The sequence below is a fragment of the Desmodus rotundus genome, chromosome 11 (genome assembly GCF_022682495.2).
Source record: "Desmodus rotundus isolate HL8 chromosome 11, HLdesRot8A.1, whole genome shotgun sequence".
In the NCBI taxonomy this organism is placed as follows: Eukaryota; Metazoa; Chordata; class Mammalia; order Chiroptera; family Phyllostomidae; genus Desmodus; species Desmodus rotundus.
Window position 1 is genome coordinate 40,806,166 of NC_071397.1, and position 144,179 is coordinate 40,950,344.

Below are 144,179 nucleotides of genomic sequence, written 5' to 3' on the forward strand. Positions count from 1 at the left end.
AGAATTAAAGACCAGCCATGTACACAGCTTATTCCAAACAATACAAAAGCCTCATCAAAATAGGATGCGCTTTTACTGTAAGTAATCATCTATCCAATGCTGGCACTTCCTCGTGTTTCAGAGTCAGCCATGTCTGTGCCTGGAGTGAACAGCCCATGAATAGAGTCAGTCAGAGGGAGGGATATAGCTATAAATTATTAAGTTTTCACATAAAAAACACACAAAGCAAATAATAATCAAAATAGTTTATATTGTAACTTAAAATAAGATTCACATAAAAAAAAGCAAATTGTAATTAATGCTTTTTCTACCCTCTTAGGAAAGGACATTAAAAAATGTTGGACATTAAGACATTAATTGCATTCCTTATATTTAATTTCCACATTTCACATTTGCTACCCATAATTTCACCAGGATCTATTTCACCTGTCCTTTACACAGTATTTCTCATTGTATTTATCATTTTAGAATTGCACTTATTAGCCTGTGGTTATTGAGCATTTGAAATACGGCTCGTTGAAGTTGAGATGTGTTTATAAATGTAAAATATACCAGAATTTGGAGACTCAGTATGAAAAAAGGAATGTAAGAACTCAACTTGTAAAATCACATTTTGAACATGTTAGATTATATAAATCTCCAAAATTAATTTCATTAAAAATCTTTTAAAATGTGGCTACATTAAAATTAAAAATTACATGTGGCTCACATTAATTATACTTTTGTTGGACAGTATTGGTCTAGAACATTTGAAAACAAGGTGGCTTTAACTTCCCAGTATGTTCTGTGCTCACTATCTGCTTTTGAAAATGGGAATTGAGAAGTAAAAATAACAATCTGGCTACTTTTGTCCATGCTTTAGGGTTTAATTTTTTCTAATGAATATATATTACTTTTTAAATAGTAGAAAGTAAAAATGTTATATTCTATCATCTTAGAGTTACAAAAAAAATTGGCATTTAAGACATGTAGCATAGAACAATTAATCAAATCCCCCTATTACTTGTGAAATATATTTTTCAGCTGAATCGGGTGAAAGAACGTGGGGTAGGAGTGGAAATTTGGAGAGCACAAGATAAGCTCACTGTCTGCTTGTATGAAGTTATGGTTCTCGACCAAATGATAGCGGAAGCTGCCCTGTCCCGTGTCTCCAGAGAAAGAGGGGCTGTTTTTCTGGTACCAAGAATGAGTCAACAACAGCAGAGTATGTGCAATTTTCTTTTCTTTTCATATCTAGCATATACGTCAGAACTTTTACTATAAAATTCACCAACTCTAATCACCTCACATAAAGAGACTTGTCCATAAATTATTTAAAATGTGACTGGTTAATGCTTTTCAGTAAAATACAACATAATGCTTTTCCCCCCCTTATTGGTTAAGGGCAATTTATTTTGAAATGTAGCTTTTGTGTTGTTTGTTTTCTGGCAACATACTGGAGCAGCTGTTTTCAAAAGCCGCCTCTGACAGGCGCAATCCCAGCCATCGTGCACCTCCAGGCCTTGCCAGGAGGTCATGTGGAATCCGCATTTCTACTATAGTCTGGTGCATTCACTTCATTTGCAAAAGCAACTGGCACAACCACCCCTTGTCGGTGCAACTCTCGGAGAACATCTAATATTGAGTCTAATTCTGTGCGGAACTTGTCTAGCTCACGATTCTTCAACTGTGCAAGTCTCTTCCATTTCTCAATTTCTTTGTTTTGCTCAGTTTCTACTACTTGGTGGGTCTGCTGTATTATCTGTAAACAGAAAAATTCCATATTATTGTTACAGTTCATAGTGGGGGTGAAGAACATTTAATGACCTCAAAAAGCTGAAGTGGAACAATGCTGACAATGGTGACGACCTGGAGGGAGAAGGCGGGGGAACCCTATCTAACGGGTTTCACTGTGTCAATAAACAGGTGTGCAGGTGAAGCTGACAAGAGGGAAATTCTGATAGGGAATTTTACAGTCTTTTTCTTGTAAGCTGTGAATGATGAGTTCCATTTAAAGCATCAGAAAACCTTGGTATGAATCCAAACATCCCCAAAATGCCATTCCTCTTCAGAACAGCATTTGAGATGCAATCAAGACAGCTTTAATATACAATGCATGCCACTGCATTCATTAACAGAACTAAGAATGATAAAAGCACACACATGTAGCATCTATCATGTGCAAGGCTTGGTTTTAAGCATTTTATTCATGTTAATTCATTTAATTCTGCCAGCCCGGGGGATATGTTCTGAGAAAGGCATTGCTAGGCAAATTTGTTATTGTGCAAACATCATAGAGTGCACATACACCAATCCAGATGGTGTAGGTTACTACACACTTAGGCTGTGTATAATCTTATGGAACCATCATAGTGTATGTGGTCTGTCACTGACTGAAATGCCACTATGCAGAGCATGACTGTCTTGTAAAAAAATGCCAATGGAATCTTGATAATGGATTGCAATGAATCTACAGATTGCTTTGGACATTTTAACGAGTATGCCCTGCTTTTTGAAAGTTTGCATTATCCCACTTCATGTTTATGACAGACCTATATTAGTACCTGCTTTTGCTAACCAAAAGAAATGCCAAGATTTTCACTTTTATAAAAAAAGGCAAAAAGAGAAAATAACATTCAGTGTTTGTTTAGCAGCAAGCTGTTGATAGAGACAGCCTGCACCCCAAAGAGCAAGAGTGGAACTTCTTTTACTATATGTTAGTATTATTTTAGGTTTTATGTGACACTTGGTATGACTGGGAAGGTTATTTTGGGGGTCTGAGAATGCTAAAAAATCTTTACATATAAATTAATGGTAACTGCTTCTTTTTTAAGCCATTTCTGCTTATGAAAGGTTTCATGGGACATACTACCTTCAGAGAGTGGGGGAAACCTGCATTAATTCTTTCAATAAATGGAAAGGAATATGGGATACCTCTCCATTTATTTGTGTGCTCCTTACTGTCTTTCATCAATGTCTTACAGTTTTCAGTGTACAGATATTTTACTCCCTTGGATAGATGACCAAGTATTTTATTGCTTTTGATGCTACTGTACACAGGATCGTTTTCTTTTTCAGATAATGTTATTAGTATGTAGAAATACTACTGGTTTTTGTATAGATATTTGTATTTTGCACCTTCACTGAATTTGTTGACTAACTAAGAGTTTGGAGGTGGAGTCTTTAGGATTTCCTCTATATAAGATCATGTCATCTGCAAATAGAGGCAATTTTACTTCTCCCTTTCCCATTCTGATGCTTTTTCTTTCTTTTTCTTGCCTGACTGCTTGGGCTAGGAATTCTAGTAATGTGTTGCATAGGAGTGGTGAAAGCAGTTGTCTTGTTCCACATTTTAGAGGAAAAACTTTCAACCTTTCACCACTGAGTACTATGTTAGCTGTGAACTTGTCATATATGGCCTTTACTATGCTGAGGTATTTTCCTTCTGTACTTAATTTGTCAAGAGTTTTTGTCACGAATGGAAGTTGAATTTTGTCAAATGCTATTTTTGCATCTATTGAGATGATTATGATTTTTATCTTGCATTCTATTAATGTGATGTACTACATTTATTGATTTATATGTGTTGAACCATTCTTACGTCCCAGGGATGAATCCCACTTGATCCTGGTGTATGACAGTTTTAATGTGCTGTTTAATCTGTTTTTTTTTGTTTTGTTTTTTTTTTGAGAATTTTTGCATCTATATTCACTAGAGATAGTTGCATGTAGTTTTCTTGTCTTAAAGTATCCTTATCTGGCTTTGTTATGTACCAGTATTCTTGAAAAATATGAGGAATGGCATTAATTTGTCTTTAATAGTTTGGTGGACTCTCTCTCCCCCCCTTCCTCTCTCTTTTATTCCTCTATCCAAAAATAAATAAATAAATAAATAAATAAATTGTGTGGTGGAATTCACTAGTGAAGCCATATGGTCCTGGGCTTTTCTTTGTCAAGAGATTTTTGATTACTGACTAAATCTCCTTGCTAGTAACTGATGTGTTCAAATTTTCTATTTGTTAATGATTCAGTCTTGGTAGTTTGTATATTTTTAGGAATTTATCCATTTCTTTTAGGTTGTCCAATTTGTTGAGATATAAAGTCATACCTCTTTTAATTGTGCTTCACACATATTAGCAATTTTTATAAACTGAAGGCAACACCTTACCAACAAAAAGATTACAACTAGCTTTATTGCCATATTCACGTTCTTGTGGTGGTCTGGAACCAAACTCAGTATCTGTGAGGTATGCATATAATTGTTCATAGTAGTCTCCTATGATTCTTTGTATTGTTGTGGTATCAATGGTAGTATCTCCTCTTTTCTAAGTTTCCAATCTTGAATGTTCTTTTTTTCTTGCTTTTGGTTTTATCAATTTTGTTTATGATTTCAAAGAATTGATGCTTAGTTTTGTTCAACTTTCCTATTGTTTTCCTATTCTATATTTATTTCCGCTCTGATCTTTATTTCCTTCCCTCTGCTAAATTTGGGCTTAGTTTTTTTCTAGTTCCTTGAGATGTAAAGTTAGGTTATTTGAGATCTTTTTTTCTTGATGTATGCATTTATCCCTATCACCTTCCCTTTTAGAATAGCTTTTGATGCATTCTATAAGTTGTATTTTAATTTTCTTTTGTCTTGATACATTTTTATTTTCCTTTTAATGTCATCTTTGATTCATTGGTTATTTAGAAGTGTTTATTTCCATGTATTTGTAATTTTTTTCAGCTTCCTTCCTATTGATTTCTAGTTTCATATATCATTGTGGTCTGAAAAGATACTGGCTGTAACTTCAATCTTCTTAAATTTGCTATGAATTGTTTCATGGTCTAACATGATCTATCCTAGAAAAAGTACCTTGTGTGATGGAGAAGAATGTGTATTCTGCTGTTATGAAGGAAATGCACTGTATATTCTGCTAGGTCCATTTTGTCTATAGTTCATTCCAAGTCTGCTGTTTCTTTCTTTATTTTTCTACCCCTCCGGACGATCTGTTCATTGTTTAAAGGGAAATATCAAAGTCCCTTACAATTACTCTATTGCTGTTATTTTTCCATTTAGTTCTGTTATAGTATTTGTTTTATATATTTAGGTGTGCTGATGTTGAGTGGCTAAATATTTCTAATTGTTTTATCTTGATGGATTGACCTCTTTATCATTTTTTGTGTCTTTTGTTGTTTTTAGCTTAAAACCTATTTTGTCTAATATAACTATAGCTAGCCAGTCCTGCCTTCTTTTGGTTAACACTTGCTTGAAATGTTATTTTCCATCCCTTCATTCTTACTTTATATGTGTCTTTAAAGCTAAAGTGAATCTCTTGCATGCACCTGATTAGGCAAAAAGTCCAGATTTTTCCACAAAATAAAAGACACTTTTCATTTTCACCAATAACTTTATTGATTTGGATATTTTGAGTATGTCAGCTATCTCCTGCTATTGGCTTCTAGCGGGTAGAGGCCAGGAATGCTGCCAAAGATCTTCCAATGCATAGCAACACAGAATTATTTGGCTAAAATGTCAATAGTACCAAGAAACTTTGCAAAGTACTTTTGACATGTTTGATCAGTCACAGCACCTTTTCCATACCCTGCACAAATCTTTTTCTGCGTTTCACTTATATTTTTACCTTTCTTAAAATAATAAAGCATAATATGCCAAAAATGTTGCATATTTTCTTCCATCTTCAAATGGCTGCACAAAAATTCACCAATTTTGATGTTTTTTAAAAAATGCACCCAGATATGACAGCTGTCACAACACAACATAACAAAATTGTTTTGAATGAAGTTAAAGACAACTAAGCATTACTAGAGCCATCATACTGAAAAAAATGAACTTTCTGGCCAGCCCAATTGTGTATTATTTGGATCTTGTTTTTTACCCATTCGAGAATTCTATGGTTTTGAATGGAGAATTTAATCCATTTATATTTTAAGTAATTATTGATTGATAAGGCCTTACAAGTAAGATTTTGTTTTTTCATTTATATAGATCCTATGTTCCTTGCTTCTTACCTCTTGCACTCATCTTGATGTAATTAAGTTTTTATAGCTGTATGCTTTGACTCTTTTATCATAACTTTTTGTGTAATCACTACAGGTTTTTCTTTTGTGATTACCATGAGGCTTACATAAGCTGAGATGTACTTAAAATGTCCTATTTTAAATTGATAACAACTTAAATTTGATAGCATTCCTAAACCTTATACTTTCACTTCTTCCACCCTCAATTTTAGGTTATTGATATTACAGTTCACGTTTTTATTTTGTGTATCCAATAACAGATTAATACAGTTATGGTTATTTTTAGTAAGTTTTTTTTTAACTTTTAAACTAGAGTTATAAGTGAATTATGCACTATTACAATATTAGAGAATCTGGCTTTGGCTATATATTTACCATTACTAGTGAGTTTGCACCTGCAGCAATATGTTCTTATGATGTTAATTATCATCCTCTTATTTCCACTTGATAAATTCCCTTTAGAACTTGTATGGCAGAGCTAGTGGTGATGAAATCCATTAGTTTTGATTTTGGGGGGAAAGTCTTTATTCTTTGTTTCTAAAGGACAGTTTACCAGGCACAGTATTATGGATTGACAGTCTTTCTTTTGATATTTTGAATATATCATCTCATTGTCTCCTGACCTGCAAAGTTTCTATTGAGAAATATGATCATAGTCTTATGGAAATCCCCACATATGCAACAGGTTGCTTTTCTCTTGCTGTTTACAAAACTATTTGTCTTTGATTTCTTAAAACTTTTTAATGAGATGCACTTGACATGTAACATTGTATTAATTTGAGGTATTCAACATAATTTGATGTTTGTATATACTGTGAAATTATCACCAAATAAATCTAGTTAACATAGTTACAAAACTTATTTTTCTTGTTGCTTGAAATTAAAATGTTAAAAAAAACTTTCAATTACAGTTGACATACAATATTATTTTAGTTTCAGGTACAACAGTGTGATTAGACATTTATGTAACGTAAGAAGTGATCAGCCTAGTAATACCCATCTGACACCATACATAGTTATTGCCAATAGGCCCTACACTGTACTTTGCCCCATGACTGTTTTTACAACTAGCACTTTGCATTTTTTAACGCTTTTAACCTTTTTCACTTATCCCCCTAATCCCCTTCCTATCAATTTATTCTCTGTATCCACGAGTTTGTTTCTGTTTTGTTGGTTCATTTATTTTGTTTTTTGTTCGGATTCCATGAACAAATGAAATCCTATGGTATTTGCCTTTCTCTGATTTATTTAATGTCGCAAATGGCAAGATTTCATGTTTTTATGGCTAATATAATATTCACCATATATCATATGATGTATATTATTCATACATACATGCATGTGTGTATGATATATATTACATATATATATTATATACATGGATATATATATAATATATATACTATGTCCTTTGTTTCCAAAGGATAGTTTACCAGGCACAGTATTATGGATTGACAGTCGTTCTTTCAGTATTGTGAATATATCATTTCATTGTCTCCTGACCTGCAAAGTTTCTATTGAGAAATATCATAGTCTTACGGAAATTCCCACATATGCAACAGGTTGCTTTTCTCTTACTGCTTACAAAACTCTATTTGTGTATATATATACATAAATATGAGATATATAAATACATAAATATTTATATATATGAGATATATACATATATAAATATATATCACTTCTTTATCCATTCCTCCATTGATGGACGCTTAGTTTGCTTCCATATCTTGACTATTGTAAGTAATTTGCAATGAACATAGGGGTGCACATATCTTTTTAAATTAGTGTTTTCACTTTCTTTGCATAAATACCCAGAAATGAAGTTACCCTTCCTAATGATCTTCCTAATTTAGCCTTTTAACCTTTGTACTAACTTTATAGTTGGTTGATCCAATGCTTTTAAGTGTCTGCCTTTGTCAATGAGAATTTTTTTCTCTTCCACATTTGCAATCTTTTCTACTTAAAAAAGTGCCTTTAGTATTTCTCGTAATAATGGTTTAGTGCTGATAAACTCCTTTAGCTTTTTCTTGTCTGGGAAACTCTATCTCTCCTTCCATTCTAAATGATAGCCTTGCTGGGTACAGTAATCTTGGTTGTAGGATTTTACTTTTCATCATTTTAAATATTTTGTGCTAATGCCTTTGGCCTGCAGTTTGTTGAAAAACCAGGTGACAGTCTTATGGAGTTCCCTTGTTCAAAATTAACTGCTTTTCTCTTGCTACTTTTAAAATTCTTTTTTTACCTTTGGGATTTAAATTATGATGCACCTTGGTGTGGGCCTCTTTGGGTTCATCTATTTGTAATTCTCTGTGCTTCCTGGAATTGTATTTCTATTTCCGTGGCCCAGTTAGGTGTTTTCAGTCATTATTTTTTCAAATAAATTTTCAATCCCTTGCTCTCTCTCCTCTCCTTCTGGTACCCCTATATGCTAATATTGTTGTATCTGATGTTGTCCCAGAGGTCCTTTAAACTATCCACACGTAAAAAAAAAAGATTTTATTTATTTTTAGAGAGAGGAGAAAGGAGAGAGAGAGGGAAACATCAATGTGTGGTTGCCTTTTGCATGCCCCTTACTGGGGACCTAGCCTGCAACCCAGGCATGTGCCCTGACTGGGAATAGAACTGGCGACCCTTTGGTTCTCAGACCAGTGCTCAATCCAGAGCCACACCAGCCAGGGCTGGTTTTTTATAAAATAACATTATGTCATCTGCAAATAGTGATAGTTTTACTTCTTTCTTTCTAATTTGGATGCTTCTTTCTTTTGCATAATTGCTCTGGCTAAACTTCCAATACTATGTTGAATAAATGTGGTAAGAGTGGGCATCCTTCTCTTATTCATGATCTGGAAAAAAAGCTTTCAGCTTTCACTACTGAGTATGATGGTACTGTGGGCTTCCAATATGTGGGCTGTTTTGTATTGGGGTACATTCCATTCATAACCCACTTCTTGAGAGTTTTATCATGAAAAGTTGAATTTTTTCAAATTTTCTGCATTTACTGAAATAATCATGTGATTTTTTTCCTTCATTTTGTTAATGTGGTGCATCACATGAATGATTTGCACTCCTTGAATAATCATGTTTGTGATCCTTTTAATGTAGTGTTCAGTTTGGTTTCCTAATAGTTTGTTGAAGATTTCTGCATCTATGTTCAGTGGGAGAAACTGCTCTGTATTTTCTTTTCTCATAGCATCCTTGCCTGGTTTTGGCATTGGGTAATGCTGCTCTTGTAAAGGAGTTTGGAAGAGAGGAAGAGTTTGGTATTCATTCTTCTGTAAATGATTTGCAGAACTGATCAGTGAAGCCATCTGGTCCTGGACTTTAAGAGGTTTTTGATTAGTGATTTAATCTCTTTGCTAGTAATTGGTGTGTTCAAATTTTGAATTTCTTCATGATTGTCTTGGTAGGTTGTATGTTTCTAGAAATTTATATCTATTTCTTCTAGGTTGTCTGTTTATTGGCATACAACTAACTATTCTTAATAGTGTCTTATGATCCTTTGTACTTGGTATCCATAGTAACAACCCCCCTTTCATTTCTGATTTCATGTATTTTATTTAGTCCTCTTTTCTTGGTGAGTCTAGCTAAAGGACTATTAATTTTATCTTTTCAAAGAACCAACATTGTTTCATTGACCTTTGCTATCGTCTTTTTAGTCTCTACCTCATTTATTTCCACACTGATATTTGTTATTTCCTTCCCTCTACCAACTTTGTGCTTCATTTGTTCTTTTCTTGCTACTTCCTTGGGGTGTAAAGTTAGGTTGTTTATTCAAGACCTTGTTTCTTAACACTGTCTTGTAGGCATTTATTGCTGTAAAGTTATCTCTTACAAATGATTTTGCTGTATCTTGTAAGGTTTAGTATGCTATTTTCATTTTCACTTGTCTCAATATATTTTTAAAAAATTTCTCTCTTTTTATCTGTTCTTTGATGCATTCGAGTTTAGGGAACATGTGGTTTAATTTCATATATTTGTGAATTTTCCTGTTTTCTTCTTGCAATTGATTTCTGGTTTCATAATTGTGGCTGGGAAAGATGTTTAATATGATTTCAGTCTTCTTAACCTGTGGAGGTCACGGTCAAAAAAATTACAGCTTAGGGTGCGTGTACCCAAGAGATACATATACATGTTATGGCCAAACCGATGGCTTAAACATCATGGCTTAACACTAGTCATGTACAAACATGAAGCAGTCATGACCTTGAACTTATACACCTGATATATGTAACAATATTTAAGAGTCTGTATCTCTCAGTTCAGCTATGACCTCCTGCAGGGTTAAGTTTATTAAGACTTGTTTTGTAGGTATTTGATCCATCCTGGAGAATGTTCCATGTGTGCTTAGGAAGAATGTATATTCAGTCGCTTTTGCGTGGACTGTCCTATGTGTGTTAAGTCCATGTGGTCTAATGTGCTTTTTTCAGGTCAGTGTTTCCTTACTGATTTTCTGTCAGGATGATCTATCCACTGCTGAAAGTGAGGGATTGAAGTCCTGTACCATTATTGTATTTCTTTCTTTAGGCTTGCTCATACTCGCTTTATACAGGGTCCAGCAGAAGTAAGGCCTGCTTGAGTGTGGTTGGTACAGTAATAATATGGGTGTAAGAATTTATAGTTTTTAATTTGAACATTTCACTTAAAATGTCATATGGTGTGCTTGACTGTGACAGTTATGTTACAGAATTACATGCTTATGACTTTGTCATAAAAGAGGGGCTGGACCCTGTATATTTAGGTGCTCCTGTCTTGGGTTTTATGTCTTCTTCTTCTTAATGTTATATGTTCTTAGTGGATTGACCCCTTTTAATTATGTATTGGCCTTCTTTGTCTTATTATAGTCTTTACTGTACAGTTTTATTTTGTCTGATATAATTGTCGTTATCAAAGCTTTCTTTTAGTTTCCATTTGCAAGGAATATCTTTTTCCTTCCCTTCACTTTAGTCTGTCTGTGTCCTTAACTACTGAAATGAGTCTTCAGTAGTCAGCATATAGATGGGTCTTTAAAAAAAAAAAAATCCATTCAGCCACTCTGTCATTTGGTGGGAGACTTTAGTCCTTTTACATTTAAAGTAATTTTAAGTATGTATTTATTGCCATTAAAAATATTTACTAGGTGTTTTGTAGCTCTTTTGCTCCTTTCTTTTCTTTCCTCTTCCTGTGTGATTTTATGGTTTTCTTAGTGGTATACTTAGATTCCTTTCTATCTTTTGTGTATCTACTATAAGTTTTTGCTTTGTGGTTGCCATAAACATTACTTACATAAGACAACTTATATTTTTAAGTCTATTTTAAGTTGACAACAACTTAAATTTGAATGCATTCTAAAGCTCTACATTTTCCCTCCCCTGTTTTGTTTTTGATGTCGCAATTTATATCTTTCTATCCTGTGTATCCCTGAAGAAATTTTTATAGTTATATTTTGACTCCTTCATACTATCTTTATGTGATTAATACACCACCAAGGGTATATTACTATGTATTACCTTTACCAGTGAGATTTAATCTTTTATACACATATGTTGACCTGTTACCAATTAGCACCCTTTTGTTTCAGCTTACAATGTCCCTTTAACATTTCTTGTAAGGCTAGTGTAGTGGTGATTAACCCCTTTAGCTTTTATTTGTCTGGAAAACTCATTTCTCCTTTCATTGTGAATGAAAGTTTTGTTGGGTATTCTGGTTAGAAGTTTTTTCATTTCAGTACTTTTAAAACAATTAGCATTTTAAATTATGGTTGTCATACAATATATGAATTTCAGGTGTACAACATAGTGATTCAGCATTTAAATACCTTACAAAGTGATCATCACAATATAGTAATCATCTGTCACCACATAGTTATCACATTATTATTGACTATATTCCCTGTGCTGTATATTACATTCCTGTGACTGACTTTATAACTGCAAGTTTGTACTTCTATTGGTCTGTTTGGTAGTGTTCCATAAGTCCCTTAAGCTATCTTCACTAATTTTTTTTTTTCCTCCCTTCTCTGATTGGATGATTTTCACTGCCCTGTCTCTGAATTCACTAATCCTTTCTTCTGCTTCATGAACACCGGGAAACATTTTTCAGTGCAGTTAGTATATGCTTTAGTTCTGTGACTTTTACTTGGTACTTTCTTATAATCTCTACTTCTTTATTGAACTTCTCACTCTGTTCATTCATTCTCCCAAGCTTGGCGAATATCTTTATGACCATTATTTTGAACTTTTAAACAGGTTAATAACTTTGTTTCATGAAGATCTTTTTCCAAGGCTTTATTGTTCTTTCTTTTTTTTTTCCTTTTTTTAAAAATATTGTTGTTCAATTACAGTTGTCTCCATTTTCTCCCTACCCCTTCACCCCACCCCAGCCAAACCCACCTACCTCCCCCGCCTCCACCCTCCCCCTTGGTTTTGTCCATGTGTCCTTTATAGTAGTTCCTGAAAACTCCTCTCCCCACTGTCCCCTCCCCACTCCCCTCTGGCTATTGTTAGATTGTTCTTAACTTCAATGTCTCTGGTTATATTTTGTTTGCTTTTTTCTTTTGTTGATTATGTTCTAGTTAAATGTGAGATCATATGGTATTTGTTCTTTCTATATTTCATCATTTCTTCATTTTTCTTGACTCTCCGTGTTATAGTTTCTATATGTTAGATAAAAGAGCCACCTCTCCCAGTCTTGAAGAAGGGAGTCACATAGGAGATGAACCTGTCTGTTCAACTCTGCCTTACTTGTCAGAGAGCTGTCCTTGTCTCTCTACTTCCCCTCTTCCACCCTGCAGTACACACACTGAGGAAAAGCCACCTATAAGCCAGGATGACAGCTCTCAACAGAAAATGAATCAGCTGGAACTTTGACCTTAGAATTCCAGCATCCAGAACTGTGAGATTAATTTGTTTTTTAAGCCTCCAAGTTTATGATATTTTGCTGTGCCAGACCAAGCGGAATAAAACACTCTTCAAGCAAAGTTAAATATCAGCACCAAGGCTAATGCCTAAAACATATCATGCCCTTACTTCTGTCATTTTTCATTTCTATTAATTCATCTGTGAACAGTAATGATATTACTTGTGCTAGGCACATAAGAATTGAATTGATCACAGTTTAATGTAGATCTATTTCTTCCAAACACTTATTGAAATGACTTGAACTTTTTAGAGACCTACCAATAGTTAAGAACATGACACACGTTATTTCTCTATTTCTCCATATATAAGGCAAACCAGTCTTCAGGTATTTGAGATTTAAAGTCACTTTTAAATTGTTAATAAGATCAATATATAATAGTTTTATACATATATAAAAGTTTTGCTAAGGATGACAAAACTATAGCAAAGTGGAGGTACCTAAAAGTGAAGAACTATCCAAATATGTAAATGTGATTTACTACCTTACCTGTTGAAGTTCTTGCTCTCTTTTATTATGTCTCATTTCCATCTGTTTAATTTTCTTTTCTAAGTCCATGAAATGTTTCATTTCTGGTGTATGGTTTTCTTTGGCCTCTCTCAATTCTTCCAAGAGTTTTGTAATCTAAAATTGAGGTATGAAGTAAATGAAAAACAATGATATGGAAATAATTTATTTTTAACAGGTGGGCTTAAGAGGTAAGAATGTTAACCGTATCTTCTGAACTAACCTCGCATTCCAAAAGGTTTCAGATAATTGGGCCACCTTTCCCTCCCACATATGCCAAGCTGGTTTATAGCATTCAGAATTAAGCTGGGCAGTTTTCTTTGGTGTATTCAGCTTTGCTAAAAATATATTTATTAATAGTGATTACTTTTAAGATTAAATAATACAAAAAGCGTTCAGTAAATATGGATCCTTCTGTCAACTCCCTATAATCCTATTTGTAATTCTCTTCTTGGCTCTTACGTTTTACACTTTATAATTCATTCCACAAATAAATGTGTGCATATAAAATAGAGATAATGAAGTAATAAACTTTCTGTGCTTGCTGCTGCATTAAATCCTGGGGTTGCAGAGATGAAAGACATGGGCAGTTACAGTGTAGTGCACTACCTCCTTTTTCACACCAAGGCTCACAAAGAAAGTGGAGATATCTTATGTCAGCAGGGAGTTAAATGGAGAGGATGTGAGGCTTCTTTATATTGGGTTTGATGAAACAATTACCTGTATTTCCTTTATACAATATTAATTATAATATGCTAACTGTTAACATCAAAAGGCAAAATAATTGACAAGCAAATGAAAATAGATAAAATTCAATTCAATTATGTTCTACATGGAAATATCCAGTACCTAATAATATGATAATACTAAAGGCACACATCTTCTTCCTAAATTAGTTTTTAAAAGGAAAAAATACAAGTAAATTAAGTCAGAGGCAAATTTAAATATTTTAAATATGAAACATTCCTGACTAAAAAAAATATGCAGACTTTAATTGGATAATGTGCAGAAAGGTCACAGAGGCTTTACAGAACATGCTGTGGTGAGGGGTGCTAGGCATGAAACTTTTATATCAAAACAATGATCACTAAAAATTGTAAAACACAATTTTTACAAATAAAACGAACTATGACTCTAAACTAAAAAAGTTATCAGAGGCATTCTTATACACATAATGGTCAAATATCACTTTAACTTCTGTAAGCTTTTTAATGATTGAAAAGCAACTGTGAGTATATCATTAGACGACATTTCCAGCCGTCACTATCTTGTGATCCACAGGTAATCAATCCACTTTCTGATACACTAGCTGGGGAGTCCTTGTGAAGTGAATAAAAAGCAGTTGAGTGAATGAGAATTCTGATATAATGTGCTATGATGGGGAGATGCCCAAAGAGCAGTGAAGGACACCTAACTGGAAAGGGAGGTGGGCCACAGGCTTCTTAATTTGAGACAACTGTGTTTGAATCAATCTTAAATAGTAGTAGTGAGTCATGAATTATGTGCTAGGCACTATTTTAAGTACTTTACAGATGTTGTGTTAATTTATCAAACATTATTTGTTGTCTGATTCCCCAAATAAAAAGTAAGCTGTAAGAAAGCAGGGATTTTTGTCTACTTTGTTTTCCTAACACTCTGCACAGCAGAGAGTAGGTATTTAACAATTATTCATCAATTAATGAATTCCCCTTTTAAAAATTAAATATTCATTCATCAATTAATGAATGAATTCCCCTTTCAACAATTAAACATTCATTTGTAAACTGCATAAATTCAGACAATTGGTTCTAGACAAATAGAAAAAAATTACCCTCCATTTGTACCTAATTAAATGTATCTTGAGTATCATTAAAGTTGAATACTTATTTTTATAAAGTTCTTGTATTTTAGTGCATTTATCCTATGTAAATATTGTATTTTGCTGTGTATAATGTGCATGTGTGTTTTTGTGCATGTTATACATGGGATTATTATCCCCATGGTATATAGTCATTATACCCATGTATAATATGTATCCTTATTTTTCCCTCAAAAATTTGGGCAAAAAGTGTGCATTATACACAGCAAAATACGGATGGATACATAAGCAAAGATGCATGATCAAAAATGTTTCCTGTTACTTAAATACTATAGAAAAAAACTATAGTAACAACCTCCGTGTCCAATGAGAAGGAGGGGCTTGGCAACCTCAGGCAAGTTAATTTTTCTAGCATCAATTTCTTCATCATAAAATGGGAATAACAGTACCTACCCTTTGGGGTTATGGTGAAGAGCTTCATACAGCACATATCACAGTGCCTAGTACATACTAAGCACTTAAAACTCAGTAACTATTATTGCTATGGTGAGTTTCCAAAAAGATTATTTCCTATAATTATATTATTATTGGTGATCCAGTATCACTGTCATGACTACTTGACCTATTTCCTAACCAAATTAAATAGTGTTAGTACTTAAAGAACAAATGGGTTTAATCATACAATTATATACCATAAAAAATCAAACAAAAGAACCAATAATCCCATTTCTCCACTGCTCAGAAAATAACATCTGGGAAAGCAAACTTTTTTTTTTTTTATTATGAAAAACAGACATTTATTGAAGATACAAGATGCCAGAAACATTGTACACAGGACAATGATGTCCCAGTCCCCTTCAAAGTAGGCACCTTGGGACGTCACACAGTTCTCCCAATCACCATCAGCTGCCCTGTTGTATTTTTCTGAATCTCATCAACAGTCTGAAATCTCTTCCCTTTCAAAGGTGATTTTAGTTTGGGGAAAAGCCAGAAGTCACAAGGTGCCAAATCTTGTTCATTGGTAGCGGTCTGAATTAAGTCATTAGCCAACAAGACTTTCCATAAACAAGTTATTAAAATCTTCACATGATATTTCTAGATATGTCTATTTGTATATTTAAGTTAAAAAATTTATGCAGAAATATGAATATGATTGAAATGGCTAAGAGAACCTTATGTTAGCCCAATATTTTTGTTATTTCTTACCTCTTTCTGTAAAATTTCTTCTCGAACTTGAGAAACTACTAGAGACTCTTGTTTATCCTGCAGCTCATTAACTTGATTTTGGAAATGTTTTATAAGCACCTAAGAAATTATGTTAGAAATACTAAGTTAAGAAAGCTCTTCCTTAAACATTATTTGAAAAAATAAGGAAGTCAACTACCTAATATTTTAAAATTACCAAGTTCTAACACAGAAATAAATTGTCATAGGAATTAAGTTTATTGAATTAATTAAACTCACTGAATAAATTCATTGTTTTGCTTCTTTCAACATTTAATATAAACTTTATATTAAATTATAAAGCATTACATATTATAAATTAATGATTATGTAACTACTTGGCTTCTTTATCTCTAGTACTTTTCTTCTGAAGGCCTGAAAAATACTTTTTAAGATTGCTGGGGATAAGGGAATATAAGAGGACTAAAAGGTAATGGAAAAAATATAATAAAGATTAAATAAAATAAAACAAACCTCTAAAGTCTAAGCATTTTGCAGAAAGTGGTAATTATTATTTTTATACTTTGTGATTAAAGTAGAATAATAGCTTTTATTTAAAAGCTATTGAAACTGTAATTGAACAATAAATTAAAAAAGAAAAAAAATAAAAGCTATTGACTAAATAAAGATAACACAAGCCCCAGGTCTGTAAAATAAATGTTAGTCTCATATTTTTAGACAAAGAAACTAAAATAACACTAAGACTTCCTTTAAGAAATTGAAAAAGCTTAGGAAAAAATCATCTCATCTCTAATGTTTTACGTTTACTGTTTACACGATCAAACTATGCCAACTTCTATTTAACTCACAATTTGCAATATTATATTTAGAATGCTGGGAAAGTAAAATATTTATGCCACTATGGCATCATGATACTACTTTGCTGACCTCTCCTACACCACGCCTTACCACACAGTCACGTGATATGTTTATACCGCATGCTGACACCCTACGCTTATGAGGAAAAAGGCTGCAGAGGTTATCTTCAAGGCTTTATAATGGTTACTTTTGAAAAGCACTTTAAATCTTTTTTACTGAATTGAAAACATAGTTCTTTGTTTCTGAGCTGAGATTAAATACAGACCTCATTACCCCAAATACTTCAACATGAATCTCCTGATAAGGATATTTTCTCACAAAATCACAATAACACTTTTATACCTAAGAAAATTAACAATTCCACAACATCTAATATGTAGTCCACATTCAAACTTCCCCAATTGGGGGATTTGTTTTCAATTAAGATGATATTAAATAATTATAGGTGGAAGAGGTGGTAGTGAGATAATTATTTCTTGAATAATTACCTTAGCTTGTTTTTTAAAATTAAAACCTACAGAAAAGATGTACAGCAAAATGAATATTCATATATTCTTCAACTTGAATTACCAACTGTTAACATTTTGCCCTATTTGCTTTTTTTCTTGGATACACCATTTGAAAGTAAGTTGCACGTTCTATTTTAATGTTGTTTGTTCAACTTACTAACTCCATAGATGGGCCACACTGTAGATATTCACAGATATCTGAGAAGGAAGACACTTTCAAGGAAATGCAGATGAACTGTCAGCATACACCCTGTTATAATTTTTAAAAGACTGCGCTTCATAATAGAGCTGTCTGTGTATATCTCTGTTCGTTATTCTATCCCCAGTGCCTGACTGTCCACAGACGCAGGATCATTATTTGTTTAATGGATAACAGTTAATGGGGCAAGAAGAATGACTAAGACAATCACTTGTCAGTTGAGATTTGGGGTAGAGGGAGATGGTTTAACATTCAAGTTCAAGGACGAAGGTCCTAATCACATTAGACACTGCCCTCAACCATCCATTAACACTTACTTAGATCTACTTGAGAAATACAGGGACAAAACTGTAAAACACATACTGTATTTTTTGGACCCTAAGACACACCTAGGTTTTACAGGTGGAAAATAGGAAAAACAACTACTCCACTGCTGCCACCGCTCCCCCCACCCCCCAATGAGCCAGGGAAGCTACATTCGGACTATAAGACTCACCCCCATTTTCCTCCCAAATTTGGAGGGGTGCGTCTTATAGTCTGAAAAATGTGGTACTTAGAGGTATAACTTTAGAAGAGTTAAACATATGGTAATGACATCCTCATACAAAAATAAAATCAAGCCAATACCATTTTCTATCACCAACATAAAGTGAAGTTAAAATAATTCCAAATTAATGTTCTGTTAACATAGTAAAAAAAAAAAAATCATATTAAAATCAAAGAAAGTTTGTTAAAGTCACTTACCTCCTGAGTTCCTATTTTACGATTTAGTTCAGCTACTTTGGAAGAAGAATTTTCTACTGCGTTTTGGCAAAGGAGTTTCTCTACTTCCCTCTGATGAGATGCTTTGAGAGATGAGATGTGTGCTGCAGTCTCTTCCTTGAGCCTTTAGAGCAAATGAAAGAAAACCACACATAAAAGTGGCTCTTCAACCTCTAATTCAGAGTTAGCACAAAAATATTGTAAGAAGCCTAGAAGTTAAAGAAGCAGAGGGAGAGCAGGCACCAGTATCTCCTGCACTGTGCTAGGTACTTACACATTATTTATCTATGAGTTCTTACAACCACTCCATGAACTCACAATTATTTACTGAATTTTTTAAGGACAAACTTGACTTTAGGAAAGAGTGCTGTATCTAGGGTCCCAGATCAGTAAGTTGCAGAGCAGTGGTTTGAGCCCAGCAGAGTTGAACCAGGCCAGGCCTTCCATTCTACCCTCAGCCTGGTGCTGCACATCTAAGGGAATCAAAGGTTCTAAATGTTCTGTCTGGATTTAAAGCAAAGGGCCTGTCATTTTATCTTTTAAGAAAAACTCATATTTCTTGCCCAGATTCTTATTTGAATAATCACAATTGTTCCCTTTAAAATCGCCAGTGCTTTGTCTAGGCATCGTTTCTCCAGTTTTTGGTCCATGCATATAACTCTGGGCTAGTTGCATGTTCTGAGAATAAAATTGTTTTACAGTAATCATTTTTCAGTCCTCACAGAGTAAATGAACCAAATTATTCTGGACCGTGAGAGACTACTGATTTGTCTGTGACGAAATGTATGCATTCAAAGGCAGTTTAGCAAATGGCAGAGTCACAACTCTGATATATTTCTTATAGATAAGCATTTTCTCTCTTATTGGAAATATTATTTAAAAATGACAGGATTGTAATCAAAGCAGATATTTAGTCACTACTGATACCTATTAATATGACAATTCCAAAACTACAAATATATCAATTGCTTATTTGATTATATGAATATTTTAAGTAGGGCCCTAAGAAAAGCATAGAAATCTAAAGCACCCATGACATAAATGCTCATAATAAAAAAAACAAAAAACAGCCTACATCTGCTACTAGGAAAGGTTATTTCAGAGCTGTTGGAGAAACAGATTAACAATACTAAAAAATTATAAATATGTATAGAAAAATTTATAGGAAAAATCTGAATTATTTCTAGTAAGGAATGTAATTCTTTCTAAATAGCTTCATGGCTACTATTGCATTTGGGACTACAGAAAAAGTTTCAACTTGAAGCAATATGGTTACCATGATGACTCAATGAGACATCACTGCCAATCAATCAGTAGGTGTTTATTAGGTGCTTCCTATGTTCATTTGGTTTCCTATGCTCACTCTTCCTGTGGTCTATCAGGACCTACCTATTCCTTCATGCAGGCACTCAATACTCAGTGTGATGCCTCCAACTCTTGTGTTCCTTGAGTCAGGTAAATGTATTGAAGTCCTAACCTCTGAAGATCACAACATTATAGATTCTCAATATCATAATTAATTGTTGCCTCATAAACATTGAATTACATGTTTTTGTGTACCCAGAAACATTTTAAATCTCACAAACCTATTCTTGTGTTTACTGGTTGCAAAGGATGTATAGTCTTACATCAGTTCTCAAGGATCTACAAGGCAGATTAGTGCTTTCTGGGTTTATACTCATAAATCACATAAGGGTTGGGAGGCAGAAGCAGGAAATTTTCTGGAAGCTCTAGGAAATATTTTGTGGGAGAGGTAGGACTTGAAATATGAATGAGCTTTTGCTCATGAATGAATTTGCTCAAGGCAGTGAAGAAATTCAGCAAGTTAGGCTAAGACAGTCCGATTTCTGAGGAGGCAGAATGAAGAGTCATCATGAGTCAGTTAAAAGGAACAGAAAAAAAAGTTTGTCAGAGCTGCCAAGTCATGGAGGTTAAGGGAGGCAATCACTTCAGGAAGGGTGATATGGTCAGCAATGTCAAGGAAAATGAGGATGGAGAAAACTGCTGGACTGGGAAAGGTCACTGACCAGGTTTAAAAGAACGGTGAAGATGAGAAAGACAGAGAAAGAGGACGGAACTTGGTTTGATCAGGTGAAAACAATCTGAGCATGTGAGAAACCTCTGGAAGGAGACATTAGAGAGTACTTGGAGATTCTGTGAAGAAAAGGGGTGATAAGTTTTTCAAGGCATGAATGGATGTGATCACAAGATTAATCTGAAAAGTTATTTTGGAAAAAATGACCATTTCCTTTTAGAATGTCAACTCCTTTTCGTAATAGATATTTTTTGACAGCAATCTGCCAATGGCAATCATAAATAATGATACTCATTTGAAGACGGCCCAACAGGTCAGCTTACTAACACCATTTAGATACACCCAAAAAGAAGATGAGACTGGTCAGCCCAAAGACATGACTTGGGTTGACATGGAGATTCAGGTTCATCAGAATCTGGCTTCCAAAGGTGGAGGATCCTACTCAGAAACAGATCTATGTTTAGCAATGCACTGTAATTTCTTAATTTGACTACAAATTTAATTCAGTGTATAACTACTCAGAGAATATACATTTTTGTAATTTAAAAACTTGTATTGTTTTGTCCCCATATATTTAAAAATTCACATTTTACCTTTTTATGGAATTCTCAAATTGGTTCATAGCTTCTTCAGATTTCATCTTCAGCTCATTCCTCTCCACAATTAATCCCTCCAGTTCATTTTTCAATCTGCAGTTTTCTTGTAAAACCTCGGAAATATGGGAATCAGTAAAAGTATGTGGTTGGTAAAGCTTGCCACCCAGGGTTCCAGGGAAGGAGGTAGCACTTCCTTTACCTGGGTGCAAAACATCTTTCTTCACCCTTTTTCCAGTCCTTTCCTCCCTACCCTTAGAGTTCTGATTAGATAGCATCATTCTTCTCTCCTTCTGAAGCCTTTCCACAGTTTTTGAAAGGTCTTGTATTTCTCTTCCCTTTGCAGCCAGCTCCTCATTGAGTCTTACCAGTTTAGCTTTAGCATTAGCCTGTTCCACCTGGAATTCTATAGACTGGAAATCTTTATCATCTTTATCATATTTCTTCAGTTCTAATTCAGCATTCTTATGTTTAAGCCTGTTTATTTCGGCTTCAAGGTTTCTTACAGTGATTTGATGGGCTTCCTTAATGTTGTCGAGTTCCTTCTCTGGCGCTTTAAGTCCGGAGGAGTTGTCAGGTTGGTTCTGAGGTGCTGCCTTCAATTTGTGGGCAAGTAGCTGCTCCTGTTCCTCTAGCCTCTGTTCATACTGAATCTGAAGAAAAGAATGCATGTAATGCCAAACCAGTGCTAAAACATTTCACTAGTTACTGAAGCCCCCATATTATCAGGACCCACCTAATCCTTCATTCAGGTACCCATTACCCATTCTGATGCCTCCAACTCTGCATTCCTTCAGTCAGTTAAATGTCCTGAATTCCTAATCTTTGAAGGCCAGAACATTATATAGTCTCAATATATGTTATATGATTCCAGAATTAATGTTGCTTGATAAACATTACCTTATACATTTTTGTATACCCCAAAGCTTATTTTAAACCTCACAATCAAACCTACTATTTTATATGCTTCTCTATGCAAATTGACAAACTATACATTTTGAAGACTAACAGGGAAAGCAATTGGGGGTACTGAAGTCTTTAGGATAAAGCACACTCTCACCTTTCTAATATCAATTTAGAAATCTCATACGGAGTAAATCAGTCAGCTTGAAGTTTATGTCCTTGAGATTTTTATTATAAATGAAATAACCTCAACAGTTTACTCTGTGGAAAGAGGCACTGACAGTGTTTGTTCATTTATTCAATGAATATTTAGCTATGACTGTGTGCCAGGCACTGGGCCAGACTCTAGAGATAAAGAAACTCAGGTTTTGCCTCCAAGAAGTTCCCAGCCTGGTGAGGAGTGTGACATGGCAGCAGTTTCAATGTCTTATGGTGTTAGAATGGGCCTTTGAACGGGTACATTTCAGTGAAAATATTTTCATCCATGGTAATGTCAAAAATTTTATACTGAATGTGTATCAGAAATGCTTTATTCTGCGTTGTCATGACTTAATTTATACTAGTTCTAGTATCATTGAGAGGGGCTCGTGTAAAAATTATCCTGTGCTTGTTTATTTCACGTTTGAATTAAGTTATTGAAGGAGGACAAAAAGATAGGATGAATCTAAGTTTATTTTTGCATCTGACAATTATGATAAAGGTTTTGTGGGAAAGAGCTATTTGTTAAAATCAGATCTAAGAAGTCCCAGCTCCCATGGTCCATCTCTGAGCCCCATCTCTGTGGCTACCTCACACTTACTTTGATTTTCTGAAACTGTTGTTCCATGGTACGAAGGCTTCTCTTTGCTTCTTCATCTTTGCCCTCCAGATCGGTTTCTAGTTTTTTTATCCTTTTTTCCATAAATTCCACTGTATTTCTATCCATTGTATCACCAGCTGCTGATGCAGCCAATATTAAAGCAGGTAGAGAATTAGGATATCTTCTCTTTAGAATTCCTTCCATTTCCTTTACCTATTAAAAATTTTTTGTATATATGTAAATTCACAAATATATTATAATTAAGCAGTTTAATACAGATTAGGCTATATTATATTAGTTATATCTAGATTTCAAAGACATGCTTTTATCACATCTCAGGACTAAACTGAATGCACAGAAGCACAGAATAATTTCATATTTTATATCCTTAGATTATCTGATTTTTAAAAACCCTATAGTGTACTGTCTAATTAAGTACTGGTGAATTTATGGAAATCCTTACATTCATTTGAAATAGATCTTGGAACTGTTTTACACATAACCAGTCTTTTCGAGGACACAGCTCTTCCCCCCCACTTTTTTTCCTACAGATGCCCTCAAGTGATAGTGCTTATGCTATCTTCTGACTGAAATATTACTTATATGTATATGAATGTGAAAACTTTTTGCAATAAACATACACCTTCCTAAGCACCTGCCCCATCCTGCAATGACCTCCATCCTACCCTATCCCCAGTGCCAAAAGTACCACTTCAAATGAAGTTTAAAATAACCTCAATTAGGAAGGAGGATGAGATGACAAAGACTAATACTCATTTTGTCTATAAAACAACATATTATATGGTCTTTCTGTATGTAAGAATGGCACCATGGTCTACAGAAATAAGAGTTTGATTTTACATCTGTGTATGTTTGTATACCTTCTTTTGTTAAAGTATTGTGGTTAAGATATCTTTGAAACACATAAAACACTAAATTCTTTTGTTTAACAGTTTTATAGCCTCTGAGTATGCAGCGAAATGAAACAGTAGCAAAGAGGCAGTCCCTGCAGCGGTGAGAGCACATAACGCCGTTCGACACCGCCACTAGCACTGTGACCTGTGTCAACTCCTCAGTCAAAATCTCTTTAGCCTCATTGGTAAAATGGGGATGATAACAATATCAATTTCATGGCAAGATACAATTAAGTTAGGAACAAATGGCATTTATTTTGGTAAAGTGCTTAGCAGAGTGCCCAGCATACAGTAAGGACTTGATAATGTGAGCTTTTATTGTAATTTGGTATCAAAAACTACCTTTCTTAAGACAAGATGAGTTGCTAGTGCTCAAAATCCTGTTTATAAATTGAACACTGTTCATATTAAATATTTAAGTGTCACATCATTTGCAAAGTTAACAACAAATATTTCCATTCGTAACAACTGCTTACCATAAACTGGGATATAGTCAGCTGTACGTATTGATAACTTATTTATCTACAAATTTTCAAAGCTCTGCTTCCTCTGGTATTTAAAACCTAGTTATCTGAAATAGATGTAAGCATATAAAGGTATGTACATACATACTGCATGTATTAAGAAGAGAAGATCTAGATTTTAGTTGTAGCATTTGGGAGAAATATAATAGATAAACAGTAATAAAGAAATTTAAAATAAAAAAATTTAAAAAGTGAATTTCTTTTAACATATTCACAATGCATTCATTTAAAATTTTAAGAAATATTTTCAGTCCAATTTAGATACCTTGAAATGTATATGTTTTGGGGAACCATATTTTATTTGTATCTTCTTTTTCTTTTTTAATATTATTCTTTAATCACTGATACTGGTGTGGCTACTACAAAGTAGATGTTTTTTCTATTTTTTTTTTTAATTCTCACTGGAAATTAAATTATAGAATATTCTATTAATTAAAGCATGTACAAATGTATACAATCTGAAATTTTCATTAAAATATGCATTTAATTAGCCCCATTTTTACTTATGTGCTCTTTAGAAAAGAAGATACTTTATTCTGTAATCTATGTCAGAATATATGGCTCCAAAATGATTCTGAATATGATATGCCTTGATTATAAAATATATATTAAGGTTTAAAATCATTAGGATAGAAATGTTCATGGGAATAGAATTGAGATCTAAAATGTACATGCAGCAAACTATACAAAATACTATTGATAATATGTTAGAAATATATAATCTCATAAACGAGTACATTTTTAAAATACAGTGTTAACAAAAGAGGGAGGTTACAAAGCATTGTATTTCTGGTCAATATCATTTCACATCTTTATTTTGCTATTAAGCATGTTTACTATTTTTCTCACACATTCAGTTCTACATTATTTCTCTTAAAATAATTTTATCTGTTAGAGAAGTATTTCCTTTGGTCTTTTTTCTCTCACAATTCTGGATGGCTAAACCATATTGACTAATCTAAATCTTAAGCATAGAAAAAGAAGCCAAGAAATCTTAGACTAGTTATTTTAGAATATTTCTAGCTCTCAAATCGCTTTTGTGATTACTTTCCTGTGAACCACTGAATCACACTACCAAGTCATACCTTTTAATGTAAGAATAGGTCATGTAAAAGTAATGAAGTTAATTTTTTGCTTAGTTTTCCTTCCTCTCATAAAACTGGGATAATATCCAGTGCACTGATGACCTCACAGTTTTGGGTTTGTGACAGAATAATAGCCATACATTTAAATATCATGACTTGACTGCAGAATCATGCTCTCCTATGAGCAAGGCTGAAAATTCTTACTTTAATACTTAGTTATGAATAGAAATACTACATTATTAAAAGTTTTAAAAACAGAAGGAAAAAGTTAATATTCTAACAAAACAACTACTCCAATGAAAAAAATCTTTATCCTAATAAATGTTACTGTATGATTTTTGAAATAGATCTCCATGCTACATTGACCATGTAATGAGTATTTTTAAGCCTAAATAGTAAGAGCTCAAAATTATGGCCAACTCTTTGGGGTGCTGAATGTTCTGTTTCCATGGTGTTTTGTAATACTTCCCAGCATTACTAACACGTTCCAAACTCAAGGATTTCATTTCCTGTACTCCTGACACCAATATTTTGTCAGGAGAAGGAATCCTAACTCTATAGCCAGAGTTCCTAAATTTTGCTTCCTCTTCCCAAACAGAGCTGTGATGCAAAATAATCTATCATCAATAGGTCTACCATCTAACGAGGCATATTAGGTCTATAAGAATTTCCAGGTTGACTACATCTTATAGTATCTCCTGCAACAAGAAAAAACACAATAGATCACTTATAAAATACCTTAATGAAAATTTACCCTTAACACATACTTGTCGCTCTAGGTCCTGAATTTTTTTGGCATCTGTTGCTTTATCTTTTAAATGTATCTTCTGTTGGATAGATGGATTTCCAGATTCAGCTTTCAGTTTCTCAACCTATCAATAAGTAAAAACATATTAAGAAGTATATTTAAAACATACAGGGAAACACCAGGAGGGTGGTACAATTATAGTTTATTCATTCATTTATTAAATCTGAGATAGGGCACTCTGCTAGAAATATGGACGGCAAACAAGCTGGGCCAGGTCCCTGTTTTTGTGGTGCCTATGCTCTTTCTAGTGGAAGGAGACAGTTGAGAAGCTAATAAACTAAATTAACAAAATAACCTCAGAAAATAAAAAAGATTAAAGGAACAGGAAGAAAGGGTCAGAGAGGGTGAGACTGGCAGCTACACTAGATAAAGCTGATCAGGAAAAGTCTTTCTTGGGGGTAGAAATTTGAGCTGAGACCTCAATGAGGAGCAAGACATGGGGAGAACCAAGGCCAGAGTAATCTAGGCTATGGCAACAAGTGGTTTAAGCGTGGCATGTCCAAGAATCAGCAGGAGATTTGGTGTGGCTGAAGGCGAGTGATTTGTGGGAGTATGGTTTGTATGGGCTGGAGAGTCAGGCAGGGTTCAGGACACGTGATAATGAGCTTGGATTTTTTTGCAGTCTAATCTGAAATAAACTACACATCTAAAAGCAAACCAAAATCCAAATCAGCTATTTTAATTCATAGAATTTGGAGTATTGGTTCAATGACACAAGACTAAGAACTGATTGTTGAATTTAATAGGGTTGACCTACAGAAATATATTCTGAAATGATCTATTACCTCAAGTTTGAGCTTCTCAATTTCTTCATATGCTTCTTTAAGTCGAACTGCATCTTTATCTAGAAGTTCCTGATTTTCTGCATACCACTGTAATCTTTTTTGCAAACGACTTATTTCTTGTTTATGCGTTTCTTCTAAAATTTTTATTTCATATAATTTTTCACCTACAGGATAAATAACTTAAAGTTTGATTGTAATTTTTCAAAATGTAGAAATAAATTGAAAGATTTTAAATGAAAACCAATGCTTATCTAATAAAAGTATTATGAAAAAAATAAGAGGAAAAAACAACCGATGTATGCATGGTAGTGTCTAGTTTAACTTATTATTAATAAAGGGACATGAAGATTATGTTCATAAGCTAAATCCTGAAACTCGTAGCACAGTTGGCTATGCAGAAATTTTTGATCATCAGTTGTTTCCCCGCCCTGACTTTCTTTACAAAAGTAAACTTGTTTTTGTGGAAAAATAAATACTGGATTCAAGATATTAAAAGTAATAAAAATGGGAGGAGAACCAAGATGGCGGTGTAGGTAGACACACTGCGCCTCCTCGCACAACCAAAACTGACAGAAAATTGAGGCAAGGAAGTCCGACACCAAGGAAATAAAAAATAAACATTCATCCAGACCGGTAGGAGGGGTGGAGACGGGCAGCTTGTCCGTGGCGGGACCCAGACTGGTGGAGTGTGGGACAAACGGGGCAGGCAGTCTGACCACTAGCAGACCCCGCAGCCCCACATTCGCACACAGATAAACTGGATAAACGGTGGGGATCGTGGCAGACCGCACAACCCAGGGCTCCAGCGCAGGGAAATAAAGCCTCAAACCTCTGATTGAAAGAGCCCATGGGGGTTGGGGCAGCAGCAGGAGAGACTCCCAGCCTCACAGGAGAGGTCCTTGGAGAGACCCACAGGGGCCTGCAGTGTGCACAAGCACACCCACTTAGGAACCAGCACCAGAGGGGCCCAATTTGATTGTGGGTAGCGGAGGCAGTGACTGAAACCTGGAGGAGAGTGGAGCAGGCGCCATTGCTCCCTCTCGGCCCCTCCCCCACGTACAGCATCACAGCCCAGCGACCAGCGTTACCCCACCCTGGGGAACACCTAAGGCTCCAACCCTTTAAGTAACAGATGCGCCAAGATCAAAAAAAAAAAAAAAGAAGGCCCAAATGACAGAACACTTCAAAGCTCCAGAAAAAATACAACTAAGCGAGGAAGAGATAGCCAACCTATCGGATGCACAGTTCAAAACACTGGTGATTAAGACGCTCACAGAATTGGTTGAATTTGTTCAAAAACTAGATGAAAAAATGAAGCCTATGCTAAGAGAAACAAAGGAAAATGTACAGGGAACCAATAGTGAGGCGAAGGAAACTGGGACTCAAATCAATGGTGTGGACCAGAAGGAAGAAAGAAACATCCAACCAGAAAAGAATGAAGAAACAAGAATTCGGAAAAATGAGGAGAGGCTTAGGAACCTCCAGGACAGCTTGAAATGTTCCAACATCCGAATTATAGGGGTGCCAGAAGGAGAAGAGGAAGAACCAAAAATTGAAAACTTATTTGAACAAATAATGAAGAGAACTTCCCTCATCTGGCAAAGAAAACAGACTTCCAGGAAGTCCAAGAAGCTCAGAGAGTCCAAAGAAGCTGGACCCAAGGAGGAACACACCAAGGCACATCATAATTCCATTACCCAAGATGAAACAGAAGGAGAGAATCTTAGAAGCAGCAAGAGAAAAGGACACAGTTACCTACAAAGGGGTTCCCATAAGACTGTCAGCTGATTTCTCCAAAGAGACCTTACAGGCAAGAAGGGGCTGGCAAGAAGTATTCCAAGTCATGAAAGGCAAGGACCTACATCCAAGATTACTGTATCCAGCAAAGCTATCATTTAGAATGGAAGGGCAGATAAACTGCTTCTCAGATAAGGTCAAGTTAAAGAAGTTCATCATCACCAAGCCCTTATTATATGAAATGTTAAAGGGAGTTACCTAAGAAAAAGAAGATAAAAAATAAGAACAGTAAAAATGACAGCAAACTCACAGTTATTAATGACCACACCTAAAACAAAAACATGAGCAAACTAGGCAAACAACTAGAACAGGAACAGAACCATAGAGATGGAGATCACATGGAGGGCTGTCAATAGGGGAGTGGGAGGGGGAGAGGGGGGGAAAGGTACAGAGAATAAGTAGCATAGATGATAGGTGGAAAATAGACAGGGGGAGGGTAAGAATAGTGTAGGAAATGTAGAAGCCAAAGAACTTATAAGTATGACCCATAGACATGAACTATAGGGGGGGAATGTGGGAGGGAGGGGGTGGGCAGGATGGAGTGGAGTGTGGGGGGGAATGGGACAACTGTAATAGCATAATCAATAAATATATTTAAAAAATTTAAAAAAAGTAATAAAAATAAAGCATCCCTATAATTACATTAAAAAGTAACAATAGCAAACCTATAGTAGGTGCTTACCATGCATGATTTTATTCAACACAACTTATGTGATGGGTACTGTTCTTATTATTGTTTTTACAGATGAGGAAAGTAAATGTAAGTAATTTTCTCAGAAGCAGGTAAGTGGACTTCATTGTATATGCCTTACACTGAAGACCCCAACATCACAGAGGAAAATTCTTTTACTTTTTATCAGACAAGAACTCTTCTGGTCTACCTTTCTGGCCCTATATTCTGCCATCCAATCCACATGCTCACTCAATAACATGCTCATGAAACGCTTAGAACAGCGTCCCTCCATTCTTTCATTTCTGAATCTTGCCGGTCTGCAGGACACAGCTCAAATGCCACTGCTCCTTAAAACCCTTATTTAGCACCCTGCCTCATGTGAAGGTCAAAGTCCAGGTGGAATGACAGACATGTAAACAACTAAACATAAAATGGCACAAATTCAAAATAATCCTTGATTTTCTTTGATCATACAATTATTCCTGATAAAACTAATCAAATGCTAATACCTATGAATAACCACTTAAAAAAATGTTTCTAACCATTACAATATACTTTAAGGAACAGCATTTTGTTTATGCTGTTCAACTGCTATTAAACTCAAGATTAAACAGTTATGAGTATAAAGGTAAACTGTTTTACCTAAAAACTGTTTAGCTCAGTGTTTTACCTGTGACATAAGCAACCTGATCTTTGGCTTGGTCTCTCTCTCTCTTCATTTTTTCCAAGTCTACTTCAAGAGCTTGTTTGTCTTGCTTCAGTCTTTTGATGTCTTCCAATAAACTGTTTTTTTCTTTCTTGATATTCATAGAAATACAAGGCAAATTATTTTTAACTACAATAAATTGTAGTATAGTCTCACACAATCCATCATAAATAGTATGTTTCCTAAAATTTAGCTGTGATTTTTACCACCCCTCCCTCCCAAATTAATAGCTCCTCACAACTTACTAAAACCAGTTCTAATCATCTACCTCATCACAGTCTGAAAGACCTTCTTATCTACTGTTCTAACTTCTGGATATTATAATAACCTCCTAACTAGTCTGCCTTCTCCACATTCAGTGGCTACCATTTATTCTCCTCACAGTAACCAGAGGAATTGTTTTAAAGAGTCAGTTAGTATCACTCCTCTGTCTGAAATCTCTGGTGGCTCCCGTCCTCTAAGGACACAAAGTCCTTACCATGACCTTCAATGCCACATAACCCAGCCTTCCCTGTGCCTCGGACTGCATCTACTATAAATCTTCCTCCTCCAATTCCACTCCAGCCAGAGACCTCCTGTTCTTTGAACATGCCCAGCACACTCCTACCCCAATGTGTTTGCACTTACTGTTTCCTTTGCCCCCAGCAATTTGTCCCCCCAGAGAGCAGGTGGCTTGCTCCTTTATTTGATCGAGATTTCTGCTCAAATGGAGCCCCAGGAAGACCTTCCCTGAACACTCTTTCTCAAACAGCAACCCACTCTAGTCCCTAGGTATGTTGTTTTATTTTCTTTTCACAACACTCATCACTACCTGACAAAGTATATATTTATTCAAGAGCAGGACTTTATTTGCTAACCCTTTATCTGTCATAAATGCATAAAAAATGCTTGGCACATCAAGAAAATGTTGAATGAATTCTCAGTATGCTCTACATCCCACACTACTTTCTGTGGCCTCATTCTGCTGCTTGACAATCATACTTATCTTTCAGAGCTTAGTTCAAATGAGGCTATTCTTTATCCCCTCCTTTGCACTCCCACAAACTTTCACTGTACCTACAGTACAGCATTTGTTACTTTGTTTCATGTGACACTGACTTGTGTACATACTCTTCTTATCAGGTTGAAAGCTCTATGGGGACCAAGATTGATTTATTACTACCTGACGGGACTAAGCACATGGCGCGTACTCAATAAATGTGCATTGAACTGAATGCAGAACTGCTGAAGAAACTCTTGCACTCATGGTAGTGTACTTGTATAGTTATGTTTCAAAATAAAAATTCTTACAAACGCTATACTATCCTACAATCTAAAATGCAGTCTCACAGCTTTCAAATGATGCTAATGCTATGCTTGAAACTTTACTGTGTTTTTCCATAAGATTTCATAAAATATGGCAACATTCTTTTTTAACTTGCTAATTTTGAGGTCCACTGATAAAGGGGATGAGGGAGTCTGTCCAATTATTTATTCTTTCTATCTATCTACCTATCTAATAATTATTCTGTATATACATACATCTGAAAAAAGATCTCTAATGGATTCATATTTGAAGCTGCATTTTATACACTACAAAAACCTGTTAAACATCAGTCATTAAACTATGGTATATTCAAATTCCTATGTAACTGTAATCCTCTTTATATAATTTCTAATTAAAAAGTGGTACATAATTGGAATTTTTCTAGTTTACAACAGCATTCAAACAGATTGGAAGGGCTTTTTTATTTAGTGCTATGATTCTTGAGGGGAGAGTTAACTGCCCTCCTACAGGGGATGTTTGGAAACAGTAGTTTTGATTGTTACAATGACTGGTGGGTACACTGGGGACAAGGATTATAAAAATTATGCAATACAGCCCGACTGGTGTGGCTCAGTGGATGGTTTCTGGTTCGATTCCTAGTCAAGGCACATGCCTAGGTTGTGGGCCAGGCCACGTCCCCAGTTGAGGGCATGCAAGAGGTAACCAATCAGTGTTTCTCTTGCACATCAATGTTTCTCTCCCTCTCTTTCTCCCTCCCTTCCCCTCTCTCTAAAAATAAAATCTTAAAAAAAAATTATGCAATACATAACATTGTTTTGCTTAAAATACAATTAACCTGCCCAAAATTCCAAAAGGTCTCCCACTGGTAAATGCTGCTCTAGAAAATTCTAGGCCATATTCTTTGTAATACAATTAATAAAAATAAAGAAAAATTAGGGAGCAAATGCTGCATTTTTACCTTTGTATTAGGTACATCAGATGCAAATATTTGTGGGTATAGTCTCTGCCCCCTAGAAGGGTATAGTCCACTTAGGAAGACAGGTAAAAAACCAACTAAGGTTTGAAGGCAAACCATCATCTTCAAATTATCTGCCTATTTTTGCTGTACACTTTTTAGGAGGAACTTGTTTGAAATAATGTATGCATGCCTTAGCAGGTTATGATTCCAATACAGCTCCATATAATAGATACCTGAAGAAAGGTTGTATTATAAATGGGATGCCATCTAAAGCCAGTATTTCATTGTTTCCTTTGCATTAGGGAGAGTCACATGTATGCTAAATGCTATCTTTGGTTTTCTTAATTTTTAAATGGTATAAAATTTATAAAAGGGTCTCATTTATTCATAAATTACAAAAAACAGATTTTTTACACATGGTGATTTTTATAATAATCTTTACTATGGCTAATAATTAAAATCCTTATGCAACTCACCTGTGCCACCCGTAGTTCTGCTAACAGATCTGTAAAATTCTGGTTTCTGGTGGGCTCTGAATCTTCAACTACTTGAGACAGGAAACTATTTTTCTGCATCTGTTCTCTGATTTATTTGGAAAATAAATTTTTTTTTTTACAAGGCACTCTTTTCAATACAAACTACTCAATTTTTAAACTCTTAACAGATGTTAGAACTATGTGAGTCACTGAAGATAAAAGTTTATTTAAACAGTAAAATACCACTTAAAGGGAAAATACTTTTAAAAAGGGAAATGTTTATATTTAATCTAAAGGAACTGAAACCCTAAGACTATTATTGGTTTATTTAATATGCAATTAAATAATGTAACTATAAAAATATTTCCTCCCAATTCTCATAGAAGAAAAAACTCAATGTCCCAGAAAGACATGCTGCGCATTTCCCGTGGTGCTGTGTACTCCTTGTCACATCACCCTAGATTCCTTTCTGAGAAACACAAACTGCCAGTCATACATACGGAAACTAATAAAATTAAACACAGTGTACTATGTTTAGCTTAGACTCAATTTTTCTGTTTTTCCCGAAACATTATATAAGGAGTTTAAGAATCCATATGTGATGGAGAGCAGATGATAGCTAGTGGGGGTGGGGGTTAGGTTGTGAAGGGATTGACCAAATAGGAAAATGGACTCATGGACATGGACAACAGTGTGATAATGGCTGGGGGGAGGGGGTATAAGGGGACTAAATGGTAATGGAAAAAATACAATAAAGATTAAATTAAAAAATCCATATGTGCTCATTTAACCATAATGTGTTAAAGATACCATTTATTTCATTAAGAAAGTTCATTTAGAATTTCAGTTTTGGATCCTGGAATAGCTCTATTTTAAAGACCAGGCAGTATAAGATGTAATATTTTAAAATACTTTATTGAAGCATTTGGAAAGAAAGCAGATGTAAATGTGTTCATGCGTCAAAACTGTGCAGATTGCTACCCTTGGGAAAGGAGCGTTTGTTTTTTTTTTAACATACAAAATAGTGCCCTTGCTTCCCAACCTGTGTATCTTTTTCTGTTTTGCATGAAGGATCAGTAGGAGCTAACAGCAGCCCTGCCTCTTACACCCTAGGTTACCCACAACAACAACAAGAGAGAGGAAGAAGTATGCATAAATATAGCATTCATGTGAAAGGATGCACAACTGGTAATCATTTCCTAAAAGCAGATAGGACTCTACTGTGCCCATGTTTATGGGTTCAGTTTTTTCACTTAATATGTTAAAGATGAATGTAGTAATATCCCAAAGACCTGAAATATGACTCCTAAGCAGGTGCTGGTGCTCCATCAGCCCACCACTGTGAGTGCTGATTGATAACTCCAGGTTCTCCTCCTCCGTAGAAATGCCTCAAACAAAGCAACTCCTCCCCCTGGCCCAGAGGATATCCCTTAACTGCTTCCTGGGACACACTTCAGTCAGTGACAGACTGGCTGGAGGGTACCAAAGGCTGCTCCCCAGAGGATATCCCCCAACCCCTTCCTGGGGCACCTCTTGGCCAGTGACTGCCTGACTTAGGGGTAAAAAAGCCTGCCCTCTCTTGCCTCAAGTGAGGACCAACTACATGACACATCTGTTCTCCCAAACTTCCTGGTGAGAGCAGAATGAAGCCAGTCTCAGCTGAGAACACATTTCTGCTTACCTTCCCTACCTCCACCCACCCCTCATCTTGCTTCTCCTGCTACTTCTCTCCTGAGAGTTATCATCTAGGAAATCACCTCCACAGTGATTCCCACCTGAGACTCTACTTGTATGGAACCTGACCTAGGACAGTAAAGTGATACTGTATGGTTTTTTAGCATTATTACTGAAGGCATGATTACTAATATGCATTACATAAGCACCTCAGGTTTAATGATCCATCAAGAAAAGTATTGTGTGTTCAGTTTTCTGAAACTGATCTCAAACTCAAATATAAGTATGCTGAAAATACTCACCTATATGTATTAGACATCTAATACTAAAGGAAAAACTACTGACAATTAAAAATATAAAAGTTACAAAAGTGTAAATCACTGTACACTTTTTCATTTCTAAGTATAAAAATGTATTATTAATTTAACAATAAAATGCTTGGAAACAATCTAACTACACTTGATTTTAAGAATTTAAGGATTACTTACTTTAAGGAAGCTAACTCACTGAATAAACTCTGGTTTTCCTTGAACATTCGCTCCTCATTTTTCTTGTTTTCCTCTTGGAGATCTTTCACTTGACTATACAATCTTTCATTTTCCTTTTTATAAACAGAAAATAGCATTTAGTTAAAAGTCAGTAGTACTTACAAGTACATATGCTCATAACAGATACATCCTTTAAACACTTTTAAGGTTTTAAAAATTTTCTTCAGTTTTTGAGCAAGCAAAATCTTTTAAAAATTCTTTATATTATGACAGAAGAAAACTTATTTTCTGAAAATAATTTTTTCCAAACTACTTATTCAAAAAAAAAGTTGCAAAAATTCCCAAAGCCGAAGAGCCTAATGTCAGTAGGAGGTACCGCATTTCACGACAGTAAAAGGGTGAGTGACTGCAGTAGTAGCCACGTTCCAACTTTGTGCTCCAGGCATGGAAGGGCCAGTGGGACTGTTTGCACCTCTTTTTTCTGTTTTTGGCCTGTCTTTCCACAGTAAGGTAATTTGATGTAGGCACAATGAGTATCCATGCTTGTTTCTGGAACTTTCTGTGATCAGGGAGTTAGAGACAGGACATTTCTGAAAGATCAGGATAAGGCAGAGCAGAGACTAGGCCTACTTCACCCCTAGGCTTTAAGCTAAAAAGTGAGTCAGTGAGATCAGAGGGAGAAAGTACCAATCTGTGCATAGGTGCTGTGGCTTATTAACCTCTTTAAAATTAGGAATCTGATAAACACCAAGGAACCCTGTGGATCTAATAAAAACTAGGAACCACCTCAACATGTTGGGCCTTGTGCCTGGCAGACTGTCTGTGCTTAAATATCTGCAGAATTAATGACACCCCAAAAACTACATAAATGTATATATATTGATATTAAATTTTGTACTTCTTTGTGGGAGGGGGTGGTTGGCAAACTTATAGGTTTGTGGAATCCTCCTTAAAACTCATGCTCTATATAGCAAATCAGAATGGCAGGCCAAGGATTTGGAAGGGTCTAACTCAAGGGCGGTATGTTCTGCAAAATTAGTACAATTTCATTTACAGTAAACATTGTCATCTCTGATGTGGTAATGCTTAGGCTACCGTTGTCAAAAGAGAAAAAGGTGATAAGGGAGAAGGAGAAGGGGAGAGAAGTAAAAACAAAATGGAGGGGGAGGGACGGGGGAAGAACTAGATGAAATCTTATGCTAGAGGTCACCAACCCTGCCCTGGCTGACTGGCAAGTCAGCATGACCAAGATTCCATCACGCATCACAAATATCTGCCTTCCATAGGACACACAAGTTTTCTCCCATTTAATTCAAAATTTTTTACTCTCAAGTGATTTCAGATTTATATTTTTCAATATAATAATAAAACTATTCAATATCATCTACTAAAAAGCATTATAGAAAAATAGGCAAGTTTTTAAGGAAAATAGCTCTTAAAAATAACAACAGGCAACATTCATTGATTGGTTACTCTGTGCCAGGCACTAAGAGGTTAATTTGTATTGTATTACTTTAATTTCATAACCATCTATTGAGACAGGTACTATTATTATCATCCCCATTTCATGGATGAGGAAATTGGCTTAGAGAGGTGATTTGCCCAAGACTCCACATCAGGTGGCACAGCCAAGTCTAAAATCAGATTCTTTGAATTCAGAATCCATGCTGTTAACTACTTCAATTCTGCCCATGAGAAATGCTCAGACTAGGCAAATTATCACTTCCTCATATTTGCCAGAATTCCCATTACCTGTTAAATGAGCACATAAGTATTTTAATATGCCTTATTTTTATAATCAAAGGATCTCAAGAACAACCTCACTATGAGCTGAAAAATTACACCTGTTGATATCCTTGAAGAAGTGTCTCTTGTTCTTGTATTTCCTTTTGGATTTGCTTCAATTTTTCTTCAGTAACAGCACCAGCTTGTTCTCCAAAATGTAACCACCTTTGTTTTTTGTTTGTTTCTCCAAAGCTATTTAACTTGAGAAAATGCAGAAATTGTTTATATGGGGAAAGAGATGATAAAGTGAGAAGTGAGGAAGAGTAACAGTCTTATAACCATACTGGAATTAACCTACCACCAACTACAATTAAATCATTACACTGTTGTTTGTGCTGATGGTTCCGAAATGGAAGTTACTCAGAAATGTTCCAGAGTGTCATTCTCTTAATCTGGCCCTTCTATAGAAGTTCTTTCTGAGCTGACTTCTTGGAAGGTCGCAGTGAACTAAGATTCATTTTAAAAAGGACTGTGAACTGAATAGAAGTATCAAAATGAGCCAATATAAATTTTCATTTTTTTCCCTCGTGGGGTTGGTTTTGGGCTCTTGTGTAAGGAGGCACTCTCAGGAACCATGCTCACATTTTACACAGCACATATATCAAGCCAAACAGCCCCAAGAACAAAAAGATAACAATGCATTTATCAGGGGGTTCAAGCTCTTTTTTAATCAAAATAAGAAACATAGGACAACATGTCCAGTACCTTGGTTTGAAGAATATAATTGTCTTGACTTAATTTGAAGAGTTCCTTTTCCTGTTGCTTCTTTAGTTCTTCTATCTTATTTTCCAGCTCTCTCTCTTTTTCTGAGAATCTGACTTTAATTTGCTCAATTAGGGCTTGTGCACCCCTCCATTTTTCCTCTGCTTCCTGGACTCTTTTAAACAGAATTAATTCTGTGTCCATGTTCCCACCATGGTATCTTGAAGAATCCTTTTAAGGAAAAGCATTACTTCATCACAGATTTACATGTAAGATTCAAACACAGGTGGTTTAAAAAAAACCCCACAAAGAATAAAATGATAATGTTAATAATGTTCTGCTAAATAAGAAAATGTATTCGGTAAGAGTGAACACTTAAAGCAAAAGAAATTTCATGTATTTCTTTACTCATAATTTGGTTTTAATATGATTTTAGAACATAAAAACACTATGAGTAGTGTTTTAAAATTTAATACCTACATTCTGAAACTGAATACAGGACACACTTTCTGTAGGGTCTTCAGACTTCTCAGGAGTAGCCAGACAACTTTCAGTTTTGGGAGCTGGTTTACTTAATGCTGCAGGTTTGATGAGTTTTGTTTCAGATAAGATTTCTAAATAGTGTAGACAGTAGATAAAAACACAAATGCAAACAAAGTTGAATGTGTATTCAGCAATTATGTAACAATAAGATGAATGAGGATCTCAAAAAGGCTAATGTGTAACACTGAACCTAGAGCTGTTGCCCATAATCAACCTTCTACTCAATTTGATCCTGAAGGCCAATGGAGGCCTTGCTCCTCTCTCAGTTCACTGTACTCATTTGGCTAAAAACACCCACCTGGGTAAATTCACCTATTCAGCTACTGAACATCCGCAATCAGTCAGCGAAATGGGACCATGCACACAAACAAGACACACACCCTGCCTTGTCTCAATGTAAATTCATGATCACTCACTTCAAGTAGACTCTGTTGCTGGTAGTCTAATCCTCTAGGATAAAACTCCTCCACATCCCCTCTTCGGTCCTCCAACATCCCTGCCCCATCCTCACTGCCAGCCAAAGACACTGTGTGACATTTATCAGAGAAAAACGAGGCAATCAAAGAAATCACCCACTTTCTCACCACTTCTACCCACCTAACAGTATCTGTACCTTCCTATCTGCTTTCACAGATGAACAGTCCATGTTCCTATCTGAAGCCAACCCTTCCAATGTACACTAGGTCCCACTACAGCCCCTGTACTCAAGGACATTACTCTAGCAATTCTTCCCCCTCTCTCCATGACTTTTTTCCTGTCTACTGAATCTTTCCAAAAAGCATAAACATACTGTAGTTTATACTATTATTTCTCCCATTAAAAACAAAGCAAAGCAAAACTAAAGGCTTCTCTTGACTCCACTTCCATGCCAACTACTGACCATTTTGTTTTCCTGCCTTTTACATCCTTTTCTCCAGGGTGGTCTACAACTTGAAGTACACAATTCTACTCCCATTCCCATTCAATTTGCATTTTACAGCCACATATCCATGGAAAATGCTTACCCAACTTACTGATGATCTCTGTCTTGCTAAACCCAAAGATTAGTAGTCGGTCCTCATTTTTACCTCCCAGCAGCAACTGATAGAGCAGATCAATTCTCCTTCATACACCTTCTTCACTTGGATCTCACATACTCAGGTTTCTTTCAACCTTATTGCATTCTTTGTAGTTACTCCTTTGCTCCCTGACCTCCTAAGATAAGCATGCCAAGGGCTCAGGCCTTGGTTGGCTTTTTTCTCTAGCTACGCTCACTCTTTTGATGATAATCATCAGTCTCTCGGCTTAAAAAACCATGGCTCAAAAAATACTAGTTTTTAATGTCTCCCACATGGTATGTACAGTCCGCACCTCCCTCTAGAACTCCCGACTTTTGTTATCTAACTGCCCCATCATCTCTACTTGCACATAGAACAGATCAACAACTAGATTCCGGATCTCTCCACCCTGAAATCTATTTGCCTTTGCCTTCCTCATTCCAGTTGGATAGTAAGTCTATTCTTCCAGTGTCTTAAGCCAAAACTTTGGCATCATCCATGGCTCCTCTTTAATTACCCACAACCAATCTTTTAGATTTCTGGTTCTATCTTCTAAATGTATCCTTATCCAACCACTTCTTATTACTTCCACTGCCATCATCCTGGTTCAAGCCCCATTACTTCTAGCCTGGATTCCTAAAACCTTCCTACTAGTCTCTGTTCTTCCTATGCCCTCCATGGCATGCATTTACATATATATGGTCTGACAAAGCAACCAGAGAAATCTGCCTAAAGGGTAAGTCAGACAGGTCACTCCCCTGCCTAAAACTTTTCAGGGGCTCACCTTTTGACTCAGAGTAAAAGCCTAAGTCTTTCAAATGCCCTAGGAAAACCTATATATGCTTGCCCCTTTGACTCTCTGGTCTCATCTCCTACCACCCTCTTTGCTCACTCTGCCCTGGCCATATGGGGCTTCTGTGCTCTTCCTTGAACGTACAGGCAGTCATCCCTACTTTAGGACTTTGTCACTGGCTGTTTCAACTTTCTGGGATATGCTTTACCCAAATATCCACAGGATCAATTCCCTTACTTCCTACAAGTCTTTGTGCAAATAGCTCTTTCTCAAGGAGACCTACCCTATCCTGTTTAAAATTGTGACCTGACTCACTCCACCACTGACACGCTTGCTCTACTTTTTCTTTTCCTTAGCATATGACATCATTTACTTAATTGTACTTATTGTTAAATGTCTCTCTCTTCCTCTTCAGATGAAAAGTTCCACAGAATGGGAGAGGGGAGGCTTCTCTGCTTATTTAGTTTACTGATGTTATCTACCAGTGCCTAGACCAAGGTAGGTGCTGAAAAAATATTTATAAATGAATAAATATGGAAACAGTAAACTTCAAAAATGTTGGGGGTCATTTTATCTCAAATAAATATAACAGTAAATAATATTAAAAGCAAAATTTCATTTTCTTGCTTCCAGAGTACAAAATGAATACTCCTAAAACATTAATGAAAAATTTTCATATTCTTCTTGATGATTCTAAACTGTGATAAAACATTCCAAGTGTCTTTTCTTAATAAGTAATAGACATAATGAATGGTTAATTATTAATAGATGATAACATCACAAGCAAATGTTCCACACAAAAGTAAGCCAAAAGAGAACACAAAAGAATTCTTAGGGGAAGGGATTACAGGTCCCAAGGTTAAGAACAGGAGGAAAGGAGGCTTGCAGAATCCAGTCCTGTCTCTCCAAAATAACCGACCCCTACTGCTATTCTCCTTCATTCTGACATAGATCTGTCCTAGACTTTTCATCTTACATGCACAGGTTGCTGCAACAAAAACATACTCACATAGACAGAAGAAGAGAGCCTTTAATGCCTAGAGAATTTTAAATACGGACATTCCTTGGAGATGGGGATTTGGCTCCAGACCACCATAATAGACCAACAGTTACAATAAAGTTGAGTTGTAGTCTTTTTGCTGGTGGAGGGTCTTGCCCTCCATTTTTAAAAAAACATAATTTATGTGAAGTACAATAAAGCAAAGAGAAATAAAATGAGGTATGCCTGTATAGTCAAAGTGGCCCTGAAATGGATAATTGTAGGGAAAGGCAAGGGAAGATACTTTAAGCAAGAAATGAATTTTCCAATGAGGACAGCTCTTCTTTGACAACCACCACCATATAACAATGATGAAATTGGTCACTTACTCAATTTAGTCACAAAGAAAAGGACAAAATGCTTCAGGCTCTATCACTGCTCTCCTTCCTCACTGGAGTCTAAAGGCAGCAGGAATGTTGTCTGACTTGAACCTTTCTATTTAATAGCTGCATGGGGTCTAAGTTGAAAATTACCCTTTCAACTGTCAATATAAATGACTCCATTAGGAAATAACAGAGGCACTGTGATGTATAAAACTATGCAGTATTTGATAAGTAAAACATCCTGCCTTTCCAAGTCTATATTGAACTAATGTCTAAATAATCTCCATCACCCTTTATTTGTAGGCTGCCATTTGCATTCTGAATTTACTACAGAGCCAACCAGATGAGGAGAGGTTTGACTCTTACATTCACTTTCCATGTTTGCTGGGTCTCATTCAGGAAAACCCAAATGTAATAATGAAAAACCTCCTACAAATTGAATCTTTTAGAAATAGAATACGTATCCTAATGTTAATTATTTTCTGTAAATAAGGAAAGTTCATAGAAAGATAGAAGGAAACAGGGAAAGTAGAGAAAAAGGAAAGTAAAATAATACACTACAGGTGACCCTTGAACAATACAGGAGTTAAGGGCACCAATCCCCCCATTGCAGTAAAAAATCCACATATAATTTGACACCCCCAAAACTTAACTACCAATAGCCTACTGTTGACTGGAAGCCTTACTGATAACATAAACAGTCAATTAACACATATGTTGTATGTTACATGTATTATGTACTGCAGGGGTCCCCAATCCCCAGGCCATGGACCGCTACTGGTCAGATCAGGGGCAGCATTAGATTCTCATGGGAGCACAAACCCTACTGTGAACTACACACGTTAGGGATCTAGGTTGGGCATGTTCCTTATGACAATCTAATGCCTGATGATGAGGTGGAGCTGAGGCAGTGATACTAGCGCTGGAGCACCTGCAAATACAGATTATCATCAGCAGAGAAGTTTGACTGCCCAGAGACCCTAATGAATCAACTGCTTGCAGACTCATATCAAAACCCTATCAGTGAGTGGCAAGTGACAATTAAGCTTCATCTGATGGCAGGTTATAAAGCTATCCACCCCACTCCCTGGCCCATAGAAAAAATTTTTCCATGAAACCGGTCCCTGGTGCCAAAAAGATTGGGGACTGCTGATGTACAATATTCTTACAATAAAGTAAGCTTTAAATAAGAAAATATTAAGAAAATCATAAGAAAAAAACATATTTGCAGTATTTACTGAAGAAAAATATGCGTATAAGTGGGCCTGTGAAGTTCAAGCCCACGTTCAAGGGTCAAATGTACATACACAGAAGTCTACCGTGAAGGGAGTATATGATGATTACCTTTTTTCCTGGCTTGATTAGAGGTGGGAATGGACCTCAAGTTTCTGCTTTTCATGTCTTTTGAAGTTTTCTTTTCATTAGTAGAAAATGTCTTGAATGGTGAACTCGGTTTTCCATAGCCCGAGCTCCTAACTGATGCATATAATCCACTCTGGGGATGTCTTTCAGGTAAAGGAGGTGCACTTCTAGCTTTGTATGGTACCTGTTTGCCAAATATAGCCCCTTCTCCAGAACTGAGTCGAGATCTAAAAGTCTGCACACGACAAGTATAAACTCTTTAAGTACTTAAGTAAATTTCAACTACAGTTGTAATGAAAATTTAACAGATAGCAAAATCATGGTGATTACTAAGTAACATAGTTTGCTAAAGGGAAAACACTAAATTGAAGTTCTCTCAGTCTAATTCATCAGAATTTTGGTATTTTGAAGCACATCTTAAAGTCAGGAACAAAAGAGCAAAATATTATAACAAAATAAGCCTGCCAGAAAGCAATATGTGTAATTATGAGAATGAACATGGAGAAGGAGAAGAACATATTTTGAAATGACATAAAGTCTTTTCTTTTTCCTCTAAATTTCTCAAGATAAAATAAAATTTTAATACCCTGCCTTATTCCACAAAGAACAGGAGATGGTTTACGACAAACATGTAACTCAATACTGAAAAATAAAAATAAAATATTTGGATCATAAACTATAAATCAGAATAGATCAAAAGCAGAGGAAAAAGAAACAGTGAAATTCAAGTTATCAACAGTTTCTAATAGCATTTATGGGAGATGCCAACTTAACTTACTTTTATAGAACACAAATTACTAGAAAGATTGAATGAAAAGCACTAGAATGATGAATAAACTTTTATTTCTGTATGCTACTAAAGTTCTGAACTATGGTTACTAAAAAAAGGAAATGTAAAGGGTGTCTTCTAAAAGAAAGCTCATGCCACCCGGGCCGGTGTGGCTCAATTGGATGAGTGTCATCCCTTGGACCCGAATAGTCCAGGATGGAGCACATACCCAGGTTGTGGGTTTGATCTTCGGTCAGAAGGCATAGGAGAAGGCAACCAATTGATGTTTCTCTACTCGCTCTGTCTGTTCCTCCCTCCCTGTCTCTCTAAAAGCAATGAAATAATGTCCCCAGTAAAGGATTAAATAAATAAATAAATAAATAAATAAATAAAATTTTTTTTAAAAAGGAGAAAGCTAATGCCATAGAGGTATTTTTGAATTTGGGGACTGCAGGGCGTTGTAATAAATACTGCTCACAAATACCCAGGATCTATGTGGAGGATAGTTAAGTAATCAATCCTACAAGTTTAAGAAGTACCTACATAATTATATTATAGGGTACTTATATGACTTTATATAATATCATTTATCAATGTGTCATATTAATTTAAAGTATAAACACTTACTTTCTTTATTTTGTCATCCTGAGATAATATTGAGGGACCAACAGATAGTTTTTTCCTCAAAATATCTAGGTACATTTTATCTATATATTCTTCTGTAGTATTTTCTCTTGGACAGCTATGGTCTATGCTTTCACTTGCTGTCTTGTGTAAAACCACATTCTCCTTTTTGTCAAAAAATTGGTTCACACTTTGTGGCTCTTGAGATACAACATTTAGCTTCATCTTAAGGGGTAAAGGTCTTATAATTTCAGTTTCTTTACTACCAGCCCGTTTCTTACAGCTATAAAACAAAATAGGACACACAGAATAAACCTTACATGACTCTTCAAATATCAGTTTTATTAACACACACATCACATACATATACACACACATACACAAATGACCTAATTTGAATAGTTTCTAATATATATTTGAAACTATTCAAATTAGATCATTAATGTTAAATACACTACTTACAATCCTGGTTAATAGAGTATACTAACATGTATCATATAACTATTTTGCATTTCAAATAATAATTTTAATGCAGTGTAAGGGATTACATGAATGACTCAGACCTACCTTTGAAGAAAAGCCAAACCAAATGTGACCAAGATTGCTTTTGTATAAGAAAAAATAAAATATGAATTTCTAGGTTAATTTTTAATAATATATCTTTTATCCATGCTACCTTATAAGATCAACATATATTTGTGGCAGAAAAAACATTTTATACATTTTTAGAAGAGATTAAAGAGGTAATCATAATTTATGGCAGAGGCATAAAATACAAATATTAAAAAGCATAAATTTCATCACAGTTTAGGAAAAATTTTAAAGAGAAACAAAAAATCACGAGGATTTTTAGTAAAATTACTTCTGTAGTTTAAAACACTTAAATGCGATTTAACATTTAAGACCATTAAATTTTAAAAATATGGAAAATTGTCCCTTGAAATGTTCTACATGTGCTTAAAGATCAGCATATTATAGGGGCTCCTACAACATGGATATTGTTATTTTCAAACAACTTAATCACAGTCAATTAAGTCACTTAATTTTGTTATGTATAAAATAAGATTAAAGAAAATGTAAGAGGCTACCATTTTCATATAAGTTAGACAAACTTCTTAGTTACTGTTAGAAGCTTCTTCTAAAGTAGAAAGAATCTTCTGAAAATATAATAGTTCTTTTATTCTTTACGGTAGCAGAACCTGGCTAGATGGTCATCAAAACTATTTCCTGCTTTTGCTGTGTATGAATTAAACTACATTTCCTTTCCACCTCACATTTAGATGGGGTCATTTACTAGTTCTGGCCTTAGAATGTGAGTGCCATCGTGACGAGAACCTAAAATGTGTCATTAGCATGGTGGTTGGGTTTTGGGTGGCAAGGAAACTGATAACAGAGGCTGGAGAAGTGGCAACGCATGTTTTGCAGTGGCAAAACATTTGCTAAATTGCCACCTACAATATTTTATAAGGCTGACCCTGTGCCTATTGAGTCAGGGTACTAAGACAAGTGGCCAGAGAAAATGGGGAGTTTTTAAGTGCCAGCTACTGCTGTCTACTTTGACGAGATATTATAAGAAAGAGATGAACTTAAGAATGTGCAGGTTTATAAGAAGAAATCAAGGGAAAGAGAGTCTAGAAACTCAGGGTCTCTTGGGTTCACTCTCTGTGTCTAGACTGGATCAGTAAGATTTGGCATTGAAAAATGCTGTAAGAAAGCGGTATTTCATGAGACCTCTTAGCTGAGAAAACTAACTCAGTCCCTTGGCAAAAATTATATTAAAGGGGCCATCTTCACACATAAGGTTATTATGCCCAATAATATCCAGGCAGCTGCAATTAAATCAAGAGGAAAAAAACCAGAGGGACAAGGGAGAAAAGATTTGAAACTTTTGTCAAATAGCAAAGAACTAGCAAAGCACTTCGTGTAGTTACTGGCACTCGCATTTGGAACCAAAAATATCAGAAGCCTACTAAACTTTTGAAGGAACTCTAATGCCAAAGAAACTACGACCTTATTTAAAAAAAAAAAAAAAGAAGGCCAGTGACTGTCTGGGAGACTTAAAACCATCTGCAGGTAAGAAGTGAACTGAGAAAGGAGTGCATCCTCCAAGATGGGTGCACCTGCCTTGCAAAACTCACCTTAGTGTGCCCCAGGGTGATTAAACACTAGAAAAATCCTCTAAGGAGTGGAACCAGGAGCTATATGGAACAACTTATTAATCCAGTAGTTCCTCGTTAAGAGCAGAGCAATGGCCTAATCAAGGAAAATCCCTATTTGCAATGGTGTGTGTGTGTATGTGTATGTTGGGGGGGGTGTCTTTGAATGATTACTGTATTTCCTTCCTGAATGGGAGTACTTGTTGAAGTTCCACCATTATACACTGCAATTGCAGGAATGAGGCAGTATGTAATTTACCTTTTTAAATCATTGATTATTAGACAATCAAAAGCCCCATTCAAACCTGATGGAAAGGACTGCACCTCACCTGGAAATCCTGGCCTTTCAGATGGATACAGACCTAAATGGGACTCTGAGCTGTTTGCTTTGGGGAGGAGATGAGAGGGTCTGTGCGTGAAAGTTAAAATGGAAATTTGGCTATCAGAAGGGTATATTCTGCTTGGGACTGGCTAGATGCCTACCAAAGTAATTTATTTTTCTTTCTGGGTTTACAAGCAAACCACATTTCCCAGACCTCTTGTTAGCTAGATGTGCTATGGTTTTTATCAATACAATGTGAGCTAAAGTGGTGTATTCTTTTATGGTGAGGCAGTTAAAAGAAAGTATCCTTAACTACCCTTTTTCTTTCCTTATCAACTGATTGGATGAGGCCATGACATCCTTAAAACCACGTGTTTATGAGTGAAAAAGCCTGAGTCCCTAAATGACTGTGTGTTGTAGAGCCCTACCCTAACCCCAATAACACACAGGAAATTATGATGTGACCAAGAAGTGAATTCTGATGATGTTAAGATACAAAAATTTCAAGGGTTTTCTGTTATAGCAGCTAGGATTATTTACCCTACAGTTTCCTAAAGAATTTTTGGGTATGTGTACTAAAGTTTGCACTACTGGCATTTCTATAGTTATTGCTATGCTTTTAATGTAAGTATACTTGTTTCCAGCTTTTAAACACAAATGTAATAATCTATGTTTTAGAATTCACATTACTAAAGTTGTTCCATGTATGCCAGCAAAGACACAAGAAATAGAAAATCTTTTCAGTAACACTAACATATCCCCAAACAGCAATGACGAGTAAGCACAACCTACCCTTTAAAAATAATAACTAGCACTGCACATTTGTGGAAGAATACTAGACTGAGCATACAAGTAGGTGGGTTTTAGTGTAAGCTTCACTGTATCATTTTTGCTTTAGTACGAATATAGAAACAAGGCCAAGAAATCAATGCAAGTGGATTTCCATGACACAGATGTAATACAAGAAGGGGCTCAAAATGTGTCTGTTGAAAACATAAATGAATGGATAAATAGTACATGAATGGATGATAGCCTTTTCAGACATATTTCTTGGACACCAAAGATCTGACATTATTAAATGGTTAAGCACATGGATGTCCTGTGTACCCTGGCCATAGTCAGATGACTTTGGGCCATTTATTTAACCTCTTTAAGACTCAGTTTTCTTATCTATGAAATGGAAATAATAATGGAATATACTTCATGGAGTTGCTACAAGATTAAATAAAATAGTGTATGTAAAGGACTTTGCATAGTACCCTGGCCGGTGTGGCTCAGTAGGTTGGAGTGTTGTCCTGTAGACCAAACGATCATGGGTTTGATTTCCAGTCAGGGCACATAACCAGGTTGTGGGTTCAAACCTCTGTCGGGACTCATACAAGGTGGCAGCCTTGTATGTTTCTCCCTGACATTAATGCCTCTCTCTCTCTGACATTAATGCCTCTCTCTCTCTCTTCCCCTCCCTCCCAGTTTGCATAGTACTGTGCTCACGGTAAGCATGTGATAAAAATGTTAGCTGTTGCCCTGACCAGGGTGGCTCAGTTGGTTGGTTATTGACCTGCAAAGCTAAGGGTCACTGGTTCAATTCCTAGTCAGGGCACATGCTTGGGTTGCAGGGTGTGTGTGAGAGGTAACTGATCAAAGTTTCTCTCACACATTGATGATTTTCTCACTCTTTTTCTCCCTCCCTTCCCCTTCTCTAAGAGTAAATAAATAAAATCTTAACAAAAAATATTAGCTGTATTCATCCACATCATCACCCAGTTCTTGTAAGAGCTTCATCACTAAAGCGAGTTTACTGTAGTTTCATCACCTGAATGATGGAGATTAAGGATGCAATGAAAATTTAAAAAAAAAAAAAAAAAAAAAGGGATGCCTCTCCTACTTGTTAGAAAAACCACATAAGATAATGAATGTGACACTCTTAAGTGATACACAAATGCAAAGTTGTTTTATGGTGAGGTTATGATGATGTGCTATTCTGAGTGGTAGAGAATTACAGTGAGGTCCCTCCCACAAGCTTCAACTTAAATGTACTGGAGCTGCAGCACTTTCATGAAGCCCATTTCTCTTGTGCCCAAAGAACTCACCCCATGAGATGATGGGCAGTCTATGACAAAGTACATAACTAACTGGTTTATAAACAAGCAAGTCTATGACTCATATACAGAATAAAATTTGTGTTTCATCTCTTCATTCGAATCAACTGTCCCTGAGCTACTGAAAGCTGAAGAAATTATTTTTCAGTAAAAAGCTTTAAGACAACTTAGTGGCACTAACTTTTTTAGTAGCATCTATTTTTTTTTTTTAATTTTAGCAATAGAAGAAGTTTGATGAACTAAGTAAAAACTAATTTTAAAAAACTCTTAAAAAGAGGACAGCAGTGACTCATAGGTAAACACATGTAACTACATTAACCATTCACAAGGAATGATTGTGTAGAACAAACGATTCTAGATGTTTCCAGTGACAAAACAATAAACAAACAAGAAAAAGAACTTGCACAATCCATTTCAAAAAACTCATACCTGACAAGTTGTACATCCAAACCACTGATCCCACAAGAATCTATTCTGATAGGTTTCATTAGCTCCTCTACTGTGGGAAGATCTAAGAGGGGGGAAAAGTTAAAATAGCAATAAAAAATGTATTTCACTTGCTTAATTTTATGTGTCATACCAACAAAATTACATTTTCTCTGACTGACATAGTTAAAATGGCATATACAATTAATCCAACTTCCCACTGTAAAGTTGCTTGTACCAAGACAACCTCTTTGATATTTATATTTGAAATACATATATATATTTGATGCATAGTTATACATACATCAAATACATGTGTATGGGTATATCCACACACATATTTATCTGCTGAGTATGTATTTAATTGATCCTAAAATACTATTCTCTATTTAAAAAATAACTTTGGTATATATACATGGAAAAGATTTAAAAATGTAAAAACTCAAGTAATTTCTTATTCTGGTCAAGGCATATTAGAAAAGAAATTGAAATTTTATCCTGTGTTCAGCTGTAACTTTACAGTTTGTTGGGAACCGCCCTGCCTGGTTTCAGAGGCTGTAACCCCCCATGGTTAAGGCTGAGTCAGAGTTGGGACCATAAGCCACAAAGGAGACAAAGCTTATCTCCCTGGCAGGTGTACCACCTCTGCCCACTTCACCCTGCTTGGTCCTGAGCTTGACCAGTTAGCCAATGACGGGTAAGAATCCTCAAGGGAGGATCAACCTAAGACAGGCTCTGGTCACCAGGGATAAGCTTGCAGGGAAGGACTCAGGGGGCTGTGGAAAAAGGGGGTGATGGACCCTCACCCCTCGGCTTTGAAATAGCCTGAGTCCTCATTCTGTCTGCAAGAAGTCTTCTAATCTCTTGGCTGCCTTACTTCCCTTGCCTGACTTAAGCCTGAAGCAATAACAGAGGGCAGTGCAGTCCTGTGCTGGGAGGGGCAGATTCCCTGGGCAATCAGGCCTAACAAAAATACATACATTCCTGTGAAACCTACTTAATTTGTGCCCTCAGTTTAAGAGATAAGGGTCCAGACCTGAGATGAGTCTGGTGCCTAAAGTTTTATAGCCCTCTAACTACTTGGCTGTAACTCAGAATAAGCCCTCAAAGTTCTCTGTAAATGATGTACTGTTTAACCCTTACTGGCTGACAATGATTGATGAGCTTTATCTGTATTCCTATGCGAATGAACCTAATAAAAGCCCATGGAGGGAAAGGCTCTGAGCCCTTCTCCTTTGAGAGAAGCGGCCACCTCTCCTCCCCAAGCAGATCATGTCTTGGTAGACTTATTCTTCATCCGTGGCAGACGGGGGTGCTGCGTTAAAGCTCCCTGACACCAGGTAAACCACTGATTTCCAGATTTTATTTGAACAAACCCTTTAAATAAATTCAGAGACTGAGAAATAATCACTACAGCAAATTGTATCTAAATTACACTAAACTGGAAACTGTTCAGAGAGGGTCTAAAACGAGCTTTTACCAGATTCTGTAGTAGAGATGTTTTTGGAGGAGTCTTCATTTTCTTGAGGATAACCTTTCACCGAGCTCTTGGTATTTTCCATGGCAGTGTTCTCAATTCTTTGTTCATCAGCATCTCCTAAGGAATGGGCTATATGACAATAAGCCTGATAAAGAGCTTCAATGTCACTATTGCTTTGTCCATAAGAAACACCTGTTAAAATAAATGTAACCTCCAGTATAATCAGACAAATACATGAGAAATGTAAACAACTAATATCATCCCTTAGTCTGTTAGGAATGTGAACACCACTGTAGGACAATGAAGACATTATAATGATGGGAGTTAAATACAAAACTAGGTAATATGTAGGTATGGCCTACCAGTGTGAAATCATAGCAGGTTCAGTAACTCTTTCCAGCAAGTTGAGATGTTAACTCTAAAATCTGACTCCATTGGTTATTTCCCTCTCTTCCTACTACCTTTAATCAGACCCTCTGCATTGGATAAAATTACTCCTAAATTTCCCAAACTGACACAATCATCTCAAGGATTCTGTTTCTTCCTTGCCACTACCTCTCTCAGCTTCCCTGTGCCACCAAGCAGTAGTCTGTATTTCTTCAACTAAAATTCAACTCCTCTAACTTTGCAGTTCAATGTGTTCCAATATCCTGCTCATGCTGCTATAATGAAAAACAATTTCCTAATGGCCAAATACAGTCATCTTCAGTTCTCTTCAACACTGTGAGACATCTGGCACTGTCCTTTTCCTGGGAACTGTTCTCCCACCACTCATATGGCTACTTTTCCATCTCTTACGGTAACGTGGCTCACCTCAGAGCTCCCTCTTTAGCCTTCTTTTTTAAACTCCTTTCTTATTTATTTGTTTATTTATTTATTCACTTATTTATTTATGCCAAACATCATCAAAACCCTTAGCTTTATCTATTACACGTATGCCTGTAATGCTCATACCTGTCTTTTGTCCTTATTTTTTTTCCTGAATAAATACATTTAGATTGTTTGGTAAGTAAATCACATCTAACATATCCCCATTTGAATTTATTATACTCCCCAACAAAACTCATTTTACTACTAGTATTTCCTGTTTTAGCTAAGGGCATCACTATTTCACCTAGTCATCCAAAAACGGAACACTTGATGTCACTGTTCACTCCTCCTTCCCTATTAACTTTCTCCTCCTCCCACCAATTGAGAAATCTTAAAAAAAATTTAAAGGAATGTAATGATAACAAAGATCCAATATTTTTATGAGTACTTTCCTACTCATTTTGTAACTTTCATTACTAACAGTGAAATTTTCAAAATTAGAAAAAAGTGCAAGTCATAGAAAAGGAGAAAAATGGGATGACCAGTCTCCTTTTCTTTTGATTAATGCTTAAAAATACAAAAGTACATACAGCCTATCTTCTTCTATATAAGTTGTATAGTGGCTATTATTTATCTAAGGAGCTGTTTTTAACTATAAATGAAAGAAGCAGCCAAATGCCACACAAAAAGACTGTGTTAAGAATGCCTTACAATGGGATATCTTTCTACCTAATGCTTCAGGTCACCAGTGCTATTTGGAGAGTGCTCAATAAACAACAGATTTGCTTAAATGAATTATAAACAAAAGGGGGGGATAGTTAAGAGCAGGATTGTTAACAGTTAAGTGGCAAGTGGCAGGGACTTTTCAATAGGACTTCAGGAAAAAGATCTTGCCTGTGAAGGTAAGCCTAACTCTTTCCCTAACCATCTGACTGACTGAGTAGCATGTCTGACGGAGAGAATTAGTCTTTATAAAAAAAGGAAAAAGGCACAGGTGTTTTTTTCTCTCCTGTACAGAAATATCAGAATACTTCAGTATCTGCTGAGTATATATAACTGAAATGACCCCGATGTTAAGTAACATAGCAGTACTGAATGTTCATACCTAATTTATCAGGTGTGAAGTGTCAGAAAGAAGAGGTTCCTGGCTCTCTAAAGCAACAGCAGGACAAACGTGCAGAAAAACAAATGACCTGAAAGTTAGAAATTAGAAATAGAGGATAGAGAGGTTTAAGGGCGGCTCAGAAAACAGACCAGGGGAAAGATACTTTCCTTCTAACTTGAGTCATTAACCCAAGTGACATTAAAATATTTCAAAGTCATACAAGTTAACTTTTTTCCTGCATTTTATGAAAAGGCCGGACCTGCCTGGATCTTATATTAAAAAAGAGAGTATTCTATGTAGTTATTTTATATATTTCTACAAAAGTCCAAAGCTCCCTGTATTTTTCCACTTAAGAAAGTTGAGACGGGTCAAATCCTATTTTGCAGAGGCAAGGGCCAGGTTGTGGAGCAATACTGTCACCCTGTGACCGCTCCAGTCCGTGCAGCCAGTGCACAAGATGGTACCTGCCCATGAAGCAAATGAGAGTAAGTGAAAGACTAGCTCTCACCTGGTGTCAGGAAAACCTCACTGTTATATATACTAACCTTTTCAATACAACAAAGCATAAAGGCTTTCATAAATATTATTTTAAAAAGATGATCTTTGACAATGTAGCACCTAGTCTGAGCCTGCTTAATCTTGGAAAAAAATGGTTAAAAAAAAAAGCAAAACAAAAAAATCTATTTGTTTTAAGAATCTATTCAGTTCTTAAATAAAGTTCAGATGCTGATTTGAAGATTTTCAAGTGTATTACCTCTTAAGTGCCAGGTAAATTCAATATCCCACAGCCAATCAGATTTATACTATAATGCCTCCAGGTTCTTTAACTTCTATTAATAGACAGTTGATATAAATTATAATGATGACAACAATAGAGTTGCTATTGCTTACTGAATCTTAACATTCTACATACATTACCTCGGTTGATTATCACAAGGTCACATTTTAAAGAGGAAACAGGCTTAGAAGTATTAATTGTCCAGTGTCACCCAGGTAATAACTGGCAAGGATCAGAATATGAATCAAAGTCTACATGACAATAAATTCATATTCTACTGTCTTCCAGTAACTAACTCATCAAAATATTTCATAGAACATTTAAGAAATGACACCAAAAAAACAAACAAAAACCCTACAGCTTTATATAACTGCTTGGATCATCTTGAAATAATTTTTACTTTTAGCAATACATTTTTTACTTTCGAGTTTTTCTTATAACCTACAGTAGTGGTTTTCATACTGTATTTTATAAAATCATAGTGTTTCACAGAAAATCATGGATTTCACAGATGTTTGGCTGAAATTTCATTTTGAAACATGCTTTAAAACTTAATGCTTATAATAGAAGTTACTCTAAATGCACCGTTTATGTAACTGTAATATTTTAAAGACCATCAGTGATAACTCTGCTTTGTTTTCATGCATATCTTAGGATAAAGTTTCTCTGGCCATACTGTACATATATGAACTTCCTATAATGTGTCTCTAATTAGAAAAACTATAGCTTGACACTGGTCTTTTAAAAGAATTCATGTCTACTTACTGAAAACCGTGCAGGTGGATCTACTATCACAGTACTTAAGTGACGTGAACTTAAATAAACAGCAGTAGGACTGAGGAACATGTGTTCAGCACATGCTTTTGTCATAGCAGAATACCCAGTTGAGTAAAAACAAATAAATGAGTAACATGTCTTGATGGAAAAATTCTGTTGTAGTTTTTTGACTTTTATGTGTATTTTAAAATAGAAATGGGTGAAACAAGTCAAGGTAGTGGTGACTTAGAATGGCAGCGACTAGAAAAAAGAGATCTGAGCAGACTTTGTGGGTTGGGTCATGCGTTTTTGATCTGGTTGCTGGTTACATGGGTGTGTGTTGTTCAGTATTTGAAAATTCATCAAGTTGCACTATTATAATACATGATATAGAAGTATTATATTACTTTTCTATAGGCATATTATAGTTCAATAAGAAAGTAGAAATTAAAAAATAACAATAAAATTCTAACAGATGTTTAGAGTTTGTTAGTGATTTATCAATTCTATTGCTCTTTTTTTCCTAAGTGTTTCGTTTAGTTGACCATACTGGTCAACTGGGACTTGCAAAGCAAGCTGATTAAAAGTTCCCATTTGAAACTATTTATGTGGTAAATCAAGAACATTTTCGTATTATACAATAAGAACAAAATACACGAACATATTAGAAGTCTGATGGTGATATGAGAACAACAAATATAACTTCTGATTTCAAAAATTTCAAAGACCATTACTGCTCTAACTTTATTTGTAAATGTTACAACTGTAAACATTTATGTTTATACCAACAATAAACCATTTTTATCTATATAGAGTATACATAAAATTTCATTTGGAGATAAGGAGTCCACATTGTCTTAAAGACCTTTACAACCTTGCCCTGGCTGGTGTGGCTCAATGGGTTGAGCACTGGCCTGCCAACCGAAAGCTCTCTGGTTCAATTTCCAGTCAGGGAACATGCCTGGATTGCGGGCCAGTTCCCCTATGGGGGGTGTGCAATAGGCAACCAATTGATGTTTCTCTTGAATATTGATGTTTCTCTTCTTCTCTTTCTCCCTTACTTCCCCTCTCTCTAAAAAATAAATAAAATCTTAAGAAAAAAAAAATAGACCTTTACAATCTTTAGTAAAGTATAGATGGTCCTAGGCATTTCAAATTTCTGGGGTATAATCCAGCTTTTTCCTCAACAAAGGAACTGTGGAAAAGCACAATAAGACCTAAGTTTCATTTCTCCTATACAGGACAAATTTAACTGAATACTCTGGAGAAGGACAAAAAATTTAGTTAATATTCACCTATAGTGCTATACTTTATATTAACATCATTCATTCATTCGTTAATAAGCATTTACTTAAGCCCTGGCCAGGTAGATCATTTGGTTAGAGTAGCATCCTGATATACCAAGTTTGTGGGTTCTATCTCTGGTTAGGGCACATACAAGAAGCAACCAATGAATGCATAAATAAGTGGAACAAAAAATCAATGTTTCTCACTCTCTCCTTTCCTTTCTCTCAAATCAGTAAATTAAAAAAAACACAACATTTACTTAAAAATACACTTTACTTGGTTGACTAGCACTAGATGTGACCATCAGCAAGTTCAGATTATTTAAGGTGTTAAATACTGTAAAAAAATGTAAGATATAAAATTTTGTTAGTATAGTTACTATATGTTATTATATAGTACACATAAATGAAGTTAATCAGTTATAAAATATTACATATTTAGAAAATATTGAGTTTTTCAAACATTTTTACCTGTTCCTGCCATTTCATTATCAGTTATTTCAGGCAGAACTTTAGGCATAGTTGTTGCTTTATCTTGTTCATCAGGGTTGACCTCTGCAACAGAATCTAATGAATCAAGCAGCACCACTAGAACAAAAAATAAGAAAAGATATTATAAATGTAGAGAAACTTGTATGGTCCCTTAAAACAAGCATTTTAATCATATGCAATCCATATAAAAACAAAGATAAATATTTATATATAAAGAATATATAATCATAATCATATATCTATAATAAGCATGATTTTCTTATGTACAAGAGTAGGATTACATCAACATACATATATATGCTTATATACATGCCTAATGTACACTTACATGTGGAAGGCAAAGGGCCTGAGAAAAATAACAAAAAAAAAATTCTTTTCCCCCCAACTTTATTGAGGTATAGCTGACAATTAAAAATTAAATATATTTAAGGTGTACAACTTGGTAATTTGATATATTTATACATTGTGAGATATTTACCACAATAAGCAAATTGACACCCATGACCTTGCCTAGTTATTTACCTTTTTTTGTGTGGTGAGAACACTTGACATGTTCCTTCTTAGCAAATTTTGAGTTACATAATACACTACTGTTAACAACAGTCAGACATTGGACCCAAGGAAACACACACCAAGGCACAACATAATTATATTACCCAAGGTTAAAGATAAGGAGAGAATCTTAAAAGCAGCAAGAGAAAAGGAGACAGTTACCTACAAAGGATTCTAGTAAGACTATCAGCTGATTTCTCAAAAGAAATCTTCCAGGCAAGAAGGGGCTGGAAAGAAGTATTTGAAGTCATGAAGGGCAAGGACCTTCATCCAAGAATACTCCATCCAGCAAAGCTTTCATTCAGAACAGAAGGGCAGATAAAGTGCTTCCCAGATAAGGTCAAGTTAAAGGAGTTCATCATCACCAAGCCCTTATTATATGAAATGTTAAAGGGGCTTATCTAAGAAAAAGAAGGTGATCAAAAATATGGAAAGTAAAATGACAACAAACTCACAACTACCAACAACGAACCTAAAAAAACAAAAACAAACTAAGCAAACAACTAAGCAACAGGAACAGAATCACAGAAATAGAGATCACATGGAGGGTTATCAGCAGGAAGGGGGAAGGAGGAGAATGGGGGAAAAGGTACAGGGAATAAGAAGCATAATTGGTAGGTACAAAATAGACGGGGGGAGGGTAAGAATAGTATGGGAAATGTAGAAGCCAAAGAACTTATATGTATGACCCATGGACATGAACTAAGGTGGGGGAATGATGTTGGGGGGGGTACAGGGTGGAGGGGAATGAAGGGGAGAAAAAATGGGACAACTGTAACAGCATCATCAATAAAATATATTTTAAAAAACCCCAACAGTCACATTGTTACACACTAGATCTCCAGAACATTTCTATCTTGCATTAACTACAACTTTGTACCCCTTGGCCTACATCTTCCCATATCCTGATCTCCCAGTCCCTGGTAACCATCATTCTATTCTGTTTCTATGATTTTGGCATTTTTAGACTTCACATATGAGATCACGTAGTATTTGCCTTTCTGTGTCTGCCTTCCTTATTTCACTTAAATGTTTATCATGCTCAACCATGTTGCTGCAAATGGCAGGATTTCCTTTTTTGTTTTAAAGGCTGAAATAAATATGTACGTGTGTGTGTGTGTATCTTTAACCCATTTTGATTTATTTTTGTATATGTTTAAGGCAGGGGTGTCAAACTCATTTTCACTGGGGGCCACATCAGCCTCACAGTTGCCTTCAAAGGGCTGAATGCAATTTTAGGACTGTATAAATGTAACTATTCCGTAACAGTTAAGTGAGAGCTCGGCACTGCTGCTGGGTAGAAACAAGGTGCCGGGCTGGATTAAAAAAGGTGAAGGGAGGGATTCAGCCCGCAGGCCTTGTGTTTGCTACCTGTGGTTTGAGGCATGGAGTTCAGTTTCATCTTCTGCATGTAGCTGTCTTCTAAACTCCATTTACTGGGGACATTATCTTTTCCTAGGTATTCTTGGTGCCTTTGTCAAAAATTAACTGACCATATGTGCATAGGTCTATTTCTAGACTCTCTATCCTGTTCCATTTATTTTTGTGTGTTTCTAATGGCAATAACATACTCTTCTGATTACTATAGCTTTTTAACATATTGATAGTTTGAAATCAGGATGTGTGGTGCCTCCAGTTTTGTTTTTCTTTTGTAAGACTGTGTTCGCTATTTGGATTTTTTGTGGTTCCATGTGAATCTTTTTTTTTTTTTTTAATTTTAATTTTTATTTTATTTATTTATTTTTATTTATTTATTTATTTTTATTGTTATGCAATTACAGTTGTATGCCTTTTCTCCCCATCCCTCTACCCCACCCCAGGTGAACCCACCTCCCTCCCCCCTCTCCACCCTCCCCCTTGGTTTTGTCCATGTGTCCTTTATAGTAGTTCCTGTAATACCCTCTTCCTACTATCCCCGCCCCCACCCCCGCCCTGGCTATTGTTAGATTGTTCTTAACTTCAATGTCTCTGGTTATATTTTGTTTGCTTTTTTCTTCTATTGCTTATGTTCCAGTTAAAGGTGAGATCATATGGTACTTGTCCCTCACTTCCTGGCTTATTTCACTTAGCATAATGCTCTCCAGTTTCATCCATGCTGTTGCAAAGGGTATAAGCTCCTTCTTTCTCTCTGCTGCGTAGAATTCCATTGTGTAAATATACCATAGTTTTTGGATCCACTCGTTTGCTGATGGGCACTTCGGTTGCTTCCAGTACTTGGCTATTGTAAATTGTGCTGCTATGAACATTGGGGTGCACAGATTCTTTTGGATTGGTGTTTCAGTGTTCTTAGGGTATAATCCCAGCAGCGGAATTACTGGGTCAAAGGGCAGTTCCATTTTTAGTTTTCTGAGGAAATTCCATATTGTTTTCCACAGTGGCCTCACCAGTCTGCATTCCCACCAACAGTGCACAAGGGTTCCCTTTTCTCCACATCCTCTCCAACATTTGTTTGTGGATTTGTTTATGTTGGCCATTCTGACTGGTGTGAGATGATACCTCATTGTGGTTTTAATTTGCATCTCTCTGATGGCTAGTGATGCTGAGCATCTTTTCATATGTCTCTGGGCCCTCTGTATGTCTTCCTTGGAGAAGTGTCTGCTCAAGTCCTTTGCCCATTTTTTAATTGGGTTGTTTGTCTTCCTGGAGTGGAGTCGAGTGAGTTCTTTATATATTTTGGAGATCAGGCCCTTGTCTGAGGTATCGTTGGCAAATATGTTTTCCCATACTGTTGGTACTCTTTGTAATTTGGTGCTGTTTTCTTTAGCCATGCAGAAGCTTTTTATTTTGATGAGGTCCCATTTGTTTATTCTTTCCTTTATGTCCCTTGCTTTAGGGGATGTGTCTGTGAGGATGTTGCTGCGTGGAATGTCTGAGATTTTCCTGCCAATGTTTTCCTCAAGGACTTTTATGGTGTTACGGCTTATATTTAAGTCTTTTATCCATCTTGAGTTTATTTTCGTGTATGGTGTAAGTTGGTGATCGAGTTTCATTTTTTTGCACGTAGCTGTCCAGATCTCCCAACACCATCTGTTGAAGAGGCTGTTTTTGCTCCATTTTATGCTCCTGCCTCCTTTGTCAAATATTAATTGATCGTATAGACTTGAGTTTATTTCTGGGCTCTCTATTCTGTTCCATTGGTCTATGTGCCTGTTTTTATGCCAGTACCAGGCTGTTTTGATTACAGTGGCCTTGTAATACAGTTTGATATCAGGTATTGTGATCCCTCCTGCTTTGTTTTTCTTTCTCAAAATTGCTGCAGCTATTCGAGGTCGTTTATGGTTCCATATGAATTTCTGCAATGTTTGTTCTATATCTGTGAAATATGTCATGGGTACTCTAATAGGGATTGCATTGAATCTATAAATCGCTTTGGGTAGTATGGCCATTTTGATAATGTTGATTCTTCCAATCCATGAACATGGTACATGCTTCCATTTGTTTGTATCTTCCTTAATTTCTTTCTTCAGTGTTGTGTAGTTTTCTGAGTACAGGTCTTTTACCTCCTTGGTTAGGTTTATTCCTAGGTACTTTATTTTTCTTGTTGCTATATCGAATGGGATTTTTTTCCTGATTTCTGTTTCTGCAGTTTCGTTGCTGGTGTACAGGAATGCCTTTGATTTCTGGGTATTGACTCTGTATCCAGCTGTTTTGCCAAATTCATTTATTAGGTCGAGTAGTTTTTGAGTGGAGTCTATAGGGTTTTCCATGTACACTATCATGTCGTCTGCAAACAGTGACAGTTTCATTTCCTCCTTTCCAATTTGGATGCCTTTTATTGCTTTTTCTTGTCGGTTCCATGTGAATCTTAAGATTGCTTTTTTCTGTCTGTGATAAATGCGATTGGAATTTTGATAGGGACTACACTGGGTCTGTAGTTCGCAGATCCAGTGATTTAATGTCCTGCAGTATGGACTTTAAAACAATATTAATTCTTCCTGTCCATAAACATGTAATATCTTTCCATTTATTTGCATCTGCTTCAATTTTTTTCATTGGTATTTTGTAGTTCCAATGTACATGTATATTACTTCCTTGGTTAATTTATTCTTAAGTACTTTATTCTTTTGGATGTTATTTTAAATGGGACTGTTTTCTTTTCATGATGTTCCTCTGGTTTTGGTATCAGGGTGACTCTGACCTCATAGAATGAGTTTGGAAATATTCCTTCTTGTTCTTTGGAAGAGTTTTAAAAAATTGGCATAAATTCTTCTTTGAATATTTGGTAAATTACACCAAAAGCTATCCAGTCTTGGGCTTTTAAAAAAGAAATGCTTCAAGATAGCAGAAGGGATATATTATTGAGACAAACCATGAACTTTAATTCTCTAGAGATATTAAAAAACAAGAATAGATAGTGATTTATTAAGAATTATTTAGATGCAATTCCAACTAAAATATATGAATATACATAATATTTACCATTGGCCAGCATGCCAGTTTTCTCTTCTTCCTACATTCAAGGTAGAAAAGAACCATATCATTTAAAATGAAAGTTATTTAAAATGACCACAATGGAAATATTAACAAAACTTGAAAGTCAATGCTTTATTCCACTAGGAAAAGATCAGGAAATGTTCTTTCTAGGTTTATCACACTCATTCACTGATAATTCTACAAGACTAGATATTGTACCTGTGACAGAACCTCTAGAAGTCTCTTCAGAACCTTGGAAATTATTAGAAATTAATTTAGACCTTTATAAAAGTCTTGTTTAAAGTATACAGATGCCATCTGCTCATCTACTTTGCTCAGAAACTCTTCCTTTTGAACTCCAGGACAACATGTATACCTCATATAAGATTCTTTCTATTATAACATCATTATTCCTCCCTTATTGTTAAAACTAATGATGAAATATAATTTGTACTCATGGTCTCATCTACATTTTGAGAAAATTTTTCAAAAAGGTAGGCCACCAAATGGTAACATTTAAAATTCATCAATATTATAGGTTCCCTTACATTAAGTAAGTTTTCTAATTAGTGTCACCTATATTCTCCACGTGGACAGGCAAAGTAGAATTGTCTTGTTGTAACAAAGTCTTATTTCCTTTCTATTTTAATCCTTACCTAGACAACTCTCTCCTCGGTTTCCATATTGAGGTTGACACATTTTTCATGCAGGCTACCCTTTCTTAGTATACCACAATATCGTGCCTTCTACTGACCTATTTGTTTCTCATCAAATATTGTAAATGCCATATTCCAAGTATAAATCCCATTAAATTTCTAAGGATACTCATCAGATCTCATCAATCTTAGTGTATTTCTAAGGCCATCTTGTTTTTCCACCCAAACTACATGATACAGACACTCACAAAGTACTAGCTAAGAAGAAGATATTTCTTAGGAGTATTTATTAATACCTGAAAGTGTTCCTTACTTAGAGAGTTTATGGTTTCACATGTTCAAAACATCTAGACCTAACATGTAGTCCCAACACGTGTCCAGATCAAGACCAACATAATAATAATTGTCCTTCTGGTTACTATCAGATAGCTCAAGGATAAGGTCTATCAGACAGTCAATCTGTTGTAGTACACTTAACTAGTCTTGGCAGGAACTGAGAAAAAGAGATAAGAGTATAGCAATGTTGAATGTGAAGAGAATAATTTAATTCATGATCTCAGTTAAGTAAATCTCAGGCACTTATATTACTACTAGCATAAATACCGAGGGGTATTTACTGCATTCACAAGGATAAGACTTACCAAAGAAAAGCATAATTTACTAAACCTGCTTAAAATTAGCTTTGAGATTTTAATTAAGCTTTTACCTTTTAAAGCTTAACTTAAAGAAATTACTTGCCAAAAGATATTCTTAAGAATATCATCATTGGCCATGATATTTCATTAAGATTTATGCCAAACTGACATCCTAACAAAACGTCTGCATGTTGAGGCTATAACTTTACAATAATGAGCAAGACTGGAAAGAATTGTGTATTTCTTGTTCTTCAAATAGTGACAGCTAAAATGATAAAAGTAGTTTCAAAACTGTCAAATGTATAATTGATGTATACCTGTTTGGATTCATTTATTTTTTGTGACTCGGGATTTTCTTTGGAATTAGTCTCTTCATCTTTAGTAGTCAAAGGTGCATCAATATCCTCCTCATCTTCAAAATCATCAGTGTAATTTTCTGAAAAAAAAAATTTTTTAAAATATAAGAATCACATTGTCAAAAAGTCAAATTCCAGGAAAAGATTGATTTCCAAATGAAGAATTCTACATAATAATAATTTATTGAAATACTAACATAAATATTACTTTAGAGAACAGATTTTTTTGGGGGGGGCAAAGATTTATTAATACCATGCATGAGACTGTCTTAAGTTTTATTTCATTTTTTTGTACTACAAGGTACTTATAAAACTATGTTTTATATTTTTAGTCCTTTATATTATTAACTAAGAATTTCCAGAGCTGCCCTAGAAATATCTAGAGCTGATATAAAAAAAGATTTTGTGTCATCTTTAACAGAAACTTTAATATTTGTTTCTTAGAGACAAAAATCTCATATTGCTTTATAAAGGCAGCAGTTTTATAAAATCTTGACTCTCATAAACAAATGGGTTTTACTCATTTTTAAAGTTGATTTTCTTGGTCTCTGTAGGTATCTCTACTATACACGTTAAATGGTACTCATAAGAAGTCTAACTCTGATACTTCCCTTAGGAAGTACTAACCCTATGGGACCTTCAGTTTCCCAATCCTGAGCACTTCTCAGCTAAAGGCCCAAATTATATCTCAATGGCTTTGCAGTAGAAGGGAAAGGTGTGTCCATGTTAACATGATGCTATCAGGTTAGTTATGGGGAAGACAGGGCAGGGATGATTTAGTCAAGATCTACTCATCAATTTTCAACTTGTTGTTTATAGACCGTATGAAGGTTTGGCTGAAATCTGCAGGCTGTAAAAGGGGAATGACCTTTTCAGGGTGGAATCAATCATTCTAAAAAGAAATGCACACTTACTTGTATTTCAAACATTAGATCGCATTCAGAAACAGGATGGCCTGATGCGAGAAAGACTGCATGAGGTAGGGAGTCTGCTTCTGGAAAGGCTGTCCTTTAGTCTTCTCTTTGAATGGAGGGGACAACTTGAGTATAATTATTAATGGAAGTTTGGGAATAAACTTGAGAGGGCTTGGAAGTTAAATATAGATGCTTCCAGTGAGACCTGCCTAAAGAACACCTCCATCTGAGTTCGTAAGGAATACGAGGTTAGAACAGCATGGGTATTGTAACCTAGGTAGATCAGCTAGGTTTCTTGGTTAACATCTATATTCGGAGGCTGAGAAGCTTACCTTTGTTTCTCCACCAAATGAGAAAGAACACTGGGCTTTTCCAAATAACAGTAGACACAAATTTACATAGTTATTGAGAAATTACTTTGTATCAAACATTGTTCTAGGATCTTTATGAAAATGACTATGATTCTAATATTCTGGGTGGGAATGACTGAATTTTAAGGAACCGAAGACATTAGATTTGCTTAAGAAGAGATGATGAACAAGGAGAGAGGAGATATGAGAGAGTATGACAATAAACTTAGACAACTACTTGGGATTTGGGAACTACTTGAAATCAGTGTTTGTGTGACTGCAAACAGGTGGTATAAGAAACAGTGCAGGCAGTATGACATAAAATTTAACAGCATGACCAAGAGCCAGAAGCTTGGATCCACTACTTAGTTCTACTAATTTCAGCTACAGAATATCAGCAATGGTATAATGTTATTTGAAAGTAGTCTAATAAGATAAAGATGCATATTGTGAATCATAGGGCAACTAAAAAAATATATAGCAAAGAGGTACAACAAGCCAAAAGAAGGAATAATGGAATGCTGTAAATATTCAGTCCAACAGAATGCAGGACAAAAGGAGCCGTAACAACAAAAAAGATGGAAAGATACAAAACAAACAGCAAAAACAGTATATGACCATTCCAAAAAATTCATTTTTGTAAAGTGTAGAAACATGTGAATTAAAAGTCAGAGATTATCAGATTGGATAAAAAAGCAAAACCTAGCTGTATACTGTTTATAAGAAAATCATTTTAAATATAAAAACAGACACATTACAAGTCAAAAGATAGAAAAAGATAAACCACCCCAGTCACGATTTAAAGGTATTTGTCTTGGCTCCAATGATTTCCCTGGTCCTGTCTTTCCAACTGGCCCACTGCCCACTCCCAACAAAATAGGCAGCAATGCACTTTCTGCAATTTCTTGGTAGCTCATATTGCAACATAGGCAATTCATTCTACCTGTTTAAAGGTCTTTCCAAGACAATATTTTTTACAAATTATTTTTCTCTTATAAATGTGTTTACTAAAAACTATTATCTTTTCAAATATGGAAATTTTATTGTATTTATTCTTTTAATAGTTCATTTTTATTATATTTTTTCATTACTATTTATTCCCCAATACCCTTTCCCACCTCCATCTACCCCCTCCCCGCTTACCCAATCACCACTGTTTAAAAACCAATGAAATTACCTGCCAGTTCTTCATGTTTCAATTCATTCTCATATTTATCTTCTGTTATTTCTATGTTAGCTTGATTACTAGAAAAATATTTACTTAATTTAGTATTACATGTTATTAATACATTTCCATGCAATCCTTTGTGTATATTCAAAAAAATCTCTAACACTATGTATTCCTTCTCAAGTTTTCTTGTTTTTTTCAAAAGCAAAAAATTTGGGAGTTATAAGGAAAATATTTTGAAAATAAAGGTTTCTTAAAGCTTAAATGTAGCTGACAAAATAACAGGGAAAAAGTGCCATGTTTTAAACTTCATACATATACACAGTGTTACAACTAAAGTGGGTGCATTGATGTGTTTCATGATCCAGATGCCCTTTCCAGACTAAAAATTAGAAACGGACCACAAGCTATGAGAATCAGTGAAATCTACATGGAGGCCAGAAAAAAAGTGCCAGGGTCATCATTTACATGCTAATAAGCAATTTACTCCTGAAATGGGAGCTGCATAGGAGCCTTAAACCAAGAAAAACTCAGCAAGGCAACAAAGCAGCTTGAGCCAGTTTGAATTGCACTAGATGTATTAGTTCAGATACTGCTTTCTTTCAAACCCAGGAATCGGTTCTGCCTTTTTCAGTCCATCAATCCCGTCTTTAGTGAGATTAGAAGGTCCAAAAAATTATAAAACCGTAACAGCAGCAGAAAACAGTATTGCATACTCAGTACTATGCTATCCTCTGACTAGTGTGTTTTGGAGTAAAAATATCAGTAATGAAGCATATTGTTAAGAAATCAGAAAAAAAGTTAAGAAATACTGCAAAAGGGCAAAGACTTGTGACTAACCTGTGCATGCTTAGTCTATGTTACCACTGTTGGGAGACACAATCACCATGGGCCTGCATATTCTTGCTGGGTATGACAAGGATGCAAGGCACGGATTCCCCTTTCCTAGGTTATTTCTCAGGGTTGTGTTTGCAGTGAGCCACCTTGAGAGGAGGACTGTTTCCACTTTACAAGCAGTGGAATCCCTAGCCTCAGTGATCCTCTCTTATAAAGCAACCCACCACACGTGCAGAGACCCTTAGCGGACCCTTCGTGTTGCTTCCGTAGGCCTTGTGGGGCACAGGGAACTGAGACAAACAAACTTGACAGTCAGGTACTGAACCTCTTCTGTTGTGAGAAATAAAGTCCTTTGTTTCTGACCCAGGAATCTTGTGTCTATTGTCAGCATCCATAAAACTGGCAGGCTAACTCATTAACTTCCAGGTAGGGTACAAATCCCAGACCCTATACAGTTCAAGACAATCACTGCTTTGTCCACCTCCTATAAGAAACTAAGCATCGTAAGAACAGGCACTGTAGTAATCAGAGGTCATGATTCTTGACCCTTAATATAATTAATATAATTATAGTTTGGTGTTATTAAAAATCTTAAAATTATGATTTTTACTTAAAACTTAAATGATTAAATGATATATGAAATTAAAGGTATCAGGTTTCACAAAGGTCTTGAAAATGTCAAAGGTCCACCATGCTTACAGAGAACCAGCTCGGTCAACTAGTAGGATTTCTACAATAAATGAGGTTTTCAGATAATCTTTAGGGTAAAATATACACGAAGGTAGGGCAGAGACCAAACCTGTCTTTGCTCCCTGGTTCCCTATCCCCTTTCTGTTTCTTTTTTCCCTGAGTTTACAGGAGCTACCTGGACTCTCTTATTTACCTCATCTGTAGAAAATCACTTGATAAATTACTTTCCCAGTAACATCTTTCTGGCAATGTACTATCAGTCTCAACAGTTATCTCAGGCATGAAATTTCAGATAGCTAGAGGTCAAGTGGCTCTCAAATACAAACCAATGTATTCTGTTGATATAAAAGAAAAATTCTGACCAATATAATGAACTTAAAAATAAGATTCCACCTTTGCCTGTTATAATATTTACCCATTTTAGTCCATGTATATACTGGCCTTTCAAAAATATAGAAAAACACAAAAATCATTTAATGTTTAGTTTATATTTTATTTTCATTACCTATGTAAAGCTTTAAAATGCGTGGTGTCATTAGAATCCAATTCCTTATTTAATCTTGAATAATCAATGGATGATGTTAAGCCTTTCTCAAGTCTGGCAAAAAATTGCTCTTTTTCCTCTTGTTCTTCTAATGTGTCCAATCCAAATCCGAGAACACTATGATTGAGCTCAGAAACTACATCTAAATGAAGGGCACAAACACATTTTATTAACACACAGAATTTTGATAAAAGTTAATTTTAATGATGCATTTACTGACATTATATATTAAAAAATTTTAAAATCTGGAACACACTTTACTTAATCTTTCACTGCCAATATAGATTTATATTCATAATCAGTAAAGCTTCTCTAGAAGTGTAATTATAAACCTTCTTAGAAGATATTAAATCTATCTAAGTGCTTCATAAAGGAGGTTCCAGTATAGCGAGTTAATTTTTGTAAAAATTGTAAGTATAGTAATTAACCCATCAACTCTTATGTCTCATATTTCTTACCATTTGTTTCTAAGCTGTCAACACTTAAGATAGAGGTTCCACTGCTCTTGAGAAACTGAATCCTTTCGGCAGACTCCGTTTCTAGTTCCATAATAGGCTGAGAAGTCTTCTTTGTTTTCAAGTAACTTACATTCGTTCCCGGCAGTCCTACGGATGGGATTTAACACAGTTGGATATTTACATTCAGAGCACTGTTTTGACAATTATGCCAACACTGTAATACTAATTTTGTGGACCATCACTATAAAATAAATCTAGTCTGTTGAATAAAAATCCATCAGATCTAAAATTCACAAAAGAAAAATTGTAATTCTATTTGCAGTATATCTTACTAAGAATATTTCAAAATTCTGCATAATAGGGTGGTAAGAGACATGATTTTTAAAGATTATTTTGAAGGATAGTACTTTTTACAGTATACCTAGCCACTTTAATGAATATCTTCTGTCCTATATAAAGCAAGAGTAGGAAATAACTAGCTGAACTGGAAAAGGGAGGCAATTCCAGACAAAGGGAAGAAGAGCTACAAAGGGTCAACAGTGGGAAGGACAGTCCACATTTGAGGTACAAAAGGGCCAGTGCAGGTGGGTCTGGAGAGTGAGGGTAAAGTCCAGGTAGAAATAAGCCCAGAGCAGGCATGGTTACACCATGCTCATCCTCACAACCTGGGAGTAGGATTCGCTCTTTATTCCAAAAGCACTAGAAAACTGAAAAAGTTATTCAATCAAAGTTTCTTTATCCTAAGAGTACATATTTGTTGTAAGAACTGATATACAGAAAAGGTAAAAAATTATATTATGTGATAAGAATATTAAGATTAGAATAATATCGCTTTTGCTTAGCAGGAAGCTTTATTAAGAAGTCACAAATTCTGACTATAATTTCCTAATTAGTGTCCTCTTGGAAAGGGTTCAGAATCTATTTATTGTATGGCTTTGTGTGAATAAAGGTTTTATAGCTCAAATAACTTTCACAGCTGCAGAAAATCAAGAGATATATCTATAGACACATCAGAAGAAAAGTGCCTGCCAAGGTTGGGGTGATGTGGTGGTGTCTGTCTAGGGTCTCACGTTGGCTCCAAAGCGGGACGCAGGAATGTGACCCACACTAACTGTGCTCAGGAGAGACTACTATAACTGAAAACACGATTCCAATTTAGTTATCTGTACTTAAGAGCACAGGAGGATTAGATAGTTTTACCCTCTAAGCAGAAGATTTTATCCTTATGGTAACTGAAAGAGAAAGCAACATTAGAAGGCTGGAGTTGCTCAATGTAGATGTTTAATGGCATCTATCTAAGATGGGTAATGTGTTCCTCTCCTCGACAGGGTGTTCATGTCTGCCTCAGCAGCTAACATTCTAGATGGTAGGAATTATCTAGTACTAGGAGTTACCTAGTACTCAGAACATGACATGAACTCAGTAAAAGTTTGTGATTGAACCAGGGACCAGGTTATTCTCTTGGGTAGATAAATGCTCTTTGCTTTTATTTAAAGGAACATTGTCAAAGTTTGTTTCTGAAGTATCCTTCCTTGTATACTTTACTAATGAAATCTACTTCTGATTGGTAAATTCTTTTAAAGATTATTAATACCTTTAGTCATATTACATTCCAGTGTTGGTCTAGGACCTATTCTTTCCCTTTGAGGTGGGTGTACTCAGCATTCCATCAGATTATTTTCTAGAAAAGAGACTTTAATACTATTTAAGTCTTAAATCTTTGTCAACAATTCCTGTAGTACTTCATTATATAGTATCCTTTCAAGTACCAACATGGAGAAAGATTCTAAAAATGAATTCTTCACATGCTAACTTTAGCAACGCTGCATGATTTGGGGATTTATGACAACTGCACTGAATTCTTCAGTAAGGCAATTCCTTATTGCACACTATTAAGAACAGAGAAGTGACTATCAAATTCATTCTTACATTTGTTTGTTAAACAAATTTATTCTTTATTATTGAGGGTCAGGGGATACGAAGAAAAGAAGTGTTTTCTGCCCTCACAAAGCTCCCAACCTCCAGAGTAGCCCTATAGGTTACAACTATCAACACAATGTACAGAGGCTATTGTGGTGTTCTGACTTTGCAACAAAGGAGAAAATAATTGTGGTGATAAGGGAGCTAGAAGAGTTAGGGGAGGACTGCAAAAATACCAGACTTTTCTGGACAAGAAGGATGAGAGGAAAGGCATTCTGGTGGCAAGAAGCACCAGCTAACATACACAGGCATGGAGTCAATGGTGTTTCCAGGAGATAAGGAATAACTGAGTGTAGCTGGAGTGAGGCTAGAAAGGAGGTTTCCCATCAGATTATATAGAGCCTTTACTGACATATTAAGGAATTCAGGCTCAATTTTATAGGAAAAAACAAAAGCCATAGGTAAATTTTTCCCCTAGAGAAGAGTTATCAAATCTTATCAGTATGTAAAATGGTGCTTAATGATCCACAGTGTGAACATAGGTATTTCATAGAAGTAGTCTTGAGGTTCTTTACAGATAGAGTGCTTATCACATATAGTACAGTGAACAAAATACTCCACAAAGTAATTTTCCATGTGTAACCATGCAATGAGAAACACTTCAGAGATAGGTATTCAAATGTGTCAGAAAAGATTAAGAATGAATTCTCTACCATTAAGGTAATAAATTAGCCCTGGCTGGTGTGGCTCAGTGGACTGAGTGCCAGCCTGTGAACCAAAGGGTTGCTGGTTCGATTCCCAGTCAGGGCACATGCCTGGGTTGCAGGCCACATCCCCAGTAGGGGGCACATAAGAGGCAACCACACACTGATGTTTCTTTCCCTCTTTTTCTCTCTCCCTTCCCTTCTCTCTAAAAATAAACAAATAATATCTTTTTTTTTAAAAGGGCAATAAATTAGTTCTTTTACTAGTGTTATTATGAGACTATGATACCAAACTCTATAGATTTTGTTAAAATCTGTCCCATAAGATGACATTAATGTGTTGTCAGAATATTTTATTAAATCATGTTAAATCAATTTACCATTAAACATGATAATGTATAAATATACCTATGCCATTATTCATCATTTTGAGTAAATATACATTACCTAAATGTAAAATAACTTAATAATGTACAAACATATATCCTCAATTATATAATATATAATACAGTGAAGATGAAAATCAATTTAAACCTCAAAAATTTACACCACTAGTATTATTTTCTTTACATATTTTACTACAGTAACAAATCCAGAATTAAAGTCTTGACTGACCCCTTGTGGTCAAATAATTTGAAATTAAAAATCAGCAATATTTACCACCATCTTCAAAATCATCTGCAGTTATCCACCATGGAAGTATATCTTTATTTTTCACTTCTCTCTTAAGTTGTCCAGGTGTTTTGTTTGAATTTTCAAAAGAATCATCTGAAAGCTGAAGCAGATATAAGCTGCTGAGTTTTAAATTTGAGAATTTTAGATCATCACGAAAAATGTTTCTTTGTTCTCTCACAGTTAAGCTATCACACACATAAGCAATATTCTCAGCAATAATGTGTGAATTCACACACTACTGAATTGTTTCGTCTAAACATGTGACCAAAATAACTTAAAAATCAAGCATGTATCTCTGAACACCAATTTTATACACAGAATTAAACAAGTAAACTAATCAAGGAAAACATTAACAAAGAAATAAAGAAAATTTGATCAAGAAACTTAATCAGGAAAGGAAAAAAAGAAAAATACAATCCTCTTCTATACATTCTCGAGAGTCTAAAAATAAACAATGATTAAGCAAAATTACCTAGCATCACTCTAGAAGAAAAAAAGAATTCTAAGACGGAGGAGAATTGAGTTTCGGGTGTTTACCAGATAAATTAGCATTTTGTCACAATAATTTATAAAGTTTAATAAATATTTATTTGTCCTTTTCAACTCTTCAGGTCCAAATTTTACTACAATCCTAAATTCCCTCCTGTAACCCCAACCTAGCCTCGCACTCAGCCAATAACTTGGCCTCTCTCTTCATTGAGGAAATAAAAGACCTTCAGTCAAAAACCATCCTCCTTCCCCTCACTCCATCAGTAAACTCACCCTTTAAGACACTGCTTTCCTTTCTCAGAAGAGAAATTCTTTTCTTCTACTTCAAGGTGAACCTGTAGAGGGGTTACTTCCCATCTCTCCAGGTTCTTACTACCTTGGTTATCCCATTTTATCTCTGCCTCTTCAATCCCTCCTCTCCACCCTTCCTTTGGATTATACACCTGCTTGTCACTGCATCCCCAGGATCTGAAATAGCACCTGGCACAACTGTAGACTGGAAGAAAGAACACTCAAGTCTACCCTACTCAAAACAACAACAACAACAACAAAGTAAAATAAACAGAAAAAGGTCCATATTCCTAGTTCCCTTTTACTCAAAGTATTTTTCCTTTATATACCAACTTTTAAAAAAATCCTTACCCAAGAATATGTTTATTGATTTTCAGAAAGAGAAAAAGAGAGAGAGAGAAACTTCGATGTGATAGAGAAACATCAATTGGTTGCCTCCTGCATATACCCTGACCAGAACCAAACTCACAACCCTTTGGTGTACTGGATGACGCTTCAACCAACCAAGCCACCGACCAGGACTATCTATCAACTTCTTGAGTTCACTGCTCAATCCCTTAAAATCTGGTTCTCATCCAAAACAATTACCCTCCAAGGCACCAAAGGCCTCCTAAATGCCACTGATAAAGGACCACTGCCAGTCATCTTCCCTGATCACATCATAGAACTTGATACTGGTGACCAACTCTTAAACTTCTTGAAACTCTCTACCTTTGACGCCATAGCACCACTTCCTCCAAGTTCAGTAAAAAACTTGGTGGTTGGGTGGCAAAAGCTCGGTTACCTTCCCCACTCATCTCATTTTAATAGCTCTTGGCAATTCTGTCTATTTCTTTAACATTAGACTTCACCACAACTCAGCTCTTTGTCCTTTTTATCCTCATTCTACACAAGCTTTCTGGAGAAGCAACCAACATTTACCTCATACCTGCTCTATTTCAGGAACTATTCTCAGGTTACCTCATTCTTTAAATAATCAAGGGGATTTACAGATAGGGAAACAGCTCAAAGAGGTTAAACAACTTGCCCAAATTGCTACTGTTAGTGCTACAGAGCTGGGATCCAAACTGAAGTCTCCGTGACTAAAACCTGTCTGCACTCCACCACACTGTGTAGTCCCCCCAACCAGGACATTGCTACCAGAGTGACCTTTTAAACTTCCAAGATGACAACACACATTTCCATCTGCCAGCCAAGCAACTTTACCGCAATGATTTGTAAGAATGTCAATTTTAAGATGTTCAAAAGAAACCCATTGTCCTCCCTGACAACCAGGCAGGAAGAGAAGGGAAGAAAATATTCTTTATCCCACCTGAATTTTAGCAAATCACCTTCCAGTCTCTAAACTTACTATCACCTTACAGTGTTCCATTTCTCTCTTCTCCCCACATCTCACCATTTACCAAGTCCTGAGAATCTGCCCCAGACTCAGCCTACTCTTCCTAAACCTCATGGTCACATAAAAGTGTGGAGAGAGTATAGGTTTTGGGGCCTCACAAATCGGAGTTCAAATTTCAACTTCAAAATATGCCAGCTCTCTTGCTTAGTGAAATTACCATTCTTTTTACTTTATTCACCTGTTAAAAATAGCCATAGTAGCACTGACCTTGCAGGGTTGTGGCAAAAATCGGGGGAAAAATGGAGAATACCCATCCTACTGTTTAATACATAGTAGGTATATTACCACTTTTGACACTTCTGCAGTTTTCCAGATTACTATCATTGAAAACAAAACCAAAGAAAAAAGCTGGTCCCTAAACAATAACAGTGCTGGCAAGGATATGAAGAAATTGTAACCCCAATACACTCATACACTGCTGATGGCAATGTAAAATGCACAGCCATTTAGAAAACAGTCTGGAGGTTCCTCAAAAGGTTAAACAGAGTTACCACATGACTCAGCATTTCCATACCAGATACATACACAAGAGAAATGAAAACATACATCCACACAAAGACGTGTGTGTGACTGTTCACACTAGAATTAATCCTAATTGCCAAAAAGTGGAACAGAACTCATATGTCTATCAACTGATTAAGTGGGTAAACAAATGTAGTGAATTCATACAGTGGAATATTATTCAGTTATAAAAAGGAATGAAGTACTGAAACATGATACAATGTGAACCTACCTTGAAACATATGTCCAGTGGAAGAAGCCAGACACAAAAGACCACATACGTATGATTCCATTTCTATGAAATATTTATATTAGGTACATCTTCAGAGGCAGAAAGCAAATTAAAAGTGCCTAAGGCTGGGAAAGGGGGTAACTGCTAATGGGTTTCTTTTGGGGGTAATGAAATAGTCTAAAAGTGATAGTGGTGATGGGTGTATAACTCTGTGAATATACTAAAAACCACTGAATTATGCACTTTAAGTAGATGAATTGTAAAGTATGTGATATCTCAATAGAATTGTATATAAAAAATCTGGTATCATCAATCACCTTAAGAACATGTCTATGTAAACCATATATCTCTGAATAAACTACTTGAACAATAATTTATCAAAATGATTTTAGCATGACTCTAAAATTGTGTTTTTCACTGTTAATAATGAGACACTATCTCTCCCAACTCTCTAATGTGACATATGAGCTTTTATCGGTTGAGGCTGAATATAAGAGAGAGGAGGAGGAAGGGACAGAGAAAGGATGAAAGCGGAAGGAGAGTGTTGCAGTGGTGATGAGGGGTAGAAGAAAAAAATTACTTGTACTGCTTTTTATTTTTTACACTGAAAATATTTCCCATAAAAATTTTCAAAATGTGCCCATATTTGATATAAATTTTTTTTTTAAATAGGAAGTGACACTCATACCCTGAGTATCTACTGGAACCTGGCAGATGCTTTTTTAAATCCTCACAACAATCCTACAGAGTAGGCATCATTTTACGTATTAGATAATGAATGTGAGGTTCTTTCTACTACATCATTCATCAAACTCCCTTTACGAACAAGAATGTTAGCATAATAGTTTAAATGTAACTCTTCTGATTGCTCTACAAGGCTTCTCCACATAAATACATAGGATGTGTTGTAACCCCCTAATTTGTACATTCAGCAAACACTCATTAAGCACCTATTAGGTTCTACAAGTATAGCAATGAACATATAATCCTGGTCTGTGTCACGTCACAGACCTATACAAGTAAAGTAATGAATGCTAAGTGTTACACAGAAAATTAAATACATGATATATTAACAAGTGACTTGGTGGTACATTTTTACTGGATAAACAGAGAAATTCCTCTCTGAGGTAGTGATATTTAAGATGAGATTTTCACTACCCAGGTGAAGAATAGGTGAACAGCTAGTACAAAGCTCCCGATGCGAACTGAGCTTGACATGTCTGGGGGGGGGGGAAAGGCCACTGTAACATGAGTGGGCAATGAGGAAGTGAGGTAGGCATGAATAAAATCATCCAGGGTTTTGTAAACCATGGGAAGGAGGAGTTTGTACTTTTATTCTGTATGGTAGGAATCCGATAGAATATGCTGTACATAACAGAGGAATAGAGTGTGAGTTATGTGACAAATGATGCAGGACACAGAGTGGGGAAGCAATGCTGGGGTAGTACCTGGGAACTGATGCAGTGGTGCAGCTGAGCTGCTGGTGTCCTGGAATAGGATGGTGGCCGTGAAAAGGGAGGGAACTAGAAAGATGATGGACTACGTCTTAGAAGTGAAAGAGCAAATCGAAGGAATATAGCTTTTAAAAATATAAACTTACCTCTTTCATGAACTGTTCAAATTCTTTATCCAGTTCTTCTTTGAAATAGTGAGCCATAGTCAATAACTTTCACTTCCCAAAGTAAATGTTCCACAATATTTACAACATTGGAAACACTAAATAACAAGAAATAATAAACATCTTTTGAGGAAGTCATCTCACATCATGAAAACAACCAGACTTAAACCTCAGACATTTCTCTTATGATTTAGCATATATACACACTTAAGGACCAGTAAGCTGCAGAAGAGATTCTCAATTCGTTCATAAAAATAAAACTGATTTGGAAAAGCGGCCTTCAAAAGCAGTTTGCCTTGTACTTAGAGTCCAGAAATACATTTTTATTGTTAACGCCTAATTGTTAAAGGGTGGCCTCTACACTACACATATTTGTATGCGTGGTGGGTGGGGAGGGATGTTAAAATTTAACAGCCCTTAAAACAAACCAGGTCCTCTCAGGGAATCTTTTAAAAATTATAAATTACCAAATCCAAAAGACCATTTCTGTTTTGCAAAGCAAAGGACAGTTTGAGCTGCCTTATCATTCAACTAGTTATTTATCCATTCATAGTAACAGCTTTGCAAAAACCAGACTTTCCAGAAATGGGGATGTTTCCAAATACAAATGGAATCCAATGGAATTAAGACTCAAAATCTACCTAAAACAAAATTAATGGAGTACACAAATCAGTCAGAATTCGTTATGTGTGTTTTGGAGGGAGGGAAAGTCAATAAAAACGATGCAACGTGACTTGCAACGCAAAGCTCTCCTCTGCACCCCTACCGAACTCAACTTCAGGTCTGCCCCACACCACAGCTTCCTTTCTCAGAGGCGGGGAAGAAGGGAGGAAGGGGACGTGGAGACCCTAGCAACACTTCGCCCAACCGGCGGAGTAACACCTCCTCACCCTCATCAGCATTTCTGATCAGTTCAAGGTGTGTGCGGTTAAACTCTTGGACCCAAATTCTCGGTTAGAGGCGGATGCCATCAAAGGCAGTGTCCCGGCTCCAGGAAGCGCGGGTTCGAGCTGGCCGGAAGACCAAGACACGCTCGCAGCAGGAGTCCGGCCGGAGGTGGTGAGTGACCCGAAACTAAAGCTCAGAGGACAGTCTCGCACACGGGGAACCGAGTGGGAAGCAAGTATCCACGTCTCACCTACTTTCGCCTCCGAATTCCTCGTTTTGCTGGAAGATCGGCCGGGGTCCCGGCAGTTGTCAGGGTAACAGACTTAAGCCGCCAGGCTCCGGGGTCACCTGACCGGGTCTAGTCACGTGGTTCCTGGGACTGGACTGCCGTTAAGAGTCTTTTTGCCCCAAAGAGTGAAAGTTGGAATAACCTCCGCTCGGGATACTTTCGTTAGTGGTAAGAACCGTCGCCGCTGCACCAATAGAGACCCCGCAGCTTCTTCTGCGCTTCTTGGAAACCTGGGAACAGCAACCAGTCAAGAGAGCAGAAACATGCCTGATGGGTGTTGTAGGCGTAACCCGTGGCTTTCTGGGAAATGTAGTTTAACTCCCCTAGTGCTTGTATTTCCGCACTTCTCACCTCCCCTTTCTAATCTTCCCCATCCTTGTTTCAGCTCTCTGTATTTCAAACGCAAGCTTTGAAAACATTTAATTTTTTTGATTTCTTCTACGTGCGAAGTCCTGTGTGGGCGTTGTAAGGGAGACTGACACCTGTGAGAAAGAACTCTTGTCAGAATAGGGACTCTGTTCTACCATCTAGTGGGCAGAAAATTAAACACACACCCTGCACGCCACAACCTACTACACCTCCTCCTTTCCCCCCAATCTAGCGGCATCTTATAATTACTTTCTTGGAATTTTATTTTATTTTTGCTCGTTCTGTTAAAAAAACCCAACGGTTTGGAATTAAAGGAGGACAGCATTTAGGGTAGTGAAAGTAAAATCCACAACAGTTGAAAGAGTTGCTGCTGGCAGACGTAAGTTAAGGACCTCATCATCTTCAGCCTCAATTTTTAATTCAGCATGTGTTTATTGTGATACAAATGTATACATGCCAGGAGCTGTGCCACATGACAAATATTTGAATAATACAGATTTTTTGAAGCTACTATTTATTGCATGCTTAAGTTGATAGGAGCTCTGCCTGCATTATTTCATTCAATCATTGCAGTCTACAAATCATTTCAATTCCATTTGTATTTTGTTTGGTGCAGGTACAAGATAATGATAGGTGCCAATTCTATCGCCCCATTATGTTGCTCTCCCTACTAGTAAGCTTCTGGCAAATCATGCCTCTTTCACATGAATTTATATTATGCATTAGTCTCAGATCTTCTTGGTCTCATTGTTTACTCCAGCCATAACTCCTTAGGAAAATTTCCATTCAGGCTTTGACTAGCTTCACACAGGTGTAACTCGACTGTGGGCCTGCAATGCAGACCTCTCACTTTCTGATCCCTGAGGCTTCTCTGATCTTTTAGAGCTAGGTTGTCAAACTCATTTTCACCGGGGGCCACATCAGCCTCCGTGGTTGCCTTCAAAGGGCTGAATGTAATTTTAGGACTGTATAAAAAAATATAACTACTCCTTAACAGGTAAGTGAGAGCTTGGCTTGCTGCCGGGTAGAAACGAGGTGCTGGGCCAAATAAAACAAGGTAGAGGCCTGGATTCGGCCCACGGGCCTTGTGTTTGCCACCTGTGCTTTAGGGAATCTGTTAAGCACTCAACACTTACAAAGTGAAAGTGTGGGGTCTTAACCTTTGTGGGCCCATCATTAAACAAAGGGGGTTGAAGCTGGTGAGTAAATGATTCCCCTCTTCAACCTCAGGATGGACAGTATTGATGCAAATTTCATAAAGCTTCTCAGAATGCCCTGTGTGGTCCAGAACCAGTTCACAGCCAATTTGATTTCACATTCTTGTATTGACTTTCCATACTTGTCTATGTCATTTTCCTGTTCATCACTTTTGCTACTTGGCAATACATTCTCAAATAAATTGCTCTTATGTAGATGTACGCCTCATGTTCTGTTTTCAGGGGAACTGTGGGAAAGATAGCTAGTGTCAGGATTAGCCCTAGAAACCAGACCATTAGGATGGGATTTGGGAACTGGATACTCCACCAGTCAGATGGCAATGAAGACCCACTGATATGCAGCTACTAAGATTCTTATGTGAAGTTGGTTGGGCAGAGGTACAGGTGGAAGGTGAAGGGTTGACTTGTATACTTGTACACTTACTATTATATGAGATCATCATTTTCTGCACCTGCAGAAGAGTCTGTGGTGAAACTCAGGCCCTGGAGCAAATTATCAGGACAACACAGCTGCAAAGGAGACTGAGACACAACCTCCTTGGGTGTACTGAGTTAGGGCCCTGGTAGAAAACAATGTCATCCTGAAACCTGAAATACGGACATTTGGGCAGATGAGTGGGAGTTACTCTCAGATTTCCCTGAACTCTCCACACTGGCAGAAGCAGTCTCATTCTCCTTGCTAAAGGAGAGCATCCCCAATTGCCTGGAGACCCTACAAAGATTTAGAGGCCCCATATAAAGAAGGCAACTCACAAGATGTTGCTTTCTTTATGTGCCCTTCAGGATCCAGCCCTGCCACTACTCATCATCTCCATGGCAATAACCGGGATCAGATCTCAGACACCTGAGCAGGGAAATATAATCCTTGCTCCAGGAAGTAATGATTTACAGTAATTGCTGGTCCCACATTGTATGCTAAAAGGAAGCATGGGAAAACATGTAGGTGTAGGTGTTGAACTAGAAGGGGGAATAAAACAAGGCCACTTAGGGAAGAATTTATTAACATGGGAACATTCACTCATGACTTGGTGTTCAATTTCCTAGCAAGAACACTTGGAGCTAGTCTTAATATGCGGCTGGGATGTTTCCTTGAAGGCTGGATGTGATAATGGCCAATGGGAAAATGAGGTAGAGATACTGAAATTGCTTTGGCATAATATAAAGGAAGATGTCAGAAGGCTCACAGAGATGGGAATATTAGACGGGATTTGTTACGTGATACCTAAACTTAGCACCTGACTTTGTTCCCTGGTAGGATTCATGGGGCATTCCCTTCAGTAAGGCAATAAGGAATTTACTGGTGAGTGGAACATCAACTTTTATGAACAAATTTGGTGGTATCTGTCCTCCACAGGTCAGAGTTATTAAGAGGAGATGTTGCTATGGAACGAGTCTCCCTAGTATCAGTGGGGCTAGGGGATTTTTGAATGGCAGAACCCACATCAAATACTTTATCAAAGACAAGATGTAATTACTGACATGAGCAGAAGTCTGTAGTAGCAATCAGGTTGCCTTGACTTGCAGGAATCTGTGGCAAGGGCTACTAAATCACAGTATTTTGAGAGATGAGACAAATGGACAGCTGACTCGGTGATAATACTTGTTTGTGTGTATAACAAAAAAAAAAATAGAGATCTGGAGAGCAGAATGCTAGCTATCAGCTATCACAATGGAAAATCCAGGTCCTTTACCCAATTTCTAGATTTATACAACTTCACAGATCCATGTCTCATTGGCTAAAAGGGAAGCTGAGTGCCCTTGAAGAAGGACCCTCTATATCACAAAAACAATTGTAAACATTCTCCCTACCCTTCCACAAAAAGCCCTGTGGCCATTTACCAGAGTAAGAGTAGATATAAGAAAGAATAGTTAGACTTTTGGGGAATTTTGGATAAGGGGTATGAGGACCAGAAAACCCACCATGGTCCTCTAGTTAGAAGGGGGGCATATGGAGTCCAGTCGAAAATTGAAAAGAAGGATAATTAGACTTTTCAAGGACTGTTGGGTAAAGGATATGAGCTGACACTAATGTCAGGGGACCAGAAATGCCATTATGGTTTTCCAGTTAGAGTAGGGGCATATGGAGGCCAGGTAAAAGTTAAAGTTTTAGCCCAAGAATATCTCACAGAGGGTTCAATGAGTCCATGGTCCTGCCACCCTGGAGATAGCAGCAATTCATCCTTACTGGAATTAAAACCCAATATAGCAATAAATTTGCATTCTCTGCCAGCAGAGTCTCCACTGGCACCACTAACTGAGGGCTTACAGAATGCCGTATCCATTGGCATGGCTTCCCTCACACATTGCCTTTGCTCAAGGGATTAATTTATGGCAAAGGTGGTGCAACAATGGGTGCATGACCAAAGGAGCCACTGGTATTACCTGGTATACCACTGGTATATCTCATCACCCAGAAGCTGATGACCTACTAAATTGGTGGAATGGCCTATTGACGTCTCAGCTAAAGTTCCAGGTTGGAGAAAAGATGAGATATGTGCTGTATCAATCAATGGCCAACATATGGTGCTATGTCCCTTCAGGAACTAAGCGGTGGAAGTGCAATCATCTCCTTTCATCATTACGCCTAGTATCCCATTTTCAAAGTTTATGCTTCCTGTTTCTGAAAGCTTAAACTCTGCTGGATTAGAGGTTATGGATCCAAGGAGGAAGAACAGCTCCACCAGAGTACAAAGTAAAATAGTTCCACAGAACATGACTATCACCTGGCCATTTTGGGCTCCTCATTCCAGTGATTAGGCTTCTCATTACTGGAACATCAAGCAAATGGGAATAATATATGAATATATTTTCAAGATTAATCTATCCTTATTACTGTAAAGAGCTTGGGTAGCTGCTATACAGATCTATCCAGAAAAAGTCTGGCCATTGTTAATATAATGAGAATGGTTTGCGCAACATCAATGTAACCTGGCAGTCAAGAAGAGCGGACTGGAATGTGCATGTGTGAACAAAGATAACTTCACTGTACTAGTCAGTGGGGGTGGTAGACTCCATTGAGTGAGCATGTGTACTTGTGGCCACTGCATTCAAAATGCCTGAGTGAGTACAGCAACAAATCTGCATCAAATTTTGTGTTAAGCTTGAATGTTCTTCTGTGGAAACTATCCGGATGATTCAGAAGGCTGCAGCTATGGGCAACTGGTGACTGGAAGCTTCATCATGACAATGTGCCCACTCATGCATCATGTCTCCTGCAGAGTTTTTTGGTGAAACATCAAATAATCCAGGTGACTCAGCACCCCCTACAATCCAGATTTGGCACCCTGCAACTTTTGGCTTTTCTGAAAACTAAAATCACCTTTGAAAAGGAAGTGATTTCAGACCATCGATGAGATTCAGAAAAATACAACAGGACACCTAATGGTGATTGGGAGAACTGTGTGAGGTCCCAAAGTGCCTACTTTGAAGGGGACTGAGGCATCATTGTCCTACGTACAATGTTTCTTGTATCTTCTGTCTTCTTCAATAAGTGTCTCTATTATTCATAATACATGGCTGGATGCATTCTGCACAGACCTCATATAATAGAGGCTGGGAGAATTTCCATGAACTTGTTTGGTGCATCTCCTGGTGTTTTGTGCCAGGTGATAACGGCAAAACCTAAGGGAAGCAGGTCTGGATCACTCTCAAGCAAACAATCTTACACCAGCTGAGATTCTGGCTAAGGGTGAGAGAAATTTAGAAGAGGTAGTGCAGGAGAAAGATGATGACTATCAATAAGCCTCCAGCACCTTGAAGGAGACTTGGAGACAGACTGGAGTTAATAACAAGAAAGGGTGAATCTAAGTAGTTCAAAGGTTCTGCTGTATCAGATACTACTTGTGCATCACTTCAAATCTTCCCATCCACATCTTACTGAAGTCACTGTTTCTACAACTATTTCTCATAGACTTTGACCAGCTTCCTTAAGGTGCAACTGCAGAGTGCCTTGCTTCTGGTCAAGATGTGAGCCTCTTGTTTCATTCCCTGGGACTTTTCTGACAAAGAAATGTGAAATGCCCATTGAATTGCTACAGATGTGCATGCAGCCTACTATTGGTTATGCAGTAGTCTAAGTCCAAGGGGCCACCTTCACCCACAGGGGATGGAAGACCATGGAAAAATTCTTTTCCTTTTTATTTCAGGGATTTCATTAAGGTTTCTCAGAAGACCTATGGCATCCAGCACAAGTTGGCCATCAGGCCAAGAGAGTGTATAATTAACTGTCTATTAAGTTGAAATAATAAATATAAGTAATCAGGTATTAATATACAATTATGCTTCAATATTCATGTATAGAGACAATGATAATTTTGCCAATTGTTTCAAGTTTTTCAAACTTTATTTTACATTCAAGAACTAATTAGTGGTCACAGTAAGTTGCTATATCATTAAACTATTCATTCTGCTATAGAAAGTGCACACATATATTTAGAGATTTACAGATTGTTAATAGGAGAGCTTTTTTTGTGCTTTAAAGTAGAATGAAACTGTCCAACATTTTTTCTATATTGTTGAATAACTGATACTATTACATTCTCATGGTAAATAATTATGAAAAGAAAGTTTCTTCAATAACAAGATCAATGGGATTTGAGGTGTCATTTCTATTGGTGTTTGTAATGTCAGTTTACTCTTTCACCATCAGAGGTCATGAAAGGACAATGTAGAACAGAAAATTTGAGCTTTGTTGAAAATTAAGTTTGAAATTTTAACCGTCACTTTCTAAAAGCTGTGTTAAAAAAGAAAAATCATAATCTACTTAATGTCATTTGTAATGAGAGAAAAACAGTTTTTAAGAATAAAATTATCTGCTGGGTTACAAGAACACCAGACTATTATTTGACTTCGGTGCTCTCAATTTTTAAAGAATAAAATTTTAACTGCAAAGTATTGATGACTGCTTGTCTTGGAAATATATGGTATTTAATTTCATCTGGGTTTCTGGGGTCTATAATTGACAAAAAAAAGAAAATAAGTAAAATTAAACTTAGAAGTGTCTAGAAATACATTTCTTAGTGAACACAGCATATACTTCATAAAGCATAGTAAAGTGTGTCTCACAAACTATGCATCTAACTGACAATGAAAAATGTATCAAATAGAACCAAGATGGAAGTGTAGGTAGACACACTAAGCCTCCTCGCACAACCAGAACTGACAGAAAATTGAAGGGTAAGGAAGTCCGACTCCAAGGAGATAAAAAAGAAACATTCATCCAGACCGGTAGGAGGGGTGGAGATGGGCAGCTGGGGCGGAAAGGACTGGAGTTGCCGTGGTGGGACCAAGACTGGTGGAGTGTGGGACGAATGGGGCAAGCAATCTGACCACTAGCAGACCCTGCAGCCCTACATTCGCGCACAGATAAACCGAGAGGGCAAGACTCAGAGTGGCGGAGAACGAGGCAGGCAGAGCTGTGGGTAGCACCCGGTGGCCCCACATGAGGCCCCACATTCGCGCATAGATAAACTGGGACTAATGGCAGGGGCAGGGGGCGTGGGGAGCGAAGCAGACCGTGCAACCCAGGGCTCCAGTGTGGGGAAAGAAAGCCTCAAACCTCTGATTGAAAACACTCCTGGGGATTGGGCAGCAGGAGAGGTAGTTGGAGAGACCCACAGGGTCCCAGAGTGAGCACAAGCCCACCCACTCGGGAATCAGCACTAGAGGGGCCCAGTTTGATTGTGGGTAGCAGAGGGAGTGACTGAAATGCAGTGGAGAGTGGAGCAAGCACCATTGCTCCCTCTTTGACCCTCTCCCACATGCAGGACCAGCGTTACCCTGCCTGAGGAACACCTAAGGCTCCGCCCCTTTAAGTAACAGATGCGTCAAGACAAAAAAAAAAAAAAAAAAAAGGCCCAAATGACAGAACACTTCAAAGCTCCAGAAAAAATTCAACTAAGCAGCGAACAGGGAGCCAACCTATCAGATGCACAGTTCAAAACACTGGTAATTAAGACGCTCACAGAATTGGTTGAATTTGGTCGCAAATTAGATGAAAAATGACGGCTATGCTAAGAGAAACAAAGGAAACTGTACAGGGAACCAATAGTGATGCGAAGGAAACTGGGACTCAAATCAATGGTGTGGACCAGAAGGAAGAAAGAAACATCTAACCAGAAAAGAATGAAGAAACAAGAATTCAAAAAACTAAGGAGAGGCTTAGGAACCTCCAGGACATCTTGAAACGTTCCAACATCTGAATTATAGGGGTGCCAGAAGGAAAAGAGGAAGAACAAAAAATTGAAAACTTATTTGAACAAATAATGAAGGAGAACTTCCCTCATCTGGCAAAGGAAATAGACTTCCAGGAAGTCCAGGAAGCTCAGAGAGTCCCAAAGAAGCTGGACCCAAGGAGGAACACACCAAGGCACATCATAATTCCATTACCCAAGATGAAACAGAAGGAGAGAATCTTAGAAGCAGCAAGAAAAAAGGACACAGTTACCTACAAAGGGGTTCCCATAAGACTGTCAGCTGATTTCTCCAAAGAGACCTTATGTCGGGGGGCTTTAACTCAGCCCCCCTGGTCCGCCATGGATGAAGAAAAAGACTACCAAGACGTGATCTGCTTGGGGAAGAAAGGTGGCCGCTTCTCTCAAAGGTGAAGGGCCCAGAGCTTCTCTCTCCAGGGGCTTTTATTAGGTTCATTCGCATAGGAATACAGATAAAGCTCATCAATCATTGTCAGCCAGTAAGGGTTAAACAATACAAGATTTACAGAGAACTTTGAGGGCTTATTCTGAGTTACAGCCAATTAGTTAGAGGGCCATAAAACTTTAGGCGCCAGACTCATCTCAGGTCTGGACCCTTATCTTTTAAACTGAGGGTACAAAGTAAGTAGGTTTCACAGGAATGTATGTATTTTTGTTAGGCCTGATTGCCCAGGGAATCCGCCCCTCCCAGCACAGGACTGCACTGCCCTCTGTTATTGCTTCAGGCTTAAGTCAGGCAAGGAAAGTAAGGCAGCCAAGAGATTAGGAGACTTCTTGCAGACAGAATGAGGACTCAGGCTATTTCAAAGCCGAGGGGCGAGGGTCCATCACCACCCTTTTCCACAGCCCCGCGAGTCCTTCCCTGCGGGCCTCTTCCGTGACCATGCCTGTCTTAGGTTGATCCTCCCTTGAGGATTCTTACCCGTCATTGGCTAACTGGCCAAGCTCAGGGCCAAGCAGGGTGAAGTGGGCAGAGGTGGCACACCTGCCAGGGAGACAAGCTTTGTCTCCTTAGTGGCTTATGGTCCCAAGTCTGACTCAGCCTTAACCATGAGGGGTTACAGCCTCTGAAACCAAGCAGGGCGGTTCCCAACAAACTTATAGGCAAGAAGGGGCTGGCAGGAAGTATTCCAAGTCATGAAAGGCAAGGACCTACATCCAAGATTACTGTATCCAGCAAAGCTATCATTTAGAATGGAAGGGAAGATAAAGTGCTTCTCAGATAAGGTCAAGTTACAGGAGTTCATCACCAAGCCCTTATTCTATGAAATGTTAAAGGGACTTATCTAAGAAAAAGAAGATAAAAAATGTGAACAGTAAAAATGACAGCAAACTCACAGTTATTAACAACCACACCTAAAACCAAAACAAAAGCAAACTAAGCAAAAAGCTAGAACAGGAACAGAACCACAGAAATGGAGATCACATGGAGGGTTATCAATAGGGGAGTAGGAGGGGGAGAGAGGGGGAAAGGTACAGAGAATAAGTAGCATAAATGATAGGTGGAAAATAGACAGGGGGAGGGTAAGAATAGTGTAGGAAATGTAGAAGCCAAAGAACTTATAAGTATGACCCAAGGACATGAACTGTAGGGGGGGAATGTGGGAGGGAGGGGGTGGGCAGGATGGAGTTGAGTGAAGGGGGGGAAATGGGACAACTGTAATAGCATAATCAATAAATATATTTAAAAGAAGAAAAGAAAAAGAAAAATGTATCAAATATGTATTGATAATAATATATTTTAATAGAAATATCTACTATCTATATGCATTTTGGTTGTCATAGGTAGCATATACTGATTTAAACTTTTTTTGCCCTAGATAAATTATTAGAAATGCAAAAAAACCTAAGAAGTTAAAAATAATTTGCATTTGGGTTTTAAAACATGCAAGTCATTAGCTGACATTGCCCTTTTTAGTAATAATAATAAGAAACCTTATAAAACTGATTATTAATGTTTTAGCATTAGTATAGTGTTTTTGTTTTCAAAAATTCTGTACCATATGAAATAAGTGAGCCACAAAAAGACCAATACTATGTGATTCCCATTATATAGGTATCTAGAGTAGTCAAATTCATAGAGATATGGTTGGTCTGTGGGTTACTAAATGGGTATACAGTTCCAGTTTTTCAAGACTTGAAAAGAATTCTGTAGAGTGGTTGCACAACAATGTGAATGAATTTAAACTATTAAACTGTAACTTAAAATGATTAAGATGGTACATTTTATGTCATGTGTATTTGACCACTATAAAAATGCTGTGCCACATAAATTGACGCCTGACAATCAAAATTCTCTTCACTGAAGCTGCAGTCCAATGCTACTAGCACCTGTGGTTACCTGTGGGTCCTCTCAGCAGCTCCATGTCTTCTCCAAAGGGGGTACCTGTGGGCAAAGGAGCCCTTGCAGAAAGAGTGCCTGTCTGAGAGAAACCCTATTTGACTTCCACAAGAAGTTTAGATTAGAATGTGACATTGCTCATCTCAAATTCCTCATTGGTTCAGTAGGTACAACAATAGCGTCTACACCGTAGTGTTTGTAAGAAATAAATGAGTTAAAATATGTGAGAAATTTGAACATTTGTGAAGCATGTCACAAATAACTGTTTGTGGTAAACAATTTGATACCAATGATTATCACCATGATTATTTGTTCCATTTTTCCAATCTAGTATATTAGAAGACATTTTTGTCTCTTTGAGCCCCTCTGGCATCACAGGTATCAAAAAGCTTTAAAAATAGTAAAAATACATTCTGTGACTAAGTAGAGGTATCCATTTTGTGTGCTATTTAAATAGCCAAACCTTAGTCTTCACTAATGTCCATACAATTGTCCCTCCTCTCACTTCTACTCCTTTTTTTGGAGTCAGTTCTATCTCACTGGATTTACTCTCTAATCTCCCAGCAGCTTTGAAGTTCCAGAAGCCTCCTCCCTGAAATGCCTGTCTTTCCATGCAATGACCATGTGTGGCTGTTGGCAGGAGGCCGATGAGCACAGGTCAACTTCTGAAGTTTCACTACAGGTTTTATTATTTTAGTTTATGCTGCTTTCTTGGTAATAATAACTATTCTAAAGTCATTCTTTAGGCTTTTCAGAAATTAATTTTAGACTTTTAGTTGCTAACACCTGCTTAGTAAAATTAGTAAATTTAGGGTTCATCAATTTTAATATGAAAATACGGCATTTATACATGAAAATAGATCTGCCACCTGTATTTACAATACTGATGTGTTCTATTAGTTAAGAAATACTTTAGTCATTTTTGTTTCTTTTTGGTTATATAATCAATTTTAAAAGGAAAAATATAAATTAATATTTGATATGGGAGAAATTTTTAAATTTTCTTTCTTGAAGTTCTTCTTTGAAGAGCTTTTTTTTTTATTTAGAAAGTCAAAGCACACGTACCATTTTCTAGTCACCATATAAATCTCAGTGATGGAAAGCAAACTCTCTTTGAAAGAAATAGCAAATATAAAGAGACTCTTTCTACAATTCTACCAAACCTTTCACCAGCGCTTCTAACAAGTTCCAAAATGAATTTCATCTCCATTCCCTCACTTGTTTGCCCTCGGCAGGAGGTTTTAATGAGCAGTGAACTGGTTCTTATGGTGAAAGCCAAAAGAAGAAAAATTCTGAATAATCCACCTTCTGCATTATTTTACATTTAATAATTAAGGACATTGAGAGTAGCATTAGTTCTATGGCACCAGTGCTTTATTAAAGGAATCCATTTATCTTTGAGAAAACTGCATATGGGGCAAAGGAACATTGAATTCAAATTTATTTCACGCTCATACCCAAGGCTTCAGTATCCTCCTGACACTTCAGTTGGAAAAGACAGATCTTCTGTGCTTTGTATCTCTAGTAGAAGAGTTATCTTATTTATTTATGTTTTAAAATATTGATTGATTGAATGATTGCTCTTTATCTTTTCTCTGAGCAGATCATAAACTCTTTGAGGATTGTTCTTGTTATTAATTTTTATATTACACCAATGTTTTGTACAAAGTAGGTGTTCAACTCAACAGGTAGTTGTTTCAACTATTTGCTTAATTGTCTCTTGGGTGCATTTTATGATCTTATGCTTTAGGTTGTAACTTAACACTTTTCTAAGTGTTAATACTTCTTGAATGGTTGTCATATACGTGGAAATAATGCTCCACCTCCCACTCCATGCAGCCACCAACTTTCTAGCCCACCCCTGTGCATTGACAGATTATCTTTTCTGAGCACGGGCAAGCACTTTATTTCTAGGCAGAGCTAATTACAATTACAATAGAAATATGGTGAGCCATTATTTCTTTCTGTAATTTTACAGATAGTAATGATAACTTAATGACTGTGAGTAGTACAATGAGAGGTATGGGAGTTGTAGAATCTCCTCTGTCAGCTCAGCCATTGCTCGAGTCAACTCTACCCTCCTACAGTTTAGTAAATGGATGAATAAGTTTCTTTCTTTAATCTAGATAAATATTGCATCATGAGAAAATTCTTTAATTTTGTGTCAATTCTGAAGGGCTCACAGCAAATAAAAAATCTTCACTAATTTCTGACTACTCCAGAAGAGGGTTCCTCAGAGTCGTTAGAATGAGGATGACCACTGTGGATGACCTTCAGGATGAGGTACCTGTCCTAGTGTCTTTGAAGAATGTGAGAAGCCTTGCTATTATTTTTACCACATTTTCCTCATAAGCTAATGTAACCTAAAGTAACTTTCTCAGCAGTTTTATTTCCTTCCTCTCATAACAATAAACACATTTAGGCTGTTCATCTACTCTACTTTGTAATACATAGGTGAAGATGCAGGATTTATGCTCCCTTTTCTTCCCCTACTCCCCACCCCCAGGAAGAGAGGTGTCATTGTTTTATTTTTCTTAAAAAGAGAATAAAACCTATGAGATTATGACCTCCATATTTTAAGGTTGTTTCTGAGTTCTTGATACTCTCTTAAAGGAGATAAATTTGATTTAAGTTTTGTTGAAATTGAGTTTAAAAAATTTTTAAATATGTAATACAGACACTTCAAGAAATAAAGCACATATTGACATTATTAACATTAACCCTGGGTTTTTAAAACTTTTCTGTGTGTAAATCTAAGAGTTCATAGGCTGATTCAGGGGGAAAACCTCTCGTGAGAGCCCCAGTTATGGTTTAACTGTGGAGACTGGGCCCTTTATAGAGCTTGGAAATGTCACCATCACGAATACGTTATACTTTATTTGAAACAAAACATCTAGTGGGTTTGTTTGACACTGGGAATATGGCAGACAAATGACCAGAGGTGACAACCATTATGAAGGATTAAGTTGGACCCACAAGCCCTCTGAGTCTGAAAAGCAGGGGTGGGAGGGGGCTGGAGGGCTAGCAGGAAACAGAATGAAAACCAGTTATACACAGGCTACCTAGAAGGTATCACCTGAACATTAGAAGAGAATTGTATGCTTTTGTCTCAGATTAACAGCCTTTTATGTTCTGATTACACAACCAGAATTTACTGCTAATCTGAGTTTGTTTTACATTTTTAATCCTAGCAATTCTTCAAGAACAAAAGATTAGTTTCTTTTCTATTTTTTAAATTTTGATGTTTCCTAGTCTTTAAAGAATGAACTTTAGGATATGATATTCAGATATCAAATTTACAATTGCGATTCAAGTTTTGTTAAATGTATAACCTATAATCTCATAGGAAAAAATGCATAGACCACACATAAACATTATTGCAGTTGAGGGAACATATTTGATTTATTTTGTTTATGGTTTATTATATTTTTCTAATTATCTGCACTAGAAATGTAGTCTTTTTTGAAGTTTGAAAAAGTGGAAAGTGTGAAGTAATATATGAAATGTGCAAATATGTGCTACCTTTGTTTACATTTAAAATTTTTTTATTGAGATATTTTGAGAGAAATAAATTACAGATAAAATTAAATTTCTGTTTCATTTCAATTTACAAATACATTTATAATCAGAAAAAAATCAATAAAACCTTAAATTTTCTGAGAAGTTATGGTTAATATGGTTGCATTTCATGTTTATGCTTATTTCATGGGCAGTTCCTAATGTGAGAGCTTTATATTTTAAGAAATCCACAGAATACAGAACAATCAATTAAATTTTAAGAATATTGATAGCTTAAATGAAAATAAAGTAAATTGTTATATATGTGTAATAAAGACTTCATATTGTGGAAGGAGTCCAAAGTAGTAATGCTCTAATAATAAAATAAATAAATATTAAAATAGGAATAGTAGATGCAAGTTGAAACTTGGAACAAAACTCCCTTTTTTCCATTATTGTTTCTTTATCTAGGCCATGATGAATCAAAATATTTTGTCCTAAGGCTGGAAACTCCCATTACTTGATTCTTGGCACACTGGACCAAATACAGGGGCCCAGGGTGGAGATGAGAATACAGTTTAGAGACAGAAGTAGAGAAAGAACAAATAATACACTGTAATAATTTTATGAAAATACTGTACTCACCTACATTGGCAGAACATGTAATGACAAACCCAAGCAAGACTGTATGGAATTGAAAGGTTCCCCAAAACCCAGATTAAAAATTTTTATCAGAATAAATTTCTGAGGACTGCTGGAGTGCCAAAGCCTCCTAGGCACTTTGATGAAAGTTGTAACTTGTGCAATGAAATAGTGCATTTACATATGTGTGAAAATAATATATCACTGACTCTTAAAATAATAATTATACTCCCCTGAATTTATGCATATTTATTCCTCACACAATTTTCCCATTGCAACTATTGCATCATTTCTTTTTACAAAGTTAACTATTTCAGTTTCATTTGGTGCATGTTGGTGGAATTTTTATGATTTTTACCACTACCTATCAAGTGCCTGAAGAACAATAGTTGTCTGTGCCTCCAGTAGGCATCCAGCCAACAACTGACAATGGCGTTTGTGAAGAATCATATTGCTTTTTTGCCAGCATCTAAGTGAATACCAAGTAAAAGAAATATCAACCCTAAAATAAATAAACATTATTTGCCAATGCCTTCTGTTACATTTCAGTTAATATTAATAGAATAAAGAATGTTATCTCCTATTTTGTTATTGATCAAAATTTTAATATTTAGCATGCACTTTTTTTGCCTTTATAAATTTAGTAACTACAACACATGCTGAAAATAATCAAATTGTATATTGCTGTACTTACATATTGTGCAATGTTAAATAGTTTAAAGAATTGTATCTCATTTGGAATCTGAAATCTAGTTAGAGACAATGGACCCTCTATTGTCTTCACTGCACAGGGATCCCCATGTGAATTTCAGTTTTTGTGAGTACTACCCATCAGGATTTGAATACTTTCAGAATTTCTTTAGCTTTCATCTCTAAATGATGAAAAACTTTTCAAAAGATTGCTACACTACCCAGCTTATCACTAGTTTAGGCAATAAAAGAACCACATGTAAGCTTCACTATAGATGTAACTCTAGCAGTATGCAAAAAACCACAACATAATACATTATAGAACTGAGAATGGCATTAAGAGGTGCCAGTTATGAGGCTGATGGCCAGTGTTCATGCTAGGAGAGCCTTCCAGCTTCCAATTGTCCTGTGATGTTCTGGGAACAGTCAGCTCCTGCCATTGGGCAAGGGGAAGATGGTGCCTCTGCTATTGACAAGAGGGGCCAGTGTCTTCTAGGGGTCACCCATAGAATCCAAAACACTGTCCCTAGGGGAACCACAAATTTATTCAACAAACTTTACTGAGCACATATTTTTCCCCCCAGGAATGATGCCTGGCCCTGAAGGCACAGAGATAAAAGACAGTCTCTGCCAGGAGGAACTTACTGTTGAAATGGGAAATGAATTGTGAAATGACATTATAATCCCATCTCCTTATGAGAGGTGCCACAGGAAAGTGTGGTGCCCACAAATGAAAGAAGCACCAGCTAATGCTTCACAAAGGAGGTGACTTTAAACCAGGAGCAGACAGATGCTCCTTTATTAGAAAATAAGAAGTGTTGAGAGCAGCACTGTTTATAAAGGCAAATGGAGCAAGTCTCCTTTGGAGAACATTGTATAGTCTGGGTACCTGAAGCGTAGATTGTACCTCCGTTGATTTTTTTTTTGTTGTCCAGTATCTGATTCCATTTTTACAGCCAGCCTCTCCCTATGAAGCTAAAAGGCCTACCTGCTATTTTTGCAACCCATGCCACCTCTCTCTTTCTATCCAGAAGGAATGGATATCTAACAGTCTGTGCCAGTCAGCTAGAGCAAGGGAAGGAGAAGAATACGTTGAGTAGAGAATTCTTCTGGTGTTAACAGCATCATTGTGGTATAAGTTTCCAGGGGCAGTGGCTGTGAGGCCAGGGCCACACTCAGTGTCCAGAGAGAGTGGCATTGGTGGTACAAAGCACAAGACCATTGCTCTATGGTGGCAGAAGTTGTGGTCTCAACTGTCTTAGTTCTACAGTCTGAGTTCAGCTGTGGTTTTTCTGCTTAGCCTTCATTTTTTCCTGCCTTTTCTGCATCTGGTTCTTCAACTTTCCCAAAATTTCTGTGAGCTACTCAATATGGGCTGTCATAAATTCCTTTCCTGTTTTATCCACCATAATTCTTGCATCTAATGACCCTTTTAGGTCAATAGTGTTCACATCTGATTTGGGAAGGTGAGGATGGAGTGTTAAGGGTCTCATATGCCATACTGAGTTTTTTCACAGTGAAGTCTTTAAAATAAGGAAATGATATGATCATATTTGTGTTCTAAAAAGATAATTCTGTTTCTATTTTGAGATTGGAAAGGAGGATAATGAAGACAAAGAGTCCAGGTAGGAGACGATTGTGATAGTCAGGCAAGAGATAATGACAGCTTTAAAATAAAGGGGCAGTGAGGGAGAGAGGGAGAAAGAGGACTTGAAATATTTTTTCAGAAGCTAAATATATTGGTTTGGGTGACATATGGAGTGGGTTAGAGGGAGAAGTGTTGATAGTTTTGAGGTTTCTAGCTTGGATGAATAGATAGACACATGGGTAATGGGGCCATTGACTAAGGGAACAAAAGAAGTTTTGAATATGTCAAATTATTAAATTTAAGGTGCAGTTGGAAATATCCAGTAGGCAGGTATATATGCAGAACTGAATTTGAACCGAGAAGTGAGGGATGAAAAACATGGATGACCTTGTAGGTGGTCAGATTAGATGAAGCACCTTTGACAGTTATAGACAGGTAAACAGCTGGCTAAGGAAAGTAGCCTCAGGAATATCAAGAGCAACCACTCTCAATGCTACTTTAAAGATTTTTCACCCATTACCAGTTATTTTGTTGTATAATTTTGTAAAGGGTATTCAAATTCAATTTTAATTGAAGTTGAGAAAGAGAGAGGTATCATGGTTTAGTTTTGTACTTCACTTTTAAAGCAGCAGAATTTATTTAAAATTACTTATGGAATGGAACTCCAATTTATGAGATGTTTGAAAATAGACAGGCTCTGGTTGAAACAGACACATAGGCCAGGAAGGAGTCCCACCTGCTGGGCCTCCTCTTCAATTTCCAAGACAAGAGGGGCTGAGGCCCCTCTTCAGAATCCTAAGGCTCCAGGGATAATATACATTGGTATGTATAAATGTGTGGAACTATAACAGTAGATCCACCCTCTGCAGTGTCCTTTGATTCCTTGCCTGTGCTGCCTGGGCTTCTGTTTGTCTCTGCTAGGCGCTTGCAATACCGTATGGAGGAGCTGCACACTGCCACCTGCTACGAAGAAAACACTGGAGCCCACAACAAGGGAACTGTCTCAGGCTACTCTCAAAGCTCCTTACCTGGGATGCCAAAACACGGCAGGCATCTGACACAGGTGGACGTAAGGGCCTTTTTCTCCCACGCTGTAACGTACCTTTCATGGTAGCCCAAAGCACATATGAACATTTTCATTTGCCTAGAGCCATTGCCTTTTAAATAAATCTACTGGTCCAGAAATAAGTCTACTGGTCCAGATAGGAACAGATACCATACCATCTTTTCTATCTATACCTTATTTTACTGTCCCTTACCTTGATAAAAACCAAAGGCAAATAAATGAAGTCAAATAGATATGTTTGTAAAGGAGTGAAGTGGGTGTATACATTTGTGTGAGTGTATGTGTGTGAGGAGAGTATAGGGGGGCATTTCTAAACCATCAACCTCCAGTCAAAAATGCCTTACTACACATGAAACACAGCTTAAAAATCACTGGACTGCTTTGAAAAGAACAATGGCTTTGCCACCAGAATGAGGCTGAAATCTTATGTTATTTAGTGCTGGGTGGTTTGGGTTTTAAGTGACTTCATCTCCTTCAGCATTAATTTCTTTATAAGTAAGATTGGAATAACAGTAATACTTGTCTCTTAGGACTGTTGAGATACAAAATAGTGCTGGCAATGTACTTGGCACTGGTGCTTGGCAAGTAATTAAGAAATGGGTCTGATCTATTTTCCTAGATATTTAAAATGTATGTACTTAGCATATGTCCTTTGAAGTGGGCATCCACTTCATTCTCTTTGTGTTTTTCATTCAAAATTGACTTCTCCTGTATGTGTGCACATATGCATTACAGAAGAGATATGTATTATGCTTATACATTGATGAGAGAGATGTTGAATATGTGAAATCATTTAATATGCATGGGGAACTATGTCTTCCATTTATTATGGAGTTAAAGTATTTTTAAAAACTGTGTGTGCAAGATCCCACTTCAAAATGACTTGAACTATATAAATATTTTTAAGATATTGCTAACTAACAATCTGTGAGCAAGCGTGACCCATGGAAATATCGTGCAAACATGTTTGTGCCTTTTGCTTCCAAACACCTAGTATGATTGAAACAAATGTGTGCTCTAAAAGCATTTTTCAGCAAAACAAGCTTTTAGAGTGAAAATAAACAAAAGGTCTGTTGGACAAGGCAAAATAATGCAGATGCTGACCATTTTCATTTTGGTAAAATAATATTTTGTTAATTGCTTGTGGTCTTTTTTATACCATATACTCTTCCTTTGTCTGCCTTTATATCAAACTCAGAAAGTTCCTCAAAGAGATTTCCTACTCCTTGCCAATCTATTCATCTTTTTTCCCCCTCTTAAGCAAGACTTTACATGGAATAACTATTTAGTAATAAACCCTTCAGTTTTGCAGATTATGGCTTAACTTTTCTATGGTGTTGTTGGCAAAGTTTTAGATTGAAAAAATATCTCAGAGTGAGAGAGAATGTAAAATGTTATCGTCAATACCAACAAAAAGTTTTGTGTGTTTCTTATATTTCTCATTTAAAATATAATCACTAGAAATGAGACCATCTCTATTCAAGCTGTTCATACATTCGTTCTTTCATTCATTTATTCAACAAATATTTATTGAACACCAGTGATTGATAGGCTCTGGAGAAGAGCTGTGACTAGAGTATAGAGTTGGTCCTTGCCTTGAACAGAGCTTAAAAATAGAGTTGGGAAAATTTTGGCAAAAATCACCAAGAACCCAGAATCTCTACCAATCATTTTCATGATCCAGTATGGCAAAGTCCAGGCACTGGGAACAACACACTTCACTGTTCTCATACGCTGACCATCTTACTAATCACTCTCCTATCTGCCTAAGTCAGTTTTATTGATCTGACTTATCAATTGGGACTTAGCTCTGATAATATGAAACAGTTTGCCTGTCAGACCTGATGATTGAACTCAGCTATTTATAATTATGTTATATATAATTGTCTGTTATATTTAAGATGAATTAGTTATTAAAATTTCCATGGTGCATGTAAATGCTTTCTGATAACAGTGTTATTTCTTAGTGTTATCTTGAAGAGTCTCTATCTTCTTTTATTGCTTAGTTTTGTAAGGAGGGATTATCACTGTGAACACGACAGAGACAGCAGTTTGAACAAAGTTCTTAATTTACCACTGTTTGTTTGCTTTTAATTCCATATGAAACTGTTAACCTTTACAAATAGACAACTAGGACTATGGCTAAATATTTATTTTCGTAATCTCTAGTTTCACATATTTGTAAGTTCAGACCTGAAATCCTATATCTCCTCTGACTCTCTAGCAGAGTTAATGGTACAAATTCCCTTTTTGAACTTTTTCCCCTGACTTAGTCCTCTTAATTTTTTATGGCTCTAAAAAATAAAACATGAAAAGTCAAAGCCAGATATATTTTATCTTTCATGTATGACAGATGTTCCGTCAGCCGTGTTTCATGGACATAATCCATCTTTAGAAAACATAGAGATGGATGTTTCTGCCTGCAAAGCTTCATGAAAAGAAGCCTGCTTGTCTTGATTAACAAATCCTTCATAATGTATCTTAGGGCCACACACTATTCAGTTTTCTGGTTGAGATTCTATGTTGAGTGGCAAAAGGATTAGCATGAGACTAAAACCTAGAAAGTGGCTCTAAGTATATTAATGGAGATAGTAGCCATTCAGATAGAATATATTCTATTGGTACCATTTTAAAGTTACTTTTACTGGTTTTTTAAATGTTAGATGCACAAAGGGAAGGGCCAAGCATGACCTACGGGTGGTTTCATTTTTAAGACGGTCATGGAAGCTTAGGTGTTCATATGGATATTTTGAATGAACAAATGAGAAAAAATGAGCTTATTAAATTCAGACAAAAAACAAACCAGAGTCTCTAGCCACAAAACTGCTATCAGATACAAACTTGCTTTAATCGTCACAGGAGGACAAAGATACGCTCTCTTTTGGTCAAGCCTGATCCTATCTCCTCATAAAATGCTGGCAGATAGAGCAGCTTTGCCTTTCAGATTTTCACCCAGTTATTTTTAGTTCTTCTGAAGCCTGGGAAATAAGAAATATAACCTCCTTGAAAAATCCAAGTGAGCCAACCATAGCAGGGCCTCTGAATCTGATTAGATAAAACAACAAAGAGGTTCTGTCAGGGCAGAGGCAGGAAGAGCCAAGGTGGGTGGCAATCTCTGCCTAACTCAAGGGAAATGTAGCCTCAAAGAATTCAAAAGTGGGTGAAAAAATAACATAAGCAACAGACAACTTTCCCACATCTCAGGTCACTCTCTAAATACAGCTAGAAAAATTTTCCCCACACTAAACTTTAAAAAAATTTTTTTTGAAGTATAATAAACAGTATGTGAATGTATGTTTATCCTAAGCACCACACTGAGGGAGATATTTGCTCTCTAGTAATGTTTGTGCTCTATATTAACAAGTTTTCTTCCCTCTTATTAGCTTAGAAGCTAAATTGGGACCCAATCTAATTTATAAAAGTAGAAATTTATTTTAAAGTTCCCAATATAATATTGAAACAATTTAATGAAGCCTTTTCCCTCAGTTATTAAAATGGGAGAGAATCATGAGAATAAGGGTAGATGGAAATTCTCCCCCCACCCCCCATGTTCTGCCACGGAATTCCTGGCTTTAGCCTGTGAAAGGAGGCAGAGTCCAACCAGGGAGGTGCTGGTGGTTGTCATCAGTAGCTTTGACAGACCTACTGAATAAGCAACATTGTTCATGTTGTCCCCAGCATCCCCACTTTGTAAAAGAAAACAAACAAAAAAGGGCTGGGTAGTGAAATACAAGATAGTGGACATCTGGCATCTTCTGGGCTCCGGAAGTCACTGAAGTGCCCTGTGTTTCAGTCTTGCTGTTTAAAATGGGGTGATTGTCTTACATGTTACATTCATTTGATAATTTGAAAACTGCTGCAAATTTGCACCCATTTTCTCCTACATTGCTGATGTCCATGGTTAAAACTGTGGAGAAGCTAAAAAATGTCAAATTATAGTAAGGCATTTAAGTTATGTTTTAGGTATGTATAAAGTCAACCCTGCTCTACTTCCTTCCTTTTTCTCTCTGAGTTTCTGAACTTCCGTCTTCATGTATCAATACCCTGGTTCTTTAACTCATATGAGCAGCTGAGAGGCACCACAGCAGATGTGGGAGAGGGTTTTAATGGAAGAACTGGAGACACTTGGGCCAGGGAATCCCCCAGTCTGTGTAGAGGCTGGGAGGCATTTGGGGCATATATGAAAATAAGCTAACAGGATGGTGGGTCAGCCAGGATTCCAGAAAGGACCATGACTCTACCAGATTCCACTGTTAGTCAGGCCTCTGAGCCTGTAGTCAGGCCCCTGTAGACACATAGGTTTTTCAATATAGTCCCAGTTCCACAACAATTGTAGATGCTTTGGAGAATCTACAAGCAAATGAACAATTATTCACCTCCACTCCTACAAATCTGAGAACACCACTGACAGTGTAGAGCCAGAGGTGCTCCTGGCTTCCCTACCACAGAAACATCAAGTGCTTGGTCAGAGATCACCCATTGGTCTGGTCTGAGCCCATTTGGCAGGTCTGTCTCTTTCCTGTGCCTCCTTGTACAATGCCACTGGGAATGGGACCTGGAACTTGCTTCACAGTACCCCTGTGGCTCTGGTTGTTTAGGGTTCCTTGGAGTCAGACTTGGAAATCTGATAACCAAAGTGGGCAGCCTCCTACACCTTTCTGCTCTTTGGATCACAAATACTCCTAGACAAAGGCATGGGGAGACTTGTGGTATTAAAACATCACACAACATTTCATATAATACTCTCATTTTTATCCAAAGAAAACACCTCAACAAAGTGTGTCTGTCTTCTGAAATATATAATATTGGCTCCACACTTGCACTTCCATTAGGTCAGACTGTGATCACCTATACAGAAGTGTTTCGGCTACAGTTGACAACTTCTTTGTTTGAAGTTTTACCTGTTGCCCACAAGATAGACTACTTGTACTAACAATTCCTGAATTCCTCATTCAAAATATACATTCAAAATAGAAGTCATGGAACTCAGGATCTAATTTCAAACCTTATCATGAAAACTTTGTATGAAAATGTGAAAATGGGTTCTGTAGTTATCTACCAGCCTCAGGTATAGTAGCTAAGTCGTAACTTTCTGGTCATTGGTTTCCCAATCTTCGAAATAAAATACCTTACTCTTAGGGAGAATTTTGCAGTTTACAAGGTGTTTTCACACGTTACCTTTTTGATCCTCTAAGAACTTTGGGCTAGATGGTTTATAAGTCTCTCCTGGCTTTAAACTTCTACTAACCTGTGGCTATACTTCTGTGAAAGAATAGAGACTGGAAGGTAGTTTCTAACAACAAAAACAGTAGAATGAACTGACCCCGTGTAGCAGAGTGACTTGAGAATGCTCTTCATAAAGTCCTTGTATCTTCAGATAGCACTTTAAAAAATCACCATATGGTGCCCAGGCTTTTTGTTTAAAATGTCAGAGACTCATCATCTGTGGGTTCTGAAGTGGAGGAGACAGTCTGTCAGTGCCCTGGGAGCCCCAGCAGCTGAGCATTTGAAGTGGGCAGCCACCCACATAGTACCAAATTTGCCACCGTGGAATTGGCTGTGTAGGCTCTGAATGAGAGCACAAAGAATATGACACCTGCCCTCTCGTTGATTCCCTTTCTTTCACCATCTTTTTCACTAATCACCTCTGAACTGCATCAAGTACGAGAAATAAACACTGGCAGAGACAAGCCTCCAGCAGAGCACTCAAAGTTTCTCTCCAAAGAGTGTCTTGAAAATAATACCCAGATTAAGCCTCTTTGTTGTTGCAAGCTTTTTGAAAGCAGTCATTTCCTTAATGTGATAAGAAATAAGAATTTGGTTATGTGTTTGTCAGGATAAATGGAATCTTAACCAGCACTTTAGGGAATATTTCCATGGCAAGAAATTCTCTCAAGCTTCTTATTCTAATTAGGAAAATAATTTAATCAGTGTTATGGCATATTCCCATTTTTGAGGTGGTATAAAGCAAGCACATGGGGTTTATTCACTAAGGAAAGACTTGCATAATCTAAAAACACCAACTGTAGTTTGGGTAGGATGCACACAGAATTTAAAAACAATCCTTTTTTCCCTTGACAATTCATAGAGGAAGATTGAGTTCTTTTAAAGTTTAGGATCATTCCTTAATGGTCGTGTGTGTTACTAATTCTGTATTGTGTTGAGCTGTGTGAGGAGTTCTCTTAAGTAAGGGAGCAAAAGCACAATGGCTGACTCATCTTTGGGTTTGGGTTACATGTGTGGAGTTGTGTTTTGGATGGAGCTTTCTGGAATAGCAACACCCCATCAAAAACACAGGGGCACACCTGTACTCCAAATGCTTGACTAAGGCAAAACATATGACATCAAAATGCAGGGAATCATATTAAAAAGAAAAAAGAAAAGAATGCAGGCTGCAGCAAAGATAGAGACAGCACCAAGGCTGTAATATACACAAAGAGTAGAAAGTTTTGCGTGTGTTGTTCATGAAATGATTTATCTGTCATTTAACCTCTGCTCATAAGCCACGTTTGTTCTGCCTGATGTTGACATGGACACTGCATACACAGCGTGTGAAAAGCTGCTCAGATTGATGTTTCATCCTCAAAAATAAATTATCATCATAAGTTGTACAATGAGAAAGGACTGGGGCTTATATTTCCAAAAGCTCTAAGATACACAAAGTCAACAAAATGCCTTCTTTTGGAATGTTTAAAGGTAACTGATGGTGCAGAATAGATTTCACTATTTGAAGAGAGGATGTTATAAATTAATGTTTAATTTTAAAAGTGGGGTGTTTATGTCTAAAATTTTCACAAATTTCCTTTCCAATATAATGCATTCTACTCAGACCTCTTAGAGGAAAACATTAATACTGTCAATCTGATTGACCTTTTAATTTTACAGTTTCTTTTTATAGATATAATTAAAACAATTGTAATAAGAAAATTTCTGTTTGCATAATCATCTCAGCTGACTGCAAGAAATTGTTCTTGCATGCAAAGTACAAGCAGGCAGATGTTAAAATAGAACTTCTGATAGATAAAAGCCTATTTCTGTCTGTCAAAAGATTGATTTTTAGTAATTTTTTAGTAAACTTTTGTTCACTAAAACTTGTTATATTATAGACCTTCTTATCCTTGTGGTTATCTGCACAGATTTATACTGTTTTTCCTCATTTATAGATGATAGGAATATTTCTTATTAGGTAATATTTTTATAATTATCTCAAAGAATGCTTCTATATTGAGATTGCAATTGATTTGGATTTTGAGGAGCTGCCTTCTGCCCATGCTCCCTGCATTACACCCACAGGATAGCTGCTTACTTACCCTAGTGCTGCTCCTTGCTGGGGTCTAAAATACAGGGAGTAAGATTAACATAAAAGCTTGAAAATCCAACTTTTTAGTACCTATGCACACATTGATTTTATGCATTAGACCAAGGTTTCGCCTTAAACACAAACTTTTTCCTCTGAAAATACCACAAGAAGTGATTATTAAAAAACATTAACTACTTTTTATATTGGGCACAAAGGAAAACAGACAGCATCTAACTTGGAAGTTTGGTGCCACCTTGGTCTTTATTGAGAAACATGTGGCTGACAATTGAGAAGCTGAGAAATATTGTGTGGATTAAAGGAAATAAATTAAAAGCTGAGTTATATAAATCTTGAGAGCTTGTTGTACCTGGAATCATTTTCATGGCAGTGCATACAACTGGACTTTCTCCTCTTTAAAGTATCCTGGCTGAAGAATGAAAATTGCTGTTTTGAGTAAAACGTTATACAAATCTTTCATTTGGCCACTAGAAAAAGATTTTTTTTGAAAACATTTTTTTTCTTCTTGAGATTTTTAAGAAGTACCAGAGTATTTTTGGTAGATTAACAAATTCTTCTGTCACACATCTTTGATCCTGCACCAACATTATTTTTTTGTGCATTTTTCTTTAGTTTTTGTCAAATCTATCTAATTCAGCTTATGCTTTATAGTCTCAGAAAATTTGGTGTTAACACAGACTGAGCTCAGTAGAGACATTGTAGATATGGCATACAAAGTTTTAAGGTGTTTTAAAAGAGTTGGTTTTGGGGACAAAAAAATATACTAGATTTGTCTGTAGGACAACAGAAATAAACATTATAGTTTCCCTTCATACTATGTTTAGAGAGAAATAAGAAGATAATAATTATACCATTTTGAGCTTCTACTTTACCATAGCATTCTGATAAATATACGTGCATTATCCAATAATATAAACATTTATTGAGTATTAAATATGTGTCAAACTATAGCTGAAGCCCTCTATGTATATTAACTCATGAGTACTTACCAGGAACCGCATTAGATATTTTGTTATTTGTACTTTGCTAATGAGAAAACTGAAGCTGACAGACCTCTTAACCATTTCTCTAGCTTGCTTCTCTATACTACTCTATTCTCCTAGTCAATATTTGTGATAACCTGAAAATAGGCATAATTATCCCTTTTACATTTACAGGAGGATATGGGAAGCTCAGAGATTAAGTTACTTGTCCCAAATCATACAGCTAGAAAGTGATAGAATCAGAATTCAGGACAGTTCTGGACAAGATGGAGGTGTAGGTATAAATGCTTTCCTTCCTCACACAACCAAAAGAAGGATAACAACCAATCTAAAAACAAAAACCACCAGAACTCCCAGAAAATTAAACTGCATGGAAGTCCAACAACCAAGGAGTTAAAGAAACATTCAACTAGACTGGTAGGAGGAGTGGAGATGGGCAGCTGGGTGAAGAAGACTTGTGACAAGGCAGCGGCTAGAGGACCAGGGCAGGCAAGGTGGTGGCTGGCTGACCTGGCAGTCTGACACTCATGCAGATAAGCCCAAAGGAACAACTGGAGAGGAGACAGACCATGAACCCAGCATTCCAGCACAGGAAAAGAAAGCCTCCAAACCTCTGGCTATAAAAACCTATGGGGGTTGTGGAAGTGGGAAGAACTCCCAGCCTCACAAGGGAGTCCATTGAAGAGGACAGGGGTCCTAGAACATACACAAACCCACCTGCCTGGGAATAAGCATCTAAAAGGGCACAATCCACTTGTGGGAAGCGAGGGAAATGACAGAAAGTGGGGTGAGAGCTGAGCATGCGACATTATACCTTCTCTGACCCCTCCCTCAAATACAGAGCCACAACACAGCAAAGGGGGTTGCCCTGCCCTGGTGAATACCTAAGACTCCGCCCCTTTCAACATAACAGGTGCACTGAGACAAAGAAATAAGGTCCAAATGAAAGAACAGATCAAAACTCTAGAAAAAGAACTAAGCAATGAGGAGATAGCCAACCTATCAGATGCAGAGTTCAAAACACTGGTATTCAGGATGATCACAGAAATGACTGAGTTCAGTTGCAAAATGAAGGAAGAAATGAAGGCTATACAAAATGAAATAAAGGAAAATATACAGGGAACCAACAGTGACGGGAAGGAAACTGGGGCCCAAATCAATGAATTGGAGCAGAAGGAAGAAATAAACATTCAACCAGAACAGAATGAAGAAAAAAGAATTCAAAAAATTGAGGAGAGGCTAAGGAACCTCTGGGACAACTTTAAACACTCCAACATCCAAATCATAGGGGTGGCAGAAGGAGAAGAGGAAGAGCAAGAAATTGAAAACTTATTTGAAAACATAATGAAGGAAAACTTCCCCAATCTGGTGAAGGAAATAGACTTCGAGGAAGTCTAGGTAGCTCAGAGAGTCCCAAAGAAAGTGGATCCAAGAAGAATCACACCAAGACACATCATAATTAGGTTACCTAAGATTAGGGATAAGGAGAGAATCTTAAAAGCAGCAAAAGGAAAGGAGAGAGTTACCTGCAAATGAGTGCCCATAACACTATCAGCTGATTTCTCAAAAGAAACCTTACAGGCAAGAAGGAGCTGGAAAGAAGTATTCAGAGTCATAAAAGGCAAAGACCTACATCCAAGATTACTCTTTCCTGCAAAGCTCTCATTTAGAATGGAAGGGCAGATAAAGTGCTTCCCAGATAAGGTCAAGTTGAAGGAGTTCATCATCACCAAGCCCTTATTATATGAAATGTTAAAGGACTTATCTAAGAAAAAGATCAAAGCTATGATCAGTGAAATGACAACACACTCACAACTATCATCAACTGAACTTAGAAAACAAAACCAAAAACAAAGTAAGCAAACAACTAGAACAAGAACAGAATCACAGAAATGGAGATCACATGGAGGGTTATCAGCGGGGAGGGGGAGAATGGGGGAAAATGTACAGGGAATAAGAAGCATAAATGATAGGTATAAAATAGACAGGGGAGGTTAAGAATAGTATAGGAACTGTAGAAGCCAAAGAACTTATATGTATTACCCATGGACATGAACTAAGGGGGCAGGGAATGCTAGAGGGCGAGGGGGTGCATGGCAGAGGGGGGACAAAGGGGAGAAAATAATTGGGACAACTGTAATACCATAATCAATAAAATATACTTTAAAAAACTAAAAGAATTCAACCCAGGACTGAGTGATGCCCAAGCTTCTGTTTCACTGTCACAAGAATACTTTTTCTAGAAGACTAAGTCAATGCTTTTAGGGAGCGTGTTCTACCACATTGTATCTGGGATGGCTCCGCACCACTACTATAGGCAGTGTGGCAAGGGCACTGCAGTCTTCCCAGAGCTGTAGCCCATACACGTTGTTCCAACTGGCCTTCTTACCCATGCTGCAGGGTCAGTGCTCAGAGTAAATTGGGAATTTCAGAGTGGTTTGCTTCCCAGAGTGGACATGCGCCTCAGACAGGCTCTTAGAGGAAATCCCGCTGGGAGTGCCACATAGCACACATATTTGTAATGCCTTCCCCAGCCTCAGGCTACAAGGGTGCTTTGTAGTTAGAACCTATCATTTTAGTATCCCATCTGGCTTTTGGTGGAGCACATTGCAGAAAGTGAACTATAGATTAACCTCCAAGCCAGAAAATATTTTCATGGTTCCCATTTCCATAGGGTCACAAGGGTGTATGAGAATAGAGTCCTTGGCAGGAAGTAAAAATCCATACTCTCAGGAATATTCTTTTCATTAGTTCTAACTATATCTGTTTGGACCTACTACTTAGAAGATAAGAGGCTGCCAGTAGGGACCACTGCAGGAAGCATCACACTTGCTATGGCAGTAGGTTAAAGGGAAAACGCAGCATATTCCAGGCCCTGCCTGTTCAAATCATATAGAAATAAACTTTCAACAATTGGCTATATAGATGTACTATTTTTATATTATGGTGTTTCCTATCCATTTTGAGGATTACAATAATGTGTATGATGAAAGACACACCAGAACTACTCTTCATATTGTTTTGTGACTACAAACACACACATTGTCAACACAGCTCCTTCTCATTTACATTATCATCTGAATTCATGACCACTGAAAGTTTCATGCTCCCAACTGTCTTTTCAACTCATGTAGTGAGTGCCTAGCCTAAACTATTTCACAGAGTACAGATTAATGTAATTTCAACTACAAATTGAATCCAGCAAATATAAACAATTTAAGTCATACGACTCTGACTCCACTATGGTAGCGACCATGAGCCTACCATGGTCGGATTCTGAAATCTTTTAGAGCAGAGGTTCTGAACCTTGGGTCTGTAGGGCATAGACTCTAGGAGGTCCACAACCTAGAAACTGAATGTAGAATTTTGTGTCTGTCATCTGTGGGAGAAAGGAGCCATTGCATTCACCATAGTCTATACAGGGCTTATGACCCATAAAAGGGTCATAGATACATGGGAATTCCATTAGCAATATGTCTCTCATCCAGAATCAAAGATGATGAAAACAATAATACAAATATACATATAAGCAACTTCCTTTTAAAAAAGATTCCTCATGGATATTGTTATTCTTTATCATATAAGGGGGTGATATGTATCAATATGAAGATGTCCACTTCATTTTGATGTCTAAAGGTTAACATAAAATTCTGTGAATAATGCATAAAAAGTATGTCACATGCATAGAATCCTTCAACTAAAATAAAACATATTCAATAACATTTCTAGAAAGGTATTTTGAATGATTCACTATTCATAGCTATTGAAGGTCACAAAATGAAATAAAATTCTGTGAGTGATTTTCCATATTGGAATACAGAGATGCTGTTTGTTTTCTTCAGAATACAGATGACAAATACACCAAGAAGAATTAAAGATTCATTTGTAAGCATTCCCCTCTCCACTCAGGAGCAGCAACCCTGCAGCTCATGAGCCAAGAATGCGCTTTTCTCTGTGACAGTCAGTTGGCATTTCCTTCCTTTTGTGCTCTCTCTTTCCTCCTTCCCTTCTGCATGTGACCATTGCCACCAGTTTCCTGGCATTCCAAGTTTTACCTGTTTGGACCAACGCCCACTGGCCTCTGGAACAGGGGTGACATTGATGTGGAAAGAGGAAGAGACATTCAAGTCAAACCTTATCATTTGCCCCATGTGCATCTATTTCCCAACTATGGCTGAGTCTCCAGAGTCAGTGCCCGGTGCCATTAGTCATGTCTTCAGCCCCTGAGTCTCCTTACTAACCTCTCAGTCCCTTTCCTGCTCTCAAGACGATATAATTTGTTCTCTTGAATATAGGTAGGTGAAGCTTGCTTCCTTCTGGTTTTAGAAAGACCCTTAGTTAACAAGGATGCTGACACCCTCACCCCTGCTGCCCCAGGGCATTTGCACTTGTCTTTCCCTTGCCCTTTCATCTATCCACTTATCTGCTTGGCTCTCTCTCTCACTCCTTCCAGGTCCCTGATCAAATGATCTTATTACTTGGCCTTCCCAATTCATCACTGTACATCCCCCTTCACTTGCTCCATTTTTCTTCACAGCACTTTTATGATCACACTACAATGAGCTATTTATTTGTTTGTATTTGCCTCTTTCCATCAGAGTGAGGGCACAGCTCTGTTTCATTTACTGCTTGATGCCGAGAGCAGTGCCTGACTTGTAGTAACACCCAGTAAATATTTTAAATTCATTGGACAAACAATGCCTAACACAGTTTTGCAGGTCACAAAGTACATTCATATTTATTGCTTTATTTAATCCACCCCAAACCCTAGTTTGTTATCCTTATTTTATTAGTGAGAAACCCGAGGACCTATCTACACTCTGTAATTTCAGATTCCTGTTTTGGAGTTTAACTCCTAAAAGATACTTGTCCCTTATTCTTAGGTTCTTAAGTTATACTGCCTCTTGTGCTTCTTGATTCTGAGTGTATTTCAGAAATTCTCCACACTGGCTCTCCAGTAGAAGCATTTTGGAAAATACTTTCATGAGGCTTAATGACCAATTAAATAAGAATGCAAGAGTAAGATTATATATTCTATTATAACAAACACCTACCTGGGTGATTTTTTAAAAATCAGTTTTCTTACTTTCTCTGGACATTTGAGTTAATTTGGTGGTAATGGTATGTTCAGAATATACACTTAAATTACCTTTACTTGTGAGCTCAGATTTTCTCCTTAATAGTTTTAATAGAGGTTATTCCTGTGCTTCTGTGAAGCCAAGATTGAGAACTATTAGGTCTTTGAATGCACAGACCCATTTTTCTGGAGCACCAATTTTACTCAAATGTTTAGGAGAAAAATATTATTTTTAGTAAAATGAATTCAGTTACATCATGGATTTCCATTCAAAATATCCATGAATTTAAAAAGAGTAATTCCTAAGACTTCAAAGAAGTGTTTTGCTTGTAATGGCTTCAGTTATGGTACTGATTCTTGGCCAAAGAAAAGTAACAGTAGAGGAATGTTTAGAAAACAGAACAAAAATTAACATTATTCAATGTAATGAGGCAAGTACAAGAGTTTTAGTTCTTAATGCAAAAAAGAAAAATGAGAAAGAATTAATGAAAAAAGGGGACCTATGTAAGTATTCATTTAGCAGGTAAATCATTCGACAGACATGTACCAAGACTGCCCTAGACGCTGGAGCTAGGAAGATGAATTGAAGGAGGTCCGAGACTACTGGGAGGACCAATCAGATATAAATACAGCTCAGTGTGGTCAAGGCTGGGAGAGAAGGACACACAACTGCAACTGGAGTACAGAGTGTCAACCTAATAATTTTGTAAAGTAAGAGCGGGGACTAAAAATGGGCAGAGATGATGCTATGTATTTGTAGAGTACTTTTGTATGAACTAGTTGTTTGGTCTTCCTCAGACACTTTGAGACCGAACAGTCATTCCTGACGTATGAGGACAAGTAAGAGACTCAATTGGAGTTGCACTGCTGGGTCCGTGCCCTGGTCTTCTGTTTCCCGTTTGTGCCCTTTACATGTGGTGCCACTGGTGCTAATTACAAAATGGGAGAAACTTAATGCTGTTTACTTTCCTTTTTTAAAAAAAAAAAGATAAAATATTAACTTCCATTGGGTATGAACACAATCTTCCATAACATCAGTCTGGTATTTATGGCAATATTGCTACTTGACTAATAAATGGAATGATTTTGTTAGCATTGAATGCTTTTGCATAAAACCTCTGCCAATCAATGCATAATCTACCTAAAGAACAAAATCTGTCTTTCCTTTGAAATTTTCAAGGAATCCTTTTCATGGTTAAAAGCTAAAGCTTGTCCTATTGGTTTCCCTTAAAAATATGTTTTCTAACTTGCACTATGCATGTTATCATAACAAATTAAAACATAAGAAAAGCACTAGGTATACTTTTCCTTTAGATAAGTGCTATGCTACTGGAACATATGACATCATTTTTGGCTCCAACATTTGGAAATGAAACAGTATAAAAGATGACAAGTTCTAGTAGCCACGTCATAATGGGGGATGAAATTTAAAACAAGACTGACAAAATAAAATTTGAGGAAACTATTTTTTAAATTGTACATTTATCATGACAGTTTCGGGGTTAATCTCTGGAACCAGCACAAGGATGAATGAGGTAATAGTTGCACATGTTGTGGATAAGATAACCAAAGGGGGGAAAAGCCCATTTCCAGGCTAACATGCAACTAAGCTCATGTGCCTGATGGCTGGAAACTGTTGTGTGGTTAGGATAATACAAGGTTCAAAAAATGATGCTGATGGAGCAGTGAGCAGTCACATTTGATCTGAAGCTTTCTGAATGGGGCATGAAAAGGAGTAGGCTGGGTCCCGCCAAGGGAAAGATTTGGGAAGCAAGAGGATGGGAGGTGAACTGCAAAACTCCCTCACAGAAATTACATTATAAGGGTGGGTAATTAAAACTTCACTGCAAAGTGAAATCTCATTATAAGACTAGCTTAATACTGCTCATGTGTACATTAGGGTACGAGAGGAAATTGTGATGCGGACCTCCATTCCCGGTGACCCAGATGTTATCGCCATCAGAGAAATGTCCAGAGGTCCTGTTTGGACCACTTTGTTTTATTCTGTGGCTTTGAGGAAGAGGAAAGAAAGCACTGTGAGAAACACGTTGATTGAAATGCACCATTAATTTCATGTCTCTTTTCTAAAAAGCACTTGTAAAGTGTGCCAAGATGTTTTTAGTGTTTCAACAACATGCTTTTGTGACAATAGAGAAAGAGGCTACATTTTCATGATACCAATAAAAAACCGTGGTAATTTACAAGGTTGGACTGAACTCTAAATTGGGTTACAATGAAGCTCTTTCAGTGTGAACAGAGATAGAAGTAATCTCTATTTTGTTCCTGAGCCACTGGGATAAGAACAAACATGATCTCTGACCGCCTCTATGATCTGAAGTCTTAGCTGCCAGGGGGCTTGAATTTTATGAAGGGCCCCATTTCTGGAACTCTCTTTCCTACCCAACATATCCCAGGTTTACAAGCTTTGAGGTCTTAGAAGGAAAGGAAAAAAAAAAAGGCATATTTGTTTCTTTCTTAATTGGTGTAGGTTTCCAGATGGTATTAGAAGCTATTATTGGCTGAGAAGAAACACTTGTTTGTGTTCCAGTCTTGTACTTGAGTCTGCAAATTTGGCAAATGGCTCACTTTAAATATGTGAGGAAATAAACAAAGCATTTTCAGAATTTGCTGACACTCATTATCCTTTCCTTCTCAAACTTTGCCAGATGCAAACACCAAGGGCCAATTTCTCTAGTTTTCTGTTGAGAATCCCTTCAGGGAAGTACACCCAAGAGATTTCCCTATTTGATTCTTTGTACTAATGTGTCTGTGCTCATATGATTCCATGGTTGCTTATTGATGAGTTAAGTTGCGTATGGCAACAAGACAGGGTCTGTTGATCTAATCCCCTCAATGTCCTGCCAATAGGGCACTTTCACATCGACGTTGCATTAAGTTACTACTCTTCCATGCACAGAAGTAGGCACATTGGTAAAAGGTGAAAGATTTATATGATCTGAAGAGAAACCAGAGTATAGAAGTAGGCACATTGGTATGCAAAGATGTTTGAGACCAAGTTTCTGACCTGAAAGTATCCACAGAATTATAGAGACATTGATGAATACACATACCACTTTTTAGATGTGTTGCTCCAAGAGAAATAATGAAGGAGGCAATGAGGCTTGATGGAAAGCCCAAACATGAGCTTTGAAATCCAGAGGTACATGGGTTCAAATTCTGGGTCAGCTACTTCCTTACCCAGAGCATGCCACTTTAACCTCCCAGAGCTTTAGTTTTCTTGCCCGACAAGTAGAAAAACTGGCATTACTTCCTAGGGATGTTGTGAATGAGAAATCGGATAGCCCCTGAAAATGACCCAGCACTATGCTTGAAATGTAAAAGATGCTCAGCAAACACTGGTTCCTTCCTCCAAACAAGCAATAAAGGATACACAGCTGAGAAAAATTAGGAAATGCTCTGCCTTTGAGCAGAGTATTGAAGGATATGTAGAATTTCATGCTAGTGATTTGGAGAGCACTGTATAGGAAGACAGAATAGCAAAGAAAGGCAACATATTTGGGTAATAATATGCACTTCAATTTGACTAATAAGAGAGCTCTGTGTAGAGATGGGCTACAGATATAGCCAGGGAGGGCCTCCACATGCAGCGTGAGGAATTATTATAAAGTTCTGAGAGCAAAAAGTATCAGTGACATAAGCAGGGAGGCACTATATCATTGGAGTTGTCCCAAAGGAACATTAATCTGGCAGCAATATGTTCATTGGTTTCCAGTGGCAAGAGGCAGAGGCCAGGAAACTGGTTTGGACCATTGCAGAACAGCTCAGAAGTAATGAAGGTTTCAACTGTGGAGGCAGGGCAAAGGGTATGTGGGTGTGAGATGAGCCAACAGGCCTGGAATGGCTCCTTCAACTTCTGCCTAGATAACACTCTATCTGCTACTTGTCTCTTTGGATTCATCACACTAGACAATGTTATTTGTTTATAGGCTCAGCTTTCCTGCTCTTGGGGAGTTTGCTGAGAACTGCATCTTGTATTTTACTCATTTGGATATTTCTAGACTCTATCACAGAGTCTGAGAATACAGTCAGCCCTTGAAAAGAGTTTGTTTAGTACAGGAGTAAATGTTGAATACATTTGAAATACAGACAAAAAATGGAATAGCAAGGGGAAAATAAAAAGAAATGAAAGAATATAAGTACAAAATGAGGGGGAGGAAGTAAAGAGAAAGATAAAAGGTTGTTTTGGAACAGTGTGAGTTCATTCACAATCAGGGATGTGAAATTGTAGCCATTAAAATTAGATTAACACTTCCTTTCTTTTTTTCCTTTACCCTGAAGCCTTCGCCCCTTGCACTGTTCTTAATAAATAATACTTGGTGAAGATGGTGATGATGTGTCCTCTTCATGTTAATCCAGACAGTTCTCAGTCTGTAAATGGGTTATGTTCCAAATGTCTGTTGTAAGTCAGTTGTTTGGCTATTGGAATGTATTTTTCCTTAGAGACCATGTAACAGTCAGTGGTTAAATTCTCCAACTACTTCACAAAAGGTTATTTAATCCACAAAGTGTTGGAATTATAGTGCTAATGTACTGTAGAATAGTAATTCCTCATAGGCATATTATATACTTCTTGATGGTTTGCAAAGTGCTTTTGCATTGCATACATTTACAAAATGGAACGTCTCTGCATAATTTTTTTCCATGGAAAATTGTGTTCCAAGTTTTAAATGAGGAGGCCAGTAACACACTCCACCTACTCTGCTCTCTGTGAAATGACTTGGCTTCCACACAGAGGCTCCCACGCTGCCCTTCCCAGAGGCACTGGCCCCAAAGGACCCCCTGAGACAGGGAAGCGGGATGGGTGTGTGCAGGAGGACCCCGGGGGAGGGCACCGCTGTGGGTTTGTAGTCCGAGGAGTGAGTCTGCATCTAGATTCTGCCACCACCAGCTGGCAACCTCGTGTGTGTTTGGAGTCCACTTATGTGGAGTGGAGATAATGGCGCCGACTTCGTGGGTTTTGTGATGTTTAAGATAAGATACATGGTGTATGCTCAAAAATGTTCTTAGGCTCTTCCCCGCCCACCCACCACCACTAAACTCCGAAATGGAATGAGTAACGAGAAGCTCCTGCAGCCATCGGCTCAGCTCATGGGGCAGGACATGGGCCTAGGAACTGCGCAGAGGCGCTGCCGGGGGTGCTTCCCTGGTGGGTAAGTTCCCGGTTGGATCGCATTGAGGGCTCCTGATTGCCGACTCCCCCAGACACCATTGGGAGCTGTGGCAAATGTGTCTGCATGGATATTGCGTGGAGCTCTATCAGCAGGGGAGCCAGGGCCAGGCTGTGTGTTTTCACTGTAACTGATGCACCCCAAATCTCAGGCACGTAACACAGAGAAGGTCAGTGCTCGCGCTCATGTGCATCCCGGCCGGCAGCTTTCCCCTAGGTGGTGTTTCACTGATTCAGGTTCTTTCCATCCTATGGTTCTGTCCATTTTCCCATATCCAGCTGGTGGCAGAGGGGAGAAAAAGTGCTCTTACAGGCTAGTCCCGTAAAAAATTCCAATGCACAGCCTACAACACATCATTCATGTATAACATTGGCTGCAAAACATTGAGAAGTGTAGTCTTGTCCCTTGCCCAGGAAGAAAACCACTTTGGTGGTCAGCTAGCCATCTCTGCCATAGATGCAGGTGCTAAGCAGTGCTAAGCAGCTACTGGTTGGTACAAACTGTTTTCAAGTGAGTAGTAAGTAAAGGAACACCAGACTGCAATTCAAGATAAATAAATTAAGCTGAATGAATACCAGAGAATGCACAATAAGAGGATGGCCTGTGCACATCATGGGTAAACTTTGACTTGTATGTTAGTTTTCCTTCTCTGGAAGAGATGAAAGAGATGAAGTAGATGAATATTAAATAGCTTTCCATGTAGATTAAAGCATAAAGATAATGACTCTTTAAAGTTCCTACACTAAGAACATGTTTAAAACAATGCCAAATTTAATAATATAAATTAACTTTAGCTATTTTAACATAAGGGCGCTGTCTGAAGACACAAGTAGTCACTTTTCGCGTTGTTCTTTTCTTTCTTTGAATTATGTAACATGCTGACTCAATGTCTGGGTATTCAAGTCACACCCCGAGCTGTGGTTGATTAAGACAGTTAGCCACATTCAAACCTCTGACTGGCCTTACAAAAGGTCTTATAAAGAGCATGGATTTTGGAGTCTAAACACTTCAACAGGTGAAAGGGTTTCCAGGTGTTAGGCTTACAAAGATCTCTCAGGCATGTGATCACCCCACAAGAAGCTTACAGTCTAGTGACAAAGACAGCAGTATGAACAAGCCATAGCAGCACAGAGGGACCAGGGCAGCCCAGAGTGTGTCCCTGGGATGATGGCATCACAGAGGAAGGAGTGCTGAGAGTGAGGGTGAGGGGAGAACGGGAGAGTAAGGTATTGGTTGGGAACAGAGATGAGAGTAGGCAGGAGCAGCCAGGACACAAAGGCTGCTGTAAATCATGCGAAGGACTTGGCTGTTATCCTATCCCTGAGTAGGGGCTAATTTCACCCTGGTGTACAAGCCACGGTGAGCTCAGAGAAATGTATCTATTGATTCAAGAATCGTGCCAATTTATTTGTAAAAATATCTTTCTAAACACCTCGGTGTGGTCTTACTCTATTAAATTATATTAGCACAGGTGTGTGTGCATGTTAGGGCACACACACATTCTTCAGATTATAGCCATAGAAGGTCTCCTTATATCAGAGGCAGTGAGTGAAGGTTGCAGATTATGTTCCCTGTGTCCCCAGGGCTTGGACTTAAAAAATAATTTTTTTAGAATAAAAGTTGCTCAAAACCAACTTAAAATGTAATATAAATGCATCCCGTTGAAAGTTTGGGTACATTGCACTTTGCATTGATTTAACTACTGGTTTAGAAGCCAATAACTAAAGAGGAGTCATTTTGCTTTTATTCCAAAAGAGGAGGGAATAGGATCAGAGGGAGGGAAAATAAAGATCTGTACGTTATGACCTAAGACACTGCAGTCGCCCTGTAACATGGGATTGCTTGCCTTAGAGCATTTCTCAGTTTGTGAAGTTTCTTGGTATTAGAGAGATATGAGAATCATCTGGGAGCTTTAAAACATTCTGATGCTTAGGTCACATCCCAGACCAATTAAATCAGAATCTCAGCAAGTGGTACTCAGGGACCAGCATATTTTAAGGCTCCCCAGGTGATTCCAATTCACAGCCCAGTGTGAGAAGCAATGGTCTATTAGCTAGGATTACTTGTTCTTATGGAAACAGCAAATTTCAATTAATCAACTCATTTAAATCATGTGCCAGACACTCTTCTTGGTACTGAGGGCTACAACATAGCTCTGCTTTCAAGTGTGTCCCACCCTAGGACGGAGACCGAGCCTGGAGAGGCTGGGGGAAGAGGAGAAGGTGAGCAGTGACAGACTGAGTGTGGAACATTGGGTTGAAGGTGCATCACTGAACATCGTGGTAAATATTTGCTGATAGTCATGTTTTGTAGCTGGTTAAAAACTGGAATATAAATCTAGGAGAACTCTCTAGAGGAAAATTTTATATTAGATGGGGATTAAAAGCCAAAGAAACTGACTTCCATTCTCGTGTGTAGTCGAATATTATGTTTGTCTGTCTACTCCAGACTTGGCTAAGGATTTAAAAACAAAACAGCCAAGGAGTCTTTTTAATAAAATTGCTTAAAAACAATACATTTCTAAATAAAATTTACACAATATAATTTGTTTAAAATATACTGTAGAAAAAGGACACTAACTTGAAAAGACAATCATTTTCTCTCAAATGTTTAGAACTAAAGAGCTCTTGCCAAGCAGCAGAACATGATTTTATTTTATAAGCCAATGACCACATTCTGTAATATGAGGAAGATATTAAGGTACCATTGACCAACAGATGATGAATGACTAATAAACCACACTGATTCTTATTTCTTTACTTTACATTTCCCTCACAGGCAGGACTACTCTTGACCTTTCCGGAACTCGGGTCTGTACTTGTGCTTTCTTTTCTCTGTATTAGATGAGTAGATGTTGTGGCAAAAGCGTGGGGGTTGAGCTCCAGTTCCACTCAGGATCTCTGGAATGGTTTTTCCTTGAGTGTAAAATGGTGATAGTGAATGTTTGGTTGAATAGCTAGAGTATTAACTCTAACCAATGTCCAAGAACCATATGCAGATTTTTATACTTACAAAGTTAATACTAATAAACGTATGAGTGGGGACATGTGTCACTCTTTGTTCTGGAAAGTACGTTTAGAATATCTATTTGATACTGTGTGTTGGTTCTCCATAATGAACTTTGCTCAAGTACCTTTCTCCATCGTCTGGAAGAAGCCATTGGTAATGTCCAATGTAAGTGAAATGACAGGTTCATACAGAGTTCCTACAGTGTTAATGGGGGGAGGAGAGAAATTTCTAGAGATTAGTGGCCCAAAGCTAAATCAGAGAATAATCTAACAGTAATTTAACAAAAATTTAACATGTTCCACAACTTAAAACATAATTTATATCAGAGCTGATAGAACATAGTTGGATTCTCAAGTATTGCCATGACTGACTGAAGATTAAAAGATCACTTTTATAATTCATTGTTTTAATTAATGAAATCCATTTATCTTAGTGATATGTATATTAGTTAATAGTTTTAAGGCAATTATTTCTAGGTGCCAGGAATAATAGTTAGGCATAATTTGTGTGTGAATTCTCTGTGACTTAGTTCATATAAGACCTTTCAACTTGATGCAGGTGTTTCAAATTAAAATATCAAGTCAGTTTATACATCTGGCCTTACTTGGTGGTTTTCTAAGTTGCCCACACTATATCTTAAGTGTACTTATATTAATCATAGTTCAAAGTAGCCACATCATTAAATAATAATTTTTTGAAAATATATGTTCTTAGAAATTATACCTATACCCGCTTCAGTTTTTGTTGTCAAACCATGGGCTGAGAGGAGAGGGGAGGAAAAGAATGCCAAATCTTCCCCTCGAGTCATCAGCTAACCCCCAGAGTTGTTTCATACAAGTCTCCATTCTGTTGCCAAGCGAAGCTGGAGATGCATGTGGCCGCACTGTCACACTCTCCTGCCAGCTGCAAACCTCATCACAGTTCCTGTGAAGTACATTTCCACAGATCAGGTTTCTGCCAGGGAAGATTTTAACAATCTCCCACTCTGCTTTCAACCAACAATTAGTATTAGCAAATGGTTCAGGCCACTGCCTGGCATTACATATGATTTCTCTTCAAAAAAGACAAACTTTTACTCAAACCAGATCCACATGCTGAACATTTTGAGCTCTCCTCTTAGATATAATGAGGTTGAGACAGTTTCTATCTTTCATTTAAATAAAAAATCACTCTCACATTTGAAATCAAGTTGGCTGTCTTCCCAGGCTGGGTTCACCATCTGGTAAGAGGGACTTTAGGGGACTCATGCTCAGGCCAGGAGTTTACGAAAAAAATCATTATCCTTTTGTCCTTTTGTGCCTTACTCTTTTAATGTGGTCAGACTTTGTTTTAATGTTTTTACAGCAGGTTTTTTTTACCCTCTTTCAGATAATACATATGGCAAATAAGTTAAATTCTTAATATATTTTACAGCCAAAATTTGCTTTTTTTGAGTTATGAACAAAAAATCATATACCTGATTGAAGTCAGTACAGCTCATTGTAAAACAATAAAAATTTGGGGGGTTCATTCTGTCGATCTACTACATACCTGTGGTTCTTTTAATACTGCTATGTTATTTTTTTAGGGTAAGTTATTTCTCAGGATAAGATAAAGTCAATTTCTTCTTTTTGATATATTTATTGATTATGCTATTACAGTTGTCCCCACCCTTCGCTCAACTCCATCCTGCCCACACCCTGCCTCCCACATTCCCCTCCTATAGTTCATGTCCATGGGTCATACTTATAAGTTCTTTGGCTTCTACATTTCCTACACTATTCTCACCCTCCCCCTGTCTATTTTCCACCTATCATTTATGCTATTTATTCTCTGTACCTTTCCCCCCTCTCTTCCCCTCTCAATCCCCTATTGATAACCCTCCATGTGATCTCCATTTCTGTGGTTCTGTTTCTGTTCTAGTTGTTTGCTTAGTTTTGGTTTTAGGTGTGGTTGTTAATAACTGTGAGTTTGCTGTCATTTTTACTGTTCATATTTTTTATCTTCTTTTCCTTAGATAAGTCCCTTTAACATTTCATATAATAATGGCTTGGTGATGATGAACTCCTTGAACTTGACCTTATCTGAGAAGCACTTTATCTGCCCTTTCATTCTAAATGATAGCTTTGCTGGATACAGTAATTTTGGATGTAGGCCCTTGCCTTTCATGACTTGGAGTACTTCTTGCCAGCCCCTTCTTGCCTGTAAGGTCTCTTTAGAGAAATCAGCTGACAGTCTTATGGGAACCCCTTTGTAGGTAACTGTGTCCTTTTCTCTTGCTGCTTCTAAGATTCTCTCCTTCTGTTTCATCTTGGGTAATGTAATGATGATGTGCCTTGGTGTGTTCCTCCTTGGGTCCAGCTTCTTTGGGACTCTCTGAGCTTCCTGGACTTCCTGGAAGTCTATTTCCTTTGCCAGACTGGGGAAGTTCCCCTTCATTATTTGTTCAAATAAGTTTTCAATTTTTTGTTCTTCCTCTTCTCCTTCTGGCACCGCTATAATTCGGATGTTGGAACGTTTCAAGATGTCCTGGAGGTTCCTAAGCCTCTCCTCATTTTTTTGAATTTTTGTTTCTTCATTCTTTTCTGGTTGGATGTTTCTTTCTTCCTTCTGGTCCACACCATTGATTTGAGTCCCAGTTTCCTTCCCATCACTATTGGTTCCCTGTACATTTTCCTTTGTTTCTCTTGGCATAGGCTTCATTTTTTCATCTAGCTTTTGACCAAATTCAACCAATTCTGTGAGCATCTTAACCAGTGTTTAGAACTGTGCATCTGATAGGTTGGCTATCTCTTCTTCGCTTAGTTGTATTTTTTCTGGAGCTTTGAAGTGTTCTGTCATTTGGGCCATTTTTTTTTGTCTTGGCACGTCTGTTACTTAAAGGGGCGGAGCCTTAGGTGTTCACTGGGGCAGGGTAACGCTGGTCACTGTGCTGTGACGCTGTATGTGGGGGAGGGGCCGAGAGGGAACAATGGCGCTTGCTCCCCTCTCCACCGGATTTCAGTCACTCCCTCTGCTACCCACAATCAAATTGGGCCCCTTTGGTGCTGGTTCCCAAGTGGGTGGGCTTGTGCACACTCTAGGCCCCTGTGGGTCTCTCCAACCACCTCTCCTGTGAGGCTGGGAGTCTCTCTTGCTGCCGCCCCAACCCCCATGGGCTCTTTCAATCAGAGGTTTGAGGCTTTATTTCCCTGCGCTGGAGCCCTGGGTTGCCCGGTCTGCTTTGCTCCCCAGGCGTTCGTCCTGGTTTATCTGTGTGCAAATGTGGGGCCGCAGGGTCTTCTAGTGGTCGGACTGCCTGCTCTGTTCGTCCCACACTCCGCCAGTCTCAGTCCCGCCGGGCAACGTGAGTCCTTCTCTACCCTGGTGCCTGTCTCCGCCCCTCCTACTGGTCTGGATGTATGTTTCTTTTTTTATCTACTTGGTGTCGGACTTCCTCACGGTTTGATTTTCTGTCAGTTCTGGTTTTGCGAGGAGGCACAGTGTGTCTACCTATGCCGCCATCTTGGTTCTCCTAAAGTCAATTTCTTATCAACGTGTTTCAAAGGTTTATGATCACACCAAATAGAGATACCACACATTAGCATGTCCAGGGATTTTGCTATTTTTTACCAGTTACGTTCTTTAAAAAAGTAGGTTTTGATGCACACTGTCTATTCATTCTCTCTTGCGGTAGGTTTTGTCATGGATAAAGACTGATTTTATATCCAGCAGTTAAGAGACCTGTTCATAAGAACCACCTCATAGTAATAATTTTTTCCGTTACATTCCCTTTAACTTCAGAAAATCATAGATAATTGAAAGTTGTAAGTTTCATGAAATTGAAGGTAGCTATAGAGATCATTCCTATTTTGCAGATGAGGAAATTAAATTTCAGAGAATTAAAGTGAATTTTTTAAAGCTCATAAACTCATACAGAGGAAAGAGAGGGCTAGAACCTAAATACACTTTCTGGCTTTTATAACTTTACTCATTTTCCCATTAATACAGACACACTGCATCTTGAAGTAAAATATGTTTATAGTGGTAACAATTTTCAGGAAGCAATGAATTTTCATAACATTCTCATTATGAAACTGCATGGATCTCAATTAGGGAAATAAGTTTTGGGGAGAAAATATAGCATCAAAAAAAATAAGCCCCATATATCCAAATACTCTTCCAGCTAGCATTTATGAATTTTGAACTAACTTGAGAAAGTCCAAGTATTTGAAAAACAATTAATGCCTTTGAATTCTTGAATCCATGTTAATGGCTCCATGCTTATTAGCCAAGCGAATTTATTTCCATGGGCTTCATTTTTTCTAACCTGATGTTAGTTTAGGCAAAGCTGACCTTTTGTAAGTCATTGAACAAGTAAATCTGTATGTAAAACATATTCATATTTATGCATAGTACCATAGAGTCACAGGAAATATTTATCCTTTGCTATTTTACTATTTCTAAAGAAAATGCCCTAATGCATTTAAACATTTAAAGATTAAATTTAAAATCCACTAGTTTTATATTAATTTCCTCAAAGGAAATGAAAGAAAATCAGAGATCAGAAGTGATATCGATGGTAAGGAAAGCCTGTGTAATACCTTTGTATGTGTCAATCTTCTGGGCTGCACTAAGTTTCCCAGAATCCTCTTTCTTACATAGCATGGACCTCAAAGGAGGTTCTTGGGATATATGGAAGAGGAAGAAGGGCAGCAGCAGCAGCTATTTTGTAGTAGCACACACATGATGCAGATCTCCTGACTCACCTTGACAGAAAGCAGCAGCTGGGCCTGCAACTGCTCTACCTCCCTCTGGGTCCTTCTTCAGCTTCTCTGACTCTTGGGGGGTATAGTTAGCCTTGTGACTAAGGGGTCTTGTGCCTGGATGATACTTGCATTTGTTTGCCTTGCTGCTGTAACAAATTATCACAAAAATAGTAGTTTAAATTTCTTATTTTATAGTTCTGTAGGCTAGATGTCTGACGTGCATCTCACTGGAATAAAAGTTTTATTTAATTCTGTATTTATTCTAATGTGGGGAAAAGAAATTTGTATCTAATAGGGAAAATAATTTGCATTAGCAAATCACATGACAGAATTATTTTGGTCAAAGCTGGAAAAAGGTAAATTGTGGGAATATTATGTAAACATTTTTCCATGATTTTCTTTTTTAAAATCCAGGCTGTGATATGAAAACATGAAAGGGATATTGTGAGATTAAACACCTTGACTATAAAATCATTTATATTAATCAGAGGCAAATTATATACTCCTTTAAGGCTTAAATAAATAGATAATCATGGGAAATGAATTTGAACAAATTGAGGTCTTAGAGGAATTACTAACTCTTTTTTATTAAGCGATAAAATTCTTCATGAGAGAGGTAGAATTTAAAGTTCTTTCATAATGAGTTAAGGAAAAAATTGTTTTGGGCAGGAGGCTCTTTTTCTCATATTGCAAATCCACTAGAAACATCTAGATTTATTTCTTCCTCATTTTCTATCCTCCCATCTGAATGTAAGTGGAATGTCGTCATAATACTGCATATGCAATCAAATCACATAGGTGGTTCTGAAAATATAGTAATCTAGGGATAGTCACAGAATTCTCATACATAATTGGCATGGACAACACCCCTCATGTGAATCTCACAGAGAAACACTGATACTGACTCAGACTGCCTGGAAATTTGATGGTCCATAAAAATTTTGAAATTAGGTGGGTACCCACCCCTTTACACATTAGAAAGAACATGTCCAATTTACTTTCTCATCTAACTTCATCAAAACTTCTACATTTGTTAATCAGCGGGTGTGCTGATGCAGTTCCCCAAGAACATTGCTCTCTCCAAGAGCACTCACTTAACGACCCACATCCTGACCTGTGGCCATTTGCGTACTTGTTCCCCTTTGTGAATCAGGACTAGAGTGTAAGCTCAATCTGCCTCACACACACAATGGCACATTCTTGGCTGTCTAGACTACTTCCTTCACATAGTGGCTCAAGGTCCTTTAGGGAGCAATTACTGAAATGTTAAATTGTGGCCAGTGGCTTCTTTAACAGGTTCCTTACCAAGTTTCGACAGTGAAGTTTTAAGTGGTCTTCTTCCACAGATTAGTATTATCATTAATGTGTCCATTCACATTAGCTTTAAAGTGAGTTTTCTGGTGGCCAAAGCTCTTTACCTCTCACCTGTTCTCTCTCTAGAAATGAAGAGGATTTATGTAGTCTCTACTCTTTTTTTTCTTTTTGCCTTTTTTTGGTTAGTTTTCTGTACTGGGATATAAGTTTTTGGGATAAAATATAGTATTCAAAAAAAATAAGCCCAACACATCCAAGTACTCTTCTAGCTGGCATCTGTGAATTTTGAACTAATTTGAGAAAGTCCAAGTATTTGAAAGGACAATTAATGCCTTTGAATTATTGAAACTGTGTTAATGGCTCCATACTTATTAACTAAGCAAATTCATTTCCATGGGCTTCATTTTTTTCTATCTCAAAAAAAGGTGCCCAATTAGTAACAATAGCAAATGTGTTAAAAGTAAGGATAGGTATAAGGAAGTTAGAACTGAGCAGGGGGAAAATAAACCATGCATATGTTCAATATTGTATAAGTTGTAAGGTAGTACATATTTCCTGGAGCTCAAAATTACAGCTCACTTTATGTTTTGTTTAGGAAAGCTTATTCCTTGTAGTACTAACATCTTCTTCTATTTAATTTATGATTTCTTCTCCTGTGTTTGTTAAACAGCTGTAGTATATTCTTGTGTATGTCTTAAGATAGGTATTATGTCCCATTGTCTTAACATCAGTCATTGAATCCTCTTCCAATTAGTTTACAAGGTATCTTTATCAAATTCTAAATCCCCCAAACAGCTGGATCTATTTCTGGTGCATTAACTTTGCTAGTGCCATAATATTTTGGTTACTGTAGCTTTCTATTGTGTTCTGATTTGATATATCAAATAAATATATTTTGTCTATTATTTTTAGAGATAAGACAGAATCATCTTGTCACATTTATCAAGGAATCCCATTTAGGTTCTGGTTAAGATTATGCTGAATTTGTACATGTATCTGGGACAATTGGTGATTTCATTCTACTGAATCTCCCCATGTAAGAACATGGTCTACTTAGGTGTTCCTTTGTGTCCTTCTGTTCTTGCTCAGTTGCTACACAACCTGATTTGATTACATTTAGAAAAGAAACAAAACAAAAACACTTCCATGATGCTTTGTTTTAGCTAAACCACAAGTTCCTTTTGTGGTTGTTGATCTAGAAGAGGTCAAATTATTAAATGTATTAGTTGTAAAAAAAAAGATAATTGCTTTGGCCATTATATGTATAATGTCAGTCCTGTTATATCACAGAATATCCCTTAATAAGTACTTATTATTAGATAGAAAGTATTGAACATTATTATTTCCAGGCCTGTCAGCTTCCACCTCCAGTTCCACAACACCTCTCCTTGTGGCCAGTAGGGGGTGCTCCTGCAGCAACCTGCCTTCTCTCAAAGCCATTGAATCCTAACACATTTCATACCTTAGGAAGTATTGGTTTATAATTTATCAGCTGCGGTTCTCACACATTCTAACAGACTCACATCTGTGGGCATTTTATGTAGAAGACAAGTAATGGGAGAAGGTGAGATCTTCAAAGTGTCTTGTAATTGAAGAAGGCCTGTATTATATAAGCATAGAAGGCAGAAAGGGATTATAATAACTTGTGTTTGGGCGAAAGAGGGGAGCCTCTGCTTTTAGGGGCTGTTTTTTGAGCTTTGGTGCCAGCAGACTGCTTTGTGAGCTGTGAGTTTCCTGATCTTAGTCTTTTAAAGGCAACATTTTTTAGTGTTGCTTTAAATAGGGGATACTAGCTCTGGAGAGCAATGAGTTAGGGGCTGTGGAAGGAAGTGAGTCTGGCTGCAAACAATCCTGTTGGGGGGGGGGGGGGAAACTGATTCTATTTACCGGCCTTGGAACAGTTCCCCTCATTGCTGATGGTGGTGATGTTCAGAGAGGTGTGTCACTCTCCACCTTCCCTATCAGTCTGAGCTCAGTCCTTCTTCCTTACGCTTCCAAACCATGCAGTTTTTATTTCTATACTGCAAATGTCACATGTTGTGATATTCACCTGTGTATTTGTTTATATCCCCCTTTAGGATAAGCAACATGAGGGCAGGACCACATTGTGTTTGTCCAGCATGGAGTTTGGTGTACTGTAAGCCGCCAATAACTATTCATTCAAGGGATGACAGAGCAAAAGGAAAGCAGGTCGAAAAGAAGGAGGAACAAAGCAGAAAGTATGTCAGAGAGTGGTAGATTGATATAGGGCAAGTGAATTTTTTAACTGATCCAGAATCTGGAAACAACAGTAACAAAACTCACACAAAGTAGTATTGGGTATAACCTAATACAAATGATAACAGAAAGCAATTTGTTTCTAATGAGGTTAGTAACATTTGTAATAGCAAATACGTAATGTTACCACAATCACCTGTTTGTGAAACAAAAACCATTTGATATTTATGTAGAGTTCAAAGCTTAATTGCATAATGTAAAAGTGTCTGTTTAAAGTAGTGAGTTTCTCCTTATTCACTGCTAGTAGGACTGTAAACTGGTATAGCTACTATGGAAAATAGCATGGCAGTTCCTCAAAAAGTTAAGAGTAGAATTACCATACAGCCAAGCAACTCCTCCTCTGGGTATCTATACCCAGAAAAAATTGAAACATTTATTTGTAAAGACTTATGCATCCTTATGTTCATTGCAGCATTATTCACATTGGCCAATACATGGAAAGAACTGAAATGTCCTTTGCTAGATGATTGGGTAAAGAAGAGGTAGTACATATATATAATGGAATACTATTCAGCCATAAGAAAAGATGAAATATTGCCATTTGCTCAACACGGATGGACCTTGAGAATATCATGGTAAGCAGAACAAATCAGACAGAAAAAGTTAAGAACTATATGATTTCATTCATATGTGGTTCGTAAAACAGAAAACAATGATGAATAAACAAGAAAAATAAACAAACAAAAACTCAGACAACAGTATGCTGGTTACTAGCAGGAATGGAGGCAGGGGGGTAAGAAGGGGTGAAAGGGTTAAATATATATGGTGACAGAAGAAGATTTGACTTTGGGTGGTGGACACACAATGCAATATACAGACAATATATCATAAAATTGTACACTTGAAACCTATATAATTTCATTAACCAATGTCACCCCAATAAATTTAACTTAAAAAAGTAGGGAAGTTCTGGAAGCATTTCATGTAGAATGTTATTAAAATCATATGTAATATTGAAATTCAGATATTGCGGCATCAACTTATAATTCTAATTGTGGCTCCTATTTGAATGGAATTTTTCTTACCACTGTCTTTTACCACTCTTAATAAAGCATCAGACACTTATAAATTGAGGAGATTAGTTTAGGTGTTTGCATTCATAATTCTTTGGGTTACCTTTCCCAGTAATACTACTAACTTTCCTTATCTTCAAAAAACTGCAAAATGAAGGTATTTTGAGAGTTATCATTCTTCTGAAGAGTTAATTGTCCAACAATCTAGTCTGTATGAATTTCTTTTAGAACACCTAAGGGTAAACTGGATGATATAAATGTTGACTAGACTAAAAAACCTTTTAAGATGTTCACACTCAAAAGTTTTATGTTTATTAATTTGATAAAAATAATCACATTATTTTTCTATATACTATTGACTTCCTGTATTTACCTAAATAGACGGTTAAATTGATGAAAATCACCTTTGACAAAGATTCATATTGACACTAAAACAATCTATACAAAGTAGCCAAAACAGAATACTTTCGTTTTGAATGATTTAAGTATCTAAGAAGATTGAAAAAAATGATGACTATAATCATTGATTCTTCTAAACACCCTTTGGATCCGTTTCACTTTATTCAGCATATTTATTTAGTGTTGTTTAAGAGAATCAGTGGGAAATTACAGAAAGCTGAGGAGAAGAGGAAGCAGGCTCTGAGAGATGGATTTGCCTAATGCTTATGTATATAAGGAAGGGTTTCTTTCCTTCCTTTTATAAAAAAATTACCAGGCCCAAATGCTCACTGTACATGGGATTATATGCTTTGTTAAAATTACCAAATGTTTGATATATTGTGTTTTATTAATTGATATAATGTGTTATTTACATCAGGACTGCCTGCCCTGTTGGTCCCACACTCTGCCAATCTCAGTCCCACCAGGGCAACACGAGTCCTCTCCGCCCCAGCGGCCTGTCTCCGCCCCTCCTACAGGTCTGGATGAATGTTTATTTTTTATTTCCTTGGTGTCGGACTTCGTTGCAGTTTGATTTTCTGTCAGTTCTGGTTGTGCGAGGAGGCGCAGTGTGTCTACCTGTGCCGCCATCTTGGTTCTCCACAATGTCTGATTTTTAAAAATGTTTGTAGCCTTTGATCTTCAAAGGTTATATATGTATAAATTTATTAGGGTTGCAAAAAAGGTAATATTTTATTATATCCCTTTTTTCATTACTAATTAGCATAATTTTGTGAGGAGATAATTCCTCTTTATCTACTATTTGGTTACCCAACATTATAGGTCATATAGGAATGACAGTATAAGTGTTTGATTCTTTTATTTACCCAATTTTTAAATTATTTTTATAACATTTATTGGGGTAACATTTGTCCCTGGGAGCTCAAGATTGCTTGCTCTGGTCCTTAAAGGCACTCTTCTTCCCCAATGGCTTCTTTCAGGGAGAGCAGACATAGTCTTCAGTGTCCCAGATTTCCTACTCCAAGGCAGCATTACTGCAGGCCTAGTTTGTCTTTAGTATTGTTCTTAAGTTTTCTATAGTAAAGAGCTGAGTAGGATGGTGAAGCCAATGTAACTAAGAAGCCATTTATTTGCAAGGCTGTATTTACTGGAGCTGTGCATACTGCAGTGGTTCTTTGGGGTTCATGCAAAGAGCATGCTCCTTTCGCTAGCTTAAGCTTAAGTACAGCTGTACCATGCCAAATGGGCTCTGGGTCCCAATATCACAGCTTCCAGTTAATAATGTACATGCAGCCCTGGTCCCCAAAACACACAGCCTAATTGTGCTTAGACACAGTCCTCCCCAGAGCTCTTGGTTCTTGGTTTTGGTGCAGATCATCAGTACTGGCTCCTCCTGCCCATATTGTGGCAATTGAGAACTGGTGTCCACTGGCATCCTAGATCACAGAATGGGATGCCTGTAGGAAACTTAAAGGTCCTACTTCTGTGATTTTAATAGTAAAAAAGCCAAAGCCCAAAACAAAAAGAGCCCAGAATAAAACATCTGCAGTACTTGACTATAAATAGCTTTAAGGCAGGATACCCTTATTGCCTCCAATGCCATGCCTTTTCTCTGGCTCTTAAATAAGAAGTAGGATTTAAAGAAGTATCTTTCTTTACACAGTAAAATTTCTCACTCATGCAAGTCCAATGAAGATATTTATGGACACCTCTCCTCAAATTGTAAAGTTATATGATAATGCCATCTTCATACATGACACCCAAGGTTGCAGCTGAATGGGGAAGAGAGGGCCGGGGAGGGGTGTGTTGAATATTTGACTCTCTTGGCCTTCTGATCACATTCCGTCAGCTAGAACTAATCTTATGATCCTATGTATGAAAATGGGGATTGGGAAATATAGTCCCTGGCTGGGAAGCTGAATCCCAGAAACATGCTAGGGAAGGGGAAAATTAAACTTGTGGGGTCAGTTAACTCTAGTACAGAATCCTTTCCCAGATATATGCCTCTAGACCTCCTCTTATACAGGCATTGCCATACTCATCATTGACAAGGGGCATGGGAAAACTGTAATTGGCTTAAACTAATGCAGATTTATCATTCAGCTGCTTATATAATGATATTTCTTGAGTAATGAATATATGAATAAAAGTGGGGTTTTGTGGAAGAAGGGGGAGGCCAACTAATAGGGTCTTCTAGTTACCATGACTAATGTCCTTTACAAAATATTTATACTTGGCTGAACATGAGCAGAGAATGGATGTCACTTCAGCTGCTCCTACAAGGCAAAGCGATATGGACATAATTAGAGAAAAAAATGGAACAATCCTTAAATGATCATTAAATAATTTACCTAGTTATTAATAAGGTCCATGCTCTGCCTACAGATTAATTTTCTTTTTTTTATTTAATCTTTATTGGATTTTTTTCCATTGCCATTTAGTCCCCTTTTACACTCCTCCCCCCAGCAATCATCACACTGTTGTCCATGTCCATGGGTCCTTTTTATTTTTGGTCAATCCCTCTACCTCCTAATCTCCCCCCACCACTAGCTGTCATACCATCATATGGTATTTGTCGTTCTCTGACTGGCTTATTTCACTTGGCATAATGCTCTCCAGGTTCATCCATATTGTTGCAAAAGGTAAAATTTGCTTCTTTTTTATGGCCAAGTAGAATTCCATTATATAAATGTCCCATAGTTGTTTTATCCACTCATCTATTGGTGGGCACTTGGGCTGCTTCCATATCTTGGCGATTGTAAATAATGCTGCAATGAACATAGCAGGTTGCTTATATGTTGGGAACCGCCCTGCCTGGTTTCAGAGGCTGTAACCCCCCATGGTTAAGGCTGAGTCAGAGTTGGGACCATAAGCCACAAAGGAGACAAAGCTTATCTCCCTGGCAGGTGTACCACCTCTGCCCACTTCACCCTGCTTGTCCCTGAGCTTGGCCAGTTAGCCAATCACGGGTAAGAAACCTCAAGGGAGGATCAACCTAAGGCAGGTTCTGGTCACCTGGAATAAACTTGCAGGGAAGGACTCGGGGGGCTGTGGAAAAAGGGGGTGATGGACCCTCACCCCTCGGCTTTGAAATAGCCTGAGTCCTCATTCTGTCTGCAAGAAGTCTCCTAATCTCTTGGCTGCCTTATTTCCCTTGCCTGACTTAAGCCTGAAGCAATAACAGAGGGCAGTGCAGTCCTGTGCTGGGAGGGGTGGATTCCCTGGGGAATCAGGCCTAACAAAAATACATACATTCCTGTGAAACCTACTTAATTTGTACCCTCAGTTTAAGAGATAAGGGTCCAGACCTGAGATGAGTCTGGCGCCTAAAGTTTTATGGCCCTCTAACTAATTGGCTGTAACTCAGAATAAGCCTCAAAGCTCTCTGTAAATCATGTATTGTTTAACCCTTATTGGCTAACAATGATTGATGAGCTTTATCTGTATTCCTGTGCGGAATGAACCTAATAAAAGCCCATAGAGAGAAAGGCTCTGGGCCCTTCTCCTTTGAGAGAAGCGGCCACCTTTCCTCCCCAAGCAGATCATGTCTTGGTAGTCTTTTTCTTCATCCATGGCGGACCAGGGGGCTGCATTAAAGCCCCCCGACACTTATATTCTTTTAAATTAGTGTTTTGGTTTCCTTTGGATACATTCCCAGAAGTGGGATTGCTGGGTCAAAAGGCAGATCCATTTTTAATTTTTTGAGGTTTCTCTATACTGCTTTCCACAGTGGCTGCACCAGTCTGCATTCCCATCAACAGTGCAAAAGTGTTCCCCTTTCTCAACATCCTCACAGCACTTCTTTGTTGATTTATGGATGCTAGTCATTCTGACAGGTGTGAGATGGTATCTCATTGTGGTTTTAATTTGCATTTCTATGATGATTAGTGAGTTCAGCATCTATTCATATGTCTATTGGCCATCTCTATGTCCTCTTTGGAGAAGTGTCTATTCAGGTCCTTAGCCCAATTTTTAATTGGGTTGTTTGTTTTTTTGATGTTGAGCTGTGTATGTACTTTATAAATTTTGGATATTAACCCCTTATCAGATGTATCAGTGAAAATGTTCTCCCATTCTGTGGGTTGTCTTCTTCTTTTGTTGATGAATTACTTTGTTGTGCAAAATCTTTTTAGTTTTGTGTAGTCCCATTTGTTTATTTATTTTTTTTGTTTACCTCACTTGGGGAGATATATCCGATAAAAAATTTGCTATGATCAATGTCCGAGATTTTACTGCCTATGTTTTTTCTTCTAGGGTTTTTATGGTTTCAGGTCTAACATTTAAGTATTTGATCTACTTAGAATTTATTCTTGTGTGTGGTGTAAGAAGGTGGTCTAGTTTCATTTTTCTGCACATATCTGAGAGGTGAACGTGGACATCCCTGTCTTGTTCCCGATCTTAAGGGGAACATTTGTAGTTTTTGCCCATTGAATATGATGCTGACAGTGGATTTGTCATATATGGCCTTTATTATGTTTAGGTACTGTATTTCGCCATGTATAATGTGCACCCATGTTTTTGCCCCAAACTTTCAGGAAAAAAATCTTTTGTTTTAAATTTTTCATCCAATTATTTATTTATTTATATTTAGAAACAAAACCAATGATCATATTACAGGGTATCATTTTGCATATAGATATCATTATTGCTTTCTAGAGTTACAATTTTAATGCATAGGCATAAATAAAAGAATTAAAAACATTTATATAGATATGGAATTAGTACTACCCATGTATAATACACATCCTTATTTTTCCCTCAAAATTTTGGGCAAAAAAATGTGTGTTATACACAGCAAAATATGATGTTTTCTCTATTCCCACTTTGCTGAGAGTTTTGGTCATAAATGGGTGCTAGATTTTATCAAGAGCTTTTTCTGCATCTATGGATATGATCATGTGGTTTTTATCCTTCATTTTGTTTATGTGGTGAATTGCATTTATTGATTTGCACATGTTGTACCATCCTTGCATTCCCAGAATAAATCCCACTTGCTCATGGTGTATTATCTTTTTGATGCATTGCTGTGTCCATTTTGCAAATATTTTATTGATGATTTTAGCATCTATGTTCATCAGGGATATTAGCCTGTAATCTTCTTTCCTTGTAATGTCTTTATTTGATTTTGGCTGGCCTTGTAAAATGAGTTTGAGACTTTCCCTCCTCTTGAATTTTATGAAATACTTTGAGAAGGAGAGGTGTTAATTCTTCTCAGAATGTTTGGTAAAATTCACCATGTGAGTCCATCTGGTCCAGGGCTTTTGTTTGTTGGGAGGTTTTTTTTTTTTGTTTTTTTTTAATTACTGCTTCAATTTCATTAGGTGTATTCTGTCTATTTGGACTCTTTGATTCTTCCAGATTTAGCGTTGGAAGATTGTATGTTTCTAGGAATTTATCCATTTCATCCAGGTTGTTAAGTTTGTTGGCATATAATTGTTCATAATATTTTCTTACAATCCTTTGTATTTCTATGGTGTCAGTTGTTATTTCTCCTCCTTTATTTCTGATTTACTTATTTGGGTCCTTTATTTTTTTCTTCTTGATGAGTCTGGTTAAAGTCTGGTTAAAGGTTTGCCAATCTTGTTTATACTTTCAAAGGACCAGCTCTTGGATTCATTGATCTTTTGTATCTTTTTTTTTTTTTTTCCAGAATCTATTTCATTTATTTCTGCTCCAATCTTTATTATTTACTTCCTTCTACTCACTTTGGTCTTTGTTTGTTGTTCTTTTTCAAGCTCCTTTAAGTGTGAAGTTAGATTGTTTATATGAGATTTTTCTTATGTTTTGAGACAGTCCTGTAATGCTATGAATTTCCCTTTTAGGATTGTTTTCTCTGTGTCCCACAGATTTTGGATTGTTGTCTTCATTTGGATCTTCATTTTCATTTGTTTCAAGGTATCTTTTGATTTCTACCTTGATCTCATTGTTAACCCATTCATTGTTTATTAACACATCATTTAGCATCCATGTCTTTGCATGTTTTTCAGTGTTCTTCTTGTGACTGATTACTAGTTTCATAGCACTGTGGTCACAGAATATGCTTGATGTGATTTCAATCTTCTTAATTTATTGAGACTTATTTTGTGTACTAACATGTGGTCTATCTTAGAAAACATTCCATGTGTACTTGAAAATTTACCGTATTTAGCGATGCATAATGCATACCTATATTTTTGTGCACATTTTACATGGGATTAGTATACCCATTATTATACCCATGGTATATAATCATTACATCCATGTATAATGTGCATACTTATTTTTCCTTCAAAACTTTGGGCAAAAAAGTATATGTCATACATGGCAAAATATGGTATGTATATTCTGCTGCTCTGGTGTGAAATGCTATGAACACATCAATTATACCCATTTTAATCCAGTGCGTTGTTTAAGGCTGCTGTGTCCTTGAATTTCTGCCTGGAAGATCTATCCATTGAAGTCAATAGGGTGTTAAAATCCCCAAATATGACTGTATTTCTGTCCATCTCTCCTTTTATGTCTACCAAGGTTTGCTTTACAAATTTAGGTGCTCCTCTGTTGGGTGCATAAATGTTTAATAGTGCTACATCCTCTTGTTGGATTGTTCCCTTTGTCATTATGCAGTGTCCTTCTTTGTCTCTTACTATAGCCGTGGTTTTAAAGTCTATTTTGTTGGATATAAGTTTTGCTACCCCAGCTTTTTTTTTCTTTTCCATTTGCATGAAATAATGTTTTCCAACCCTTTACTTTTAGTCGGTGTGTGTCTTTTGATCTGAGATGGGTCTCTAGGAGGCAGCAAAATATGGGTCTTGTTTTCCTATCCATTCAGCTACCCTATGTCTTTTGGTTGGAGCATTTAAGCCATTTACCTTTAAAGTGATTATTGATAGCTATGTATTTAGTGCCATTTTATTGTTAGACTGTTTCCTCTGTTTTTTTTTTTCCTTTCTATTTTTCTTTTTCTTCTTCTTAAAGCAAGCCCTTTAACATTTGTTGCAGTACTGGTTTGGTGTTAACAAATTCCTTTAGCTTTTTCTTGTGTAGAAAGCTCCTTATTTCCCTTTTGATTTTAAGTGATAGCCTTGCTGGGTAAAGTAGTCTTGGTTGTAGGTCCTTACTTTTCATCCCCTTGAATATTTCATGCCACTCCCTTCTGGCATGAAATGTTCCTGTTGAGTAATCAGATGCCAGTCTAACTGGTGCTCCCTTGTGGGTAACTACCTGCTTTTCTCTTGAGGCTTTTAGAGTTCTCTCCTTGTCTTTAAATCTTGTCATTTTAATTATGTATCTTGGTGTCATGTAATTATGTAATGCTTATGTATCTTGGTGTAGGCCTCTTTGAGTCCAACTCGTTTGGGAATTTCTGAGCTTCCTGGATTTGTGTAACTTTTTCCTTCACCAGATTAGGGAAGTTTTCAGTCATTATTTCTTCAAATGGTTCTCAATCCCTTGATTACTATCTTCTCCTGTTATTCCCATGATGTTACACTTCATGTTGTCCAAAATGTTTCTTAAGCTCTCCTCCATTTTTAATATTCTTTGCTCTTTTTGCTGCTCTGCCTGGGTGTTTTTTTCTACCTTGTCTTCTGAAACACTGATTCTATCCTCTGCTTCATCTAACCTGCTCTTTATTTCTTCCAGTATATTATTTATTCCAGACATTTCATTCTTTATTTCTAACTGGTTCTTTTTTGTGATTTCTATGTTCTTTTTTCATGCATTGAGTATCCTTTTAATCATTACGCTAAACTGTCTGATAAATTGCTTGCCTCCATTTCATCTAGTTCTTCTGGAGAATTCTCTTGTTCTTTCATTTGGGGTGTGTTTCTTTGTCTTCCCATGTTGCCTGCTTCTTTGTATTTCCTGCCTTAGAGGTTAAACTAAGCAGTCATTATCTGATCAGCTGTCAATATAATCAAGCTGTAATCAGCAGTCTGGCTTAAGAATCACAGGGTGGGGCAGAGTAATTCCTGTGGGTGGGGATATTGCTTCCCTTTAGGCTGAGGCCACTTAGAGAGGAGCGTTCTGCCTGAGAAAGATGGCTTCAGCGGTATTGGGGATGACTCAGCACAGGGATTCCAGCAGATGTTTCTTCAGTTCTCTCACCAGAGCCACTAGCCCCTTATTCTCCTTAAGCATCTCTAGTCCACTCTGCCCCTCGTCTGCTGGAGCCCAGGGTAAATGGCTGCAAATAAATTTCTGTGTGTTGGCCCTTTAAGAGGCTCTCTATATCTCTAGCCTCTCTCCCTCACAGGCAGAAACCTTGCTTCTTTTCACAGCTGGATGTTATCTGGTTTCCTTTCTGGTTTTGATGCTGTAGGCTGGAGAGACTGACGTGGGGCTTAGATACCACATTTCTCAGGGGGGAGCCCCTGGCCATTGAAATATACCTTCAGAACTACAACTGCCACCCATGGGAGCCCAGCCAACCCTCTCGCACCTCCTCTGCACTGCCTAGTCTTGTGGTGAAGTGGTTTCTTCAGTCTATCCTTGATTATAAGGCTTCTCTCCAACTTGTTCAGTTGGTTATTTAGGATGCTTTCTCTACAATTCAGTTGTAATTCCATTGGTCCTGGGAGGAGGTTAGTGTAGCTTCCACTTACTCCCAGATTCATTTTCAATATGGTATGTAGGCTGAGTAGTTTTTCTAGCAAAGTTAATGGATTTTGTTTGATTTAGCTGTGATATGTTGCCCAGATTACCTCAAATGTATTTATGAGATATCTGGCCAGACTTAAGACATGGCACATAACCAAATTAACTGGTTGAAACAAGAATCTAAATAGCCTTGATTTAATTAACAGTATGTCAAACTTAATTTTTTTTTTACCACTTATTATTTATTGTTTATATCCAACTTCAAAAAAGATGAGGCAGTTTTGAGTAACACATGACACAGGCTGTGGAAACCATGTATTAAGAACAGAAAAGATCAAATACTCTCAAAAGAGCGGGAGAATGATATACTAGGACATTTGATCACTGAAACTATGTATAATAGCGGTTAGAATTCAAGCATGTGAAACATGGGGTAAATGGGACATCTACTATGAGCCCTCAATCCTGAGTGTTTCTTTTCTTTGTTTTTTTTAAATTTATTTATTATTATTTTATTTTTATTCAGTTACAATTGTCTGCATTTTCTCCCTATCCCTCCACCCCACCCCAGCCAGTCCCACCTCCTTCCCCCACCTCTACCCTCCCCCTTGATTTTGTCCTTGTGTCCTTTATAGTAGCTCTTATAGACCCCTCTCCCCACTATCCCCTCCCCACTCCCCTGTGGCTATTGTTACATTGTTCTTAATTTCAATGTCTCTGGTTATATTTTGTTTGCTTTTTTCTTTTTGTTGATTATGTTCCAGTTAAAGGTGAGATCATATGGTATTTGTCCCTCACCGTCTGGCTTATTCCACTTAGCATAATGCTCTCCAGTTCCATCCACACTGTCACAAAGGGTATAAGCTCCTTCTTTCTCTCTGCTGCATAGTATTCCATTGTGTAAATGTACCATAGTTTTTGGATCCACTCGTTTGCTGATGGGCACTTAGGTTGCTTCCAGTACTTGGCTATTGTAAATTGTGCTGCTATGAACATTGGGGTGCATAGGTTCTTTTGGATGGGTATTTCAGGATTCTTAGGGTATAATCCCAGCAGTGGAATTGCTGGGTCAAAGTGCAGTTCCATTTTTAGTTTTCTGAGGAAATTCCATACTGTTTTCCACAGTGGCCGCACCAGTCTGCATTCCCACCAACAATGTACTAGGGTTCCCTTTTCTCCGCATCCTCTCCAACATTTGTTTGTTGATTTGTTTATGTTGGCCACTCTGGCTAGTGTGAGATGGTACCTCATTTTGGTTTTAATTTGCGTCTCTATGATGGCTAGTGATGCTGAGCATCTTTTCATATGTCTCTGGGCCCTCTGTATGTCTTCCTTGGAGAAGTGTCTGTTCAAGTCTTTTGCCCATTTTTTAATTGGGTTGTTTGTCTTCCTGGAGTGGAGTCATGTGAGTTCTTTATATATTTTGGAGATCAGGCCCTTGTCTGAGGTATCATTGGCAAATATGTTTTCCCATACTGTTGGTTCTCTTTTCATTTTAATGCTGTTTTCTTTAGCCATGCAGAAGCTTTTTCTAATCCTGAGTGTTTCATTCCTCTATATTCCCACTTCACCTTTGTCTTGTAGATTTACAAATATTTCTTGTCAGATATCAAAAGGAAAAGCAAAGCAATTCATACTTTCTCACTAGTAGGGCACTACAGAAGGGTTGGTATTTCTTCCTAGGTGTCCTCCTTTCCTATTATTCATTTCTTGGTTCAATTGTTAAAATCCACCCAATATTTGAATCACATGATAGAATGAGTATATGTAATGGAAACTCTAACTTGTGATAATAACAAATAGCTCAGCTAATGTGTTTATGGTCATTGGGATTCAGGAAAGAGCTTATTCCAAGAGTCTGTGCCTCACAAGGAATGCTAATGTTCATCAATCAGCTGTTGTTCTATGAGATAGATCCCTCAGAGTCTTTATATATGGGATTTGTGTTGAATATTTTTGTTTTCTTTGTTTTCTTTTAAAAATGCAGGGTAAGAAAACCTTGTAGGTTTTTTACCCTAACCTATCTAATATAATCTATTAATTCATTCTGCTTGTCACTGGCTCTCAATTATTATTTTACTGACTTCACCTTGTCTTGCCTTGTACCTGTCCCTTTCTTAACATTTGGCTTTAAAAAAGGAAAGAGCTAAGAATAATAACCACAAAGCCAGTTATATCCACAAAGAACCATACCCCTCCTTTTAGACAACACATAAATAGTCCCAGACAGATCTCTATACTAAGGATTTCCTCAAAGATACATTCTACAATCCCCTCTGTATTTTTAATGTAAGTGTTGTAATATTCAAAGATTGTCTTTTCTTAGTCAAGTATAAAATTAATGACCAGCTTTTGTTGTTGTTACTTAACTCTGGGAATAGTATTATGAGCTCAAGAAACCATAGATACCTCTCTATTTTACTCACCTGAGCTATGTGCAAACTGAAAAATTCTGGTCTTTAAAAAAGCTTCATATATTAACTAACTTACTCTATTTTGCTATAGAAACAATCTATGTCATATCAGTGAGCTTACATTGAAAACGGAGTAGATGTGGGAAAGATGGAGTATTCATTCTTTAAAAAAATTAATTGTGAAGCTGAGAGAGTCCCAAAGAAATTGGATCCAAGGAGGAACACACAGAGATACATCATAATTAAATTACTCAAGATCAAAGATAAGGAGAGAATCTTAAAAGCAGCAAAAGGAGAGAGTTACCTACTAAGGAGTTCCCATGACTATTGACTGATTTCTCAACAGAAACCTTACAGGCAAGTATAGGAAACCATTCCAAGCATGGGAAATGTGGCCCAGTCCCCACTTGAAAAGCCAGGGGGGAGCGAGGTTCGGTGGGCAGGACCCACGCCCATGGATAGGTTCTCCCGTGGGAAGTCAGGCCTTCATTGTACCTAGGTTGCTATGAGGCTTGCTCTTGCTAAAGCTCCCTCACCCTGAATTGGGGCAGCAAATGTTTACCGAAGTGTCTTTAACTTCCTAAAATCTCAGCTAGACCTCCCAAGTACGGAGTACAACCGGTTCAACCACTTTTCCCTTTACATTTGCAAATATCCTTCTTTGATGTATTTATCAACATCCTCTCTTTTGTTGTCTGTAAAAGATAACCACCCAAAACAAACCTATGCATAGTAAATGAGGGCCATCCTTGATGTAATGTGCCTAGAAAAACAATAAAAGCTTGTCTAGGAGGGGGTCTCCGGGCCCTCTCTCTGACTTAGAGAGCAGCAGCACAGCCCCTTTTTCTCCACAGGATTTCTGTAGTCTGCGTGTATTTGTCTATTGCTGCCACAACACAGGATCCTGCTGGCCAGGATCCACATCAGGCAAGAAGGGCCTGGAAAGAAGTATTCCAAGTCATGAAAGGCAAGGACCTACATCCAAGATTACTCTATCCAGCAAAGCTATCATTTAGAATGGAAGGGCAGATAAAGTGTTTCCCAGATAAAGTCAAGTTAAAGGAGTTCATCATCACCACGCCCTTATTATATGAAATGTTAAAGGGATTCATATAAGGGAAAGAAGATCAAAACTATGAACAGTAAAATGACAACACACTCACAACTATCAAGAACTGAACCTAACAAACACACACACACACACACACACACACCAAACTAAGCAAACAACTAGAACAGGAACAGAATCACAGAAATGGAGATCATGTGGAGAGTTATCAGTGGGGAGGGAGAGGGGGAAGAGTGGGGGAAAAGGTACAGGGAATAAGAAGCATAATTGGTAGGTACAAAATAGACAGGGGGATGTTAAGAATAGTATAGGAAATGGAGAAGCCAAAGAACTTACATGTATGACCCATGGACATGAACTAAGGGAGGGGGAATGCTGGAAGGAGGCGGAGTATAGAGTGGAGGGGGATAAAGGGGAGAAAAAAGTAAGACAACTGTAATAGCATAATCAATAAAATATACTTAAAAATAATTGTTAAAAATACATTAATCTACATATAGCACCTATTAAACATATACTTTTTGGTACCTATATATGAACATAAACCACAAAAATATATTATAAATCATAAAACTAGATATTCTGTCAGGTATGCACAACCTGTATAGTATGTAGTCCCCAAATATACAGAGAAGTTGAACCTAAAACATTAAATACGTAAATATAACACAACACATAAGTGAGTTATTTCTAAATGATAGCACCATTCCACACTTAATGGAAACAGCAGGCAAATCTATTTTGAGTCAAAGAACAGTGTAGAAAATTATGAAGCAATAGAGGTATAAATTGTGGATGCACAAACTAACGCACTAGATTTTACATACGTGTCAAAAGAGCATAAACTATACCTAGGTCTTTTCCAACTTTTATCACACCAAATGCAGTTAGTCTGGACAACAATGTTGACTGCTCTGGGGCTTAAACAAGAGGCTTGGATGAATGACCTCTGAGGTCTCCTTCAACTCTAATTTTTCAGGCTTTAAGTGTTAATTTTAAATGAATTATAATCTGTGTTTAAACTGTGACATGTTACTTCTCTTGATTCCTGGGTGGGCACTGGATCTTCAGTGCATGTGTGATGAGTAAGTGAACCCAGAATCCACTTCTGCAAGAGAAAGGAGGTTCATTAGAGTCTTTGACAATAGACATGCTAAACTTAACAAATTTTATTTTGCTGTGCGCCACTATGTTTTTAAAATATCTCTACATGATCAAACAGCTATTATACTTGTATTTCTGAGTGACAATAACTAGTCAGAGACACAAATGTTCTTATAACTGTTGATTTTAAAAGTTGATCCAGTTCATTAGATATGACATATTTTACTACAGCAAAAATTGTAGACATCAGAGATAGGTTATCTTTTTGGTTATAAGAAATCAAAATGTAAACAAGGTGCAATGAGTCATCATAAAATTTTACTTTTAGAGTGGTTACTTTTATTTTATAACTGAAATACTTTCCGCAACTGATCAAGGGCCTCCCAGTCTCTTATAAACCAAGATAACCTGTCGCAGAAATTCTGATTCTCAATTCATCAGAAAGAAGATTCTTAGGCAAATCCGAGCAGTGGGTAGGGCGAAGGATTGATGGCGATTATAATAGGCCCTATACTGAATTCTTTGGTGACATTTCCACAAAACTAATGAAATGCAAACTAGTGTCTGTTTCATCAAATGTTTAATTAGTTCTAAATATCGGACAACATATATGCATGCAATATTTTGTTCTTAAGATTGTACTTTTAGTGGCAAACTTCTTACTCAAAGAAAATATGACAGTCCCTAAAGAAAGACACCACCTACATTGCTCTTAAACAAGGAAAAATACTGTTAAGGCCAGTATCTTTTTACTTAAGTCATTAAAAAATAGAAAAAATTTAAAAGTAATACATTTCAAAATAGAGAAATATGTTTTAAGTTAGTCTTGCCACCCTACAATCGCAATTTAAGATATATTCAAAAACATTAAATTCTTTTCTATTTTATCCTAATATTTTATTACAGACTTATTAACCAATGCATTAAGTCCTCTGATATTGGATGCAGGTTACCACAGGAAATACTCAAATGTAGCAGGACTTACCAGGGAAAAAATAATAGTTCATTATATCTGCCTGTATTATTAAAACATTGCTTGTTTAGATGTGCCCGGGTCATTAATATTAACATTGGTTTTTGATGCTTTATGTTTTTCTGAGGTATCAGTTTTTCAGGCTGCTATTCTTTGCTCTTCTATGAAAGCCTGTAAAGGGCTTTAGTGTAGAAAATTATTTATTTCAGAAGAAATCTAAAACCTGAAATATTTGTTTTCTTAAATTAGAGCTACGAAATATCTCACAGAGTTAATATTCAATACATGAGGGAAAGAGTATCCAGGACAGGCAATGACATGTTCTCCTGTCCTGACAACATGCAGACAGTCTGGTATCAAAAGTCTCAAAGTGAAAATTCATCTTAGAAAAACATTTTTATGCAGAAAACAAATTTTAGAATACTATTTAATTCTGAATAATACTTTCAAATCTCCATGGTTATGGAGATTTGCCTCTTACTCATGGTTATGTTGCAAACAGAAAAATAGAATGCCAACTTATCATGAGACATTTGTCTGAATCTTTATTTTAGTGTGTACAACACATTATTCATTCATATGCATGAAGATCTTCAATAAAATATTAAAATGAAGATGGTGGCCAGATAGGTGGGAGCAACGTAACGTCCACTTCCCCCTGCACACGGGTGAAACACCTAGCCGATCTACTGAGGAACAAAATGAACAGCCAACAGCACCCCAGCGTTTATGAAGATAGGAGACCAAAAAGGATAGAGGACACTGAAAAAACAGATGGTAAGGGGACTGCTTCAGGACAAAAAGGTCCCTGGGACCAGCTCGGGGACCAGGGCGACTGTACCCCAGGCCCGCACCCATCGGGCCTGCTGCAGGACTCCTGGGAGAGAGCCCAGCTAACCGCTCCCCTGCCAAACAAGGCTTGAGCAGCACCAAGAGAGACCTGGCTGCTTGACATCTCAGGGAGGAGAATAAGGACGAAGTGGTAAACCCACGGAGACCGTGGGCGCTGGCCGGGGAGAGTTGACAGTTGGGCCATGTGGGGCCCTGACCTGGACAGTTCCGGTCTAGCTGGAGAGGTGGGCTGTGGGAGAGGACAGACCCTTCCTTGTATGGTGTGGCAGGATTGAGCAGGAGGATTTTCTCAAAGAGAAAAAGTGAAAAAAAAAAAAAAAAAAAGAGAGAGACACTCAGGGGCAGTTTGGGGAATTACCCTGCAGTAACAGCTCCAGCCTCCTCTCCACCTGACCGCCCAGTGCTCCCATGGAAGTGTGGGGGGGCATGGAGCCCAAAGCTGAGATAGCAGGGAGAGTACACACCTCAGAGAGAACTAAGACCACATTTGAGGCACCAGGGAGAGTGCGTACCACGGAAGGCCCCAGTGTGCACCCATAGCCCAGAGGAGGGTGTGTGCCTGAACCTGTGGGACCAGGGCTGCTGGAGAGCTGGGCTGGAGGCTGGCCGAGTGCTGATTGGAATGGAGAAGACCTAAACTAAGCCACTCCCTGATCTGCCACAGACAAATATACCAGCAAAACTGGCTTGGCCAGTTTGAAGCCAGCAGGAGGCTTTAAAAAAAATATTTTTTAAAGTAATTCTTTATTATTATTATTTTTAAAATTATTTTTTTCTTTTAACACCTTCTTCTTCTCCTTCCTGCTTTCTTATTCTATTCCTTCTCTCTTTCCCTTTATATTGCTTCTTCCTTCCTTCCTTCCTTCCTCTTTTTTTTTTTTAAATCCCCACAAGTAAGACAATAAAACATGGAACTGTGAAAAGACCACAGTTGGACCCAAAGACGGGGCATCCCAACAGCTGAGACAGTGAAACAAATTTCACTTTGCTACTCCAGAGAACTTGCAAGTTATTTTACATTTGTATTATTATTTTTTTCATTATTCTTACATCACTCATTTTATTAGTATTCTTGTATTTCTCTTTTATATGTTTAGTCTTCTTCACTTGATTGGTTAATTTGCATTGTTTGACCGATTTCCCCTTGTTCTCTCTTTCATGGAGTATTGCTAATTAACTCTCTTTCACTTCACTTGTGTTCCATTAGCACACTACTCTAGGACCTATACTCCCTATTCTAGTTATCCAGATCACATAGATTCTGTCATATGATTGTTGCTCCATTACTATTGTAAATAATAGCTGTTCTATACATTCGTAAATACTACACAGAACCCCTCTCAGATCTCAGCCCACTTCACTGTTTCCTGAACTTTATTACTGGTGTAGTTAACTCTATTCTCTCACACATTACACCTATTTTCTACCCCTTACTCTCACTTTACCTCATAATCTGATGCCCCACAAGCTCACAGCTTTCTAGATCCAACTCATAATCCTTCCCACCTGCTCCACCCTGGCCACAACAAGTGTCTTATCTTCTTTCCACACTTTCTAAAAAGTGGCTAGGTGGGTGAATTATCATGGTTAACACTACACATATCCAAAGGACCTCCTATCTCTTCCCTAAGGGCTGGTACTTTAAATATCTAAGAATACACTTCTGCTGTCTTAAACCATTTTGCCTTCCCCCTCAAACCTATCAAAAAAAAAAAAAAAGAGTACGTAGAAGCTGTGAACACTAGGATACCTCCTGGAAGAGGAAACCCACCAACAAAGGAACCACCAACAGATAAGAACAGAAGAAGGTGAAGGAGGGACTGGAAGCCACACTAACTCAACCCAGGACCTATCTGGAAATACAACTAAATAGCTAAGAAAGTACTCAGAATAAACAACTGAACAAGAGCAAGAGAAAAGCCTTAAAACCTTGTACACATGGAAGAAAAAGCTCCAACACAACCTGCCCACACCTGCACAACAGAAAACAACAGGTGAGGGACAGACTGACCCTCAGATAACCAGCTGGTGGGAAGGACCCATCAAAGAAAGACCCAACAACAACCAAAACCCAAAGACATACACAGACCCAACATAAACAACAGCCCAAGACCAGTAAGCTTGGGAGACCAAGGAGACTGTACCACTGAATCTCACAGGTATTCTACCACAGAAGTTTATATCATAAATTCAGGGAGTCAGAACAGAGCAACTGAAGAAGCAGAGGCTAACAGGAAGAGTCTCACAAAAAATGGCAAAACAAAGAAACAATCCCCAAATGAAAGGAAAGGAGGAAGTCTCAGAAACAATGCTAAATCTAAGGTGCCCTCTTAGCACAGTAGGCAGTGCATCAGTCTCATAATCTTAAGAAACAATGCTAAATGAAAAAGAGGCTATTCAACTATCAGATATTGAGTTCAAAGAATCGGTTATAAGGAAGCTTAATGAGCTCACACAGAATTACCAAAAACTACAGGGAAACTACAATGAACTCACTGCAAACTACATCAACATGAAAAAAGAAATAGAAACTATCGACGAGGGCCAAGAGGAAATGAAGAATACAATTTCTGAACTGAAGAACACAGTAGAAGGAATCAAGAGCAGGCTTGATGAAGCAGAGGATCAGATCAGCAAGCTGGAGGACAAGGTAGAAAGAAAACACCCAGAATGAGCAAGAAAAGGAAAAAGAGGCTCAGAAACAATGAAGAGGGGTTAAGGGAAATGCAGGGCAACATGAAATGTAATAATATCCATACATTATGGACACCAGAAGGAGAAGAGGAAGAGCAAGGGATAGAAAACCTGTTTGAAGAAGTACTGATGGAAAACTTCCCTAATTTGATGAGAGAAAAAGTCACACAAATCCAGGAAACACAGAGTCCCAATCAAGAGGAACCCAAAGAAACCCACTTCAAGTCACATCATAATTAAAATGGCAAAATTCCAAGACAAAGAGAATCTTAAAGGCAGCAAGGGAGAAACAGGAAGTAACATACAAGGGAGCCCCAATAAGGTTAGCAGCTGACTTCTCAGTGGAAATGCCCCAAGCCAGAAGAGAATGGCAAAAAATATTCCTAGTAGTGAGAACCAGAGGCCTGCAACCAAGACTACTTTACCCAACAAGGCTCTCAATCAAGATAGAAGGCCAAATAAGGAGGAGTTTCCCAGACAAATGAAGTCTAAAAGAATATACCTCCACCAAACCAGCTCTGCAAGAGATGCTAAATAGACTGCTTTAAGGAAAGGAAGGGAAAGAGAGAGAAAGAGAGGTACACAGGTACAAAACATCATCAATGAATAAGTACCTATCAATAATAACCTTAAATGTAAATGGATTAAATGCTCCAATCAAAAGACATAGAATAGCTGAGTGGATAAGAAAGCATGACCCACACATATGCTGCCTACAAGAGACCCACCTCAGGACAAAAAGACCTACGTAGACTGAAAGTGAAGGGCTGGAAACAAATTTTCCAAGCAAATGGACAGGAAAAAAAAAAAAAAGCAGGGGTAGTAATACTCATATCAGACTTCAAAAAAGGGCCATAATAGACTTCAAAAAAAGGGCCATAAAGAGAGACCCAGAAGGTCACTTCCTAATACTCAAAGGAAGAATCCACCAAGAAGACATAAACATTGTAAATATATATGCTCCCAACATAGGAGCACCCAAATACATCACGTCAATCTTGGAGGACTTCAAAAAAGATATTGACAGCAACAGAATAATACGAGGCAATTTTAGCACCCCACTGTCAAAGATGGACAGATCTTCCAAACAAAATATCAACAA

General features: G+C 37.2%; 1 protein-coding gene across 5 annotated transcripts; it reads right to left on the reverse strand.

The window, feature by feature from the left end:
- Positions 1-230: 230 nt before the first annotated feature.
- Positions 231-76,693, reverse strand: CEP162 (centrosomal protein 162). 5 transcript variants are annotated; one of them, XM_045184865.2, is made up of 28 exons: positions 76,427-76,693; positions 75,271-75,386; positions 70,744-70,858; positions 67,460-67,606; positions 66,963-67,143; positions 64,940-65,007; positions 62,460-62,578; positions 60,858-60,888; positions 55,866-55,982; positions 50,660-50,851; positions 49,183-49,264; positions 44,180-44,459; positions 42,766-43,018; positions 38,167-38,300; positions 37,690-37,917; positions 37,044-37,184; positions 35,200-35,312; positions 33,038-33,143; positions 30,301-30,427; positions 27,161-27,324; positions 26,335-26,439; positions 23,045-23,257; positions 21,849-21,995; positions 21,343-21,458; positions 18,697-18,838; positions 16,408-16,506; positions 13,386-13,520; positions 231-1,741 (listed from the first exon to the last, which is right to left on the reverse strand). In XM_045184865.2, exons 2-28 carry the CDS (start codon positions 75,325-75,327, stop codon positions 1,514-1,516), a joined length of 3,840 nt encoding a protein of 1,279 aa, XP_045040800.2. In that variant the 5' UTR covers positions 75,328-75,386; positions 76,427-76,693; the 3' UTR covers positions 231-1,513. The 5 variants fall into 5 exon arrangements, with proteins under 5 accessions (XP_045040800.2, XP_024432398.2, XP_045040799.2 ...); XM_024576630.3 differs by having other exon boundaries at positions 21,343-21,995; positions 76,431-76,693; XM_045184864.2 differs by having other exon boundaries at positions 21,343-21,995; positions 50,660-50,776.
- Between the last annotated feature and the right edge of the window lie 67,486 nt (positions 76,694-144,179).

What these genes read in the sequence shown, in the direction of transcription:
- CEP162 (XM_024576630.3), bottom strand. Translation starts at nt 75,327, where the DNA reads ATGGCTCACTATTTCAAAGAAGAACTGGATAAAGAATTTGAACAGTTC. An exon ending in TGACAGCTTAGAAACAAATG is followed by an intron (nt 67,144 to 67,459) that starts GTAAGAAATATG and finishes CCCTTCATTTAG; the next exon opens with ATGTAGTTTCTGAGCTCAAT. An exon ending in AAGAAATTTTACAGAAAGAG is followed by an intron (nt 13,521 to 16,407) that starts GTAAGAAATAAC and finishes CCTCAATTTTAG; the next exon opens with ATTACAAAACTCTTGGAAGA.